This window comes from Poecile atricapillus, chromosome 5, assembly GCF_030490865.1.
Source record: "Poecile atricapillus isolate bPoeAtr1 chromosome 5, bPoeAtr1.hap1, whole genome shotgun sequence".
Lineage (NCBI taxonomy): Eukaryota > Metazoa > Chordata > Aves > Passeriformes > Paridae > Poecile > Poecile atricapillus.
This window is the reverse complement of record NC_081253.1, coordinates 11,077,481-11,221,659: the sequence shown is the minus strand read 5'-3', so window position 1 is coordinate 11,221,659 and position 144,179 is coordinate 11,077,481. Positions and strand designations below refer to the sequence as shown.

General features: G+C 41.8%; 2 protein-coding genes across 2 annotated transcripts; one reads left to right on the top strand and one right to left on the bottom strand.

Moving 5' to 3' along the window:
- Nucleotides 1-30,005: 30,005 nt before the first annotated feature.
- On the bottom strand, nt 30,006-69,674 carry HSPBAP1 (HSPB1 associated protein 1). Its single transcript, XM_058839265.1, has 8 exons — nt 69,260-69,674; nt 57,126-57,311; nt 51,399-51,583; nt 47,488-47,624; nt 42,989-43,160; nt 35,577-35,660; nt 32,598-32,708; nt 30,006-32,387 (listed from the first exon to the last, which is right to left on the bottom strand). Exons 1-8 carry the CDS (start codon nt 69,672-69,674, stop codon nt 31,833-31,835), a joined length of 1,845 nt encoding a protein of 614 aa, XP_058695248.1. The 3' UTR covers nt 30,006-31,832.
- Nucleotides 69,675-69,787: 113 nt separating this feature from the next.
- Nucleotides 69,788-134,613, top strand: SLC49A4 (solute carrier family 49 member 4). Its single transcript, XM_058839266.1, has 9 exons — nt 69,788-70,121; nt 89,458-89,551; nt 102,223-102,485; nt 108,045-108,174; nt 113,204-113,312; nt 113,937-114,004; nt 118,914-119,041; nt 129,331-129,513; nt 132,668-134,613. Exons 1-9 carry the CDS (start codon nt 69,788-69,790, stop codon nt 132,781-132,783), a joined length of 1,425 nt encoding a protein of 474 aa, XP_058695249.1. The 3' UTR covers nt 132,784-134,613.
- Nucleotides 134,614-144,179: the final 9,566 nt, after the last annotated feature.

Here is a 144,179-nt window from a genome sequence, read left to right as displayed (position 1 = left end):
GCAATTTAGAAAAAAAAGCCCCAAAGTTCCACATGAAGCTGGCTAAACATGAACTGTGGTGTTGCTTCCTTGAGGGAGCTTCCCATGTGCTTTGTAAAGCAGGGACCCTCATTCATCTCCTGCAAAGTGCTCCCCAGAGAGACAAAAATGAGGGACACAAACATTTTACCTTGAGAAGGGCTCATGTTACCTAATGGAAATGGCATGAAAGAAAATAATTGTTTTGCTTAAAATCCCTCCCTCCTCACCATCTCAGGTGGACAACAAGGAAGGAAACTGTTTCTTATTGAACTTTGTATCAAGGAGCTGCTGCATCTTCTCAAAGTCTTTTCATGCTGTGTTTTGCCAGCAGATCGGCATTAACCTGTCTCTATCACCTGTAGATCAGAAGACTGTCAGGATGCAGAGCAGCCACACAGCAGGCTCCCACAGTCAGCTGATCAACTCTGATCTCTTCATTTTTTATGAATAGTTGTAGCAGTTATCCTGCAGGGCTCAGTCAGTCAGAATTGTTCTAAAATTAGGCCACAACTAGGGACCTGAAAGGACTGTAATCAACAAGATAAATAGCTAAAGTCACAAAAACCTGCTAAAACACTGACTTAGTGCTTAATTAAAATTTTAATATGCTTACAGAAAGTAAAAATGTAAACCTGAATTTAGCAATTCAGTCAGAGCAATGAGGAGCTGTAGCTGGAATCCCCCAGTGTGACAAATGGCACCCAAGATGAAGATACACAAATCAAGCAAACATCCCTCTTAAGATTATTTTTTGTCATTGCATACGTTGTTCAGTTTGCTTGGCTTGTCCTGTTTGATCTACCCATGTGTGTAAGGAAAAGAAGCTGAATTGACTTGCCATGTACCCTTTCCAAGCTGCAGCTTGCTTCTCTTCTTGTTGTAGACTCACAAGTTAGCTCCAAATGACTCCCTTTGCTAGCAGTCAGCCCCCAGTCCCACATGCTGATCTTCCCTCCTCACAAGTCCCTTCTCACTGATGACTTTGCCAGCCCTCAGCACCTTGCTTATTCCTCCACTCATGCAGCCTCTTTGCTGGCAGCAACAGTGTGTTTGCTTGGGAGCTGTCCTGGATAATGCTTTCCCGCTTTCCTGCATCTAGAAAAGCTGCTGACCCACAGGAGAACTGTGTCTGGGCAGAGACCACGCAGAGCCAAATGTCTGGGTGGTAACGACACCTGCCCTGGCTGCTTTGGCTCTGGCTTTTTGTCACAGCTTCGCATGCCCTGACACATCTTCTGCTGGCAAATCTGTTCAGAGCACAAGGGTTATCCAGCATCTCCCTCCCACCTATCCTGTGCCTGGTTAGCTGCCCACAGTCAGCCCTTGTGTTGTGCCAAGTCAAGCCACAGGGACTTCTGGACCAACACGCTGCTGTCACCAGCCCTGGAGCATCCATTGGTGCTGCCTGTGGCCCCAGCCTATTTACACATTGTTTATGGCCCCGCCCTGCCAGACAGTTTGAGAGCCTCTCTTGCACAGAACTGAGGGAAAGTCACATAGGCTGTGTCTATCTCAGCTGTGGTGTGTGGTCAGTGGGCTGCCTTTGCAGCCACAGGCCTCCCATCAGCACGGAAACAGCAGCAGGCAGAAAGTGGCAGCTCCTCTGTCACCAGTGCCAGCTGGTGCCAGTGGGGCTGGCTCTGTGGCCATTCCAGGCTTGGCCCTTTAAAAGTTAGTGTCAGTGTTTTGCTGAGAGCTCTGTTTATGTGCTGCCAGGCTTCAGCTTGGGAATGCTGTGGTCAAGGTGCAGCAAGCTGCATCCTGGCAGGACACCTTCTGCTCCTTCTTGGCCTACTTGTCCATTCTCAATGACCAGGTCTTGGGCAATAACTGGCATCTCCCAGGCTTTACTGTGTTTATGTACCTCTCACAAATGAAGTTTCTTCAAATGCAAGTGAGTTTGCTTGAAGCTCTGACTACCCAAGTCTGCTTGGAGCTGCTGGGAGCCTTTTTTGGGCTCTTTCTCTGTTTAACCTGTGCATCAAAAGAGTTTCCAAGCAGCCTTCATGCTGCCCTCACCAAAGAAAGAAACCTCTGAAAGGTGCTGTACCAATATGTTTTTTTCCTCCCCAAGTTAGACGTGAAACAGGCCAGCAGGAATCCATCAGGCACCAGGAGCTGCTGTCTTTCAGAAAGACAAACTGCTGCCAGTCACAGTGGCTCCCCACACACGAGGCCATGCAGTCCAGCTCCTGCTGTACCCCGAGCTCAGCAGGGGCCAGTGGATGCTCCCATGGCTCTCTGGGGGCTGCAGCTCCCAGGCCCAGCACTGGCCAGCCCATCTGTGTGCCAGTCATGGGCTGTCAGTGCCAGCTTTGCTTCCTGATGTTATACAGCCCAAAATCTGCAAAGCAAAGAAAAGACAGTTCCCTCTTTCCATTGAGTGTGTTTAATTTGTGTGTTCCTGCTCCTTTCTCACCACAGCCAGTGTCATCAGCTGTCCTGTTATTTCAGGGATGGCCAAGGAGCTGTGCAGTCCCCATCTCACCACCTGGAGCAAGGGGAGCTTTGGGCTTTCCCACTCTGCCCACCCACAAGCACCTTCAGGGAAGCTCTCCTCAAATTCAGGTCCTCCACCTCTCCAAAGAGCACCTTCCTCATGAGACCAAGGATTTGACATGTTTGTAGCCAGTCAGTCCTATTCTGGGGGTTAGTCAGCCTGGGTAACATTTGCATTTTACCCTTTGATGTCTGCTGGTTGTGGATTTACTTTTGGAGCTAATATCACTGTTCTTCTTTACATTTTCTCCCCAAAGGTTGTCCTGTACCACCTGCACTATCTATATGAAATGAATTAATGACCTTGACTTTTTGCAGGCAAATGTTTTAGCCATCTTCCACCTAAACTTTGATCGTGCCATGAAGAATCCCTCTGCACTAATGGTGCCAGCACAGTCCTTTACATCCCTACTGGAGGATTTCTTTGTTCCTCCTTTACACCATCCTTTTGTATGTGCTGCTTATAACCAAAGGGCTTATGCTTCATTTCTCACAGCCCACAGCACTCCTCAAGCTTCTGTAATGCGGGCTCTGAGTTCCCTCTTCCATTTGAGCTGGAAACTATTAAAGGCCATTGACAGCTTCAGAACCAGCTGGGTTTTGTCTAGTAATGTTTTTTTTTCCTTTCTTTTTTTTTCCCTATTTTTTTTTTAATTCTTTCTTTTTTCCACTGTGTTCACATCCATCACTTACAGCTCAGGAGTGAAACACTGCTCCAGTCTTCTCCTGTCAACTCTCTCAGGAGAAGGCTGGGCTTTTAGCTTTTCCATTAAACTCTTATCTGTATGCCTTTGGTCCTAATGTTCATTGTTCAGCATCCCTTGAAGCCAGGGACTTTGGTTCCTTTCTTTGGGTTTTTGCTTCAGTCTGCTCAGCATTTTTTAGCTGGTGTCACTGTATTATACCTCCTGGGGTCCAGTGATCTGTTGGGCTGAAAATGAGCAGAGAAGTCATCCCACTGGTTTTAAAAGATGCCTAGACCTAGACAGAACCTGCTCAACTCTAAAAGTTTAAAGCTTCTTTTCAGCTTGTTAGGGAAGAGCAGGCACTTTTCCAAGAAAAGGTGTGTTTTTCATGACTACTGCATCATGCTCTGTCTGAGAGGGGATGCTGCCAGGTAAGAGCAGCTCCACCATCCACAGAACTTTGTGCCTGCATTCCTCTGGCTCTGTATTTCCTGGCTTGGATTTCTCTGCTCTTGGCCTCTCCTCAGTGGGTCTCTCGCAGCTATGATATTCACTCAGAGGTAGATACTGCCTCCAGCAATTTATTTTACCTGTCTCATGTTGTTACTTGTGGTTACACCAGTCACGGGATTTATTTTGCCTTTTCAGTCTCCACTGTTTTTCCAGGTTTCTGCTGAGATTTCTCTTGATTCAGACTGACAAGCTCTTGCCAATTTTGTCTTCCCCCTCATGACTTCCCGTTATCAATGCTGTACTTGAAGTCCAAGTGCCCTTCATGCCCCAAATCTGCAAGATAAGTAAACTTAGAAAATCATTAGGGTGGACTTTGACTACTGCTGCCTCCATCAAAGACTAGGATTAAATTAAGTCCCTTTGATAAACTGAGCTGATGGGCCAATTTGGAGTGCACATGTGGTATTATGAGCCTCGCGGGACTTATGATTAAAAGACATGAGAGAACACAACTATTTAGAGAGCTACCAGGAGATTGCTGTAGCTCACTAGTCACTTCTTTATCAGAACAAAAGAAGAGTCCAATTCTCCAGGATGACAGGCAGCTCATGGGAAGTGTCCGTGAGTCTCTAATTGCTGCGGGAGGCGGGACTCCTGCTTTGATGTGTGCTATAACACTGCAGGAGGGTGCTGGGGCGAAAGCCACTCCAACCACTTCTGTCCCCAGGGCACTTGGTCCAGGAGTGAAACCTTCCACACAGGTGGCTTCTTTATCTCTTTTTACAGTTGCTTGGGTTTTTGTTTTTTTTCCCACCATAAACTGCAGTTGCTTTTGCAGCAAGATAGAGCTCAGCTGGGTTTCTTTGCTGGACTGTGATCAAATCCTGACTGGCACAGGGAGCTCAGTGCAACCAGAGCTGACTCCCTGCATCAAATCTTCAAGGCTGGGCTGGATCCTGACCCAACAGGAAAACTCATGTTAGCTTAGGCTCTGCAGCAAGCCCTGGAGATGAGAAATGTCTGACTGGACACAAATACAATTTTGCCTGTACTTTTTTTTTCTCAGGGTCAGGCTATTGAGTCAGGGCTGGATAGCATATGTAATTGTAGCAAGGCTATTTTTCTCACTTTTTTTTTTTTTTTTTTTTTTTTTAGCGGAACATTCATGCTGCATTTTAATTACAACATTTAGAACATGTTCAAATAGCTTGGGCTCAAATTGATCTTGCTTTTCAGCCAGAAAGCTTGTTTTTCATCTATTATTATAATAAATGTGCTATTGATAATAGTTTAGGTGCAATACAGCAAAGCTTTGTGTTATGCATCAGCTCTGGAGGCTCAAAATTTTCTTATTATCCATTACTGACATGACAGTTTACAAATATTTAACAAACAAATTACCAGGTTTTCCTTGTTCCCTCTTAGTTTGCAGTCTCAGTCCTTTTGACAGCTGAATTCAGGATTAATGATAATCTTGTTTAAGACAATTGTTTGCTAGCAAACAGGTTTATTCTCTAAACCTACAAGTGCAGTAGGAGAACTAACACTGACACTTTGAATTAAATCTCATCCTCAAAGCAAATTTTTTAGCTTTATTCCATCCAGTTCTCCTAAGAAGAAATTGGAGTTGCCTGGTAAAGTGCTTAGACCTGTTAATAATTTTTTAGTTTATGTAGTCATTTTAAATATAGACACTTAACATGAAGGGCTAGAAAAAGGAGTATGTTTTCTCTGCCAGCCCTGAACTTGCTGGGTATATTCAGGCTGTAAACATTTTAAAGTCCTTTCTGAGCCCAAGCAGGGAAGCAAAGAGACCACCTTGACCCTCCATGGAAAAGAGAGATCCAGAAAGACAAGCTGGATTTGGTTTTCTGGAAAGCACTGAGGCAGCACTGGGAAACATTCAGCCCAGGTTCTGGAAGTGGTAAAACACATCCACACTTTGCAGCAGCTTCTTCTCCACCTGCTCCAGGTCTGAGCACAAGGTGAGGGGCATGGAAAGGGCTGGTGGCCAACATCTGCCTGGGAAGGTTGTTTCTGCTCTGGATGGCTGCAGGTGAAGCAAGGAAGGTACTACACCCCCTTGGGAAAGCCGGATGCATCCCCAGGGGAATCAGGGGCATCTTCTGGGAGAAAACAGAATGCCGGAATAGAGACTGAAAGGATGTGTCAAGCACCCCTGTCAGAGCACGTCCTGGGCACTGGGCCATCCCTGCCCTGTGGTTTCTGGTCTTGGGCTTTGCATGCACAATGCAGGAATTCACTGGTGTGTGGGCCTGGCTTTGGAGATGAGAAGTGAATTTGTTCTCAAGAAAAATCACTCTTTGTTGGCAGAAAATCTGTGAGTTGGGTTCCCCAAGGGCATAGTGTTTGAAAATAACAGATGATTAAAAGATAACACATTTGAGGGTTAGTTTTGTTTTGTTTGATTGTTTTTTGGGTTTTGGAGGGGTTTTTTTGCTTAGGGTTTTTTTTGTTGTTGTTATTTGCTTGTTTTGGTTTGTTCTTTTGGAAGGTGTTTGTTTGTTTGTTTGCCTTTTTGGTAAAACAAACTGAATGCCACCCATAATTTTCTCCACAACTGACCTGGCCACAATTTTTTTTGTTATAATGCAAGAAAATCTGAGACTCTGCTTAAAAGAAGAGGCCTCCCACCTGAGTTCTGAAATACAAAATGTCACTCTAGCAAAAATGACTAAAGTTGGCAAGCTTGAGTGTAGTTTATCATATCAATCTTGAGCAAAGCCAAATCAAATCAGACTTGATGAAATGGAATAAAAACATGCTTGGCTTGACATAATGTGTTAATAGAGGGTATTTCTTATTATATTTTATTTGATAAGCAATAAAACCACACTCACAGTACATACAGTCGTTTGCAATGCAAGTACTCATTACTGACTTCCCATGGAACCAGTGTGGCCAGTATGGAGCAGCAGGGGCAGGGACAGGGGCACAGCTGAGGATGTCAGGATTTCTGCACATGTGTTTTCAACCCTGGAATAATCCCATAATATGGACGTCTTAGCCTGGTATTTCAGCCTTCATCTCACTTCTTTTTAAGTCTTGCTTAACACTTTTCCAGTTGATTGATAGAACATCAGTCACAGTAATATGCCAGCTATGATGTTCCTGTTATAACTCCTGAGGAGATGGGTGGCTCAAGACCTTCAGCTGAGCACAGGCATTTTCCTTGCAAATGCCAGGGAAGATTCACTGACAACAGCAACTTGCAAAATGTGTGGGGCAGCAGCAAGAGACTGCCCACCATTCCACCAAGCACCTCCCAGTTTGGGAATATGCCTGTCACTGGGGTTACATCTGCAGCCTTTTTCCACCTGGGGGTTAAGGCTTTGAAGAGAGTTTGTGAAGTGCAGCTACCAGCTGGACACACCAAGGGTAAACTGGCTCCAATTACCTCCTTTGCTTACACCAGTTGCCATGTATTACAAATCAAGCCGCTCACAAGGAACCAAACTATTAAGCTGCTGTCTCATAATCATTAATTATAAAGATATCATCACTCATGTTTGTAAAGTATGAACTGTCCTGTGATAGCTGATTTACTTTTTTTCAGTTCAGTGAATTGTGATGGTGAGGCTGCAGACAGTGTTGGCAAGTGATTCACACAGGGATCTGCTCCTGCAGGTCTGAGCTGGTGAAACTCCCTGTTCATGACACAAAGCCAGCACTGTGACCTCGCAGGCACAGATTTATGCTCCCCCATCCTCCTCACCACCCTGCATCGTCTCTGGGGAAACCTCAACCCTGCAAGGGTCAGGTAAATATTTGATACCCTGACAGCCAATTTAAGGAGAAGCTTTCAGGGCAAAAGGATGTCACCCCTAAAGACTTTCTCTGGCATGCTGAGAACCCCAAAACTTTGCTGGGATCCATCACTGTGGGTACTAATTTCTATTCTGTTTTGCCATCCCTAATGTGTTTATGTTCAGAGTGGAAGCACAGTGAGAGGGACTCTTAAACCCCTCTCAGGCAAAGGCAACAGTTCTGGGGAGACCCCATGTTTTTCCAGCCCCCTCCCAATTCATCCTGCTGGTGTTCAGCCTTCCTTACACACCTCTGCTATTTCCTGCTGCTGGATAGGGCAGCCAAATGGGTCAGAAGAAGAAAAGCCCTTCAAAGCTGCTCACCCCACCAGGGCCACTTGCTGCCCAGGTTAGTCATCATCTGAAAAATGAGCTTCCAGAAGGATTTGCCACCACAGCACCTGGGACAGTCCTGCACCCATTGCTGCTTTCAGGACAGATGTGTCCCAGCTGCTCGGTCTCCTCAGACATGCATGAGTCCATGCATGTGATCAGATCACTGATCGATGCTCCACAGCCATCTGCATCTAGGGAAGTAGTGACAAATCTCCCTCCCTGCCGCAACAGCCATACCTTCCATGAGATTTTGATGAACGAGATCTTTATTGGCTGCTGGGCTAATTAAATAGAAGTTGCATCAGCTTCTCGCTGACAGGCTTTAATTGCTCCTGAGCAGATTTTGAGAGGACCAGATGAATACAAAAATAAGAGGAAAGACTGTGGATTGGATCCAAGGATGTCTCTGACTGCATTGTGCTTCAGCTGGAAGTGTGCACCACCTTTCCCTGAGGAACTGGAACAGGAACAGGGGGCTCCTGTGCTGCGAGAGTGCTGTCAGAAAAGCAAAAATTAATACAGATAACAAAAAGGAGAAAATAGTATCCTGGTTTTAGATAAGAATTTCTGAAGTCTTAGCTTTGCCCCAGTCTCTAGCTTTGGCCTTGGGCAGCTGGTACCCATCCACTCTGTGCTCCGGTATGTGCAGTGCTCGATAGGAGAGCCACTGACAGGAAAAGTTTCTGGGTACCCAAGGTTCAGATTGGTGCAAGACAGAGACAGATCCTGTATGCAGTAGATTAAAAAGTTAACTGAAATTAATGACCAAGCCCACAGTGACTTCAGTGGTGTCATGTTTTCCCCAGTGGACTCTGCAGTCTATATCTGGGCACATCCAGCCTAAGGGGCTTGTTCTATGTTTAATTTATGGCATGATGGATGAGTTCTTAGCATACAATGCACTTAATTCCATTTTGGGCTGATTTATGGTGTGATGTGAACTGCACGTGAAGTTTTTAATTCAGTAGGTGGTGACTCTGATCCAGTATATGGAGTGTGACGGAAGAGATGATAAATTTGATTCCAAGGGTGATGCATCAATTTCAGCGTGAAGTGCATCAAATTTATCACATGGCACATTGGTTCAGTGTGTGACACCCCAGCAATGGCAGTGCCAGGACAGTTGAGTGGGATGTGTTCACTGCATCACCAGCGGTCCCCCACATCCACCACCTCCTCAGAAGAAAACAGCCCTTGCTGTTTGTCTTTCAGTTGATCTTGCAGAACTTGAAGAAAACTAGAAAATGGCCCATTAGGTGCTGGTCAAAATATTTGTCTTCAATTTAATACATGCACCAGGTAAGGCCTTTAGATATCCCACCTAATTTCAGGTCTCAGCAGGATGCTGCTGCTCCTGGGGAACCTCAGCACCACCTAGCAAACTGGCTTAAAATTAAGTTAATTTCATGACTCAGTATCTTTACTTTTAACTCAACATCTGGCTGATCCACTGCTGAATGGGGATGTGGAGTTTGAGTCTTCTCCAGGAGATTGGGCTCTTCAACATCTGTAACCTCTGAAAGGTGTTTTAAAACACTCCTGGAGAAAACCCCTCCTCCCTCACTCCTCACTGGGGACGCTTTTGGGATAAGACTTCCTGGCTAAAATAAACCCAAGTCTTAATTAGGAGTTCGTAATGGCATTCAAACATCAGTTGTTTGGGATCTGGTGCACACAAACAAGACAGCCCAGGGTGTGCTGGGCACTGAGGGGTCCCAGTACCCGTGGTACCCAACTCCTTCCCCATCCTCATGCTCCATTACACCAGCACCACTGAATCCAGCCAGGCACTGCAGAGCATGGCAAATCACTGAGGCAGCTAAGAAAGACATGAGAGGGCTGATGAGAGGATTTGGTGACAAACTGAGCAAGAAGTAATTACTTTTCTTCTTCTCTCCTGCTTTTGCTGCCACAGCCTCTGTGGCAGTGAGGATAAATGCAGCGTATTAGCAGCACTGAGTGGCTGATTCACCGGTCTGCAATTTATAACATTGTCCTCCCCAAAACCCCACTGGAGGGCATTATGAAGTTAGCTAAATAAAGGGGGATAAAATTATGAGAGGGTCACTGTGGAAAAATGTTTGGAAAGCCCCAGAAGAGAGGCTGTTTTCTTCTCTCTACTGTCTTGTTGAGCTCTGAGGGAGGGTTAGTGCTCATACACCAGATATTAAATTCAATCCAGTGAGAAGGAGCAGATGTTGATGTGCCAAGCCTGTCTGCCACCACATCTAATGCACAAGGATGGCTGAAAAATCTTCCATCAAAATGTTTTGATTTTTCTTGAAGCAAAAATAAACTTCTGCTGGAAAAAAACAACAAACCTTCAGGGCAGAAAAACTTCTGGCTGAGAAAACTTTGTCTTCAGACTGTTGATAAAGGGTTGGTGCTGTCAGAGGGGATAAAGAGGAGGATGTTTTTCATCAGTCATGTTAATCTATCTATCCCTGCATGCAGGCTTGTGCAGACAGATAAAATAAAACAGATCCTGATACGCTGATGAGCCAAACTCTATCAGTTTCCAAGGGACTTTGAGCTGTCTGGATGGAGAAGCACAAAATGGATTTACTTTGAACTTACCCCCTGGTGAAGGGTGTTAAGCACTGGGAAAGGCACTCAGGCTAATGTGCACCTGGTCTGCCTGGAGGGAGCTGTTCGCAGGCTTGGCCTGTGCTCTGTGCTCCCAACACCTCTACAGCAAACAGGTCCTGCTGCTCCTGCTGCTCACAGCCCAGTCACTGCAGGAAGGGGAAGCTTTAAGTCTTTAAGGGGAAGCTTGTAAAGTCTTCCACTCTCTGAAAGGGTTAAAAAACCCACTCCAGCATCTGGTTTAAATGGTTTAAAAAGTACAAGGGAGGGGAAACGCTAAAAAGCACTCCTTTCAATAGCAAAAAATGCTCATGAATCTGGTCTTCTATTTCATCACTGCCTTGCAAACAGCTTTGTTCATGACCAGGGTAAGAAACATAGGGTTTGGGAGGTGGCTGTGCCTGCTCCTCTGTCCCCCAGGCACCCCCCTGAGGGGAAGCTTGTGCCCCAAGGCACAACCCTGGCTGAGGGGACCAGACAGGCTCAGGGATGCTCCCACTGATGCTGTCCACAGAGACTCTCACTCTGGGCCTGGTTGGAGCTGTGCAGCAAAGAGCATCCCAGCTGAATGGCATGGATCCTGCTCCTGCATCCCAGCCCACTGAGCCCCTGGCACACACACTCCTGCAGGACCATGGAAGAGCCTCCCAGCTGCAGAATATGTTTAAGCTGTGGAGAGAATTTATTTCTTAATTTATTTGCTTTGCATGGGAGACAAGGCTACTGGTTTATAATGTGGAACAATTATTTTAACTGACTGAAATCAGTCCTATAAATCAATTGCCTTCTCCAGAGCATTAACCAGACCCAGGAATCAGAAGTTTTATGGAACCTTTCCATGTTAGTCTGGGTGGATTCTGGGCCAGAGTCTCAGCTGGTGTAACTTGGAGTCACTCTCCAAATCCAGGTGATTTACATTGTCTAATGCTGCTATGAACTTCCACAAGTCTGACAATTTCAGGTGCCCTTGTTTTCACTGAAGTGCTCATATGTTGTTTCAAGGTGTTTTAAAATATATTTGACTGAGAGACAGCACACAGGTCAAACTGTATATCCCAAACAAATGTGTTTGTCACTTCAAAATTAGTCCAGGCTGAAGCACTGGAAGAAAGGAGGTCCCTCTCCAAAGGCTACTGATCCCAGTTATCCATGCCTCTTGGAGGCTCAATTCCCTCCTCTTTGCATTGCTGAGACTCTCAGCAGATTCAATGGTTTTCCTCCAAACCCTTTGACTATCATCAACAACGAGGCTGCTGGCACTGCAGGCTGATAGGATGGATCCTGCCTCCTCCTTGGTTCACCCTTGTCCACTATATCCATCCATCCATCCATCCATCCATCCATCCATCCATCCATCCATCCATCCATCCATCCTGCAAGGTCCTGAGACAGGGTCTGCCTTTCCTTTCCCTCTTTTATCCCATTCCTTGAGTGGCAGGTTTTTATTGACTCGCAAATACACACAAAGGGAATTTCTGCCCATGATCAAAAGGACACAGTTGAGATAATCTTTTTCCAAGCTGCTTAAGGGTGAGCCCTCACTTCTGATTTAAACTGCGGTTTTTAATTTCTGATAGCTAAAATGAGAGGTTTGTGCCTTGTAAATCACACTGAGCACCCACAAGACATCTCCACAACAGGGTGGGCATCACCCCTGGGGAATCTCTTTATCTTCCTACATGCAGGATGCCTCACATCTCATGATCAGATGGTCACTCTGTGCTGTTTGATTTCCTGGAGATGTTTGAGACTTGGGTGATTTGAACCATTTTGTATCTCTCCATTTCTCCACACTGCTCTGCTTTTAATTCTTTTTTTACACAGAGAAGAGGAAAAGAAGATCTGAGGACTCTGAGTGATACTCATCATCTGCAAACAGAGTGCAAAGCACACTCAGAAAGATGTGTGACTGTCTTAGCTTTTGATATGTTATCTGTGCAGATAGAGATAAGCTTAGTTTCACCTATACAATTTCCCATTCACATGAGAGGATGTTTCATGATGCTGAGTTTTCTGTGAACCTTAGGTCCCAGGGGGTTTGAGGACCGTGTCTGTCTCTCACTTTCACATGGGGCATTTGGGAATGGCTGAGTTCCAGGCTGTTTTCTGTACCTCAGCCTTAAAAGAGTGGAAGTTATAAAATTTGGGCAGTTCCTTATTTGTTTTGAATCAGCTTTCCCCAGTTTCCATCACCAGCATCTGGCTTTAGCACGTTTTTAATGTACAGCTTCAACTTGCACACAGAATTGAAATTTTCAGCCACATGGTGCAAGCTTTGTAAGTGGTAATTGCATCAACTTAAGATCAATGGAGCAGAATAATATCTGCCCACTATTAACGGCTTAATAAAATTAATAGTGCTGGCTCTGCCATGAATTACTTTAAAATAGAGATTGTAGGATAGTAATGTAAACAATCATTGATTTTTCTTAGGAGAATGCTGTGAATTAGATATGACTCTCTTCAGTGTGTAGTTGATACCAGACAATGCAGAAAGTATATCTGAATGCCTTTAAGGTGGGTGGAGAGGGAAAAAGTGAAAGGGCCCCTGTGGCACTGGAGAGGTGATTAGATAAATGAAACCAGCCCAGACCAGAAGATGAAAGCTCAGAGCCTCCTGGCACTCGATATTGCTGCCATCCAACCTGACCCAATTAATAACGCATTAGCGCAGGACAGGTCTGTTCAATGGTTCAGGTCTGCTAATTGAAATAGTGTGATTAATGGCATTGGAGGGAATGAGGAATACTTAGAAAAATGACAGGAGTCTGCAACCCTGCAGTGGAGCTGATGCATTACTCGAGGGTGAGGGAGATGGGAGGTGGCTTTTATTCCCACTGAGATCCTGCCAGCATGCGGGCACTGAGCTCAGTGTCAGTGCCAGAGTCAGAGAGCTGGCAGCTGGAAGGGCCAAATCCACCCTCAGCCTTCCCACGAGCACAGGGAGCTGTGTGGGCTCAGTGGCACTGATGTCTGTGGGGTTTCCATGCTGGCATCTGGATTTGGGACAGAGGCATCTGGAGTGAAGGTTGGGCTGGGCATGGAGTCACCCATCTCATGGTGGGGCAGCACCCAGTGCTACCCTTCAGGGGGACACTGGGGCCCTGGCAGCAGCATGGCTCTGTTCCCACTACTCACACACAGCCAGCATCCACGTTTCTCCTTCCAGAGGCCAATTTTCCTGTCGATTCCAATTAACCCCAGTGCTGACATCTCAAGGACAGCTCTGAAGGCGGCTTTGCAGAGGAGCAGCAATTTGGAAATATGTTGTGGGGTGGAGGTGGCACTTTAGAGCCCAGCCTTAATTACATCAAATGGTCAGAAAGAGCTGTGCAGTGCTTCAAGCTATTGCCATTTGCAGAATGATTCTGCTGCAAGATTCCTTTCAGTCCTGCTCCTATCCTGATGTCTTTCCTTTACATCAGTGCCTGTGCTTGAACTCTGTGCTCAGCACAGGAGCAGGTGCACGTGATGCACACTTTGGGTGTTTTCCTGGTAAAAACAAGCCTTCCCTTTCTTCTCCCTGTTAAATATACACCCTGCAGCTGGTGCATGAGTGTGTCAGGGAGGGGCTAGTGGGCTTTTCTTTCAGAGAGGCAGGGCAAGCAAGCAGCTCATCCCAAATAATTGTTCTGGCTGTAAGGAATGAAACATCATTTCTTCAAGATTTGCTCTGCCTTGGTCCTTTCTGTTGATTCCATCAAGCCCATGAAAGCTGGAGGGGAGCTCTCCCCCTGTGTTTGGGCCAGCCATGCTCCCACACCTCCCTCCTGGTGCATGTGTGGCCCTGAGAATTCACATCCTGTTTGAAATACCCAAATCCACAAGTTTTTGAAGGACAGTGTGGCTAATGGGGACAGTTTGGGCACCTTCATTCCTGGCAGAGGCTGTAAGAACAGCAGACACGCTGTGTTTGTTTTCCAGTCCTCAGAGGGAAAGGGACAGAACTTCAAGAGCAGCAGCAGCACCAGGGAGAAGCGAGTTCAGAAGGACAAGCCAAAGCGCAGCTTTTAACAAGGAGAATAATAAATGAATGGAAAGACCCACAGTGCTGCAATAAAACATCCCTTAAATCCTTTGTTTTCATTTTGGATGATAAAGGAAAATCATTAGGGCTCAATTAGTCATGAGAGACAGGGGTCCTTCTGCATTGCACTGTCTTGAGAAAGCGCCTCCTGTTCAAGAGCACACCCTCCCCATGCAGTGAGGGATCATTAAATATCAAACACTTTATTTGTGCCATTTGCATTGCTTATTGTGCCCTTGTGCAGGATGGAAACTTGGCTGCCATAATTGATGTGTGTGGATTTAAAGGCGTCTGTATCTCTTAAAACAGGCAGGGAAATGAAGGAGAAGCTCTAAGTGACGGCTGCTGGTTCTGCTTCAGCAGCACAGCAGGATAAAAGGGGAAATAAAAAGGGGAAGGAGTGACAGATGAGTTCAGGTCACCCTGACACGAGCATGTAAGAGTTTTGGGCACATTACCTTTTGCTTAGGGGTGGAGAGGAGGGGACCAGGTGGGTGACAGCCACTGCTGGACGTGATGAGACACCGCTGCGCCACTGATCCCAGCTTGTCACTGGGCTGAACTGGTGCTTCCTCCCTGTTGTGCCAGAGGGAAACTTTGCTGCAGCAGGGCATGCACATGAGCATGAGGCCTTTAAATATTTATAACGCAACAGATGATGTCGAGATGCTGGGCAAGAAACTGAGAGGTTCCCAAAGCCCTCTGCACACTGGCCCTGCTGCAAACTCTTGTTTAGTGGCTGCTGAAACTCTTGGCAATGTCAGCAGGGGGCTATGGCTTGCTTTGAGCAGACAGAGGACACCCCAAGAGGAAATAAGGTAAATAGTCAATTAAAAAATCCTCCAGATCAGAACAAGCTCCCCAAACCCCTCTCTCTTCCCAGAAGTGACCGTGGTGCACAGAGGCTGTGATTTGTTGTTGTCACCATGGGAAATGTAAAGCACAGCAGCAGAGCATCACTTGCTGCTTTATTACCCTTCCTGCTCCCTTCATTTCTTTGCCGAGACTGCAAATAAAAGAGCAGACAAGTGGTGGCTGTGCCACTGTCCCTGTGCTCAAAAGCAGGGTGGGCAGAGATGGGCAGAGAGGCAGAGCCCCAGGATGTCCCCCCAGAGAGGAGCTGCTGCCAGCACAGGGCACAGAGAGGGGACAAGCACACAGGGCTTGCCTTGTTTTGGCACATGAGAGCGTGTGATGGGGCAGAGAGAGCAGCTCCCAGCAGTCACCTCAGGGACAGGTCACACACTGGGAACAGGCCCTGGCACAGGGTTACAGCAGGACAGGTGGGGCATGGGGGGGGTCAGGCACTAGGAAGGAAGGTGCTTGTGCTGCCACAGGCACGTGGATAGCTCTGGAAGGAAAAGCCTGACAGAACCTGCCCAGCCTAAAGCAGAAGGGACCTGCTGTGGCTCTGGGACTCGGGGATTAAATTTTTTCCTCTCTATGCAATTTTTTTCCTCCCTGCAAGCAGAGACAGCAGCAGGCTAAACAAATAAGGGGCTGTAATGTAATCTTAGACATATGCTCTTGAATTCACATTTAGAGTGCAAACCATAATATTTTGGTTTATTATTTAATTACAGAGCTTGTAAATGTAAATGGATTTAGACCTTTAATTTTTAGGAAGCTTGAATTACCTTCTACTGCTTGTTTAATATTCAGGTGGAGAACTTCCATGTCTGGCTGCAGCATGTTCTGGGTGTGCAACAGAGCTGGGTGTTTTTTTACCACTCCGTCTTGCATTTGTAGAAGTTGGGACAAATTATGTTTTACTGTAAAGTGTCTAAAATTAATGAAGTGGCAGAGCATAAGGAGTTGGTTTCAGTCCTTCTTCCCCCAGCAGCACTTTGAAAACTGTGATAACCTCCCTGGTGAAAACCAGAAGGAAATTGAGCTCCCATTCACTGTTTTTTCTTTTGCACCTGAGCAGAAAAATACTGTATTTCTGGAAATGTTCCCCTATTAAAAATTGTTTGCCTAATATTAATTGTGTCAGACAAACCTCTGGTGGTACAAGGCCTCCCCAGCTTGAAATGTGAGCTCTGTTCCTGCTCCAGACTTGTCCTGGGAGCACAACTCTCATTTTGAAATTTGTTAAAAGGCTTGAGCATATGTGTGGGACTGGTGCTGGAGTATGCCAAAGAACTGCTCCCATTTAGGGTGACTGAGGCTTCAAAACACCAAAACCTGAGTGGAAACTGCTTTTGAGGCCTCGAGTCTGAGCCCCCTGCTCTTGGGGCAGCTCCTGCAGGGGCTGGTGGGGTCACCCCACAGCAGGAAGGCAGCACCCAGATGGCCCCAGCGAGCCCAGGGTCCTGAGCCATGTGTCCCCTGGCCATGCCTCCTGGACATGCCACCAGCCAGCGGGAATGGTGATTAGGGGAATCCATTTCTTGCCTAAGCAAGGTGCCAGCAGGAACACTGCCACCTGGGAATGAAGTGGTTATTTAGAATACTCCATCTCTGAGTGTTCGCATTCCCCTCCCTGCTGAGCCGTTCAGCTCAGGTATCAGGAAGCCCCTGCTGTGCAGGCTCTTGCCCCAGGAGGCACAGCATTGCTGTGAAGGTTTGGGATGTGGTCCTGGACGTCCTTCCCTGCTGCCTCCCCAGGGACCCCCTGGTGTCTCCACAATGGGACCAAGGCAGGTTAAGGGATGCTTTGCTTGTGGCCCACGAGGGGGGGCCTGAAAGCAAGGTGCATCCTTTCCCGCTATGACCAGAGGAAAAAAGTAATTGTATCTATTTGGAAATGTATTTAACTGAGGCTGCTCATCCTGTGCAATTCCCATTTCCTCAGGCTGTCTCCCAGCATCAGTGATATCTGCAGGCAGCTGGTCAGAGCTGTGAGTGACTCCACAGAGACACTGCACATGGACACAGCTAAACCTCTTATTCACTGTGCAGGCAGACCCCAGCCAGCATCAGGAGGGGGGCTGCAATCACATCCCACCTTATCAGGCATGTACCCACTCCCACCTGGCTTTTGAGCAGCAGGTTATGGATAGTGCAACCTCCAGGCTAGCTCTTGTACACATTTTGTGTACAACAAAAACTCCTGCTTGTTCCATGCTGAGTAAATAATTTCTCCATGAGAAGAGTCTGTGGAGGGCCATGCCAAGATTGGTAACATATTCTCTGGATGTACACTAAGGAATAAGTGTGTAACTTTTCTCCCTCATGGACCTCATGTTTTAGCAAAGCCTGATGGTGTTTTGTTTTTTTCCTTTGTAATGTCATATGATTTTAAATCACTGCATTCAAGCAGATGCACATTTGGCATCTGGATAGACAATACAACATAAAGTAACGACCATCTAATTCCTATCCATCTGGATTCACCATATAAAAAATCAGAGCAAAACACCTGGAGAAGGGAGGTGAGGGGGCTGAGCTCATCAGCAACAATGTGCAATAAATGGCATAAGAAGATGTCAGACCCACATGATGGGTCAGTCTTGATCCCTCACTGCAATTCAGTAACATAAAAATACCCTCCATTTGAGTCTGGGCTGTTTACACAGCTGGAGCATAAATATTTAGATTTGCAAGAGAAACGCTTGCTCAGCTGAAATCGCTGTGAGATCTCTGGAGTCAGCAGCGGGGGGTGTAGAGCGGCCCAGCATTTCCTTGGAAAAAAGAAAATCGATAATAATTAAAGCAGGGAGCTCTGTTTCCACAGAGAACCCAGCACTTATGTAAAACTAACTCGGCTCATGTTCTTTGCGGGTGTGGAAAACTCCCCGCGAGGGTGGGCGAGGGCTGTGACAAAGCTGCACAAGGGCCACAGGTGGGGACCTCATGGACACAGGGGTTGGTACGTGGGGGGAGATGGGGAGGGTGCAGATGTTGCTCTGAGGACTCTGAGGGAGCCACAGGCACCTCCATGGAACAAGTCCAGCCTGTGGCACAGCAAGGAGCTCATCCAGTGCATTTTGTGTCAGGTGCTCTGTGAGTGATGTGCCTGCCATTGCCCTGGCCAGGAACCACTGAATTTCCATGAATTACATTTTTCCCCTTGAATTTTGATATTATAAAATTGGCTGTAGACCCAGGTTCATCTTTTTCCACCTCTTGCCAGGGGAAAGGAAGGCTTTCACTATTCCTCAGTATTACACAGACAGGTAGAGCATTACCCACCCCAGGGAGGGGATGGAGAACCAAGTTGGCTCCTTCCCACTGAATGATGACAGTTCCTTTCTAGAAAAAAATGTTTAAGTGGATTTTTCATCAGGTAAACCCTCACTTTAGGAAAACCATAAGGTATAGCAGTTATTAAAAAGATGATTTCTACTAATGCATCTGCTGCATCTTCATTATGTCAGGGCATCTCCATGAAGAGATTTGCAGAGGAATCCAGCCATTCATTTCCACACATAATTCCTCAATAGCCCATTTGCTTCAAAGACTTTTATAGACTTTTACTACTACATGAATCCTTAGATACTTATTTTTTTAGGCTCCAGGGGATCCATTGAAAAGAAATTAGTTTTCTGAAGTTTTATGACAAAGGTTTTGCTCTGGATAAAAGCTTCCCGTTATTTCTGACTTCTGTTCTCCACAAAGATGACTTTGGCAGGTCTGTTCCTATGGCTGCCACAGGGTGTGAGGCATGGGTAGAATTTTAGGTCCCAGAAATAAATAATATATTTCTATTGGAAAAGGGCCCTTCCTTACCCTCACAGCTGCAGTAGTGCAGACGTTTTCCTACAGATATACAAATGCACATGAACACCTGGGAATGGGAACCCTGCTTCTTTCCATGTTGTTCCCATCACCACCATCTACCTCATCACCTGACCCATCTGGGCACAGGCCAGCCCCACCAGGGATGGCCAAAAATGCTCTTGTAGATCTCTCTTGTGCTCCCAGTCCTGTCTGAGCAGTGGCTGGTGGAAAAACCTGAGGGGAGGTGGCATGTTGGCCCCTAACCAGCAGAATCCCACCTGAGGCCATGGAGATGGTGAAACTTAATAAGAAACAGGCAGAACCAGTAATAATTAAAAACATCTCTCCCAATTTCCATGATCCTAGTGCAACCTTTAAGCCACACAAAGGCACGGCAAACTCACAGCACTCAAGAATAATTTCATACATCAAGTGCTTTTTTTGGGAAGGAGCCAAGTCACGTTTTGATTTCCTGAGGATTGGGAATTTCCAAAAGCAAGTCATATGCCTTGAAAAATAGGCTAATGTGAGTGTGGGGATGTCACACACATCCACTGGAAAAACAGCCAGTCAAGGGAGTCCAGCAATCCAAGTGTTCCCGGCCTGTGTATCTCCAGGATAATGGTGATCTGTGTAAGCTGGAGCAGTCAATGTGCCTTGTTTAATAAAAACATAAACTGTTTGGTGCAGTCCTGCTCCTGTCAAGATGGCATTTCACTGCCCCAGTCTTCACTGAGATGCTGAGTAAAATGTGGTGACGGTGTTGAGGCCAACAAGGGGTGAGAGGGGAGGATTAGAGGAGAGCAAACATGGCCAGCCAGGCTGCAGAGGGAAAGCCAGGTGGTTACACTGCAGCAGCACTGACACAGCTAAAGGAAATATTTAACTGGACTCGTTTGCCATGGGATGTCACTGGAATTAAGAACCACCATGTTCAAAGGAAGGGGTGCAGCCAGCACTGAGGTTTATGAGAGGTAAAACCCACCACACTTCAGGGAGCGAGCCAGCCACGTTGGAGCGAGGGGAGGAGGAAAGATGCTGTGGGCAGACAGGCAGTTTCTGGCTTTCTCCATGGACAAATGTGCTGGCAGAAGCCACAGCTGGGTTTGGTGTTAGTCTGCCCATGCAGTGCCATGGCAACACACCAAGGATCACCGCTGGCAGCTTCTGTCTCCTTATGAAGCTTCTACATCAAGCCAAGCTTCTTCCTCCATCCTGCTGCCTTGGTCTGTCAGGGCCGTGTCCCTGTCCCTTTGCTTGCCCTGCTCCAATCCTGGCAGGGCTCCATGCACAGCAGTGGGACCACAGTGAGTCCCACGGAACCTGGGCAGCCATCTCATCCTCCCTGCACCCATCCAAAAGACATCTCCAGACCTTCACAGCCCGATAGTTCTACCTCAGAAACTGCAACTGGCAGCAAAACAGGGCAATTAGCCCTAATCACCCTGAATTATCACAAGTCCTCCTCCATCCTGACTTTTCTGCCTCTCCTCCCCCCAGAACTTTGCTCTCTCATTAATTGAAACAGAACCTTTCTGTCACCACTGATTGCATCGTCCAACATCAGCTGCCTGGAAGGATAAAAATAAAAGATAGAAAGTGTGTGCTTTTGGTACAAATAAATAGGTGCCAGAGAAGGTAATTTAATTATGCAGTGATTGAATTAGGTGTAAGAAACTGCATTATGCCCACAAAATATCTGCCCAGATGATCGATTTGAGGCATGGTCCCTGTTTGGCCAAGTGATGGGGTTTGGTTGGGAGGGCTTGGAGCAGCTCCCATCCAAGCTGTCTGGAGCAGCATGCCATTGGAACCATTGTGGATGCCTCGTCCCCCTTTTTGGCAGATTTGGCTGCTGGCAGAGTGAGACTGGCATTAAAATAAAATAAAAAGCTCTTGTTGCTTGCTACAGATTTTCTGTGCAGGGAAAAATGACTTTAGAGAGGATGAGCATGATGACTGGGCTGTGTCCCTCCATTACTGCACCTTCTGTGGAATTAAATGGAACAAAATGAAGCAATTAATGGACAAAAAGGAAAAGCTCACCATGGATGTGCGTTACTGAAAAGTAAAAGCTATGAGGAGAGAAAAAGCTATATGGGAGAGAAAAAGGATGGATTTATAGCCAATAAAGGATTTCAGGGAGGTCCCAGAGCCAAGTGCCCTTATGATGTGCCACAGCCCCAGCACACCTCTAATTAGGATGAATTTCCCTTCTGCTGGAGTTAATGCATTATGTATTGAAATAATTTGTGTTCATTTGTAGCAAATAATTACTTTAAAATGTTATCATTCATTTGGATTATTTGACTTCTCTATTAATTCTATGAATAATTGTTTAAAATACTGTGTTGAGGTTGGTGGAAAGCACTCCTATTGTGTTGTTGATGTGGTGGAGCAGCTCCCTGTGGTAGGACCAGCTGGTGGATGATGTGCTGGCACCATCAGAGACTCAGCCTGAGCCCTTCATCCCCAACAGCTTCCCACTGCCCCTTGGTGGCAAGGAACACACACCAGATCAATGCTGGAAGTCACCACATGCCTCAAACTTGGTGCCTCTCTCTTAATTGTAAGGAAATGCTCTGATTTCCATGTAAAGCTGCATCCCTGTCCTTGCTTTCCCTTGGTGTAAATTTTCTGTCCCATGACACCTAAAAGCAAAAGCAATCTTCTTAATCACAGCACTTCCGAGCACAAACAGAGGTACAAGGTAAGAGGCGCAGGGCAATGAGCTCCTCTGTTGTGTGCCCTTCAATCTGGCTTGATAAATGGAGATTTTGCTGGGAGATTTTTCATGCATGAGCTTTAAAAGGGGAGCAAGGCTATTTTCTTTCCTTGCAAGGTGAGACAAAAGAGCTGTGCTTTCCAACTCAGCAACATTAGTCTTTATTTCAATGGGGGAAATTAAATAAATTAATCTGAAAGCGGGAAGGAGGGAAAAGCCTTCAGAACAGGATGTAAAAGAATTATTTGTGGGGTTCTTCATGTCCTCCTGCTGTTTCAGCCAAGTCCATAAAGCATTAGGGAAACACATGGACCCTGTAGGCATCCCACCAGCAGCCCCTGGCTGGACACCTGATGTTCCAACCCAGCAAGCTGCCAATATCTTTAAAAAGTAACTTATCAATTAGCAGATCCTATCTAAAGAATTTAGTCTGGGTAACTTAAAACTTAAGTGAACTTAAAAGCTGACTATGTTTGATTTGATCAAGGCTTTAGTAACATCTGTCTGGGTTAGTATGTGGGTATCCTGTGCTCCCCCCAGCAGTGGGGCTGGAGCTGGCTCCAAACACAGAGCACCCATGTTTGCTGTGCTTGGGTCATTCCCCACCCAGCTCATGTGTTTGCAAGTTAAGAGGATGTTGTGTGGTTCCAGTGGCTCCTCTGGGAGCTGGGGGTCCTGCCAGCAGCGATCTCCCCCACCGGTGCTGAGAGGTGTGAGGAAGGTGGAGAAGCCAATCCTGACAGAGCCACTGTCCTGGACTGGGGCAGGAGGGGCTCTGTGGGGTGGCTGAGGGGCCCAGTGGGGTCAGGGGGGTGAAAGGGCAGGGGATGGGGCTCAGCCCCTTTTGCATCCTGTGCCATCACTTTGTCTTTCTGTGGTGGGGCTTCTCCTGGGAAGGCATCACACACCTTGCACCAGAGAGGGATTTCACCCGCCCTTAAATCACAGGAAGATGGTTTAAGGAACTGAAAGCTTCAAGCCAGGGCTTCTAACTGAAAAGACACATTGATTTTCTGTAGCTGACGGAATAAAAGAATTACTGTGACACACACGCACAAAAAAAAAAAAAAAAAAAAAAAAAAAAAAAAAAAAAAAAAAAAGGAAGCAAACTTTATTCAAAAAGCCACCTTGGCACGTGCTGTGCATCAGTGGGGCTGGTGTTCCTGGGACAGGATCCTCCTGCAGCCCCAGCCTGCACTGACACGCTGGCACGGGTTTGGGTGCCCTGTGGTGGGAGCAGGCAGGGCCCAGAGGAAAGCAGGGCAATGATGGGGAGCCAGGTTCCTCCTTTTGGGGGCGCAGAGTCTCTACCCCACTCATCCCTTGCAAAAAGGTACGGACGGCAGCGGGCTGAGGATGGAGCAGCAGTGAGCAGGGGTCTGTCCTGCTCCGGGTGTCCACAGCTGCTGGCAGCAGGGTGCTGGAGGGCTTTGCTCCCTGCCTCGGAGTAATTGGTCTCTCTCCCCCTCGCCCGTGCCGCAATCGGCCCCGCACGGAGTCAATCGCTCCCTTCCTCGCTGCCTTTTCCCCATGAATATTTCACCCCTCCGGGCTTTGTGGGAAGCTCCAGTCCGCCTGACCGGGGGAAAGGGTGAGAAAGGGCAGCACACCGCAGAAAAACGCCCTAAAATGTGTCCCCAGGGCGCCTCTGCGCTGGCAGTGACCCCGATTTGTCGGCTGCATCTTCCAGAGAGCGGCGGGAAGGCAGGAGGAGGCTGCGGGAAAAGCAAAGCGGGCTCGCTCTGGGATCCGCAGAGCCCTTCCCGTGGCTGGACCGGGGTGATCCCCCTGCCCGGGCTGGGGACAGCCCCTCACCCCCACATCCCCTGCCTGAGCCTTGGCTTCCCCACCAGCGCCCAGGAGAGCCCCGAGCATCTCGGGCGGAGCCGTGAGGAGCTGGCAGCGATCCCTCGGCCCTCCCCAGAAGCACTTGTTAATTCTCTGTTCTCCCTTAATTGCACGAAAGCAATGACCGTTCTATCATCACTTTACAACGCCTCAGTTTAAATCCACCATTAAGGCAGGAGTGTTGCGGCTCAGACACTTTAATTAACGTGAATGATCTCACCTTTGTCCGCAGCATCTTTTTACGTGTTATTATATCAGGTAATTGTTAAACTATTCACTGGTTTGGAGAGGTCTACGCTTTTATTAAAATGTCTTGCTTTTTCTGACCCGGCAGATTACCCACAGTTTCACACTTAGCATTTTCAGATGATTTGAGTTAAATCAATCTGCAAGAAACCACATGAATTAATTATTTTAAGTACTAGTGGTCTCACGCTAGGAAATGGGATTTGGTCAATGCTTCTCCAAATTTTAGAAGTTTCAAGGTGCTCCCAGAGCTGGCTGGGAAATCAACTCCCTATTGACCAAAGCTATCAAAAGAACTAACTGAATAGTTTAAATTCATTTGAAAACTCCCCACACTTGTGGGGGAAAAAAAAAAGGGCATTTATTAATTTTTAACATACCCTTTCTAGTTTCCTCTCTCACAAGAAAAAAAGGCTGGAAGAGAAACCAGGGGCTCTTCCCTCAGGAAATCCTTCCAACTTTTTTGAGCTTTTCAGAAAGGCTGCTCATGGGGTTTTTTCAAATGAAATTACATTGAAAATGTGGAACGATTAAATAAAATCCAGCCCAAACCCCCAGCTGATAAGTCCTTTCAGGGCACACTCTGATGTGGATGAAACTTGATTCTGACCAATTTTGACCACTTGAAAATGGGGGAAATTGAAACAATTTTTGTGCAAACAATCAGGACTGGCTGAGGCATATTGCTTGCACCCCGTGTCAGCCCTGAAGGTGGACAGTGATTATGCTTCTCTGCTAAAACATGGCCCAGGGGGCTGCAGGAGGCCTGGTCCTTCCCAAGATCATCTCCAGTTCCTGCTTCCAGCATTTGGAGAATGATCAGGTGAGAACAAGACTGGGATGCAGGCACAGGATGAGACTTTTGCCTCAACCCTTCAAGGACCAAAGCACTGGGTATACCCTGAAATTTGATCTGAACACCTAAACCTTCATTTCCTCCACTTTCTCACCCTGAGTTGCTCCTTAGAAGCAGAAGCAAAGCTGAGTTACGACAGACAGGGGAGAAAATCCCACCGCCACCGGCCTTCCCCATCAGCAGCAAGAGCATCACCTGTCCCCAGCCCATGGCAAGCACAGATATCACAGGAGCACCTGGGGGCCCTCATGGCCTTGCCCAGACTCAGCTGGGACACACCTGCCCAAGGGCATTGGAGCCTCTTGCAGCTCAGCCCAGCCAGTCCTGGCTTCAGCCTTTCTTCAGAAGGGGCCTTGCATTATATCATCCCTTTTCTCCAGCCTGGAATCAGTTTGCTCCCATCTGCTGGGCTGTAGTGGACCTTGGGTCTTGTTGATGTCTCTCTGTGCAAGGAGGTGTTGATGGACACTGGTCCCAGCCCTGCAGGACTGCCCCCCTGGGTGAGGATCGCCCCTGACTCCCAGCTGGACCAACAGTGAGTTGTTGTGCTCTGGATGGTGGTGAAGGCAGAGCTGTGTGCGAGCCACATCATTGTGCTGGCATCAGCCTGAAAAAAAGGGCTGGAGGGCACCCTGCACTAAGGGACCACCTTAGTTTTGCCACGTGTTTGACCACCACGGGTGTGTGCCTTTCCCAGGGCTGGGGCAGGTCTGCTGCAGAGGATATTGCTTTGGGGAGGTGCACCTGAGTCTTGGAAACCATGCTGGGTGTCAGGGTTCTTGTGCTGTCCTGCCTCTGAGAAAAGCCTTTGTCACTGCTGGGCTGGGGGCCATGTCTGTGGCTCCCAAACCCACCCCCCGAGGTGAGAGAATGGGGAGTGGCTCTGCCCCTCAGCCCTGTGGATGTGGCTGGGGACACAGCAGGGAGGCTCCTCTGAGGGCAAGGACAGCTTGGTGTGGCGGTGATGAGAGCTGTGGTTAACTGGGTTAATTGTATTCATGTTGCTAGGAACACGGTGAATTATGTTAATAGCAGCATCTGGGGAAATTACATCTTCATTAATTGGTCCTGATTGCTGTTTGGCAGATGCGAGATGTTTCTGACTTTAACACGCAGGACAAAATTTATTGTAATCAGCACATGCAGTAACTGCACAAATACTGTTACCATGCCTTGCTGATTGACTCTGAAGAGGAAGGGGGGGCAAAGACCTGCATGGCCATCTCATCCTTGTTCTCCTGCCCCAGCCAGGACATTCTATCGATTCCTGCTCTAGTGCTTCTTCTGGTAGAGCTCTGAACATTGTTTTGAGTTATTAACAGTAATAATATGGTTGACACAGGAGAGCAGTCATGGGACTGAGGATGCTTCTGTTGATGTGTTGTACCCTCGAGCTGGCCTTGCTCTGGCCTGGATCTGCCCACAAGGCTCCTCCTCATGGATGTAACCTGAGGACAATTGGGTCTATTCACATGCTTGGAGTCAAATGCGTTGGTGATTTGGAGACCTTTGGTCCCATGGAGTCCCCAACAGGAAGGAGAGGAAGCTCACCCAGGCAAGGCTGTCCTCAGGGCACCAGCCCTGGATGGGAGATGGGGCTGCTGGCATGTGAAGGGACACCAGCCACAGCCACAGCAGGGGTGAGCTACGTGCAGTCTGTGGCATCGATCTTCGCAGTGCTGCAGCTTTCAGTCAAGGGAGCAGCAGCAAACAAGGAATAAACCACATTGCAGTGAGCTATCACAGCGTGGCAAAAAGCTCCATTCTTAACCATGGCAGAGATCCTAATCCCTTTGGATAAACCCCCAAAGCTCCAAGCAAATGTGGAGGTAATACATTACCTCCCTGGGGAAGCATGGGCTGAAACGCAGGCGAGGCACCGAGTCTCTCATAAGTTATGGGGCTCGTCTGGGGACAGCAATAAGTTGTGTTATGGCCTTGCTTGCTCTGCCTTATTTTTACACAACACCATCTTTCATTTTAATAGTGGATTTTCAGCCAGCTTTGTTAGGGCTGCTGCTAATTGGGCTGGATTCATGTGTCCCACCAGGGCACAGGACAAGCCTGGCACGGCTCAGAAGGGAATGGTTTTACTGCCTGGTGCTTTCAATGGGCATAGCCCAGGCTTTGGGGAGCAGGAGGAGGGGACATGGCAGGGGTGAGAGAGGAATTCAGGAACAGTTTTAACTCTTTGCCTGCCCTTGAAGTTCATCTACCCTCCCTTGAGGCAGTGATTGGACAGAGAGTGACTCTACATGATTTAAATATCTCCCAGGGAGATGGAAACCTGTTTTACGATCAACCTTTCTGATCTGAAAGATGTGGGGCCACCTCTTTTGCTGTGAAATTGGATTTAAAAGTTCTTCAGTAATGAAAGTGTCAGATTCAGACCTTCACAAAGTAGTTTCCATAGGTCATCACAAGAAATGAGAACTCATTGCTGGGACAATTCCACCAGAGCTTTGGAAGCAGCAAAGTCTGTGCCCTCAAAACCCAGAGCTAGGTTTCACTAAGAATCTGTAATAGGTGCTGAACGGGGAGCTCCCCGTGTCATTTCCACGACACTGCCCCTGTAAATAAATGCAGGGACCAGGAGAGCTGGGTTGCATGTAAGATTTGGCTGCAAAGCAATGCTTTGGGCACGTGAGACACTTTTACCAGCTCCAGGGCTCCCCAGGTGCCTCAGCACAGGGGCACTGGGAGGTCAGAGAGCTCCAGAGTTTCTGTTTGTGATCTTGGAGACTCACAAAAATCCTCTTCCCACCACTGTTGCACAGCACTATCTCTGTCTCCCCTGCCCTACAGTCCTCCCTGGAGCCCTGGATGCTGTGGCCCTGCCAAACTGGCCGTTCCAAGGTGACCAGAACTTCCAGCTCCTGGTCACCCCGCTAAGATGGACAAACCCCACTAATTAGATGGAGAAATTAATGTTTAGTGGGAGCATCCACTTGGGATGTCTCCAAAAACACAGCTCTGAAATGTGTGGCTCTTTAATCAGAGACACCTTCATTCCACTGCTCCTTCAGCCAGAGTGGCAAAGTGTGTCCCCATCTTGATGTGGGTCAGTCCTATTTGTCTGAAGGACAGAATATGGTACGGGTGGTCTAGGATCCTTTTCCTCCCCCATCTGGATGAACCAGATGGAAAAACCAGGCCATTTGTTTGCAGAGGTCTTTCCCCATCAGCCACACTGGAAATGGCAGGAAACTCCCATGAGTGGAAGCCTGCTCATGCCAAACACCAAACATTTCACATTTGTAGCTGAGAAACACAGCAAGGAGCTTGCTAGTTGGCAAACAGACTGAATTGTAGCAATTTTATTTTTAAAGGGCAATTAGCACCGTGGAAGGATTCTCTCTGCCTCCTCAATATGCTATGTTTGTTAGTTAAAAGCTCAATTTATGGTTAATGTTATATGATAACATGTCATGGCTCTGCAGTTGAGCTGCTCTGCGGCATCAAGAGAACTGTGTCACAGCAGAAGTTCTGAGAGAGGCAAATTGGGGCAATAGCACTGTGAAACCCAGTTGTACCCACAGAAATTTAGTGGGGAGGTTTTCCAGAGAAGACTGAAACTCTGGAAGATGTTACTATTTGGGATTTTCCCTTCCTGCTCACTTGAGAGCTGAGACTGTCAGACCTGGGTGTGGTTTTTGCAGATTCCTGGGTGATGCTCAGGGCCAGTGAGCAGCAATGTCAGACCAGGAAAGATGATCCAAGCTGGCCTGTGAGCCACTCTGCAAAGCTGATATTGGGGCAGGCAACACACAGGGTCTCCACCAGCCAAGAGATCAACCTGGCTGTGTGTGGTGACATGAATGTGCTGGTCCATCCTGCTGCTTGGATTGGCCCTGGGCTGGAGTAAGGCTTTAACTCAACATCAGGTACTGCAGTGTCCATCTCTTACTGTCACTCAGCTAAAGCAGAGATGACAAGCATGTCACCACTGTGACCACCCTAGCGATGGCTCCAGGCTATGAGCTCAACTGCTGCCTTGCCCACTGCTGACAGTGGTGGGAAATACTCTGTCTTGGGGGAGAAAGTTTCTATTAGCAGTTGCAGAGGGCTAGCACTGGGTTCCTGCTCTTCTTGGAGACAGGCTGTCACCAGAGAGATCAGAAATCATTTATTTTTAACGCTATGAATATGTAGAAACTTGTCTGAGCTTCTGCACGCAGCGGCCATGAATTTAGAAACGGCGTCAGGAATCGTGGCATTCGGCATCCTGCGAATCGGGTCAGAGCTATAAATTTCTCTTACTGGTGCACAAGCCATTTGCCATACGTGACTTGCTGAATTTGTGGTCATTTCTCTCTCTGCCCCTGTGTGCAGAGTGTATGACTGAGATTTTATATTGCACCTCTGAGACACAAAGTCCTTCTGGTGCTTTTGCCTTGCATCCTAAACAGCCTCACTTGCTCTTTTCCCCGTCCCCTTGGCTTAATGGCTTCTGGCCACAGCCTGGCCCTTAAATCATGGGCTGCATCTGGACAGGCATAAACTGTGACTGTCCCCAGACAGAGAGGGTTTGATTGGAGAGGTGAGGGATGTGACTCTGAACACACTCAGCCTTGGGAGAATACTGCTCCTACACTGAGCCTGAGGTGGGTTCTCTGGCACCGGCACCAAAGGCGATTTGGGCAAGTCCTCCAGAGACCCCTGACATGATCAGTGAGCCTTTCCAAGGACAGTCACTTGGAATACAGAGGGATGAAATGCTCAGCGTGGATTTTGTGGGGGTATGTTAAGATGATCTGTGTGTTGGGAGGAAAGCTTAAGCTAAGCAAGTTCACACTGTGGGGACTGGAAAATGATGCTGCCATCCTCCTCCTCCTCCACTTTACTGCCTGTGCTTCTCCTCCCCCACCTCTATCTGTTCTAGACATAAAAGCTTTTTTATTGCAAGACTATTTTTGCTCAGTGAATTAAAATGAAGCATTTGCAACCCCTCCTTCCCAGTGCAACTGCTCCCAGCAGCTGTGCTCTCTAGCCGGTCCCAGCCCCTCTGGCCAGCCTGGGAAAGGCAAGCTCAGCAGCAGGACATGAGCAGGGTCTTGCGAAATCCAGTTCTGCTGAGATGTGCCTGTGGCTCAAGATGGGTCTGCCCTGTTCCACAAACTGCTCCCTATGAGCCTGGTGAATCACAAAAGGCAGCAGAGGTGACCAAGGTGTTTCCTAGCTGATTCCTAAGTGAATCCCTTTGCTGCAGCAGTGCCATTACACAAACAGGAACTGTATCAACAGGATTGTTTATTAAATTCTGGTCTGGTTGCAAGGGTGCAACCCCACTGAGACCCTTTGGTGAAGAAACATGAAACAAGAGCAGTTTTCTCATGTTGCTGAGAATTGTATCTTGCCTGCAGGTTGCCCTTGGGATCACACACAGGTGTTATCAGGGTCTGAGCCCAATTACCAGGGCAGAGCAGGACACTGGAAACTGCACATCTGTGGGTCAGAGATGGAGCTCGTGTGGCCTCTGCTACTAACTCAGAGCCACCCTTCAAAGCCAGGGTCTCCAGCAAACTACATACACAGCTCTGTTTCCATCAGAGTAAGGTTTCTGTGCTTGTTAAATGTGAACCTTTGAGCCTTTTCAATTTAATCCTCTTCCAAGTGTATTAGGTTTTTGGGGAGATTTCTGAAATGGCAAGGTTTCCTGAATTCCTAGTCTATTGGTGCATATCTAAAGCCCTTACCATAATTCATCAGGGCCTTTCCAACATGCAATCTGAATAAATGCAGAGAGAAAGCACCTTTGCTATCAGGATTTTTCAGCTATAAATTATTGGAAGGTGATCTTTGTGAAAACAGCACCAGCTTCACGTATTTAGTAGGGAACACACACCAAGCAAAGGAAGTAACAGCAGGAGGGCTGATGGTGCAAGGTTATGGATACGGGAACAGGTTGATGATAGAAACTGGTTTCTAGGTCTCTAGCAGACACAAGCAAAGAGACATTTTAAAAGCAAAGGTTTCACAGGAGCTGTCTCTGAAGCTGTCCCTTCAGTCAGGAAAATGCCTTTGTTGCCACCACAAACTGAAATCAGAGGAGGTGAGAGCATTCTGGAAGATGCCAGCAGCTTTCTTCCCAGGTTTTGTTCAAGCCTCCATGCACAGCTTCAGAGTTAACTAACCTTCTTGACTGTATTTCATGTTCCCTAACTTTTCAATCAAAGAACAACCTAGCCTTCAAAAACAAATCCAAGGACTATGATCCTTTGAAGAAAGGATGATCTTGTACAGCAACCATTTACAACCAAAAGAAAAAAAATAGTACATTTTGATTGTTATGGTAAAGAGAAGGTCAGAGGTAAAAAGTCATTGCTCTTTTGCTTTGCTTCTTAGTGATAGGGGACTGTGCCATCTAGGTTTAAACAAATAATAGCAGCAACTTCCCAATGACCCTTAATGTCCCACCTTCAAGAGTTCCTGAACTAGCTAAAGGCTACTTTTTTGCTAAGGACTTTTGTCCTACTCCAACCTAGAGCTTTGTGACAAAACTGAAGTTACTTAATGAAAGAGAGGAAGTAGATGCATTAGTGAGTGCATTGTCTCTTGGCTGAGGTTTACGCTTACCTGAATTTATTATTTCTAACGTAATCAACTGATTGCTTATTGACCATTTTATATTAAATGTGGTCAAGGTCTGCAGTCTACAGTCAGTCAATCTATATGCTCCCACCCTTGGTCCCCTTCTGCTATGTGACCGTGTCCCAGCACTCCCCCTGTTGTCTCTCATCAAGCCATGTTCTGCAGCTCAGAGCTGTAGAATGCTGTGAAGATCCCACCTGCACAGCACTGTGGGAGTGTGACTGTGTGCGCTCTCTCTTGTTCATAACATTGAGAGCTCCCTGACTAAACACACCTTTCTCTTCCCAGCCATCACTAACCAGCTATTCTTCTTTCAGCTCAACTTCAACCTGCACTTAACCATTAACTGTGTCTATCTGTACCTAAAAATTATTTGAAATGGAACATTCAATTATTACAGATCTTAAACATGCAGAACAAGGCTGCTGTTTGATTTCTGTTTCAGAAATGATAAAGCACTCCAGCATCACTCTCTCATTCTCTCCAACAGCAGCTGAGCCACTAAACTGATGACATGAGGATTAACCAGACAGTCTAACAAGTCATTGGTAGAAAGGGCTGTTTGTGAGGTGCATGGACTGCAGTCTGAATCCATTTGATGTGCAGCTGTCTCACAGTCATTACTCATTAGCAATCTATTCCTCTTGCAGTGTAATTTTCCAAAATGTTCTCCTTCATTTTCATGGAGATCTCCACTGTCACTTTCAACTGCAACTGCACCCATCACACTTGTTTTGTGAGACTGTGGTAAAACCTGAATAAGATGAGGCCCGAAAGGTATTTTCTTCAGCTCTTCTGCTTTGGGTGTTGGAAAGTCACATTCCTGGGTTAGTAATGTGCAGCTCTCTGGCTCACAGCCAACTTCCCTTCTCTTCCTCTTGCATGCTGTGTTTGCCCTCTGCTTTGCACCGGTGCTGCTGGAACATGCCTGTCCTGACACACTTGTCTCCTGACACTCGAGGTATGCAGACACTGCTTTATTCAGGTACTGAAGATTGATTTCATGGGATGTTGCCTCAACCTAAGAAAACACCCAGAATACACTCAGTTAAAAGGAGACATGTTTCAATTCAGCCTTGTGTGATTATCTTCTATGAATTACTTTTGCAACATGAAGGGATGGAACTTAAAATTCTTTTTCTCAAAGCAGTATAAAGACTCAGGGGGAGCTAAGCAAAATGTCAATAATTCTTTGTTATTGCTGCTATAATGGGAGCAGTAGAGGGCTTACCTCCGTGGGATTTAGCCAGAGATCTCCATCACTGGGATTTTCTGCTGATTTTATGGCACACACCAGCATTCGAGTTATTGCCTCTTCTACACGGGCTTCATGATCTGCATCCTGCCTCAAGAGAACAGAAGGTTTTGGGAGACAGATTAGCTCATGGGTCTCTGCAGAACAACATAGATGGCTTTAGTTTGAAAGCCACACTCATGTACGTGAAGTCAGTGGAAGGTTTCAGACTCTTCCTGTGTACAGCCACAAACAGATGACAGCACAGGCTTTCATGTTACTGCTCATCTGAATAAGGATTTGCAAAAAATAGTATGTGTATATAATCCTTCCCCTTAATAGTGTTTTGTTAATTGAATCTGGTGCTTGAAATTAAAATGCAATATTAGCATTTAATTAATGTATGCATTTAAACAGCTCTTTAGGACTAGAAGAGCCATAGAAGTACATAGCACATTTTTATATCTACATATTATATCCAATTTAAGCAATTAAAACACACAGGATGTAACAGCAAGGCAGTGAATCTTAAGAAAATTTAGGAAATATTTTATCATGTAACAGCAGCTGACAAACTGCTGCGCTTTTGAACATCAACAGGAGGAAAAGCATGTTTGCTCTGAAAGCTCTCCTGCAAAACTAAAAACTAACTTATTTAATAACAGGCTACTTGTTTCAGGCCCCCTTGGACAGCTGGATCCTAGCTAGGTTAGGATAGCACAACAAAACATTATAGGATCTTAGCTTTCTTTCCCATTTGAGTTTCTTGTATGTGGAAGGAATGGTAGACTCTCCAAACAGGATGGTGCTTTGGTTATCTCAATGACAAGTACCGAGAAGTGGATGCATAAATCTGCTTTAATTGAGATGCTTAGATGTATTTGTTTTGGAGGGAAGATGCAATATGGTCAGCCCACAGCCCTGATCAATCTAACTGTGGCTCCAGGGAACCTGTCAAGCAAGCCACACATCTGGCTGGTATGAGTGCTGAAGGCAGTGATTTGTCCTGGAACCCTAAACAGAATTTGGGATAGAAGCAGGGGGGAGTGCTCTTGGAATTTTGTGGGTTTGGATACTTAGCTTTTTAATGGCCTTGTATTAAAAACCACCAAAATACAGAGTTTGGTATCTACATGTGGAAATTATTTAAGGTGTTGCATTCTTGGTATTCATCCTGGCTTGCTGAATAACAGGGCTGTACTGATTGCATGACAGTAATGTTAGAAAGCAAGGAATACTTTTGGGTAGCTCACATCCAGCTGAAAACAAATTAAATTTCTACTCTAAACTCTTGCCAATATAATTAATGGTTTCACCGGGACTGTAATTGTTGGTGTGATTCACATCTGTCAATATGAAAGCAGCTGGTAACAGCTGCAAGCAAGAACTGCTTGGTTTGGTAATGCAAATGTTCTCAGAATTGTCTTTTGGAATCCATGTCAGATTTCATTTTATAGATGGACTGCCCAACACCTAACAAACAATTCTGCAGGGATGATTTCTGTAAGGAGCTTTCACCTGGTCTGCAATAGCCACACTTGCTCATGGTGGATACTGGTGTTTGGGGAGGGTGTGTTGTTCACTAGCAAGATCCAGCAAACACCCCTCTGCTTACGATGCCACACAACCACTGACTCTTGCTCTCACCAAACAGGATCTTGGTGACTTCTGCAAGACCTTTGTGACAGAAAAGGACACAGAGTCCATAGAAAAGCTCCACTTTTGTTTTTCCTTGCAACACATAAGAACAGCTAGAAGTGCTCAGGCCCCACCCCAGCACCTGGGAGCTTCAGCCAAGCAGATCCCATCACAGCCTGCTCCTCCAGAGGGGGACAGCTTGTGAGGCTCAGCTTAGGGCACAAGTGTGTGTGATGACATCAGGGCCTTGCCACGCCCAGGGCACACAGCCAGCTCCTCTGAATTACCTCAAAGGCTCAAATTTAAGGCAGGCTTAAGTGGCTGCTCTACAATAAAACTGGTGCTTTCTCTGGCACTGGAAACAGCCTGACTGCACTCAGGGCTATGTTAGAGCCTGGTCTGGGCTGTGGCTCTGCTGTCCTTGCTAAATACACAAGTTTCATCTCAAAAATTTCTCCATGAAGGAGATACCCAAGTGAGTTCCTCTGCCCTGCTTGGTTTGATGTTGGTTTGAGAAATGCATTGTGTGGTCTTGGAACAGCAGCTGAATGCATGTGCTCTTTCCCCTGCAGATTTCCAGTCTAACATAGGTTTTAGGAATAGGGGGAAAAAAAAAAAGGCAGTGCGTATTTTAATGAGGCAGCTTTCACAGGCCATTTCAAAAGGTCCTTCTTTTTAATATTAACGTAGGGTTAATAATAAAGTAATGTCAATCAGAAAACCTTCTGGAGTATTGAGATGATCTAGAGGAAGATGTCCCTGCTCCTTGCAGAGTGACTGGACCAGACAACCTTTAAAGGTCCCTTCCAACCCAAACTATTCCATGATTCTGTGATATCCATGGAATCATCCCCTATATTCTGGTTAACATGAGCAAGAAAAATCAAAGCCCAGGGAGAAGAAAATTAATTAAATACATGAGGAAATCCAACTTCAGCCAAATCAAAACTATCACAGAGGAATGAAATTCAAAAATCCTCTTCCCCTCCCTTCCTATTCACATTAATCTGATTTAAACTCTAATTTAGATCTGCACATAAGCTTGTCCTTGAGGTGAAGTTGATGGTTTTTTGCTCCCTATTCAGCACAAAGCTGGCTGTCCCTGAAGAAACTAGGACTGAACATTTATCTTGTGTTTAATTGTTTACCTGATTGAAGTAAACTTGAAAGGGGATATCTGCTGAACTGGGGCTTCACATCTGGAACCTTGAAAGGTTCTTTCATAAGGGCTCTTCCATCCCCAGCCTCTGAACACAACACACCCAACAGGACCGAACCGGGGCAAGGGGCAGAAATCCCTTGGAATGCTACATCCCCATGATATTAAAAGGAAAATACCAGTTCAATCCAAGAGTTTATGCTGACAGTGACAGGATCAATGGATTCCACATAGTGCCACCAGTGCCTTGGAACAAGCAGGACCTGGAATTGGAGACATTACATTAAGGTACAAGCAGTAGCCTGAAAAAAGACACGGTTTTTTAATTCAGGTGATGTGGGATATAGAGACAGAACTGAGGCAAGGACATGGGTGAGAGATGATATTTATTTCTCTATTTAAAAGACCCTTTTCTCAAGACTTAAATGCCCACTCTGTCAATACTATCATGTAAGAAAAGGACATGATCCAGAACTTTCCTTCTTGTCTTTCATCCAAACTCCTTCCCATACAGTCCCAAGCAGGACTATAACCTTTAACTGCTGTAGGTGAGCAAAGTCCAGCACTACAGAGGAGCTGCAGCACTATATCAGGGCTTCAGATAGAGTCTCAGCCAAGCAGGAATTCTTTTGTAGACTCTCCAACTGAGCAGACTTCCCAGTTCCTTTAGGACTGCCAGCTGGTTTCCCCGAAAAGCAGGCATCCCTATGCTCATCTAGATGACTAGGTGACAAAATGTAGCTTTAATTCTGGTAAATAATCACCAGTATTAAATTTGTCACTTTTAGTAGACAGGCTTTTAAGAGAAATGTCATGATTTCTGGAACAATCTAGTTTAGATCAGAGCTTTACAACAATAGCAGGATAATAGCTGTGACATAAAATTGATTCCAACCCATGGTTTTCATGGTACAAGACACTGATGTTGTTTTGATGATAGAGGACAAGCTTTGCAGATTACTGAACATTAGATTAACATGGAACTATCAAGGAAAGCATAAAAGATATTTTTTGACAAGTTATAAAAATGGTCAGAGAGATAAAAATATACACTTCACAATGGGGAAAGTGAAGCAATGATCTGTATCTGAATTGCAGACAATTCATTCTCTTGGTAGACACAAATTACTTTGAAGAATGTTCTGTTACCCAGATAGCCCTGTGCTTCATTATATCAAAACACAGCTAATGAGAAAATGTCTGTGGAGGAAACAATGGCACCAGCCCTGCAAACACTTACAGGACACTTGGAACACTCATTTTTTGGGCCAGATGACAAAATGTTCTCCATAGGATTCAATTTAAAAAAAAAACCAAACCACTGGCTCTCCAAAGGTCAAAATCATTTGGACATTACTCTTTAATCCAGTACAGCATACAGGACAGAAAAGGAAGTCAGTGGAGAGTCATTATTTAAAAAATATCACTAGTTAGTCCTGACATTATAAGTTGTATGAAACCCTACAGATTGTTGCCAAAACGTGTTTTCTATTCTGAACAAGTTTCAGAGTTTTGTTTTTATCAAGGAAACATCCACTTTAAATGAACAGTGCAGTTGCATTAGCAGCAATGGTTTTATCTATAAGGAAGTGTTTGCCAGTTTCACTGACTGCAAAATCATATACCCCCCCTCCCCAAATGCTCATCTGCTCTATAGAGGATCTCACTGAACTCTGCTAAAGAATCTGGGTGCTCTCCAAGTGACTGGGTGTAATGATGAACCCTGGAAAACTTTGTTTTACAGCAGAAGAAAGCAGAGCTCCCATAAGCAGCCGTTTGCAACAACGGGATCCTTCCTGAGAGACTTGTGTGGGAATAGTGAGATTCCAACATGCTGGAGAAGTGGATGAAGACACTGTGGAATTGGTGCAGAGGGACTGTGTAGCAAGGGAACAGGAGCAAGAAATAAATTAAGGGAAGGGTATAAATGTTTTGGTAAGAGATGCTGCCTGGAAAACCAAGAAGGAAATTAGGCCTGGAACGTGCTGGCTCCTCATAACTCACATGCAAAATGAAGACAGAAATGCTTTGGAGAGAGGAGGTACAGCCAGAAGGAAAATGCAATCCCCCCAACTTGTCCCGTGTTTTCAAACCAAAGAGGAGGAATTTGGTCCTTTAGAGACTAATCAGATTTCCCTTGCCAGCAGGTTAAGGGTAATAACTGCAAAGCTGTGTCTTTCTGCACCTGACACTGTTTGCTGATGCAGTTTATAGCTGTGACTCAAATAGGCAAAGGAGGGTCCATAAAGACACTTGCTCTCCCTCTTTTATTGTTTAACATGCTTATGCTTATTAAAATAAGGATTTATAGCAACAAGAAAATTGAAATTATCAAAAAGCAAAAGGATTAAAACTTCAAGGAAGATGAAGAAATGGAAAAAGGTAATTAAAACCAAGAAATACAGCTGACAAGAGAGCAGAACTAACAAGACCAAAAAACCCAAAAACCCAAGAATACAGAAGAGGTAGGATTCGTCTGTGTTTACAAACTAATATTCTTCTAGGTTTTCAGATTAGAAGCAAACACATGCACAATAAAATGAAAACAAACAAAAAACTACCACTGCCACCTCTAATGATCAATTCCACATTGAAATAAAGCAGACTTCCATATGTTTATGAATATGGGACACAGATTTAGCTACGTTCCTATAGGAAATGTGAAAGTAAGCCACAGTAAAACAACACACAGAAATGTAGCACACATTTTACAGGAAAATGTAAAGTCCAAGAGCAAGACAGAACTACTCAAAGCTCAGAGATAATCTTGTGCTAGACTGCTTTCTGCAGAACTTATCTAACTTTATTAGTGCTGGGAAGATACTGATCTAAACAGCAACCAATCAGATAATTTTAATATTTAGGCTAGTGACAGCCAAATATAGCAAATGAAGTTAAAGTAGGACAGAAGTCCCAGAAAAGATAAAATGAGATGCTGTAATGGGAGGAAAGAAACCAAAGGAACAGTTGGGAGAGCAAGTGGAGCAATGCGGAAGACTTGTACAGCACAAAGAACAGAGCAGGTTTGAATTCTCAGCGGACATGATTAACTTGATACAGTGCAAAGGTAGGGCAAAGGTGGAATTGCTTCAAAAAGAAAGCATATCCTGAAGTGAAATATTATACCAAGAAATTTCTGCTCATTAGAAAAAGATATTTAGGTAAATGCATACAAAAAGGAAGCCAGTGATGGGAAGATAAAGACATGGGGCCATGGGGGAACCCAAGGAAATCCCAGAAGTGTTTGCAACCATGGCAATGAGAAATAAAATGAAGTAGGTGCAGGCATAGTCAATTCTGTGGGAACACCACCTGAGGACTCTGTGTGAGCGCTGCTGCCCCAGCCTATGCCTCATCCCAGCTGCTGCCCGCCTGTCCTGGTGCTTGGAAGGTGCTTCTCATCCTGCCTCCTGCCTGGAGTCTTCCTGTCTATTGAAATGGAGCTGAAGGGCCACTGGGGTTGGAAATATGAGCACAGCCATGGGGAAAGGCATAGTGAAGAGGGAGGGAGGGATGGAGTGGGGCTGTATCAGGCCATACCCACACTGACCCAGGTGAGAGAATGAGGGAAGTTCAGGGGAGGGCTGGAGAAGCAGAGTCTGGAACTTGCAGCTTTGGCCTTTGGTTTGCCTTGCTTTTGAGGCATTCATGGGGTTCTCCATATGTGTTGCAGATTGAGCAGTGTTTTTATCACCAATCCTAGCATAAATTCAGCTCCTGGACTCTTCTGCTTCTTCTGCGATAGATGATAGTTCTGATGTCTTGAGGTTGGGTTGGGCTGTCTGCGTTCTCTATGGGGTGACTTGGGGCCAGCTCTGCAGTCTCCATGTGAAAACTCTTTATTCCATCCCCAGAACAGAATTATCAACCATCCACTATGTACAATGCTGTGGCCAAGTCTGAATTCTCTTTTAGCAAAATCACTTAAACTCTTCTCCAACAGAAGTAGGTTGTTTTACTGTAACCCTTTTTAAAAAGTCTTTTGTATACTTTGAACATTACACTACCTTTGAATTACTGCATTTCTTGACTTACTAAAACACTTTTCTTTGGTATCAATTATATTTTTCTTGGCTATCTGGACTGTGTGTTCTGCTGTTCCCCACTTTAAGCCCAATCTGGCACTCTCACACCCTTTCTTTTAAAGACAGCACACAGGGAAATCCCTTCCTGACTTCATGAAGATTTCTCCTTGCTCAGGGTTAGGTTAGAAGTTTTCTATGCTGTTGGGAGCTCTGCTGCTGAGCAGGATCCCATGGTGTGTTAGACTCTGCAGCAGAAGCACAGAAAGAGAAAATCCTGCAGCTAAACACAGGAACTAGGTGACAACTGTACTTGTGGCCACACAAATGTGTTTCTTTACTTTGAGAAAGCAGGTAAGCAGAAGCAGGGGAGAGGAGCTTCTGAGCAGCAGACCATGGTGAGAACCAGTAAGCAGTAATGTTCATCTTTTTCTAAAATAATTTTTTCCTACCCCTTCATTTTTCAAGGCTGGAGGGAGGCCATCCTTCTCAATGTGCCTTTTAGACTACCTGAGTTAGGCTTTTCCCTGCACTTCTGCACGGCAGCTCCTCTGGCTCCAGGCTGCACTGGGGCACAGGGCCAGGCCACAGGGCAGGCAAGCATGGCCTCTAACAGCACCTGCCTGGTGTAGCAAGAAGGGGAATGGGATTGCTCATGGGAGCCCAGTGTCAGCTGCTTGCTCTCCATACCCTCAGATAAACCCAGATGCACTTTTTAGTCTCTCTACCATTGTCTAGTTATGTGGATATGGATTAACAGGGAGATGGATTAAGAGCAATTACATTAGTGAGCAGGAAGGAAGCCAGAAGTCAGTGAGAAGTGGGGCAGAGGAAAGAATGATCAATGATTTTATCCTTGTACAGCATCTCAGTTTTTTGTAGCCTTTTCAGGTGGTATTCACCTCTCCTATTTTTAAACATCAAAAAAAGTTAAGCATCTAAGTGCGTAGGCTCCTTCTATAGCCTGTGCTGAAGGACAAGGTGGGATGAATGTTCCTGCAGGACTGTAATTGTGTAAGACAGGAAGGATGAACCACCTTGTTGAGGTGCCAGGTGTCACTGATGGCAGATAAGACACCTGTCTTGAACAGGATTTAAACTGAGGGTGACAGATCCCTAACTCTCTTAACTCTTGTCCCAGAGCATGGGTAGAAGATACTGGAACAGATATGTTTTGTGTCATTTCTGGTCTTTTAGGGACTATTTTTATATTTGAGAAAAGAATCAAGGTGTTACTAGAAATGCTACTCCACACTCAGCTTTGCAATCATCACATAGGTGACCAGGTCCAAACGTTTATAAGGAAACCCTACAATTGCGTGACACAACTTGAGCTTGTAACTTCATGGATATAGTGGATATAGCAATGTACTGCTGCAAGCCCTTTAACTACTCAGCTGCCTATTTGAGTAAGCTTGAGATCTAAATGTTTTCATAATTTATTTCAGAACAGATCACTAACGTATAACCAGAAGTTATGTCAGTCAAAATGCAGCTGACAGCCAGTGGTCAGGTACAGGATGAGACCTTATAAAACCTTAAGTCTCAGGCAACTACCAAAATTCATATCAGAGGTTCACCTCTGAACAATGCAGTGGAAGGGCACAAAAGATCTAACTGAAGTACACTCTGTACACTGGCACAATGTTATATAAAGGAATTCTGCTTTCAAGCAGAAGGGGTGTAGAAAAATGGCTGGTAGCAAACATTGACCAGAAGGTGGCATTAGACACATTAAGTTTTTGATATTCAAAGCTGCACTCACCCTACATGCAGCTGCTTTCCTGAATACCTAAGAACACCTTTGTCTTCATTTTTTCAGCCTTTTATTGTTACAATAATCCAAAATGTTCTGCATACCCTCTGGGAATGAGTGGAGATGCTACATATTATCACAAAATAAAGATGCCTACAAATTCTACAGTAATTGGGCTAATTCTGTGTGAAAACCACTGTTAAGCACATATCAAGACATTATTTAGGAATCCTCTCCCTTGTTAATAAAGGAGTTTTTGTAGGTCATTCTTATCCTCTCCATCAAATGGCAGCAGTTCCCAGCCACCTGCCCCAAAAGCTGGATGAGATGCTGGCCAGCACCACATAGAAGGCACTGATAAAATGGATGAAAGAAATACCTCACTGCTCCATCATTGCTTCTACATTACTTTCCCCACTAAGAAATCCGAACAGTATCTTGTTCATGGCAATGCAGACAAATTGTATTACTGAGCTGGCTCAAGATCTTTATTCCTAGCAAGATTAATTTTTAATTGTTTTAAGCCTAATTAAAATTAAGATCATATTAAAGGTTCACTAGTACCCTTGATCATTGCAAAGGAGATTATAAATTCAAATAGTATTGGGGATCAGGGATAACGCAGTGCTGAATGGATGTGGCATTTTTATCAATAGTAAAATTTGTTCTTTGTGCTTTAAATTACTGACTGCTGCAACCTTACGAAGTGCTGAATGTGAAACTAATGATTTGCTTTAGGAGTACGAGTATGAGCTAATGTAGTGCAAACAGTAAAGGCTGATCATAGATTCCCCATTTGCTTTTGTTCCAACTGCAGAGCATACACTTCCAGTTGATGGGTATCATTCTTTTGTTGGAAGCTACTATCCTGCCCCACTCTGCCTCCTCAAAATTAACTTGATTAGCAAAAATCAAATTCTTTGAATTGCTGGAAGCAGTTGGGTTTGCCATTTAGGGACAGGGGAATACTCATACAAGTTGTTGAGCTGGCAGGTCACAAGAGGTGACAATATCTGGTAGGAGAATGGCAAAAGGGCTCCAGAATCAGCAACTCCACTGTCTGAGCAACGACCATCGCAAAATTCCTTTGGAAAGGCCTGACAGTTTGAGATGCGCAGCAGTGCGTTACAAGGACATGCATGGCTGAACAAATGAAAAAGGGTAATTCAGACTCCAAATACAGACCTTGTTGATTAAATAAAGAAGGACACTATTTACAGCAGAAGACTGGTAATCAAGAGTCCTGAGCCCTACTCTCACACTGCTGCTGCCTGCCTGTGTGACTGTAAGCCTGGCACTTATAGCTGAACATTCTCAGTAAAGCAGGATTAAAAACATTCTCACAGCCCTGCAAAGCACCATGAAATCTGTGAATAGTGTGCACTCTAAATGCAAGTATAGTCATTAAAGTATTTATTAAAGCAACATGTGAAGGCTATTCACTGCCAAAATATGACTTCCTTTGCTAGCTCTATATACTCATTAACCAAATGCATTTTATGGAACATAACTGCTGGTCAGAGGAGACAGGACACAGTTCAAGAAAGTTCTGAAGTAGACAGATTTGAGGTGGTTGTATGGAACCAGGCAGCTGATTGAAGTAGCTCTCCAAATGTCTGCAGTTTTTGTACATAAAAGTCTAAGCAAATAACTGACAGCAAAGAAAGTTCCTGTGCTGAGAGAAATCTATAAAGTCTGAATGCAGAGTGAAGGAAGAGGGACGTTCCACAGTCAATTTGTTAAGATTTCCTAGCCCTTAATTAGCCAGTTAAATAGAATACTGCATAATATAAAGCTTGTATGTAAGTGGTACCTGTCCTGGACTGAGTGTAACAACATGGGCTGTTGAGTTCCTAAACCTGGGAAAGCGTTTCAGATCAGGGTTGGCAATGTTGACTTTGCTGAATATGCTGGATTCCTCATAAGGGATCCTGGTAGGATAAAGGAAACTGGTGTCACCAGGTGGGAAGAGGTGCCATCTCTTCCTGAAAATAGAGAGAAGATAAAAATGTATTCAGTGCATGTCTCTTGCAGCAAAGAACTAAAGGCAGTAGCAAGGTTTTCAATAAAACATAAATCTGCCTCGCTGTGTGAATCTCCTACACAGTGAGAACACAGCCAGTGCTTACAGACTGTCTCCTGAAAGTGTTTTTAAAATATTCCACTTTTTAATTTTTTAACTGAAAAGATTTATAGCTTCTCACCAATCATTTTTAAAGGCAGATAAAATAAAATTTAAAAAACCTCTCCCATCTGGTTTCTTCTTCCTTTTTACATGCAGCATTTACAGATGCTCAGAGCATTAAAAATTGCTCTATAAACGAAATAGTTTTGTTACAGACAATGTATTTTTGTTCACTGAATGAAAACCTTTCAAAATCTGTATTTGTTTTGAAGGGAGAGCATTGTATGTTTAGGATGGCACAACAGTAGAAGGGTATAGACATTATCTTCTGTTTCCTGCAGTTCTTACATGGCTGTTAGTCGTGAACCCCCCATTCTTAGTAAAAATCACCTTGACGTTCCTATGCCAAAGATGGCATAAATAAAAACAGATACATCCATAGACATAACCATCCTTAAACATCTGTATTTTTTTGTGTTATCAGTACCACATAATGAAAATGTGGCTGGTTGTGCATTTAAGAACTTACTGGTGTGACTAAATGCCAGATGAACAGGACAGGGTTGTTTTGCTCATAAGGGCACTTGTGCCAGGTTGCTCTCTACATACCCAAAGAAGCACACGAATGCACCACAGTGCAAGGCCAAGCAGAGCTGAGACCACACTTTGGAGCTAATGTCTCTATTTCACTTACTTAGACCAGATCAAAGAGAAAAAAAAAAGAATATGCTAGAACTGGTGGTGCCAGTTTTATGGGTATCATAAATTAAATAGCTTAGCAGGTACATATGGTATTTAGAAATAGAAGTTTTATATGGCAGTACTCTGGGTGATAGAAATAACCAGGAGGAATACACAAAGAGAATTTATTACATTTAAGAGGTTCCAGACAAAGAGTACAGCATGACCAATCCACTAAGCAATGGAAAAGTAAAGACAGCACTTTTACAGCACAGCTGGAAAGCTTGTGTAGCTCTTCTCTTTGTTTTGGACTCTAGCAAGGGCTTTTCTTTGTCTTTTCCCTTGGCACTCAATTCTTGAATTTTGTCTGCTGCTTCTGGTTGTCAGCTCTAAGTCACAGATCTGAAAATGGGAGCAAAGCAACCAAATGGCATTTTTTGGGGTTCCAGGTCCAATTTTTTGGGGTTCGCATCAAAAATTTTTGGGGTTCTTACCCTAACCCTTCTCATCCCAAATTTTTTGGGGTTCTCATCCCAAATTTTTGGGGTTTCAGGCACAAAGTTTTGGGTTCCTACCCTCACCCTCCTCATCCCAAATTTATTGGGGCTTCAGACGCAGAATAATCCAGGTTACATTCTCAGTTTTTTGGTTCTAGACTCAGAGTTCTGAGGTTCCAGACACAGCATTTTGAGGTTCCAGACTCAGAATTTTGGAGGTTCCATTCTCAGGTTTTGGGGTTCCAGACTCGGGGGTTTCGGGGTTCTAGACTCGGAACTTGGGGTTCTAGACTCGGGTTTCGGGGTTCTAGGTTCGGTTTCTGGGTTCTAGGTCCGGGTTCTAGACTCGGACATTGGGGTTCTAGGTCGCTCTAGAACGGTTCTAGATCGGGTTCTAGAGCGCTCTAGAACGGTTCTAGGTCACTCTAGAACGGTTCTAGATCGGGTCCTAGGTCGCTCTAGAACGGTTCTAGATCGGGCTCTAGAGCGCTCTAGAACGGCTCTAGATCGGGTTCTAGAGCGCTCTAGAACGGCTCTAGGTCGCTCTAGAACGGTTCTAGATCGGGCTCTAGGTCGCTCTAGAACGGCTCTAGGTCGCTCTAGAACGGTTCTAGATCGGGTTCTAGAGCGCTCTAGAACGGCTCTAGATCGGGTTCTAAAGCGCTCTAGAACGGCTCTAGATCGGGTTCTAGAGCGCTCTAGAACGGCTCTAGGTCGCTCTAGAACGGTTCTAGGTCGCTCTAGAACGGTTCTAGATCGGGCTCTAGGTCGCTCTAGAACGGTTCTAGATCGGGTTCTAGGTCGCTCTAGAACGGTTCTAGATCGGGCTCTAGAGCGCTCTAGAACGGCTCTAGATCGGGTTCTAGAACGGTTCTAGATCGGGCTCTAGGTCGCTCTAGAACGGTTCTAGATCGGGCTCTAGAGCGCTCTAGAACGTTTCTAGGTCGCTCTAGAACGGTTCTAGATCGGGTTCTAGGTCGCTCTAGAACGGTTCTAGATCGGGCTCTAGAGCGCTCTAGAACGGCTCTAGGTCGCTCTAGAACGGTTCTAGATCGGGTTCTAGAGCGCTCTAGAACGGTTCTAGATCGGGTTCTAGGTCGCTCTAGAACGGTTCTAGATCGGGTTCTAGGTCGGGTTCTAGGCTCTAGATCTGGTTCTAGACTCGGAACTTAGCAAAAGGGACAGGAACAGAAGAGACAGGAATAGCAGGATAGTCAGAACTACAGAGACCAGCACAGATGCAAGTGCCATAGGCTGCTGATATTTCTTGGTAATTACCAAAGAAACTGCTGGATGCAAGCATAAAACCACTTCTGAAACTCAAGCCTTACTGCAACTTTACTTTGCCCTCCAAGCTAGATCCTCTGAGGGGCAGAGAATGACTAGGTTAGGAGGCTCAGGGTTAATCCTGCAGGCTCACAACAAAGCAATATCATAAAGCAAAAAATTAAGAAGCCGGAGGGATGCAAGGAGGAAACTCAAGATAGCAACAAAGGGCTAAGGAGTTGTCCCTGGCTCTCCTGCAAAGGCAAATCTATTTAAGTTTAGCATAAGCTTATATTCTGTTACGAAGCCTGTCTTGTTTGTGAGTCTCAAAAGGGAATCTTTCTGCTCTGAAGAAGCACAGGATTCACAAGCTTGTGGAAGTTTGAAATCTATTTAAAGGCTTTGTTCTGAAAATGAAAACAACTTTGTCTTTTCAGGCTGTGCAAAGGCTTTGGATTTCTTTCCCTGAGAGGAACAAGGATTTTGGTCTACTTGAGGGGGAGGTGCCTTGGAAAGGTGGACAAAATTGCTGCTGAAATTCTGGCTTGAGTTCAACATCTGAAGGTAGAGATTGAAGAGGCTTGGCAGGTATTGTATCTGCTACATCACTGTACTTATTTAGTACACCCAGTATTTAAGTGGATATTTATAAGATTATGGCATTTAAGTCTCATAGTTTTCATTGAGATTTCTGGCTCCTGAATACAATGAAGTGTCTGGACTTCAATGCACAATGCTCACTGATGTGATCAGAAGTCTACAGGATTGGCTGCAGCACAGCAGTGCTAAGGGAGGCTTCTAGAGTGTCTCTGCTGCACATCCACCCAAGGACCTCAAGGCTGTTTACAAACATGAATGAAAACCCTACACAGAGTTACTCTTCTTAGGGGTAAGATGATGACAAATTCATTTACCTCAGGCCTTAAAGCCAGTCAGCATGTGGCACTGCCCATCTAGAAGGCAATACGCCTGAATTCCAATCCTGCACCTAAATCACACCACCACCATGATCTTACTGTTCTATAAAACAGCAGAGTAATTAATCCCATTGAAAACCCCCTAGCAAATTACTCCTTCCACTCTATCAAACCTAAAAAGTGTGTGCTACTTGTTCAGTTACTCTAGCACTACTCTAGCAATAATAGGTAACAACCCAAAAACCAAAAAAAACCCTGAGGCGAATATGCAAGGAAAGGAGAAAAAAAAAATGGGAAAAAAAAAAAGATAGCACGCAAACAGGCAGAAAGATACAGCAACAGCCACAAGCTCCCAAATGAGTTTGGAGCCTCAAATGTCCCTTTCAACTTTGCTCACAGCTGGCTGCTCCCATCCTGATGGTCCCCTTTTAAATTAATTCTAGCAGGCTATTAGAGGCTCTTGCACAGACAATATTGTAAAAGTCTAAAGTAGTTCATTTCTATTTTGTTTGGGGGCTTTTTACTTTTAACTCTTTTATCTCCTAATTCCAAATTCCTGAATTCATTACTAGGAAGATTAAAGTGTTTGTAACTGGACCATATGACACACAGACAAGAAAATAAAATCGTGTTAACTCCATGAACCAGACAAAGTAAAGAAGTTTTACCATTTCCTATTGAGCAGTTATAATGCTCTTCAATCATTGAGAACTCAGAAAACTAAAATAATCAGGACCTAGAATTAATACAAAGAGTCCAAAACTGGTAGAATCCAAAAATGGTAGAACTCTCCCCTGTATTTGCTGTATGTATGTACACTTGTTACCTTCCTTGTACTTGCAACACTAAGTTGCAACCGTAGGAGTCCAAATGGCAGGGAGTGTTTGCTCCTTCAGAACCAATCCACAGCGTGCTCTCTTTTCCACTTCTTCCAGGAAAACCAAAGTCAGACCACCTTACATCCTACAGCAACAAAAAGGTTTATTTATGTAAGCTGTTGAACTGATTCACATCCTATCCTTAGTTCTGAGAGTCTCCTGTCTTCTCCTTCCACTGCTTATCACTCTTTATCCACTGCAGCTGTTTTTTCATGGTAGGATTCTGGAGAACGCATAGTCCGTTCCCCTTCCTCCAAAATTCTCATCCCCACCTTCCATACCACTCAAGTTACTCCTTTGCTCTACAAAAGGGTTGCCCAAATTCTCATGGCAACATGGGGCTTCTTTTCCTTCTCAAACACTCTTTTTTACCTTTCTCCACCCTTAACCATCCACCCAAGCTCAGGATTGCTTTTAGAAAAATTCTTATATATGGCATTTAAAAAGATAATGAAAGAAAGAAAGAAAAATCCCTATTCCTTTTTGAAACAATTGATAATATATGTGGAATTTTTGCTTTCTCTTTGCTCCTATTTCAGCTTTCCCCACGTAGTCTGGGAACACAGACTTTACCCCACCTGTGACCCAGTGTTATGCCAGGTTAAGTTTTTTATTATTTAATGGACACATTTGCAACTGCAGAGACAGTGAACTTAAAACAACTTGATGACAGGGTGAGAGAGGGCAGAACAGGTATGCATTCATTATGAATACAGTCCTGGATCTTTCCAGAACGTTGATCCTCCTACAACCAATCCCTGGGGCTAACAGTTGGAAAGAGGCACAGTGAGGTATTTTTCAGACAATCCAAGGGTTTTGCAGAATGGTTCTGTGTAGCTTGGATAAAGCTTTCCAATGTATCTACAGCTCTCCCTGCCACCTGCAGGGCCTGATCATTTGTTTTTATTGGAAAGCACTTGAGGAACACCAGCCAGAGATACTGGCACCTTTTGGCTGGAGCCCCAGTCTGAGCCTTAGGAAACAGATTAAATTTCTGGCTTTCTGATGGTCTTGGGCAAATCGCTTCATCTCTGAGTTTCATTTTTCCCATCCTGAAAAGGAAGATAATGGTATTTGTTCCATTTCAGTAAAGCACTTTGGGGTCATTCACATCACCTAACTTTAGGAACCTAATTTAAGCTTGGCTCCTGCTCTACTCAAAGCACTCTCAATCAAGCCTTGGAAAAGCCTCTCTCTTTCTGCTGTCTATAAAGAGAAATGGGAGTCTAGGAGTCCTAATTTAAGTATGTAAGCTTTCTGCTTGCAGACAGGTGGATGACTATCCTTTTTTAAGATCTATGGACAAGGTAAACTACAGCTAGACATTATAAGGATGACTTTACCATGACTCTGTATCAGGAAACCCTCAAAATGAGTGATAACCTTTCCAGAAATTAGGTATTGCTAAAGATTCTGAATTTCAGCGTTATTGATTTTAAAGATATCATTTGAAAAAAGTGCAGAAGTGTAATATAAACATTTGTCAAAGACAGCAAAAGATCAAAAAGAAAAAGTTGCTCCTATAGATTTCAGGGAGCATAAAATTTGAAATTCAATACAACTATTTCAGTGAAAAAGTTAAGCGTAACACCATTTCTACACTTTAATCTCACACCTAAATAGTTTTTATATTTTGTTACAATTTAAGTGAAAAGAAAGCACACATAATCAATATTAGATTTAAAAGAACTTTTTGAAAATGCTGCTGCTGTAGTAAGTAGTTGAAGCGATTATGGGTAAAATAGTTTTTAACCAATGAACTGAAAAGGAACTGGTAGTATTACTGAAATCTTGTCACACTGGTTTCCTTTTCTACAATAAAAAGCCACAGGAAGAAGAAATGCACTAAAAGGTGTTCCAACCATAACAGATGGCACATTACTTGTGATATACATTTATTTCATTTGCTGCTTATAATGAAGTTAATCTGTACTCGTACGTCACTTTAAAAGGTCTCATTTCTATTTAAACTTCATGCATGTATCTTGCTCCTGATTTATATCTCAAATTCTGTAATGAAATATCAACTGAACAAAAAATGTAAGATGCTAGATATTGCTCATAGATTAGAATAATGGAATCATTACCTTAGCCCACACAACTGTAAATGATAAACAGTGCAATCTAAATTTCAAACAACTTCTAAATGGCCCTATTAATCACTATAAATAACAGTGCAGTTGGCCTTCTTCTCCCCTTCAAATAACCTTACGTAAATCTAAATAAAATCTAGAAAGAAAAAAAGCAGTTATCAAATTCACACAAGAATGGAAGAGAATTTCTACAAAGAACTCTTCTGAATGGTACGAATTGTGTAGCAGTGTTTCCAAAGCCATGCGAGTGTGGAACTGATAGATGCATTTCTCTCCCATGCCTGTGAAAATGGCAGATGACACACACCATATTTGCTTGCATAACACCACCAATTTTTTCCTTCCCAGATTCTGCTTTTCAAAAAAAAACCAAGGCATAACCGTTATGGATGTCTATTCTAAAATTGCAGTACAATCTGCTGTGTGTTAGGTCAGGTGATCAGGTTGTGGCGTGACACCTGCATAGAAATGCAACTTCTGAAGCCTCAACTTTGTTCTTGAAGGGCAAGGGGAAAGAAAGAGGTAGAAAAATGGTTGTTTCCTTCAAGTGTGAAGGAAGCAGCAGGATATTCAGGGCTTCTGAGCTGCTATTGGCTTGTGCTGGAAGACACATGGAAATGTTGCCTTTGGAGGCAGTACAAAGAGAAGACCAAGACAGGACCACAGATAGAGAAAGTTATGCAAAGATCTGGGGAAGCCTGAAACATCCCTGGAACTCCCAATTTAGTTCAGACAACACGAGCAGCCCAAGGATATGTGATCCTGGTTATGTTTCAGTGTGCTCAGGAAGGGAAGGGGAAAGAAAGGTAAGATGATCTCTGTGTTCAATCCTTACCTTCCGACCCAACAGAAAGTCTGAAAAAAGACTGATCACTGAAAACCACCAATTTCACAGGCACAAAAGGATAAAATACATATAAGGAGCATGGGAAATGCTTTCTGAGGAAAAAAATAATTTGAGGGGGCTTATCAGTTCATACTCGTTGTTAACCCAGAGATTCAGTGTTTTTACAGGGAATTATGATTCCATTTTCACCTTTCAAAGTATAGAAATGAATAAGGCTTTACTTTCTCTTTCTTTGTATCTTTTGAAGAAATATACCTTTTGTATAGCTATCCTTAATTTTGTCCTCTTACAGTTTCCAAGAAAAAGTAGCAGGAATGTAGATGAAGCAAGACAATGAAATAGGAGATAGGCACCGAGAAAATGAAAGGAATTACCTTGGGTAGTTGTCCTACTATGTATGGTAATTACCACAGATGACGTACTTCCATGAGCAGGTTACTTCCTATATTTTACTGCCTCCACAGAATCTCTCCTCCTCACAGTTAATCTAATTCTATTAAGGGAAGGAGCTGAGATGCTTAAAAAAATGAGCCACAAGGCAAAATATGGAGCAAAGCCATGTTACAGCCTTGTTACTACAAGGAAATACATGCCATCAATCCTTCCCCCTGAGTGGAGCTGTTAATTTGGGCCTCATTTCGGCGCGAGGTGGATCTGGCCTAAATGGGAAGGAGAGTGATGCCAACCTGATAGCTCTTTTTTTGTCACTTGGGGTGGTGTTTCTAAATTTATAAGGAGACCCAGAATTTTGATGTTTCCTACTTGGCAGATTTCAGTTAGCGTGAGAGCCAATAGCTTTTATTTCAGAATTTTAAAATAAGTGGCCAAAGAGAAGAGAGGGATAGCAGTAGAGGTTTCAGAAGCTACATTAGATAATTTGCAATAGTTCAACTAGGAAGAGATAATATTAATGTTTTACCTGGAAAATTTCTGGCTTGTCTTCAAATATCCTGGCAATGTACTTGTAGTCAGCATAAGCCCAGTATTTGGAGTAATCATAACAACTGAATGGTCCAGAGAGACAAGAAGGCTGCCCACAACTCCAAGCTAAAAACTCCTCAAGTGTAGCTTCCACATAGCTACAACTGGTTTCAAACTGGGGAACTAGAGCAACAAAAGAAAAATCAAATATTACATGAGCATAGAACCAGTACAAATAAAACACAGTTTCTCTCAGCTCTGGTTAAATGCAACATGAGATACGAATCTGACTAGGTAGCTTGACTCTGGTCAATAAAATGGTTCTCATGACCTAACTCATAAGTAAAGTCTGAGACTATTGCTTTTTCATTACGGTTTAATTGAATGGCTGTTACCTTGAACTTGCTGTGAGACGAAGGCAGACCAATAGTTCGTGCTGTTCTTCAGCACAGTAACTCGATAACACACCCAAGTTTGCTAATCAACTTTGCTTCATCTCCCTTCCTAAGTGTGAGTTGAAAATGTGCACATCAAGTATTTCTGTATCCTTTGTCTCCACAGATTTATGCAGATGGACATGGTCACCTTACGCTTTCTCTAAAGCAATAACCAAACCAGTGTGGTCATGCATAGAAAGTGAGGTATGGAAGCACATGCATGCTGCCAATGATCCCTCTAAAATGCTGTGTGCCCTTATTTTTCATTTGGGACTGACAAAAGCATTTTGCAGTGTTCCTTGGCAGACACAAAAAGTGTTTACCAGCAGGGTTTTTCTCCCAGCATGCTTTGGTCAGGCTGACTGATACAGCCTTTCAGCTCAAGGTCAGGTCACTTGGAAGGTCTGTAAGATAACCCACATCACAGTATACTTTAATTGCAGTTAATCAGAGATCTTTATTTCTCGCTGCCACTAATTGTGCCATCTTCAAAGAGACTTATCCAGTGTTAAAAAAAAAAAATATTACTTTACTATAACCACTACTGGGGAAAAATTACTGCAGCTTGCATGAATGACAATGACAGAGCTGCAATTTAATCTTGTGTAACTTGCATAGAGCTGCACAGAGATGGGATCCTTTCACTGTTGTACAGCAGCAGCTCTTCATTCTTTACCACTTTCGTTTTGTTACTGCAGCAATTCTCACAGAGTCTCATACAGCTTTTACAAATCTCTATCACTATTTTTTTGCTGTTTTCCATTGTAGTAACATAGGTAGTAGTTTCCTTCCCACTACTATCAAATCATTAACTAAAAATGTCAGATAAGCCTCGTTATTTAACAGTCTGTAACCTAGGTCTGTGCAGTGGATGGGCTCCCTACCTAAGGACTGCATACAAGACATAAAAATCACTTTCAATTCACAAAATAACAACCAAAACCCTCTGTACTGGTTCCCATATCTGTGTTGCAGCCCCTCTCCTGATACCCAGTTTTTAATGCAATGTATATCATTTTACTAAAAGGTGGTCTGACAGAAAAATTAGACAAAAGATACAAGCACTACTGAGGGTGCCTCAATATCTGTTTTACTTTCATGAGAAGTAAGAGTGTGTAGGACACTGCCTATTTTCCAAGATAACTCAGAAGAAAATGTTTTAAGGGCAAAAAATATGCTCTTTCTACCTCTCAACATATTTCACTCTGAGTTTCATTTTTAAAAAATCCAACTATGAAAGGAAAGACAATCTTGTAGAATACAATCTCCTCAGGACAGGGTTCTTGGTTTGATTCATACCTTATTCAGTATCAAGGTATGGGTGCTTATGGAAAAATAAATAGTAATAAAAAAATATTTGGGCAATCTAGACAGTTTGCTTAGATGAGTTTGTAGGCTGCAACAAGGGTGAAAATATTAGCAATGAGCAACTGAAGGCAAGAACATTATTAACCAGTTTTCTAATACTTAATGACTTAAAGGTGAGGGTGTTTTGCAATTGACAATTTGCAGATCAAGCCATGCAGTCTAAAGTAGGTTGCCAGTTCTGTCTGACTATATGGTACCTGAAGGCATAAGAGTCCTCCACTTTCCTTTAATACCACAGATAGAAATTGGAAGGAAGGAGAGAGGCAAAAAGTGGGTTTTGGAGAAGCAGCTCTCCTCCTTAGTTAAGGTCTGGTTCTGACAGTTGCCAAAACCTGTTCTTCTCAGAGTGTTTTCAATGTGTACTAAGGAAAATGTAGAAAAAGAAGGTATAATAGCCATAGAAAACCCCTAGAACTCCATTAAGAATGCAAGTGAAATGTCTTCTCCATTTCTTGAAAGAAAACCAAACCCCTATTCATAGCTGCTGGGGAATTAAACAAATAATCCAAGCAAGGAATAGCCATTATAACAAAGCACAGACATACTCACAAACAAAAAACCCGGCCATGCACATCCAACTCCAATAACCACTTCAGATCTCAGCTTTATGCAACATTTAATCTGTGTACAGTATTTGTACCGTATTTTCACTCTCCTATTCAGCTACTAATTCTACAACAACCTTTGCAGTCTCCCTCTATATCAAACCTCAGAGACCTGAATTCTTTTGCCATCCTTCGTGGTAAAACCTCTTGGCAAGATGGTAAAGCTGCAGCCCTTTCCTACCCAACTGCACATCTGACAGCATAAGCTCTATCCAGCATCAGTAAGATAAACATCCTCCAGAGATCTTGTGACTCAGAAACTGGTCAGCATGACAGCTTCTTGTTCACTCCAGCTCCTTCACAGTAAACTCATTGTTGATTCATTTTACTATGCAACCACCAAAAATGGTCAAAACAAGAAATGTCTGCATACAGGAGTCAGTTCTGTGTAAGTTTGCTTCTTACTTTGTGCTGGTGTACTCCAGGTAGCCATCAGACAGAATGGCTATAACGCTGCATTTGCTCTGTCAGAAGTGAGACTTCTTAGCTTTGGCCTATCCTTTGCTCCACATCAGAAAAATAAATATTTTAGTGTGGCTGGAGCCAGATGGGTAGGGATTTCCTGATTAGCAGCACCTTTACTCTTCTTGCAATGAACTCTGGTACTTTCTTTGAAGGTATTTTTTGTCAATGCTTACTCCTCTGATTGTATTTTTTCCCCCTTCTTATGGACACAAACTGTTTAACTTGTGTAATCAGACAGAATACTATCAGACAGAATACTATCAAACACACACTTAGGTACAAATAATGTACACAAATAATACTGCTCTCACATTTTTCCATGTTTCAAATGTGCCATCCACATTGATATGCCCCAGGAAGTTACAAATTTTTAAGAAAAACAAATACAAAATCCATGCAACTTCCACCAAGTTGACACATTTGCAATTCTTGCTTTTGTACATTAAGGAATCTTCAGCTTGGGAAACCCATCCAGGCTGCAGATGTGGCACTAAAGAAAGGAGTTGCTGTAGTAAGAGGTCTCCATTAATTTTGAGTCTTCCAGATGAACCTCTGTCCAGATGAAAAGCTTAAATAAACTCAGAAACTTTGAAGATGCCATTTCAGTGTCACCAAAATATGCCTTTAAGCAGGAGAGTAGACTTTTTCTTCTACATTTCCAACTCCATAGTAGGAGTAGTCCCACCTAGTCTTAAGGCAATAAAACCTTTGTGAACATGGAAGGAATATTCAGGGAGAAATCAATGCAATTTTAGTTGCATTCTAAACTAAAAATTCTGTTCTCACTGTAACCACTGGCTCAATTTCACCTAGGAAAGTTAGCAGGAACAATAAGAAAGAGAGGCCCTCATTAAAAGTAGTTTTAAGCATGCAAGAGTGAGATCAATCACCTTCCAAATGACAGTGGCACATGGAATGTATTACATTATTTCAGACTCTGAAATGGCTTGGATAATGGCTTCACTAATATATTCTTACACTGAAATTTTTTACAGCATCACAGGTCTCATTCAGTTACAATATAACCCCTGAAGGCTGTACCCATCTCCTTGAAGACAATTCTAACCAACATTACCACATAATGGAGGTTCCTGGAGACAAACTGATTGCTGCACAGGGATAAATGCCTTTAGGAAAAAAGCAAAATGCAGATAGATGCTTCAAGATATAAATTCCAATTTAAATCCACTCTGTATCCCTAGTGACTACAAGTTATTGTTAAGCGATGACTCTTACCTACTCAGTTGGTAGCACCAATCTGTGACTCAGAGACATAACACTCCATCAGTCCCATCAGAAACTCTGCCAGTAGGAACATCCATCTGGCTCTCAAAAAGTGCCCACTAATTAATGGAGAGTAGGACCAAAACTACTCTTTTACCTGGCAGGCCTTGTGTGTTATAACTCAGATATATTAACAAGGTATCAAGGGAAGTGTCATATATATATATTTATCTGTATATACATAGAATATATATATATCCTACACCTTCTCTATTGGCAATAGGATGCATTTCACACTTAGTGCAAGAATTAGGTGGTACCTCACTGAACTACCAAGATCTTGCTATGAAGATGTGTACCAAGGTTTTAATTCTACACCTCAGTTTTCCCATCTGTAGAAAGTGAGTAAATAGTATCTGTTCTCCTCAGGAATGGCATAGAAATCATTAATCCATGCTGGTAAAATGCATTGAAATCCTAACACACCAAACATTTTCCATCTAACACTTGTTTCATCACTTCTGCAAAAATTGAACATGAAATAACATAGTTATGATGCTGTGAAGAAAGAAAATTTTACAATGTTAAGTAAGATAGTATGATGTAATCCTACCACTTTCACTGCAACTGGCAGACCCTCATCTGGAGTCTTCGTGCAGACTCTACATTCCAAGAAAGAGGAAGACCAACTGAAAAAGGTTAGAAGACTACAGAAAGAATAGTTGGGTGGGTTTAAAAGACCATGACATATTAACTATTTTTGAAGTGAATTTTTCTGGCCTAAGGGTTAAAAAACATCCTGAAGTTAGTCAAGATACTTTATAGGCAAAAGGGAGAAAATGCATGGCAAAATGTATTTTGCTATGTCATTGGGAGGGCAAAGGATATAAAGGGCAGGAATAAAGCAGTGCATAACTTTCCAAGTGGATAGCAGATCACCACCTTGGAACATGTTTCTTCTATCTTCTCTCCATGGTGTGAAACTCAGTCTGTCCCTGGACACACTACTGAGTGAGATGAAACTGTAGTATTTAAAATCAAGTTGGAAAATTGTCTTTCTCCAATGGCATTCTCCAAGATGCATGAGTGAATCTGGAGGGGTAGCATAGAAATTATTGCACTGGTGTAAAATGATTTTCTTAATGCTTTATACTTCCATCACATTTTTCATCACAGGGCCTTAAAGTACTGAAAATCACCTAAGTCTTAAAAACCTCTGGAGGAAGGTGAGAATTACCACTGTTACAGATAAAAACCCCAAGTCAGGCTAATTATTTAGATAATTTCTTAACTCAGTCAGGCTTACGGATATGGAAGCTCAGCTCATGTGAACAATCTAATCATGTAATCTTGTAAGACCAGGAGCAAACACACATACTACAAAGCAAGGAAGGAAAACTGAGAGGCTTGGTTCTTAAATGCTGGTATCCACCAGACCTCCTACTAAGAATAAACACATGAGAAAGGGAAGGGAGAGTTCTACTGCTGGCCAAATCTCATTCCTAAAAACAAAGCCTGCAATGAAAAGTAATATATTAGAGAAAGAACAGTTATAATGAAAAGCAGATAATTGCAGGACCTAAAAAAGATACTTGTGACATTAATGACTGTCTACCTCATTCTCACCTAAATCCACCGTCTTCAGGCCCAGCCTAAACTGGATTGTCTTTCCCTCCAACATGGCAGAAAGGTATTTCACATTCCAGTGCAGGGCTGGCCAGTCGCCAACCATGTTACAGAAGACTGCAGGTTGCTTTAGAGACATTACAATTTCCTTGGTTTTCTCAGGAGGAAATGGTTTGACATCTTCATCTATGTAAAGAAAAAAACAGATAGAGATAATTTATCATACATGAAGCGTTACCTATCATCTTCCACAGGACAGAAAACATTAAGAATTAAGACCTCCTTTGTTTATGACTGATTATTTTATTACATTCGTAATTTTTTTATTAAATCAAAGTTGTACTGCAAACACTGGAAGATGTAAATTAAAGTTTAAAGCAGTGTATTAGCACATAAAATGTAAAGCAAAAAATAAAAATAGGCACATGCTTACAATTTTCACTTGTGTCTTAGGCAATAAAGCACTGTAGCCAAATTGCTTAGGAACAGACTAACAATAAAATAAACTTTCAAATAACGTCCACTGTTTAGAGAAAATAAATTTCATGAGTAACAGTCTTTCTGCATGGGATTCTTTTCCAAAATCATTGTGTATTGTTAGAGTTAGCAAACCAGCTCCCCATGCATTTTCTTTAAACAAAGGAACAGTAGCATAACCAACCAGCAGGTATTTTTGAGGTGTTTTAAGGTTTCATCAATAGAATTTTAGAAAAAGGAAGTTGTGCCGATCCAAGAACTAAACTAACCCAAGATTTCCATTTATTCCTTTGCTGTTTAGAGATTTATATGCCCCACTGAAACTGTCAAGCTGAAATGCTGGCAATCTTGAATTAACTCAGCACTTTCAGAACAACTTTTCTTTAGGGACCTATTCAGAAGGAAAATCTGAGTTTTTTTAAAAAAGGAATAACATCTCCATAGAGCTCAAAAGGTGGACTACAGCTACAGATCATAAAAAAATCCATTCATTATTTTAACCTCTATTGAAGCTAACTCATCCAGAATTTGTATCTGTATAATGGCTAAGATTTAACATACTGAACTGATACACATGGCTCCCTGTGACTTCCAGCAGTTTATTTAAGACAAACAATCCAATTCAATTCAATCATTGTATTTAGGGGTCAAATGATGCTCTGGCATGCACGATGAGTTAAATAAATACAGGCCAAGAAAATTTCCTTCACTGCTGGCTGCTAATTTTGCCTGTTGATGCTCCCCATGTGTGAGACGTAGCAGAGAACCACCCAGTCGCACATGGGGCAACCCTGTGGAGCCAGCTGGGGAGAACACAGAAGATGACCCACTGGGAACAATGTCACTGAGAAACGTTCTTCAGGATTAATTCAAATGCAACAAAAATCCAAAATAAATCTATGAATGCTTAAGTGGGAATGGGAGGAATAATAGGTGTCCTGTGTATGCTGGGTGCTGTATCTTGTTGGCAACTTTTGTGAGTCCCTCTTCTTTTGACAGGGTTTGTAATCCCACATAGATGTGCTTTTTGGTTTTCTAAATTAAGCTGCTACCTTCACACAAACTCAGTGGGCGGTATTGGGGCTGGGATTTCCTAGAGTCAGTGGATCTCTTTTTCCATTGACTTCCAGGGAAACCAAATCTTTCACTTTTCACTCATGAAAACTCCATTCTAAAGCTTTAAAACTAAAGGCCTCTGATATTTTATCTTCATGGAACATAAAATTTTTAAATGGCTTCTCTTTCCTAAGGCAGATGACAGGCGAGAGTTTGGATTTTGGTTTGTTTTCCACATTTTCTCTCATACGCAGAGCAACACTTGACAGGATGGTGTTGCTGTGACACAGAGATGTCTCTGACACTTGGCCTTCAGTCTCACACTCCAGCAACTTACACAACCAGGACATAAGGAGGCCTCACAGGGACCGTATGTCTCACCATATGGTGTTCCCTACCCCTGGCAGGAGGCTCTGGGGCTCTCCAAGGAATAGGTTAGCATACCTAGAGGGAGCGGGTCCAGAGAAAGCAGAAAGACCATCTGCAGACACAAGGGCACGTGTGGTGCAGCTACCAGGACTGGCTGGAGGCACAGTAAGAGGTTAAAACTCAGCATGTTTTTTCACAGTGATTCTGTTCAAGAGCTAACACAAACCTTGGTCCAGATCTGAACACCCCCAGGGGGTTTATAAAACTTCTGTCTTTCACCAGTGCAATTATAATATTGTACAGAGGTGGCTTTCACCATGTGGGAGCTGGCAGGCCTTACCCACCTTTCAGATTTTCCAGCTCATAAAAATGAAATTACTTCTTCTTAGGCCATGTTTATCACTGCATGGCTGTCTTTCTGACTACTCAGGGTTTTTTTGCTTTAAGGGCACTACATTTCAGTATTTTAGAGGATATAAACTGAAATAAATGCAAGAAATCAATGACACTTTTCTGGAGGATTTTGTAAAGCTGACTTTTATTGCAAAAGCTTCAGGTTTATCCTGTAAACTTTAGTCAACAGCTGGGCTGTTCTACAAAAGCAGAAATTTTACTGGAAGAGACAGGAAGGCTCTTTGAAGCCAACTGTTGATTCTGTGTGGCTTTCTAATGTGATTTCCACATGCACATCATGCTTTTGCAAGGTGTGGTTTTAACCACAGTGCATACACACACAATGGGAAGCTCAGAGCTGAAGCTACTGGGAGAGTAGGCCACTGCCAAACACAATTAGGCTAAATAGCCTCTCCTCTACTGAATGATTGTCGTGTCACCACGTTCAGCTGTACACGTATTTCCCTATAAAATTAAGAAAAAGTGAAAGAGGATAGTCTGTCTTACTAAGATGCTAGTAATTCCTAACTTCAAACAGTATTAAAATCTTTGTTAAATAAGTATATATCTTCTGATATAGATAATCACATACCATACATATAATGCACAGTGACACTTGAAACATTTTAGAAAATTTAAAGACTTAAATAAATATACATTAGGGATTTTTGCAAAGACAAATGCAGATTTCTTGCTAGATCTGTGTAAAGAATCTGTGTCTTCATTTGCCTTTATGTATTCCTTAGTGAGAATGGAGTCAGCTAAATGAAATTCTTTCCCTACAACACTTGTCATGCCTATCTAAGTGCCTGCTAGAGAGAATAACATGGTAAAAGGTAAGTATCATATACTACAGCAAATAGATATTATGATAATTTGGAGAACTCTGCTCAAAACCAACAGAGACTTCTGATGGAATCATATGCTGTAGAATGGTAAAAAGTAATTACAAGAGATATCTGAAGATAGAAGACCTGAAGAGAGATTAGCAAGATTATAGTTTAAAATAATCTTTTCTTCAGTTATTGTTATCATAGCTTCACAAAGACCTTATAAACTGGGCTGTTGCTTCTTGGTATTTTATAGCCTGAGATTGATGGTAATTGAATCCGAGGCAAAACCTGAGGTTGTGTAGCATATGTAAGCACATACAATTTGGATACAGATGTGCACAAGTAAAAAGTGAATAAATAAAATGTGTAGCAAAGAAGAAAAAGTATCCGTAGCACATCTTAGACATTAAATATCAAATTCCTAGGGGAGATTGGGTAGCAGGAGAGAAGAGAAATGCATATTCCCTTGAAAAAGAAAAGCTCTGTGGGAGTCTTCATTTTCTCAGTTGTACTCTGATCCACAAGAGAAAAGGAATACTTCAGCTTAGTTCTTTCTATCAGGCTCAACAAACGGTTTGACTTCACAGTACAAAAGGAAGCAGAAATAATTTGTCTCATGTTTTGACTTTACCCAAGGCATGTACAGAATCCAACCAGGAACTGAAAAAATGAACCAAGTTTTAGCTCAAGTTTTGTAACTGTGGCAGCTTATATAATTGGCAAAAACATAGGTGTTCTTTAGAAAGGCAACATCTTGCAAAATAGAGATCTCCCAATTAAAAAAAAGAAAGCTTTCCAGTTGTCTTTACACAAAGTACTGTCAAATATTAAGCCTCATCCAGACTTAGCAATGAGGACAGGTAAAAGAAATGTAATGAATTGGCCAAGTACTCTCCAGTAGACTTTGTACTTCTGAAATAGAAAATAATTTAATGTTTCTGATTAGTAATTTTTCTGAATAACTGAGTGGGGTTTGGGAATTAAGAGTTTAGCACAGCAGGCAGTCTAACTAAAAGTGGACTTGATCAAAGTTGTTCAGAAGTTAAATGTACTGTCATTAAAAAGCTAAATGTACTGTCATTCATTTAAAATAATTTAGCAAACTATAAGAGTTCATTAGTGCGTGGCAGTTGGCTTCTGCCAAAACACCCTGCTGCTTAAATATGAGATTTAATTGAGAGGTATTAAAATTATTTTCTAAAATAGGGAGCACAAGGAACTCCTGGTAACGTATTTGGTATGTGCATCATCAAACTGTTTTTTCTTGCAAATCTGTAATGCTTCCTTTTCCTTACTTATTTAAAAAATATTAAAAAAAATAAAAGAAAATAATTACATTTTGAATACATCAATACAGAGCAGATGGGTAAGTAAAAAAATCACCTAATCTCCAAAATCTTAACCGTTCAACAACCAAGAGTGGGAAAAGAGAAGGTATGGGGGAGGATGAGCAAACTTCCCAAACCAAATATAAGTGACTTGGTTTGGAGGTCAGACTTAATGGTTTCACAGTACATTAACTCTGTAAATTAAAAAACCAACTTTAAATAATCTGCATGTGATTACAACACTATGCACTATAATCAGCCTCCTCTGGGCAAACAGAATGCCTCTAAACATCCATGAGTAGTTTTCAGGATAGGCTGCACCAACATCCAGGTATTACTTCCTAGCCAGCTATTGCTGTTACTATTAGTTTTGACTCTGGGAATGTTAATACCGTAAATGCACATAGCCAGCAGGCAGCTGCCCTAGATTTGCAGATGTTTTGGCTACTGAAGGAGAGGTGATAGTTGCATGGAGACTCTCAGGACAAACCAGTCTGCACTCGTAATACTGGCACCTGCAGCTCACTCTGGCAGCCCGCAGCCAACACACCCTTCCTTCCTCTCCACATCTGTTACCACAGAACGGGGGCAGCCAAAGGAGGAATTTGGACTCACTTTCCAGTGCTCCTGTGGCAAGGCTGAGCATCTTACAGTTTTTCTTACAGGAAGTTTAAGTGACTTCAGACATGAAATAAGATAGGAATGGGGGCCATGCCCAAACCTCGTGCTGTCCTTCAGATAAAGCAATGGGAATTGCTGCCAGACTCCTTAGGGAGGAGTAAGGGCTGAGTCCAGAACACAGCTCTGGGAGGGACTTCCCACTGCTGCTCTAAATGACAGCGCATCATCTCAAGCATACTTTTAGGAAATTCTTCCCCTAAATCCCCTAAGGCTCTTCCTTGAAAGCTCTTCCTGAACCTCTGGCCTTCTGTCTGCTGTCTCTGCTCCATCCTGCAGTGCAGGTGCAGAATTCAGTCATGCCAGCTTTCAGCTAATGAACTGAACGCTGAAAGACCTCAGCTCCTCTGGTCTCCTCCAGTAGAAGAAATGCTTGAAGGAAAAGACTATGGTCTTTGCCCAATCTGAAACAGGATATAAAAAGATAGACTATTCTTCCTTAAGCTAGGCTGCCAAAATTCCACCTTTCCATTAGTCTGTGGGGTGTAAATTACACACACCTGCTACTGAGGAAATTCAGTAGCCAAACCATCAGCCCACTGGCACTGATACACAATTCTGACATTTCCTAACAATCAGAAAATTTAATACAAAATTCAATACTAATATAACATTATAATTGAAGGTCAGGAAACTGGCATGTCAGGAAGTTAATGTGTATATTTCTAAGAAAAAAAAATAACTTGCTCGTATTATTAGCAAAGTTTATCTGTATTTCTTTTCCAATTCCTTGTCAGTAGTAAGTATGAAAGCAGCACTCTTAAATGGATGAATACACTGTATAAAATTCACTGTCAGAAACTGTGACCGATTGTGACTTTACTGTTGTTCAGTCCTGCAAACTTGACTGACAAGAACTTCAAAATGGCAACAACAAAAGAATCTAAATCTTCTCATTTACTCTATTTTCCCATAAGCTATTGCAGTAAATAGTCAATAGTATTCTCAGAATAATTTTTTTTTCCCTACAAGCCATTGTAATAAATAGTAATTAATACAATGGAGCCTTTTAAATTTGATCCACAAAGTGGTTATGATGGTAGTATACATGACCTTGTTCACTATTATACTGCACAGGATGCAAATTATGATTAATGACTGAGTGAATTAGAAGTATAATTAATTGTCAGAATGAAATTATACTTTAAAAGAGTAAAAGAAGTTTTTGAATTACATAAATTATCAAATTAAAAGAAACCCACCATGTGAACCTCAAGAACAGTTTCTGAAAAGCACAATAAGATTATTAGATTCTTTATTATAGGAATACTAAAGAAAAAGCATAGCTATTATTTCATTGTTTACATTATTCCATTTCTTTCAGCATGGGTAAAACAACCAGAAGTGCCTTTAATCTTTGCTTTAAATTGCTATTTCTGTTTGTAAAGGTTCTCATGCTGCAACATGAATTTTGTTGGGGAAAAACTGTTAACAGTGTATGTTTTGAATCCTAGGGTTCATATAGACTGCAAAAATATTGCTTTGACATAATGTCAAGAATACACTTGACCAAAACAGCCTACAAAAAATGTGAACTACCAAGGTTTTCTAATTTAATTTTCAACCTTAACATATAATTCATGTTAGTTCTGTTTTTTAATATAACTATTAAACATAAGATAAACTTCTGTAGCTGAAAAAGCATGGCCTTTTTACATAGAAGCTTGTATTTCACAACTTTGTAATACAACAAACTGCTGCTAGTGATGTCAATGTATCTTTAGCATTTTCCCTCCAGAGATTTCCTTTCTCTTTTCTTTTTCAAATAACAACTGCCTGCAAAGTTTCTTTATCTGCAAACACCAAGACTAAATAGTAGAGGAGATCAAGGACTGCAGGCCCATGTGTCTACTCAGATCTCCATGAACTCCTGTTATAATCAGCTGCACCTGCATTTCTGGAGACTGAAGGTGACCTTTAATTATACAAACTATGACAGTGCTGCTGCTTTGAATTTTGGAAGTTTCTTGCAATATACAAAATCAACCAAAACTCAGTATTTTTCAACCTATCAGTAAATATGGAAAACTCCTTTCAGTAGAAGAATTTCAATATTTTCATATTCTTTTTTAATATTAACAGCACTCTACTCACCACTTTGTGATATAATACTAATACTAGAAAGAATTATGTCTTTTATGTCTGGTCTTCAAAAGCACATGGTACATAGAACTTAAAGATAACTCCCTGATCATGTGCAAAATAATAAAACTGCGAAGATTAAAGTTGCACTTTTATCCCAAGACATCCAAAATACCTTACCATTGCCCTTTTCTAAAATACTCTTACAGAACCCAGTATCTCATGCTACTATATCTACTTCCAAGAATTTGTGTCTGTGATCACAAAGCATGGAATAGTTTAAACTTTATTCCTATATGTCCCTGTTGAGAAAAGCACAGACAAAGAAATCATCAATTCAGTCTCTTCTTTCTATATGGAATTACATGATAGAGTCACATTTTCAAAGAGACAAACAGTGTTTTCTGAGCTTTATGTCCTCAACATGGATTTGATCCCAAACCCCTACCAAGACAATCAGGTCTTCAGACAACTCATTTGCAGTGCTCACAGCATACCTATTGTATGACAGCTAAACATGACTAGACCAACAGACACAAACTCCCTAATGTCTACATTGTTAATTATAGCAGAGACGTAATTAAATTACCCCTTGCTGCTTCGATGTAAGACAACAGCAGAACAATAGCACAGTCTGATAAGAAAAGAGAAACACGCGCATCAGAGACACAATGGACAGAGCAGTACCAGAGCACCATGAGTATCTCTCCTTGCTGGCATCAGAGACAATGAGAGCTGCACAGAGGCAGTCCTAGTGCAAGGAGACGGTGGAGATTTTCATCCTGTATTTCCCAGTTCAATTCTCATCCTCCACCATCCCTGTGACTCAGCTCATTTGCATAATTCTCAGGTTTTCAGGAAGAGAGGAAACCATCAGTCTTTGAAACTGAATTTCCTTAACATAACTTTGGGGTGTAAAATACCCCATTGATATTGTTTGCAGTTACTACACATGGTGGCCCTGAATAAAATGAGAGAACATAGGGGCAGTAGTCTGCTGAAGCTGGAGTTCCAACATAAACTTCCTAAAATATCTAAGACACAGAGCCTGAAGGCTAAGTGAGGTAGGGAAGTAGCCAACAAAATTACCTTGATGAAAGACATCATGTAGCTTCCACCTCCCCCTCAAAGAAGATATAATCATCACTTACATGTCCATCATTAAGTAGGTGATGAATGGCAGAACAAGCAGAAATGGAGCACAAAATGCTTTAAATGTGCTCAAAGCCCAAGTCAGATGTGACTTTTGCATATTCCTTTTGAGAGCTGCAGCAAAGAATCTACAGTGTGGTGTGTAGGGAATAGTGACATGTCTTTCATTAGCCAGCTACAAGGGTACACTCCACAAGAGAAGAAAAAGAAGCTATCTCACCTCTCCCTAGAGAACCTTACAACAGGCTCTGGCTCCCCACAAACCTGGAATCATCTAAACTCCAATGGTCACTTTGCAGTGGGAATATACACAGCTTGCAATCAAAAGGTATAAATGAATTCCCCACTGGAAAAAACTGAAGTTTGAATTTAAGAATAAAAACTGTTCAGCTTTCATAAGCTGAATATGTGTCTGGTCTGTACTTTTGCTTCTTGTTGATACTAGAAAAAAGGAAGCACCGTAAAAACTGAAGGACAAGGAAATCATTGTATGACATTACAGCTGGAGTTTACATACTTCTCAATAAAAAAGAAAGGCAAGAAAATATTCTGAAGGTTACTGAATAAACAGGTTGGAAGGTGTCCAAACCAAGCCCAAGACAGAGCAGATTTCAACCAACCTGTTCCTGAACAACTAAAAGAAAAAGGATGTCAAAACTTGAGGAAGGAAGAACAGGATTTGCTCACACCTCACAGGGTTCCCTTAAGAGCTGTTTTTCAAGATGGGGTGTAAAGCACACACCCATTACAGCTCCCTGCTACACCAGTGTTGTTTATGGCAGCTGAAACTGCACTGTCACAATTCCAGCTGAAGTCTGGAAATTGAGGAAAATCCCTGGTAAAGAGAATTTTTTTTTTAGATGCTGGAAGGAACTTACTTTTCAATCTTTGAATTAATTTTGCGTTCTGACCATTTTGTGCCAAAATGCTTCTAACCTTTACAGGGTATGCAATCACTTGCTGCTTGTCACATTGCAAGGTCTGAGTTGACATAAGAAAGAACAAGATTGTATACATGACATCAGGAGCTGTTGGGAGAGAGGTGTAAGAACCAAGGGGACTCTGAAGTTCACTGAATCTCTCTGAAGAATGTCACATGAAGAGCAAATCCGTCAAAATCATGGTGACAGGAAAGAGCAAATGGCACTTCCTAATGTGCTAGGGACTGGGGGTTGCCAGCTCTCCTGGACTGCTGAGCACAACTATTACATGATAGATGTGTTTTAGCTGAACCAGACTCTCCAAGATGCCTCAAGGTTGTAACAAACCCAGCAGAGCCTCAGTTTATATTAGTAAGCCAATCTTAAATCGGCACATTTGCGGGTTCCAACTTCTAAGCAGATCCACTAGTCCTGCCTCAGGGATGGCAAGAGCATTTGGAAGCAGAAACAGCCTCAGCCATGTAATTTTTGTCTGTCACCACTAGCCTATCAGAGCTCCAGGCAACTAACTCCTCCTAAGATGAATTCCAGAATTTTTAGGTCAGACACAGGCACACAGACATGAATATGGTCACACAACCACCTCAGAGCTTGTAGGCTGGAAGTGAAGACACCTACCAATGGACACACTGTTGTGCTTGGGCAATTAGTACCTGCAAGGGTATCTGTATCATGGTTTTGGATCTAGGTGTCATTCTGTCCACACAAGACCTGCTATAGGCACGAAAGTTATGGGCCTGGAGAGAAAATAACCTTTCTGCTTGCCTGAATGTATGTGCATTTCATCTGATAATATTCAAATCTCTTTAGCTATGTTATAATGAGGTTAAAGCAAGAAAAATTTCCCCACCTCAAATATTACAAATGTCAGTAATGAGAACAGTAAAAATGTCACCACACGGAGAAAAGAGTGAAATTAGCATATTCAGAGGAGTATTATACCCATGAGTGAAATAATGCAATCAACTAGCTGCAAGATAAAGCTAATTTGGTTTCTAACAGTTTATCAACAATACACTGCTCCTTTACATTAACAAATTTAACCGATACCATATCCTGCAAACAAGAATAATTCACACAGAATATTACACTGTGTTAATTAAATAGCTGGAATAGAAAAGGTCAGGCCATGACTGAAAGATGCGCATATGGGTTGTGAAGCTATGAAAAGATGGAGTGGTTTCACATCAAGCAATTAAAATAAATTATTTAAATCATCATTAAGTCAATAATAAATACACTTAGATATTTTTGAGCCTATTTCAACAGCCCCCTTAGTTTGTTGCTGTTTCTCAGAAATTTCTCTTTCTTGTTGACCCACAAGAGTCAAAATATCTTGAAACCCCTCATAAGATGAAGTGCCTTGGATAAGTTATCAAAGAGTTAGCCAGCTTATATTCAAGTTTTCAATTGACCGTGCAGATAATATGAAGCATGAGACAAGTTTTGCAGTTAAAAGAACATCACAAAGCCCCACTTGCCTTATTTCTGGATGGGTTTCCTGCCACTAGAACCATGAAACCTCCACAATTACTACAGTTAATTGAAAAATGCTCAGAGAGAGAAGTACTTTTTCACATTGTTTACTGTGCTGCAAATAGCAGCACTTTGTCTTTGGATGAATGCCAGCAAATCACTTAAATTACAGTAGTAACATACCCTTTTAAATTGAAAGAACATTTTGGCATGGGCTAAACTATGCTGAGGTGGTAATGTATGAAAAAGACTTAGTAAAATGGGGAATTAATCATATTTGGGGCCCCAAAGCACTACCAGAATATACATCAGTCACGAGCAAGTCTGAATCTCATCCTATGTTTTTACTGTACTTTTGTCACTGCAGCTGTACACAGCAGCCTCAAATTTGAGTTTGCTGTATGTCCCCCCATTATTTAATTGTGCATGAATTTTATTTTTCCTGGGGCATTTCCTGAACTTTTGTAGAGAAAATACAATTTCCTTTTGATCACAGTTCTGTTGATTTCAGTCAGCATATACTTCCTTTTTGCACTTTCAGTCAAGGAAAATGAACTGTGTGTACTAAACAAAATGCTGTCTGTTATGTTCTGAGAATTTCATGGGAGTCTGGCTGCAAAACTGTGGGATGAGGGCCGCGTGTGAAATTCAGCTGTGCACTGCCCAGAACATCAACAGTTATGACACTGACACTGGACCTGAAACCAGTCTGTGGAGATCCCACCGTTCAGCTCTCCCCATTTAATGGGGCATTTATCAAGCCAACTTCCAGACTTTGTGACAGAATGCCTAATCAAGCCACACTGAAATACCCAATATTTTAGGGAAGATGAAGCACTGTGCAGCATACGAGCCATTAATTTTATGACAAGTGCAGATGGTTGATATACAGACAAACTCTCACATAACCTAGTCTAATGAATATATACTTCAATCTCTTTAAATGATAATACTAATGAGCATAGCGTTTCCCACATGATAGCATATTCACGCGAATAATTTCAAAATGAATTTCAGTGCATATTGTATCTGAACCCTGCTATTTTTTTTCCTCACAATTCGGACCATGGTTGATTTGTATCCACCAAAGCAACACGATTTCCTTCTCGCTTTAGAAGGATCGATACCCGAGGGATGCCCTGCTGCAGCACCTCCCTGCGCGAAGGTACCACACTGCGGTGAGGGGCCCACGGCCGAGAGGGACGTGTCGGAGCTGACGGAGAACCTCGGCGGGCCCGGTCACGGCCCCGCTTCAGCCGCCGCTTGGCTCTCCCCGTGTTCGCCCTCGGCCCGGGCCTGGAGCCGAGCCGCGCTGAGACCCGGGGCGGCCCGGGTCGAAGGGCACCTACCCGGCACGGGGGGACGGCAGCTCCGCGCCCCGGCCATGCTCCAGCGGCTCTGCCTGCGGGGCGGCTCGGGCGGGCCTCGTTCGGCACCGCCTTCGGCGGCGGAAGGGGCAGCGCGGCCCGGGCGCCGCGGCGGGGCGGAGCCGGGTGGCAGCGTGACGGCCGGAGCTCCCCGGCCCTGCCGGTGGCACCCGGGCGGCTGCGCCTGCGGGCCGCCGCTCACCTGCCCCGGGCTCCTCTCCCCCGCTCCCCGCGGGGCGGTGGCCCGGTGCCTTCCCCGTCCCGCACGCCCCCGCTGGCCGCCGGTGCGGCTCCCTTCCCGCGGGCGGCGGGCTCGGCTCTCCTCCGCGGCTCCGGTTTCCTCCTCCCCTCGCCGGCGGAGGAAGGAGGCGGCTGCCGGCCCTTCCCGACCGCGCATGCGGCAGTGCCGGGCCGGGGCAGCGCTGCCGCGCTCGGGGGCTGAAGTGTGGTTGTCCCTTCCCCCGGCCCCGTGCCCTCCTCCCCTGCGGACCCCCGGCAGCGCCCCCGCAGATGGGCTTGGGCTGGAGCAGCGCGGAGGAGCGGCGGCCCCTCCTGCCGCCGCCACCGCAGCAGCCGCGGCCGCAGCCGCGGGGGCCGGCGGGGGGCCCGGCGGGGCGGCTGCCGCCGCTGTCGGGCCGTGTGTACGGGCGACGGTGGCTGGTGCTGCTGCTGTTCTCGCTGCTGGGCTTCGCGCAGGGCCTGGTGTGGAACACCTGGGGCCCTATCCAGAACTCGGCCCGCCTGGCCTTCGGCTTCAGCGGCTGGGACATCGCCCTGCTCGTCTTCTGGGGGCCCATCGGCTTCGCGCCCTGCTTCTTCTTCATGTGGCTCATGGACAAGAAGGGTGAGCGGGGCCGGGGGCGGCGGGGCCGGGGTTTCGGGAGTCCCCGACCCGCTCCTGTGGCTTCCCCCGGGCCAGGCGGGGACGCCGTGGCCGTGTCCCCCGACGCCGCGGTCCTGTGGCCGGTGAAGGGGACGCTGCCAGACCGGGGACACTCGAGCCCAGTGGCCTTGGCCTTAAAAGGGTTGACTAATACACTAAAAGGCATCATGACTGCTGTTTTCAGTACTGTGCCCAAACGAAGGCACATCAAAGTCCATTCACAAGGAAGATACTTTAGCTAAGCAGAATTAGGGCATCTGACGTCGCAGGTGAGGTGTGGGTCTGGAGGAGTGTGCTCCAGTCCGGCATTGCCGTCCTGCTGTTTGACCTGGACATGGTCGCGATTTCTGGTTACCAAACACGCGCTGATGCTTGGATCAAGTAATGTCATTGCTTAGGGTGGCCATTGCATCGTGAAACAAGTTCTTCATTTTTAAAAGCAGGCTGGACATGAAGTCTGTGGTTTTCTTTTCCTTGTGCTAGGGAGATATAAAGACAGGGAACACAGAGAAGTTGTGCTTCGGTGTTTCGAAGTACAGGGGAGAGTTTCCTAATTTGTGTTTAGGCTGTTATATCTCTGTATCAAACTTATAAAAGTGGTGTTTGTCTCTGGAGAGCTTCTCCAGGGTCCATGTGGTTCCTCTGTGGTCACCCAGGGGACCATTCCAGAGAGGTCAACCTATGTTTGCAGATTTCAGCTTTTGGGCCTAAATCCACCGAAGGGATTTCTTTTAATTCCTGTTTAAACAGACCTCTAAACAGGAGATAGGCGCCAGTGGACCCTTGTGGCTCTTGATCCTAAGTGCTACTTATTCCATTTATTTAGGAATTAATTGCTCATTTGTGGGAGGGGGAAGAGGAAGGAAAAGTGAAAGCAGGCAGGGAGAAAAGTTGTATTTGAGAAGGCCTCAAAATTGGAATTGCTTTTCCTAAAATGGAAGAGGCATTGAGGGAATAAAATATACTGGGCTGAAAGTACATTCTTGAAATGAGTCCATGGGGGCTGTATATCCAGTCTTCTCTCAAGCAGTTTAGACTTGAGTTGGCAATATCTGTCTTGACTGATACATAATAGTGTTGTTAATTATCTTAAAATTAAAGTAAGTTATTCTGGTTTGTACAGTGAAGACTGACTTCTCATGGCGTGAAGGAAATAAAGGTAAATGTGAACCTGTGCTTAGAGAGCTGAGTCTGTGTTTTTATTTCTGTGTTTTCTATGAAGTTGATCCTGAGCAATGCAAAATAATACTGGAAAAGTTTTGAAGTAACTCATGGGAAAAGAAACTTCAGTATTTTATTCTTTTATAATGTGACTAGTAGTGTAGTTGTGGGATTTCTTGGTTTCTCGTATAGGTTGTTTTGATGAGAGTGTGTATACAGGTCTTTTTCTCATTTCCTTAACTGATTGCTTTGGAGATTGGTGTTTTTTGTTGTTGTTTTTTTTTTTTGTTTGTTTGCTTGTTTGTTTTTTTCAATTCCTATGTTCATTGGAGGTGCAGATATGAACAGCCCCATTGCTGTTGGTTTCTTGCTTTCCTTATTGAGAGAATGTTGGTAGGTAACCTGAATAGAGCATCTCAGCTCATTCGGCTGTGTGTGTAAGGAGTACATATGGGCACTGGAGCAAGTTCTTTCCAGCAGATTTTGTGAGGGCCCTGATTGTTTTCTGATATTTGTTTCATGCTGTTTTCTGAGTCTGGGTGATTCCCACAGACAATGTGGTGCTGTTTACTTTGGAAGTGATGGTGGAGTCCTACCACTTGGTTCATCATGGAGCAGAGAGGAGACCTGCTGAGCCCTGAGTCAGCCATGGGGCACACTTCCACTGGAGGCATGTTGTGAAGAGTGACCTGTTCTTTGCAGTACACGTGTTCCAGGAGGATTTGATGCTATTGTTTTGAAACTGTAAAGTTGGTGGAATCTGATCTTGCAAGGACAGTATTTCGCTTGCTGTTACACCAGATTTACTCTGGAGGAGCTACACCGTTTACTCTTTGACTTCAATCATCTGTCACTGGAGTTGGCTAGTAAAGGAGCTGTCAGGAAAAAATGTATCTGTGAAGTGTCAACATGTAAAACCTGGCAAGTATCAGAAGTATGACACTGTAGATGAGGCATGTCAGAATTTGAGAGGAGATTGTGCTGTTACATACTCCTATAGTTCACAGTCAGAGGTAAATCTAACTGATAAGTAGCTGCCTGCTGTCACTTAAGTCTGATTTTGTGTTATGATGCTTCAGAAGAAGTTCAGAAGTATTGGTCTTTCTGGTTTTCAGTTGTTCATTGCAGCACAGTAGTTCTTTACATAAAAGTTCTTTGCATAAATCTGTATCCATACCGTACTACTGTTGTGCATCTTATGTACCTGCTCCTTATTTCAGTGCTGGCTGTAAAAGTTTGGTCAGGTTTGGTTTTTTTTGCTTCTTAACTAATTGGAAGTTGAAACAATAAATATTCATGGATATAAATATTCATTAATAAGCATGTTAATAGTTACAAGAAGCATTTCTTGGATTCCACGATCCAGTTCCATTATAGCTTCTCAGAGGGGCGTGGGGTCCTCTGAAAAGAGACAACAGCAGTGTTTATTTTTAGTGAAAGGTGTGCTAAATAAGCTCTGTTCTTCAGTTCTTTACAGAAGGGTTCTAGGAGGGAAGAATTATAATTTTTTTGGTTTTCTAACCTCAAAAGGTTTCTTGGTCTTTGTGACCTTTTTCCTTCTGGCCTGCTGAGGCTATCTCCCAGATTCTTTCTGAAGGTCTGGTTGCAGCCAACCCAAGCAAGACAATTAGGGAATGGCAGGAATATGTGGACTGGGAAGGATGTATAGATGGTACCCTGGGGAATACTACTGGCAACTGTATGCCTCCCCAGAGGATGACCCAGAAGGGGTCTTGGTGTCAGAAGCAGTGTGACAAAAAGTCTTGGTTGACTTAAGCCTGTTTTTCTATGGATCTATAGGGATATCATGTTTTTTATGAAGTCGAGGATGGTTTTTCATCAGGAAGGTAGTGATGGTCTTCGCAAGGCTTCACAAAGAGTATCTTACTTGAAGATCTGAACAGACTCAGAGAAGACATTTTTGAAGGGTGTTCAACAATATGTTAAAGGGTCTTTGAGGTGCTGGAAGAAGCCTTGATTTAGCCAGTATGTCTGTAAGCTGTGTACATTGAAAGCTACTTTGTATTGTTGCTGAGCTCTTGTCCTCTCAAAAATACATTGATTTTTAGATACATAGTGAGGTTCATATATCACAGCTGAAAGTTCTTTGGGGAGTGAGCTCTGATCCTGTCTCCCAGCTTCCTCTGCCTAATGGAGACTTGTGCCAGCCCTTGGGAACCCTTGGGAGTTTTCATGCTCCTTGGCTGAGTTCTGTATAAGGCCAATGGCAGCATTGGTCACATTTCTTACTCGTGTTCTGGGATGAGTGCATGTTGAAAATCAGTAACTATATTTGCATATGTCATTTTTGAGTATGTGTCATTTTGGGTGGGTTTAAAAACCCTTTTCTGTGCGTAGGATTAGAAGTGTTGTCTTGTTTGGTTTCTTAGTGAAGAAAGGTGAAAAGATTGAGGATGCCATGGAGCTACACTGTGTCTTATTTGGTGCATTTTCTTTAGCAATAAAAACTCTTAGAGAGTCCCTGTTTAAATTCCAATTATCTTTAGAGATTTAATAAGACTGAAATTAAATGGGAAATTACTTCAGTGTGCTATTGGATGGACCCTTGTTGTTTACATGATTAAAATTAGCTACAATTTGTCACATGATGCTTGAGTGTTTATGTACATTTTGTGCCTTGAGTGTTTCATTTCCTGAAAACTGTAAATACAAGCACACAGGATTGTTAGGATGTTTATATATCTAACTTGAAATCAAGGGCTTACATACTTCCCTGGATCTGGTTCACCAAGGGGGTTTTATTAAACTCCTAGTTACAAGATGAGACCTAGAAGCAATATATGTCAGTTTCATTATGTTCCCATATAAGCAAGAAGAGGCAATGAAGAATGAAATATTTTATGATAGTTTACATTAAACAAATTGAGTAGAATGGTGTTATTTTTCATTAATTTTTGAAATACAGTGAACAGTTTTATATTGAATTTGAAGATGAGACATATTACTTGTAAAAGTGGAATGTAATCTATTTCTTGGTCCTTTTTTATAAAATTATATATTTATGTGGGTTGCACAGACAATTTTAGTAACTTTTATTTTGCTGAAATTAAATTTACACAGCAATGTTATTCCAGTGATCACATTATGAAGTAGAGAGAAAACTTCTATAATCAGATTCTGGTTTTAATCAAGATTGGCTTGTCCATTGACACTATGAAAGTTTTTATTTGTAAGAGTAGTTAGTCCTTTCCTGAATACCAAACTCCCTATTTTATTGCTGTCTGCTAAATCATGTGTCTTGGTTTCCTTCTCTGAGACATTTGATAGTTCTTTCTCTTCCACCTGGGAATTCTGAGATTAAATCTTTTAATGCAGTCTGACAAAATTGCCATGAATATTGAGTGCAAGTACGAAATCGGATCTTACTAATATAAAAATGTCTTAATAACTGTTCTCTATATAAAATAAACTACACATGATGTATAAACTGAATTGTGCATGGCAGCTTTCATGTTTGGAGTTCCTGGATTGTCACTTGGTGCTGCGTGCATATGCTGGTTTTGCTTTCAGGGGACCTTTGGATACCTCTACCTCACATACAGGGTCTCTGGGACAGAAGGAAGGTGACTCCAAGTAAACTTGTTTTCTCCTGAGATTTTAGTCTAGGAGATGTTTGTGAAATGCCTTTGGGTTTATTTTGAGAGATGTGAAAGTGAGTATAGAGAGGAAGCAGGTTGTTGTTCTAGAAGTCGGTGAAAACATGAATGGCCAAGTGAATCCAGCAGGTGGGAAAGATTTTAAGTGTTTCCATTGTGCTTGGCATTTCAGAGTGCTTCTTTGTCATTCAGGCTTTTGGACAATGTAAGTATGAATTGGAGCATGTTACTAATAAGTTAGAAGAATTGCTACAAGTGTAGTTGCTGATAAGTTCCATTGTTGATATCGATAGATTACGTGAAGTACTTTCCATGGTGGCACTCACAAGGAAACGCGAGATTTTGATGGAAGTATTCATAGTTCTGTCATGTCACAGGTGCTTAACAGAAGGACAAAAGAGGTGACTTGTGAACTTGGAAGGTCTGAGAATTTTCACCTTTGGCAGAGAAATGCATTTTCATCTCCTTTTTGTTGTGGTCTAAGAAACAGACTTTTCTTATCTCAGATTCATGACTGCAGGATGAGTGCCCAGTATTTCAAAATGACCAATTTCATAATTCATGTGCTAAGTTCAATTGTGAGCCTCAGCTAAAAACATCTGGGATAAGACTTAGCATAAGACTGTAAGACTTTAATTTAGTGACATCAAGCCAAAAGGATTTACACATTTCAGCAGTAGAAGTTTTTAGGCATTCTGAATTTGGTAGGCCTACAAGAAGTAGCCATGGAAAACTTACAGATCCAAAAATGTGAGTAAGAATGGCAAGGGAACAGGTGAGAAAGGAAAGTGTGATGCAGAGATTAAAGAGTAGCCTCATAATAAACAGCTGATTCTACTTAGTATTTATGGTGTTAAGATCCAGTAATTATGATTATTAGAGAGATGCCTCTGCCCAAATTAAGGTACAGACTAGACCGTATGTCCAAGTCCATAGTATGGATTTTATTTAATGGTAAATCTGGGGTAGAATGAGAGAAATAAGAAAAAAAGAAGAAAGGGAGTAACAGATTAAGTAGAAAGGTATCACCACCCACAGATGCAGACAACATCCAGTTGGTCCTCTTCTTGTCTTCTCAGTGGTGGGAGCCAGAGGTCACTCCAGACTTTCACCATTTATACATTTTATCAAACAAAGGAATCAGTTAATTTGGCTACACAGTACTTTTATTCTGTTGGTTAAATGATTCCCTCTCTTCCAATGCTAATTAGTCCCATGATCAGTCTTTCTCTTCTTTTGAGTTGGTGGGCTTCCCATCTTAAGTGGTTGGGCTATGGCCTCCACCTGCTGGACCCAGTCAGAGCTGATTTTCAGCTCAGTTGCTGTGTTGGTTTTCAGTGTGGATTCTTTGTGTTTATTACCAGTGCTCCCCCAGCTTGCTTTTTCTCTTTCTAGTCTGAGATAGTCGGAAAATAGTACCACCTTTATCTTATCTCAGGGTCCAGTCAGGTTGCATAACTTACTGTCCAAATTTCCAGGAATTCGTGGAGTCATTTTCAAGGGGGAAGGGCAGGATGGAGAACTTGGTGGTCACAGATGAAGAGTTACTTCTTTATACAGTTTGCCATAATGGGCAAAGTCCTTTGGTGATCCTTAAAGTTTTTCAGGCTATTATGACCTTCATGTATCTTACAAATGGCAAAGGTTTTAACTCCAAGAAGAGCAGCAAGAAGCTCTTTTGGATTGAATGAAAGTTAAATGTGAACTTAGGGCTTCAGCTAAGAAAGGAGCAGAAGGAGAATGCCTTATCTGATAAGAAGTGAAAGGTGTATGCATTTGGTGAAAATGCAAGTGGTTGATGCACTTGAACCAAATACAAAAAAAGTTTGAAGTAAAATGCCTGCTTTTCTGCAGTCTGTCTCATCCTGTAGATAGCTACTGCATGCTATTAATGATGTGTATTTCATTATCTTGTAAGTGATACTGATCCACACCTATCAAATCCTGTGAAAGGGATTAATTTTCCTAAGCTAACAAATCTTGGAAGAAATGAGATGAAGTGTTGCTTTTCATGTGGAGAGATGAAAGAAGCAATTAGAGAGCTGAATATAGGTATATCCCATGAGAGCAGGTATTTGATCAGCTTGGTGTGCATATTTGTATAGACATACTTTTCCTCTATATCATCGGAAGAAAATAAAAAATGCGACTGAACCAAACTTGGCTTTTGTTGCTTAATTTTATATACTGTGGCTACATGAATGTCCACAGAGTGTTTGTGCAAGTGCTTCCAGAAGTGAGGACTCATTAGAGAATTGATTGGTCCACCCTCCTTGGAGTCAGGCATTCTGCAAAAGACCACTTGATACCCAGTGACTTGATAAACAGCAATGTAGTGTAGTTTCATTAGGAGTTTGTGAGTTGTATTAACTTGATACTGCTGTGGTTCATCACAGCATTGCTAGCCAGGTTGAGTTGAAAAGCATCAGTCATGGCTGCAGGTGGATACCCTCTGCTGGAGCTGGGTCTTTCTGTTGGGTGGGATTTCACCCCAGCTCTGATTCCTGCCATGTTTCCATACGTTCTCTTTATGCTGCTCTCCTGCGCAGCAGCCGTGCCCTTTGCACTCTTTACACAGCTCTTTGCAGCAGTGTTTGGGTACTGGGACAGCTGTTTAAGCACCACGTGACGAAGCATATCAGGAAGCTGCATGCTTGATTTGAAAGAACTTTTCAGTGGTGAGAAGTAAAATAAATGTATTTGCATATAGCTCATGTGACAATGGTAATGGCCATGTTATCTGGGGATAATGCTCTTGGACTTTGGTGCACTGCACATACAAGCAGTGAGCATGGGATGATGACCATAAACTAAAACAAAAGGAGTTTGACCTCAGTGTGAGGAAGAACTTTATGTTGTGGATGGCAGAGCACTGGAGCATGCTGCCCAGGGAGGTCCTGGAGTCATGTCTCTTCTCTGGAGACACTCAAAATTCATCTTGATGGATTCCTGTGTAACCTGCTCTGGGTAACCCTCGGCCTTGACAGAGGGGTTGGACTAGAGGATCTCCAGAGACCCCTTCCAAATATAACAATTCTGTGATTCTGTATGTAACTTGATATACCTTGATGTTGGGAAATTAATGAATAGGGAAATAATTTACTAGTGTCAAATATGATCCCTTGCTTTTCTTATGCAGCTGTAGAGTTAAAGCACTGAAGCATCCTTCAACTGGTTCAGGACACAGGTCCAGATAGGAAGATACTTTGTCAACAGTAGCTTTTAGAAGTTGACTACAGAGGGCGTAATACCAGGGCAGCTGTGTGCTGATACGTCCCATGTTTGCTCACGGTTTTACTACTCCTCATGACCTTCTCTTGACCCAAGTTCTTTATAATCTGCTTCTTCTCTACTTCCTGCCTCACCTGTCTTGTGGTATGCCCATCTTGCCGTCCTATTTTCCTCTGTTCTTCACTCCTCTTGGTTTGTTGAGGAGTAGGAGAGGTTGGATGCAAGGTAGTGGGTGAGGTATGGGAGGCACAGATGCAGAAATAAGACCTGGAGCCAGAGGGCAAGAAGTGCTGGGAGTGGGAAAGGTGAAGGAACAAGTTGAGTAGGAGGGACAAGGAAATGGATACTGTGAGGAGCAGTAGGAAATGGGACTGATGTAGCCAGCAGCAAATGGGGAGTGGGCAGATGCCTGCACAGCAGTGTAGGTCAGCAGCATGGCTTTTGTGAGCTGTCTTGAGAGGCGCTTTTAAAACCAGGAGCTGGGAATCTCTTGGGACACAATTGACCTTTTTGCCTTTTCTTATCTCCAGCAATATCCTGGTGTTTTACCTCTTCACAACCAAACCTCTGAACTCTGCCTGGCACTGTTTTGTCAGCCAGAGGGTGAGTTTGCCATCCCTTCAGCCCTGCCTCCCCTGAGGTGTGGTGGGCCACAGCCGCCTGCTCCCTGCGGGACTCTCCGGGCGCTACTGACGCAGAGCAGGGCGGCTGTTCCTTCTTGTGTGGCTTTGGTGGTGATGGGTGTCTGGCCTCGTGATGGAGGCACCACTGGGATGCAGAAGAGGATGTGGTCCCTCTGGCTGGTAACTCCCCCCTTCTGGAAAGCCTTGTGGAATGAGACAAAAAGTGCTAAAATACTGTTTTGTTTTGCACTGCCTTGCTGCATTTTAAAACCATAGAAATTTTCCAGTCTCCTTTCTTCTGGGAGTTTTTAATAGTGTGGCAGCCATGCTACATAAAGGTGGCTGGTACGAACTTCTAAATGTGAATGACAGCAATAGTTTCTCTATTATCAAAGTCCCCTGGGCTTTCTTATAGCTTTTCATTATAGAAGTAGTAAAGTACTTAGGAAGGTTGTATTGCATTCATTTTGCTAACTGTATGTTTACACAGTATTTATAATTCTGAGCTATTAGTTTAGAATTCTATTAAAGAGAAAAAGAGTAGATCAGCTGTTGTTCTGCAAAAGCTGAATCCATTTCCTTTAAAGAAAACTGAGTCTTTTCTTCAAAGAATTAACATGATATTTATTTTCCCTATCAGAAGAAACTCAGTATGAACAAAGGAAGACTGTTTTCACTTGGCAATGCTGAACTAACCCCACTTTACTGATTTCTGAATTCTAGTAAAAGCATTACAGAACTGCATAAACAAAGTAATTTTTATTCATTATTTTCAGCAGATGTTGTTTATAGGAGTTAGTTTCATGTTACATTTTAGGAGTCTGAATCAAACAAGTCTGAATCAAAGACAAAAATGAGATTACTACTCATTAATAAAGTTTGGATATTTTCTGGATTGCTGATTTTTCACCTGTGGTTTTTTTCTTCTTGTAAGAAATGCCTTACTTGTGGGAAAAGAGCCATGTAAATCAGGGGGATTTGCTTGCCTTTTCAGACTGATGAAACTGCATAACACAGGTCCTGAAATAATCTTCCCTGTTGTGAAAATTTGTAGTCTGACATTGTCAAATAAAAATACTTGGTTTATATAAAATATTTGTTAAAAAAACACCCAAACCCCCAAAAGCGTGGTTACTGAAGCGGAAAAGTAAATTGAAGAAATACAGTGTTTTGGCAACTGTTTAATTTCAGAAATTTTCTTGGAGAGTATTTGAATTCTTCCACTGGCAGTGTGGTATAGCCTTAACTGAGCAGACCGAAGACCTGATAAAAAATTCTTTAAGAATTTTTTTAGTTAAAATTATATTATTATATATTCCCACCACCAGGGAAATTGTGGCTTGCCCTGCCTTTCTCTCAGTGGTGACATTCAGAGCTATTCCATCACTTCCTGCCATAACTTTGGTTTTTTAGTGCTTCTTGCGTGCATGTGCTATTTTAGCTCTGTAGCTGTGCTGTAGCTGTAATTGTGCTGCAGGAGCTTGTGAACAATGCTCCAACTTCCTCAAAAGCTGTAAATTAAGCTTTCTCATGCAGATTTTTAGTTGAGAGGGTTTTTTAGATTTTTCCTGTTTTTAGAGATGGAGATCTGTGACTCAGCGAGAGGGAGTGATGTGTTTTGAAAGTGAGAGGTCTTCTGCTTTTTGCAAAGAGTACTGGTGTTTTTCTGGAATACAGGACATCAAGTATAACCACGGTTAGAAACCTTTTTGTTTTACTTCTTTATTTGTTGATGAGAGCCATCCCTTTTAAATACTTGAGAAAGGTGGTGGTGTTATAATTTTAATTAATCACATGAACCTAAAGAATTGATCAGGACCCTTAAAAAATATGATGGGTTTAGGACTCATTATAGTACTGCAAAAGATGTCTTTTAGAATGAACTATGTACCCTAAATAGTGCCTGATGCATTTGAATGTTAAAGTAACACTGAAACTGTTCACACAGAGAAAATTTGAAAGCTCACTCCAGTGACCTTTCATATAAGTCACAAGACCTGCATGGGTATTACATCAGTGAAGCGCTTGGAGCTCTTTATTTCCCCCATTCACAGCAGGGATAATAAAAAGGAGAAACTTGCACTTAGTGTCCTGCTTAGCAGTTGCACTAAGCAGTATTTAATGTAGCTGCCAATCCTTGCTGCACGGTTGCTTCCTGATACTCTGTTGAGGCAAAGCAAAATACCTCTGTACTTCTTAAAAAGAAGAATTTCCTGCACCGTTGAGTGGTGTGAGCATGTACTAACAGCAGAGCACCTTCCCTGGTAGATGGGTGTAAGAGGGATTGTTTTTGCTCTCTCTTGCCGCAGGTAAGGCTCTGTAGTTAATGGTGTGGTAATTGAGCCTGCTGTGCAATTGGGAATCCTTGAAAAGAGTGGAAAGAGAAAAGACAGTGTTTCTTTCCCCTTGTGTGGTGCTGTAAGCACTTAGGTTGTTGGTATTCATTCAGGAGAGCTAGAGCGAAGGCTTCTTGTCCTATACTTTCTGTCAACTTTCTTTAGGTTCAGAATTAGTGAGGAGGCTTAGCCCCCAGCTGTATTACTGGCCATTTTTGTCAATTGCTCTGCGATGTCTCTCTGTGTACACACTAGCATGTGCCATTATGTAGGTTTAATTTTATCAAATGGAAAAAGGTGGATTCAATGATTCACCTGAATTTTCATGTTTTATTAGATACTGGTGTTGAGAGTAGAAAGCACCTACCTGTGGTAAGAGAAGAAAGAACAATTCATACAAGTGTTTGTTATCGTCACAGACTTAGGAAATACTTAAATACCTCTTTTTTGTTGTATCCAGGCACTGCACTCACCTCAGGTGAAGAGAAAACCTGATTTAACAGACTTTCTAATGCTAATGGTGAGACTGACTCCTATTTCATTGTGTTCATAGCCTGAATAAACAAGGCAGAGAGGACAGGGGAAAATGAGAAAAGGGAAGCAAAAGAGAAGTGACCTGCCCAATTTCATGTTGAGAGATGCAGGTCCTGCTGCCCCAGGCCAGTGCTCTCTTCTCTCAGATGCTCTGCAAGCATTAAGAGAGGTTCATTGCACTTGGATTAGTTGCAGATAAAATGGATGCTTTCTGCGGTAAAATGTATAATAACAGTAATTGGCTAAAATAATTGGTCTCCTTTGAAACCAAGAAACATATTATTAAAGAATAGGAGATATTCTCTAGTAAAGGGTCTAAAACTGATTCTGAAATCATCATTTTGATCTTCAGGCAAATACCATTCAGCTCAGCACTTTGTTTATCTGTTCAGGCAAAATGTCAGTCTCTGACATGCTGAATAGAATTTGCAACACTTGTATAAACTTGCAATGCAGATTTCTAATTTACATATTTTGCCATTTTTTCCCATTGTTGATGTTAAACTGTTAGGATGCTTCAAAGTCCTTCACTGCCATGTGAAAGGAACATGTAAGCTTGTAAGTTACCTTTTTGTGTATCCAAAAGCTTAGATTAAGCCAGTTCAGTTCTTAAAAACAGGACTATTTTATTTACAGTAGCAGACTTTTAAATCGCTGCACAAACTCTGAAATACTTGCTTTGTATTTACAGGTGTAGTGGGTCACCAGCTGTGGTTAAATCTGTGGTAGTGGAGCCAACTCTGTAAAGATTTTGGGTCATTAAGTCTGTAGGACTAGAGGAGTATAGAGCAGGAGAATTAAGTGGTACTCTCCTTTACATATTTTTAGAGATTCTGTTTGCCGAAATGCTGGGAAAATGTTACATACAGTGTAGGTCCACTGTTCATATGGGCTTGGCTTCATCCATGCAAATGAGATAAAAGCACCCTGCAGCCTTTTGATGAGGTTGTTTTAACTTGTTCTTTCTAACAGGTGCAGTCAAGTTTTTATACCTAGAATAAACAGAACAATAAGGACATTAATATGCTTTAATGAACGTTGGTGAGGGGTGTGTGTGGAGAAGAATAAAAATAACTTAAGACAGGAATAGTATTTACAATACAAACCAGAAGCGAGACGTGTGTAATTAGAGTGTGTGTGTGTCTTGGTTTCTTTAAAGTCAGGGTGCATATAAAAAAAGATGCAGCAGCTCAGGAATTGTGGAGTGGTTGTGTGATTGTCATAATAACTCTCAGTTGTATTCTCTTTAGTTTTGTTTCTCACAATTACGTTCTGTCAGCTTCCATATCTGTTTTAGTGGTTATACGCGTTCAGTCATTTCCCTCAAGATGAGCGTCATCAGTGAAACACTAGACTGGCTAAATTTTGTGCTTTGAGTCTCTGAGCTATATTGTGTTTTTTTACAAAACTCTTAACTAACTTCAGAATTTGGGAGGGATATTCTCCTTACAAGGATGCACATGATGATGTTTATGCTGAGTGCATGTTCTTCATCTGAGAAGTACACTGGAAAAAAGAAATCATGTGTATTGGTCCTCATGCTTTCAGTTTGCACACAGCCTTGCTATATCTGTCCAACAAGTGCTAGCAGCAGAGATGACTTTATCTTTTGGGTCAGATCTGGTTGTTGGCACCCATCTGTCTTCTTGATTTGGCAGGGCCTTCCTTGTGGATTTTCCCCATCCGTGGTTGATGACGCTTCTGGGATATTGGCTCTACTGAAATTCCAACCCTGATGAAAAAGTTTGTCCAAATCACAGGGACTATTTTACTTCAACTTGTTGTGTTTGTATACAGTTTGCTTCCTCATATTTAAATTTTGCATGTGAATCAGTTTGTATAGAAATGTCAAACTCCTGCTGATAGCCTTGCTGTTAACTGGGCAGCAATTGCTGACAGATTCTGTTGCAACAGCTGTAAGATACTATAAAGAGAAATTGTCCCTCTGAAGATCATTACCTCCCATGTGTACATTTCAAGAAGTTTCTAGTACATATTTCATCTGAGCATCTCAATCTGCCAACTGTTTATATCAGACAGGTGGAATCAGGTGTCAGGTGGAATCTGCCCTGCAACCCTCCACTGAAAGATGGAACTGGACTGTGTTGTGGATTAGTGCAGGAAAAGATCTTCTTGTGCCCTAGACAAGACTGAGGCTTGAAATGTAGTGCTGGGTTTAATTTATTTTAGATGGGTTCTGTATGATAGAGCTTGGTTCTTATATTTTGATGCCTGAAGGATGCTGTCACCTGTCTTGCAGAATGTTTAAATGGAGTTAGCTTCCTTTTCAATGAGAAAAAAAAGTACTCAGGTCCTAAATCTTTCCAGTTGAAATTGGGATGCTGTATTTGTAGTGCCACATAAAGCCAGGGGAATGAATGGAAGCACTTGGCTTCATCTTACTTTAAAAACAGAGGTTTGAAATGGGGCAATAACAGAAGCATCAGCATCAAGTACCCAGGGAGAAAGGAAGGTCCAGGTTGTGCTTAATAGCACCCAGTGATAGAAGCAGCAATTAATAGCACCAGTGATATCTTGGCTTCTTAATATGTTTGATATCTTGGCCATCAAACTAGGATTAGAGCATGGTGTTTATGGTGCTGATAACATCATGGTGGTGGGCTCAATCACTGTATGGGCCATTCACTTAAGAGCTGAACTCAATCCTTGTGGATCCCTTCCACCTCAGAATGATCTGTGATATCTGTAATTTTGCATTAGCTACATATGACCTGGTAGTTGTTCTTTCTTGCTTGCAGTGTTTGTATTTGGTACCCAGTTTTTATTGATGCTGTTCTTGAGAATGTATTTATTTTCCATTGAGTTTCCAGACACAATTTATGCCACTCTGCAATCAAGTGCCTTTGTGGAATCTGAGGCAGGCCCAATATACTGACTTTTCAAGTTTATTCCATGTGTTAGCAGAAAGACTGGGACCACATCTCATCTATGAAGTATTTTTATATCATTGAAAAGGTTCTTTTCTTTTGAAAATTGTATTGCTTGATGTAAGGATGCCTCTTCTGAATTGCCACTTATCCTCCTTAATGACTGTAGTCAATTTGGCAAAGAGCAGGCACAATGCAAGTTTTATTCTCTGTGTTTAGTAGAAAGCAAATTTTTTTTTGGTATTTTAATCATGACAAAGATAATTGATGTTATGGGAGTAAATGTTGCAGCTATTAGTATAATTTTGCTAGAAATGCTGGGTTAAAAATCCAAAGATTTCTGGGGCTTGGCATATGTGTGCAGTGCTTTCAGGATTCCCTAATAAAGGGAGCTGTTTAATTAAGCCTTTTTAAAATTATAGCTAAATGTGTAGGCATATATTAAGATGGGTGAAAAGCAGACCCATCTTATGAAACAGAGAATTGCGATCCAGCAAAGAAACCCATTTAAAAATAATGCTTGAGCAATAAGGAGGGCATTTAACAAGACATAAAAACAATTCCATGTCCAAAGAAAAATTGTGGAAGACTTGGAACTTTACTTACTGAGCCTAAATGTAAAAGTTGTTTTTTATAGGTTAATTTTTTAGAAGGAAACATGCAGGAACTGTGGTTTGTGCCAGGGCTGAATCCAGCAACCTTTCCTCTGGCCAAACTTGTATTAAAAAAAGGAGAAAGGTGAAGACTTGTCTGTTCTGCCCATCCAGTTGGGATTTCCCCTAAGATGAATGCTTCTTTATAGGGGGGAAACCAAACTCAAGCAATGTCTGCCATGTTTGATGCTCTGAGCTAGAAGAGGCTGCTTGCAGTGCTCTGTCGCAGTAGTGGAGAGCCGAGGGATCTGCTGTGCTGGGCTCAGGTGGGGGGAGATGCACAGGAACAGGTTAGTGACAGACTACAAAGTTACTGACAAAACATCTTGCTGTGAGCGACAAACTAATGTATAACTTGTTGGAATGAGGACAACAGCATCTTTTGTTAATTTTCTTAATAAACTGGGCTAAATTCACTCTTTGGGTTACAAATCAGTAATGTGGGCGTGGAGGAATGCATTTTCTTTTCATATACTTTGAAAAGTATCTTGAAACTAAGGCATGCTGGAGGAGTTGTGGGGAATCAGCACCCACGGCCTGGATGTTCTTGCTTGATGTTGCTCAGGGGAGCTGAAGAGCAGCTGGGTGCTGCTGGCAGCTGCTGCTCCCACGTTCCAGCAGGGTGGGGTTCTGCTTGTGCTCTGTGTTGGGCTGTGAGTGGTGGAGGATTGTGGTTTGAGAGTTTGTAAAATCTGTAATAGTGGCCAGAGTTTGGAGACGGTTGTTTTAAAAAGAAATATGAAATAGCAAATGCAGTATTGACTGCTGAAGTCATAAAGCAGATGGTGTTATGAGCCACAGGAGGGTTAAACAGTTGAACAATATCGACTATTACACTCATAAATGATAATTAATACATCTTTTTTATTACTGACTTAATTTCTGCCACTTGCTTGGACTTTTCTGTTGCTGTCAATGAGTGCTGGCTGTTTTGAATGAGGCCACAGTTAGCTCAAGAGCCACTGCCACCTGTGGGGCCCAGAAACCTCCTGCAGGAACAGGATGGGAAGGAGCAGCTAAAGAGACAAGGTGTAAAGAACCCAAAATTTTACCTATTGGCAGAAAATCTTGTTTATAGGAATTTCTTCCCCTTCCCCTTCCAGCCATGTGTCAGAAACCTCTGACAGAAAGGGATAGAAACTTAATGATGGATTTTAAGAAAGCATACCCTCCTCCCTCCTTCCAATTACTGCTTGCATTTACAGGGTAGAATTAATGAAGTTAATTACATCTACACAAAATCTCTTGGTTGAGTGAATTACTTAGATATTTTAAAGTAGAGACATAATTTTCTGCAAGGTTCACAGGCTGTTTTTCAAGCTTGGTTGGTTACTTTGGTTTATAGTTCCCATGATGCATGGTTGCTATCTGAAGCACTCTGGGGTGCACCTTTTAGAGTAATACAAGATGTCACATTCACTGTAACAACAACTGCAGCATTCAAAACAAAAAATACTGAAATAAATAAAAAGACTGGTTTCTAATAAAGATGAAAAAGAATTAAAATGTAAAGCAAAATAACAGGGTGAGGTGCTTAGAGGGTAAAACCATATTGTGTAATGAGCAAAGAAAATGCCTAATATGCAGCTTGTCTGACAGTCTTTTGTTTGCTTTGATGTCATAATTTTCAACATGCAGCATGTTGAAGGACCAAAGGAATTTTCAGGGCTGTGTTTACATGTTAAGGTGGAAACAGAAAGAAAGGACAAAGAATAATCTGGGCAATCAAAACATTTTGAAAAGATACCTTACAGTAAATAGTATTCAAGATTAGGGCTTCAAAGAATGGCGACATCAGGCATACACGATTGTGAAGCTTTAACAGATAATTTTAATTTAAAATTATCTGATATGTGAGGTTGACATTAAAGATAAGCTTGAATTTAGGGCTGGAGGCAGACTTCAGCATCTAATTAATTTTTCACCAAATTGCATGTTGGGGGTTTTCTTATGGAAATTTTTGTGCAGATTTAATTTAAAACTTTCTTGATTTGTATATATATTGGTTTAGGGATCTTCTTAAAAATTAGAAATCAAATAGGAGTTTTTAATATAGAATCACTCATTTTATGTCCTATAGTGATTTAAACTTAAATTTCTGTTCCTCATTTACAGCTATGTCCTGGGCTTGCCCCTGGGTTGCACTTTAAGTGGGACCCCATGAGCAGCACTTCCATGCTTCCATGTCCTTGTGTCTCTTGAAAGGCAGAACGTAATGTGTTTTGTGAAATGTAGTTCAAAAAGAGCCTACTTTACATGGAAAATAAGGTGGTGGGTACTGTACTAGAGCTTTCCTGAAAAATTTTCAATAGCATTTCCTGGTGGAAAACTTCAGGTTTTTCAGATGAAAGGTTTGTATTTCAATTTTCCATCAATAAAATTCCAATCCTTACTGCATACAAATTTTCATTATACACAAAAGCAGTGCTAACAAAAATTAATTTTGAAGAAGAAAAGGAAAAAGCATCATGTATGCAATCCAGATATACATAATTGACCCCAGCACAGGCAGTATGGTAATGTGGAGTTAAATGTCACATGAAGACCTGTGGTGGCCCAGCAAACATAGGAACATGAAGGTTTTTAACAGCCATATTAGATGAGCATTTATTTAGGGCTCTCTGAAAACACTTGAAAAACCAGTTTAACAGCAACATTTGCTGGTTGAGCACAGAGTCAAGCAACTAAGTTGGGGGAGGCATTGGGAAATCCTACCAGGAAAGAAATATTTTTGACTGATGATACTTCTGCAGGGCGTTTTGGATGTGAGGTGCCCTTCGGAGTCACACCACCACAGCTGGCATTCCTTGTGTTAATGACTGAGCCTTACCAAAGGAAGTCTCACTTCCATTTCAGAAAACCTGTAACTTTACTTACTAACTTACTTTCATTTGGGTTGTTTTGGGATAAGCTGATTGATAGAGAAACTTGTCTTTGGTTTGGTTTGTGCAGTGTCCAGCACCAGGAGTTGCATACCCATGAGTGAGGTTCACTAAGAGCTCTCACAATATGAGCAAAATTATGTCTCACCCAGTAAAATCACATTTTACTAAAATACATGGAGACAAAATATTTAATGCAACTTTTGCTTGAATTGTACTGATTACAGGAGTCACTATCAGATGGAGCACTCCTCTGAAAATAGGCAGCTTGAGAAAGAATCAAAATAATTTGTTTGATAGGTGACTTATCATAGGACAGGTTCTTTTACCATCTGTATTTTGGTTAATTACTAGTTTTAACTAAATGTTAGCGGTATTACATGTTTGTCATCATCAATAATTTTTATTATATCTACTAAGACTATGGAAACCTTTTATTTTCTGTTTGTTGCTGTGAAGTTGTTTCAAAATTTAAAACTTCACAGAGGCGGACTCTGTAGTTTCTAATTTGTGAGTATTTATGATTTTGGTGTTTTGCAAGATTCTGGATTTAAGCTCCTCAGCTGTCATTGTTCTCTGCTGCTGATGGAAGCACCTTTACAGCAGCAAACAAACTGCTGGCAAAAGGAATTGCAGCATGAAGATAAGGTTGTTTCTAATCTAAGCACTTCTCAGTTGAAAATCACATGAGGAAAAGACATATTCAAGGAATCATTAAATTGTGGCTTTTTTCTAATGTACAATATTTACAACCTCTGACAATTGGAGCTGAGAGCAGCAAAAATCTGCCCTAATTGCAAGGACTGCAAAAAATACTTGTACCTTTTTTCCCCTGAATAAATGGTTGTTTCTTTGGGATGAAATGCATATCTGCATTAAGAAGGAAAACAATAACAGTGCTGTGTCTGTGCTCATTAAGTGGTTGGAGAAGAATGAACAAGTCCAGATTTTTCTTTGCGTCTGCTTAGATTTCAGATAACACAGTTGAGCGTGTTCCCCGATGCCTCTTATCCTGAAGGGAATATTGTACATTTTGATTATACTTTTATTACCACTTTTCACTTTCAAGAATGTCTGTAAAGATTTTGGGTACTCTCCTGTGTGTTACTATGCCAAGAGTAAGCCTTTGTAATTTTGGAGTATAAGTGTAGAAATAACTCAGGATTTCATAATGTGTCTGGAATTTATATCAGCACCAAAGTGCTTATGATATGAAAGAAATATGAATATGTGTTATTTCTGTGTTATTTCATATGTTATGTGTTATTTCTGTGAGACTGCATGTAAATATATAGATATATATATTTAAGCAATGTTTCTTTTGCAACATTACTGATTTAACTTATAAAATACTATTGTTTTTTCATCTTAGGTCTGAGGGTAACAGTGTTACTAACATCATCCCTCATGGTGTTGGGAGCTGGCCTGAGATGTGTTCCAGTTTCAGACATAGAAATTAGGAAGAAGTAAGTGTTTTAATTATTTTAATATACATATTTTATTCTTTCTGCTGATATAATTTTTGCTGCTACTACAAAGAAAAGTTAGTACAAATTTTCTGTATGAACTTGATGTACCAAATGTTTGTTGTGTGGCCATGGGTTTACATGCTTCTTTGCTTCTTAAATGGATTTTTCTAGTCCTTCTTCTCCATAGTATCTGAAGATCAGAAAGCCCTTTACAACCTCGAGTTAATTTAATCTCACCCCATCCTGCATAATTAATATTAATCTGCTTTGCAAATAAGGAACCGGAGATTTAGTAAGATTCAGAAACTGGCCCAAGATCACACAAGGAGCCATGCCTCAAGACCCCAAAATAAGTAATTTGTATGCAAATGTTAAATAATTAGTTCATTTTCTCATATTGAATGTATGGGATCATGCCGTGAGACAGATGAATTTGTGCAAAATGGCTTTTTTCATGTAGTCTCTTCCAGTCCATGTTCCAGAGAGGCCTTGTACTTTTTCTGCAGTTAAATGATTGTCTGCTGTACACATGCACTTTATGAATTTGTGATAGAAACAGAATTCTTCCTAAAAATCCCACAAACCAAACAGTATAATTGTTCCATCAATATATCCTGAATCTGGGAATCCTGATTAAGTACAGGAGTAGTGCTTGTTTTGTACAGCCAGGGAATATGGATCACTTGTTCACTTAACTTTCTTTTCCCTCTGAGTGTGAAGGAGGTGGGAGTATGCAGACATTACTACTCTTTCCTGCTACTTTAAGAAAGCAGTAGCACTGGTTCTTTGCTAGTTATGCTTGCATAATATGTAAACACTAAGAAAAGATCTTACAAATAAAATATTTTATGTGGGTTGGGTTTTTCCCCCTTGAATTCCAATCAGCTTGAATTCTACCACACAGTGCTGGTACTACTTCAGCAAGTTGTTTGGGATTTTTTTTTTTTTCCCCCTTAGTATTGCTTAACCTGAAAATCAGCTTGAGAACCTTTTAAGCTGAAAAAGAAAATGTTTGGTGTGATGTTAAAAGCTGATGACTGGGTACTGTGGATAAAACAAAGAAATAGGTTCAGAGGGAGAAATGAGAAGGTAAAAAACACATGAATTGTAAAACAAACCTTGATAAGTCAACTAAGAGCAGAGTGTCAGGTAGGGGGGGTGCAATTTCAGTTCTTAAGTGCTTAGTGAGCCTACGAGGAAACACACTCAAGGTGCTCCTGATGTTGGTTGCCCAGTGTTGCCCATTTTGACAGTTCAAGGACTCTGTGAACAAGGTAGACTGAACTAACTGTGTTGTGCTACCTTTCACAGTGACCCTTTTGAGGAAAATGCACTGCTTGGGTGGCCAGAAAGAGTTGTCCTCATTTTACCCTTGGTTCATATTTTCTTAAAATGTCAAGGGGTGCTTGAAGTGCAGTTTGTTCATTCTCATCAGTCTTGGGTTAAATCTCAATAGCTTTGAAATGGGACAGATGGCTTAAATGCAATTAAATGTGGTGTTTCATGTAGCTTTTCATTTATGATATATACCAGAAGACATGTGCAGCCCTAGGCTTTACCAAAGCAAGGATGAAGACTGTAAATACCTGAGAGTATGAAAATTCCCAAGTGAGATTTAGATGTGAGGCATCTTTGGGGAGTGGGAAGGACAGTTTCCACAAATTCTTATCATCTTTGAACAAAGTTTTCCAGTGTAGCTGCAGAAAGCAGGCCTATGAAAACAATGAAATACATAATTTAGGAGAAGCATGCAAGGAACAAAGAAAGGCTTTGGACTCTATATGGGATGAGTGAGATGTATAAAACATGATGTTAAAATTTATTGAAAATTATATAGAGAATAAAGAAAAGAGTATGAGCAGAATACTGTTGGAAAAGGTTAATTTCACATATTCATGCTGTGAAAATATGTGTCATCTTCAGCTGAAAATGATAAATTTGCCTACTTATCCTACTCCCAAAAAAGAAGTTTTCAAGAATTGTAGCTCTACATGAGGAAGTAGCTTGATCTTTTACACAGTTTGCTTAAAAAATCTACCAAGAATTAATTATGGCCAACTGTGTGAAGGAAAATAATGGTTTTCAGTGAAGTTTCTTGAGACTTTGTAAATAATTGTACAGACCATGTGATGTTTTACTGCATAACTTGCCTTGTTTTGTGGGTTAAGGCTTAAGGCCAGTTTTCATCCATTATTTGAAGTGTGATACCAAATACAATAATATTTTTTAGATGAGCGTTATTGCTTAATGCATTAGCCACAACTGGCTGAGCACCAAATTATGCACTTATTATAGATGTGTATATGTGTTAATACAACAATTTGAATGTTACAGAGCCTGTCAGAGGGACAAGATCACATGCAAGCTAATTGGAAGCATTTTAGAAGCCAGTGTAACTGGAATTTCTTAAATGCTTTAGTGTGTTCCTTCAGTCTGTGAGTAATCTGTGGGAATATGCTGAACATTTCCATGAGACAATTCTGTCAGTTAATATACATAAAATTAGAAGAATGTTCATGAGGTTTGTAATGCTTAGATTGGGGGTTTTGTACTTTGTAGCAGTCTCTGCTCCCTAAGCTCTTGTGATTAACATTAAGGAGAGCTACTAAAGCCCACCTCCTATCAGAGCAGTCAGAGACATAAGGAAATCACCGTTAAGACTGACATTTAATCCTGGCTGCTTTATGTTCCTTATCTCAAACAGACCTGTAATATCCAAGTGTATTCTTAAGTCCCTTTCTAGTCCATAATTATTCTTTTGGTTGCAGTGTGTAATATCAGACTAAGACCATCTCCAGTCCTCTGAGTCATGTTTTAAACAGGGACCATAACCTCTCTTCTCAGTACATTTGATGCCTATGCATATGAGGGAAAATTCAAGTTGCACATTTCAGTGTGTCTCTTGAAGCAGCTGTGAATTTTCTATGGTGAATTTTTGTTCTCTGCCAGTGTGTGACCTAAAACTGTATTGGAAATCCAAGCCAGAACTGCATAAATTCAGTGCAGGCTGAAGTGGGAGCACATGGTGAAAATGTTGAAGTGTGAATTTGCATGTCGGATGGAGGATCCATCCTTTACATGTTCTAATAAATCCCTTCTCATGTACAGATATGCTTTTACCTGTTTTCCTCCCCAGCTCAGTAACCTATGAGGTTAAGGAGTCTATCATACAGACAAGGATGTTAAAAAGAATTTTTCTTCTGTACCATGCGCTTCTGGGTTTGTCAGATGTGCCAGACATGTGACAGTAAATTTGACTTCTAAAAATAAACCCCTAAATCATTACTCCTTTCTAAATGTTACAGGAACTTCATTTTCCCCACCTATTTTTTTAGTTCACGGTTAATATACATCATATGGAATATAAAAGAAAAAAAGATGTTATCAATTTTTACCTTTTGCTGAATCTTCTTCTCTTCCCTGGAGGTTACAAGAACATCACTAATGCTTTTTTGCCTTCCTTTTGTCCAGTTCTTTCCTTTCTGCCACCTACTTGTCACTGAGTATTTTCAGTGGAATCTTCTGGGACTTGATTATTTTATCCTCAACATTAACATTACTGGGAGGCCATTTTTTTATAAACTAAATCAGAGTTGTGTTCTTCCCACATAGCACTTCATACTTACCTCATATTCTGTGTTTAGGAATAGATTTACATACACCTTAAATCTAGGCAAAAAGCTGAAACATGTGAAAAAGAAGGAAATAAAATGATGGAATCAGCCCACAGCCATAAATCTTTGGCTTTTTAGACTGATTGTGTGATGTAAGACTTCTTAAAATGTTTTGAAAGACAAGATAATTAAACACATGGAAGTAAAGGATGTAACATAATTTGTCATTTGTATTGAACACATTAATTAAGCAATTTATTAGAACTTGTTATGCTGTGGGCTGGTAGTGTTTGTCCTTCACATTACATTTCACAACAGAGAAGTAGCTATTGAGGACCTTGAATTATGGCCGTGAGAGGATGCTCCTTGGCAGTAAGTACCATTAAAATGGTTGTTGGGAATCCAGCAAAATAGCACAGAGAATTACAGGGGAAAGAGAGTGGTTGTTTACACAGTTGTTTATAGGAGACACAGCAGTAGCTGGTAGATCCTGTAAACAGGTCTTTTTGTTAATATTACCGGTTCTTAGGATTTTGAGTATTTCTCTTACTCTTAGATATATTGTTGTGAACTCTTTCCTTTACTATATTTGAAGAGACACTCTTAGCACATCTGTGGTACATTTTGGTTCTATTAGCTAGTTGCACCCTAGTTTGTATTTTACTCTTATTAGACTCACCCTTTAATAATTCCACATTTTCCCGTTTTCTGTCCCTGAAGGCCTAAAGAATTAATGGGATCATCTCATTATTTGTCTTTTCTAATCCTAAGGCTGCCATAAGCTGCCATTCTTATGCATAAAAAATGCAAAGGGGCATCTTGGAAGAGGTTATTTCAGTGAAGGAAAGACATACTAGGATTCCCATAGTCCTTGGTAATACTGAATACACTTGTGTGCTCAAAAAACCCCAAACAACCCAAACTGGAGCATCTGTGGAGAAGAGGAATTAAAGTATTCTAGGGAATGATACGAGTCTGTTAGGAGAGGATGGCAGACAAATCAGCCTGTAAGAAATAAGGACAGAGTGTGCTGAGTGTTTTGTGCTCCCTACCTCACTGGGGAAGAGAAATGAAAAAATTATTTAATCTAAAGTGAGGGTCTGGGAGTGGAAAGATGAACAAAAATACCTGTTTGTGTGCTGTAGCTCAGCAGCAGAAGGGGAAAGTGCTAAGATTGAACACTTGCCTGGTGCTGATGGTGCTGGTTTGTGCTGCAGTGCTGGGGGAAGGCTGAGCTGGGTTAATCCATGGTGTCAGAAAAATAGGAAAGTGGCAAAAAAAGCAAACAGGTCATTCATGAGTAGGTTCGCATGGGGAATACTTACTTTTTATGCCCCTGTAATTTAACAGTTTATCTTGTTTTTATTACTTCCACCAGCTTCATCTTGTACAGAGGGTTTATTTTTTAACCTCTGCTCCAAAGCATTTATTTTAGATGAAAGGTCCTGTGAGTTGTTTTTAAGTGGTTATGATTTTTTCCAGCTTTGCTTATTTGTTGATGGTAGTGGAGGGTGATTTAGTGTCCCTCTGTCTGTCCAGTGGTCCTGCCTGCCACTGCTCAAGCCTCGTGTCCTGTGATGCACCAGCAGCTCCTGATCAGTGCCACCACTCAGGGGCCAGCCAAACGGGCTTCTCCTTCAGCTGGAGCAGCCTCAGTGGAAAAAGGAGATGACTTGACAGTTCTGGTCATAAACACCCTTTTCCTTTTGCTCCTGTTCTGGACTTTGGCCATGGCACTGTGGGTGTCATCCACCTGCAGCCAGTGTGGCTGCTGAATTAGCAATTTACAGACCCTGTGTAAAGTCTTGGAGTACATTAAAAGAAACTCAGAAAGGGCTTGGTATTACAGCAGTATTTAGTGGGCAGCTCTTCTACAGGGCCTCAGTTAGTGCAAGCCTGTTCTGGAAGGGAAGAGAATTTATATTCTCTGTGGGATATTTAGCTTCATCTCATATAATGGCAGGTGGTATCCTTAACTGTAGAATGCTTTTAATTTTTTAATCATGCTGAACTCTTTGCCTTAGTTTGTGACTCATATTATGGTGGCTAATTTCAGTCCTTAAAGAATTCATATTAATTGAATTTATACTGAAATTGCTGCATTATAATCAAAACACCCTCTTGCTCTTTCATTTGCTTAAGAAAAATTATTCAGGAATATTTAAATAGGTCTTGTTTATCCCATTCCTTAATGTGTTGCATCTCCTGTACACTCCTACTCTTTTACTAAAAAATCCTACTTAGGACCTCTTTTGTACTAAGTAATCCTAATCAGCTTTCTGCCACAGCAGCCCAAATAGCAGCCAGTCCTGGTGCACTTCGCTAATTTTTTTTTTCAGAATGTTTTGCCTCATTAGCCCATAATGTAATTGCCTACTTCGTGTTTACAATGTTGTGTACTTTGGGTCTGTTCATATTTGATGAGCGTGTCCTCTATTAGTGCTGCTTTAAATATTTCTTCTTTTAGTAATGGCTTTGTGGAGTTGGTTAGTTTTAAAAGAAAAACAAGAAAACAGAACTTTTAATTAAAAAAACCCCTCAGCTTTGACTTCATTGTGCCCTTATCTTTCAAACCTGGATAAAATGAAGAACCACAGCTGTGTGCCAGATGTGATGGCTGCACAATAATGCAGAGTGAGGATGCAAAGGAATGTGTCACCACAGTGCCAGGGGGTCTCACTGTACACCCACCTCATCCCTCTTCTCTGTCAGGATGTCTGATGGACACCTCAGGCTTGTGGCCTGAGATTGCTGCTTCCTCCCTTTGCAAATCCTCGTTTCTCTCGGCAGGCTCTCAGTAATAAGCTTTGGAGTAACTCTGATTTTCCAATCCTTTAAATTTAATCCAAAAACTCACTCTCGTTTAGACCATTGTAAATGTGTTTTCTGTTTTCTTTATGTGTGGGAGAAGAGATATGAGGCTGGGATGCCTGGGATGGAGATGTTGTGCTCTGTTCCAAGTCCACTCCCATGATGGTCTGACTGACTGTGCTGTGTGGTTCATACAGGGGTAAAACATGAGTCTAACTCTTGATGAAAATGGCTAAATGTGCATTTCCAAGTTTTCTCTTTTCTTTTTAATTCTATTTCTGGTGATAATGTACCAAACAGTGAGTCAGGCTTTCTGCTTGTAATAATATTTCTTACTGATGGGGGGAAAACCAGCTTTAAATTATCCCACATATCAATGATTGCATGCATCAAAAACAAGCTAAAAAATTCTAATGGCCTCAACCCATGAATATCCAGAAGAGGAAAATAAAGCTTTTGTAGTATAAATATATAATTTAATGAAAATATTGAAAGGAAGTACATTTCCATGAAATTCATCTATCAGAATGTTATTTTTAATAGATGAATTCATTGCTTTACCCAGAGATATTTTTCTTTCCAGTCTTTTTCCAGACGTAGAGCCTTAATGTGCTCTCTCTGGGGTATAAACAAAATATCATTTGCATTGGTTCTCCCCATACTCTGTACCAGTGAATTGCAGTAAAGCATGAATTTGACCTCCCTAGTTTTCTTTGCCTTAAAAGTGCCTGAAAAAGTTCAACTTACTAGAAGGTTCTTCTGTTGTATTTATTTTTGTGAGTTTAAAGGAAAAGCTCTATCCACTTCTAGTAACTTGATTGTGAAAAATCAGAAGTGGTTCTTGAAAAAGCTAATGTTGGTTCCCTCTGAGGTATAATCAGTCTTCTAATATGTAATCTGGGTAAGTCTATGGCTTTTCATATGCTTTGCTTTTGGCAAGCAGTTTGCATCACGTCAGTATAGACCCTTAGAGTAGGAGGTATTTGCTTGCTTTGTTGCCATGTAGTGACACTAAATTCAATAGCACTTCAAAAGTTCTGTGAAGTCCACCAGTGGAAGGGTCTCTTTCATTTACTTCCAGGAGTTCCCACAATCAGCTAATCACTACATAAACCTATTTGTCTTCTAAATTAGCAGGAGTTGAACAATCTACTTGTTTCAGTAAATGAAATTGTCAGGCATGTGAAAGAAATATTAGCCATCCATTTCTATAAAACATCAACTTTATCCAGAATTGCTTTTTGTGTTGTTGGCATTCACAGTTCATGTACTAAACTCTTCCGTAGTAAGTGGCACACTGTAGCACTGTCTTCCTGCAGAATAAGCACTCAGTGACTTCATTGCTCCTCATACTTTGCCCAGCAGTGGCAACACCAAATTGCAGTTTATTTTTGTTGCATTTGCATAGAAGTTTAAAAGTGGGTAAGTGGTCAATTCTCATGGCAGCCAGAGGGAAAAGCATGGTAGAAGTTTCACCAAAAGAACCTCCACCAGAATCATGTCTTCTCGGGGCTTTTGAAATGAGCTTTCCTCTTAAGGTGCAAAGGAATTGAATTTTCCTGGGGTCATTGTGTTCAGAGAGTCAGAGCAACATCCTGGGGTTGACAGCCCTGCTCTTCACTGTGTTATCTGCCAAAGAAAAGGTGAACATGCTTTTTCCACACTGTGAATCAGTTAAAATACTGATCCATCTTCTCCAGTCTCAGCCTTCCCAGAAAAAGTTCACTTAACATATCTTAGAACTGAGCTTTGGATATTTAAATCCATTGTATCAAAAGTAATTTTTTGAGTTCTCCCTCCAGTGTTGCCTTTTTTCCCCTGAGTACAGAAACTAATGAGATTTTCTTTCATTTAAAATTCTCCTAAGTCCAGGCATTAGACACACAGTGGTAGGAACACAAAGTGTCTGGATTTTTTTACCTAGACAAAGCACTTATGTAACACACAGCTTTTAAGTAGCTTAACAAATCCAGTACCTGATGTGACTGTGACCATGCATGCAAAGTTTCAACTTGTACAAGGAGAAAAAGAAAAATAAAGCTGACTGTAAATGGAAATGCTTTACCATCTTAACTCTGTGGTATTATCATCAGTCACCAGAACCTTTTTCCTGTGTAATCTCACTTTTTTCATACCTGGTTTGCTCAGTGATACTGTAATTCCAGCATTTATAGCCTTACATGATTTTATATTCTGCTGCAGGTTAGACTATTGCAACAAGTGACTGCAAGAAGTGAATAAGGCAGGTATAACCAGCTCAGTTCCTGATACTAGTATCAAGCCTTCTTGTTACATCACTTCTTCATCAAGGGAAGTGATGAAAACTGCATAATTAAAGTTATTTATGAGGTGACTTGATAAAAAAATTGAGAAAAAAGTGACAGTATAGTACAATAAGAGTTTTTCTTCTCTAATTTCTATTGCTGTATTTGAAATGTCCCTTGTACTGTATTTTTGCAGTTCAGAGGCCAGTTTAGGGAAAAAAATTGATCTTTATTTTGTGCAAAAATGTGTGTGTGTGTGCATATATGTATTTTCTTAGACAGATACATACCTAATGTCTAAGTTATGATGCTCTGGCATGTGATATTTCACACTACCATTTACTATCAGTCCACAAATAATTATTTAATTTTTTTTGTTTAAAAGGGCTCATAAAGGGCTCATGTTTTTGCAAATTACAAGTTTGACAGAGCACATAAATCCATTAGCAGGGAGGTCAGGTGTGCAAAAACCTTGACATATCAAAATAAGTCCTGACCTGTCTACTGAGACAGTTAGAAACAGTTAGAAACAAAGTATTTTAGATAGATACTTACTTCCTCAATTTTGTTTTAAGCTACAGTCATCAATTATTTTGTAAGTCGAGAATTAATTTCTGGTGTAACTTTTTTCCAATTTTCTCTGTCATGATTGTGATTAAAAAGCCTTCTGCTCATGTTATTCTCTGTCATTTGACCTCAATAGCTTTCTACTTTTTGATACATGAAAATAATTAAATGATGATTGGATAAATAACACATCTGAAAACAGCGCTGGGTAAATAACAGATGAACATTACACTTGATAGTGTAATGAGTCTGAAAAATGTTTTTCCATCTGGGTAAGATCCTGAGCTAAAGTTATCTTTTCATCCCTTTCTTCAGGAAAGAGAAAGTTGTGCAGAATGAAATTGGAATATTGATGGGGAAAATGCAGTTCCTCTTTGCACCTTTTCAATAGCAGAAACAAGAAGAAAATCAGGGGATAACAGAAGCAAACCTCTCTTGGTCTTAGAGCAATTTTTAGCACTGATGGTGTATGAGAGGAGACTCGTGGGCTGTGAGACCAAAATCTAGTGCAGTGCTGATAAGATGTTGTAACAAACAGCAAAAAGCCAGCAATACTGTTGTGCTCATATTTCTCTGTCAGGTGGAGCAGCTGCTACATACATCTCCCAGAGCAGCAGCTTAGTAAATGCTCTGAATTGCATTTTGAATCTCTCGTCGCTGCCTCTCTGGGGAAATGAGTTAAGGATGTGTAGAAGAACCATGCAAATAATCTTTTTCTCAGGAAAAAGTAGCTTAATTCAAGACAGTATTGAAAAAGAGATAAAATAGGGTTTAAGCTGTTATCTTATGTGGAGATATTTGAGGTCGTAATCTGTATATTGATGGCAATTTAGTCTGAAAATAGTCTTTATTAACTCAAATATGTTGAACTTGAGAAATTAAACAATATGAAGATAAGAGATGCTCTACCCTGGATGATAATGTCAGGCTTGCTAAATGCAAAAAATGCAAATCCATATGAACAGAGCACACCAGCTAGGACAAGGCTGGAGAGAGAACAGCTAGGAAAACACCAACAGAAGATACCTTGAGAGAGGGAAAATTGCCTCACCCTTTGGAAAAAAAACCAAACCAACAAACCCAAAACAACAAAGACAAAAAGCTAATATAGAAATAAAATTCTGGATTAAGTTGCTACTTTCTCTGCTGGGATCTGCAAAGTAAAATTAACATTTGTTGCTCCCTTTGAGTATAGAGATTGGTTGTAGAGCTTTATTCAGATGATAAAGTTTGATAGACATAATGTAAATCTGAAGTACATGGTTGGAATATGTGTGTGTGATTTCCACAATGTATAAATTGTGGGCTTTTGTTGAATGGTTTGTTTAGGGGTATTTTTACAAAAATTTTCCTCTTCTGTCAGATGCAGTGCCTACATGACTACAGATGCTGCAGAACTGTTGTACTTTTTTCTAATTTTACTGAGTTTTATTTGTCTTTAGGATGACTACAGAGGAGGCATATTTGAATTAAAACAGTAATACCAGAGTGGTGCCAGTGAGCAGAAGTGGCACCCAAAACTATAAAGGTTATTTTGTGGTGACACAGTTTTGTAAACATACAGTAACAAGAACACAATTTAAATGCTAAATTCACTTTGGAACAGGAGGAAATAGTAAAATAAAATCGTTATATGTTGCAGTAGTTATCTCACTTGCAGATGAAATGCAGTTGTTTCTGGGGATGTGCCACAGCTCTGCAAATACCCTAGAACAGTTTAAAAATTTGAGAATAATTTACTGTAGTGAGATAAGTAGAGTGAAAATACCAAAGTGCACAAGGATACGTTGGTTTGACCTGAGTACACTGGAGAGTAACCGTAGGGAATTGATGTAATGGGTCCTCCAGAAAAATACCAGAGCATTGTTTGTATTGTACTTTTTCTCTATTTAAAACTCTTTCATTTTGGTTTAGTGTGTGTGACAGTTTAACAAGCATTGACAAGGCCTGACCATGCTTTGGTAATGTCCATCTGAAGCACATCATCAACACCAGTAATGAAATCTGTCATTTCTGTGTGAGGATAAAAAAAAAAAAAAATCCAAAAACATTGAATTGCCTATAAGTAAGAGTGGATATTGTTTCGGTCCCAGTTCAGAAAGAGTTTCCTTCAGATGATATATGATAGTGCTTCTTTTTTGTATATTTTTATAAATTTTGTTTAAAATTTTAATTTCCAATCCACTGAGAATCAGTAGCATCTATTCCTTTCTGTTGCAGTCTATCTTGTTAATTCGGTAAAGAGTCTGTAGGCATTTCTTTTGCATATTGTGTTCCTTTGTGTGCTTTAAAAAACTCCTGCTGCACTGTATATTATTCAGCCATTTGTGGCTTGAAACACTGCCTAAATGCTGGCTTATGTTTCCCCATTTTCAGGCCGCAGCTTTTTATGTCTCACAACTCAAGTCTTGCAGCAATTACACTGAGTTCCTGCGATGGTTAGAATAACACCACCCATTTGAAAATATCATCTGCCACCACTTTATTGCACAATGAATAGATTTACTTTGGAGGGTTGCAATATCTCATGTGACTTTCTAGCTGTTTTTTAGACATGAAGTTTTTATATAAATTCCAAAATAGTTTTGCCTTCCATGGCTCTTTACTGTTTGGAAAAGTCAAAGTGGAAGATTTCTGCCTGAATTCCACATATAGGAGAACCTTCAAAAAGTTTTTTCTGTATTTGTTCATTGTACTAATATTAAGCCAAACTTTGCAGAGACTTCACTGCTTGGAAGTACTATCTATGTTCTGTCACCAGCCTTATCTGTTAAATCCCAATGAGTGTGAAAAATGAGAAAAATCTGGGTTTACTTGGCTGTTTCAGCAGTATGTTGAGAATGGCCAGATTGCTGGAGAAGACGACTGTCTTGGAAACCCTAACAGCCCGGCCTTCTCATCTGTAGGCACATAGAGCTCATCTGAGTGTGTAAATAAAAATAAATAATGCAGTGAAAAAATATGCAGAGTATTTTGCTGAAGTGTTTCAATTTTGGATCTGCCATAACTAATTTAAATCTTGGGTTGGGATTTATGCAGGCAGGAGGGTCAGGTTTACAATGTTTGTAATTTAGAGCTTTTCTGCTACTACACCTTTTCTACTTTTATATCCTGTCATAATACCTTTTCGCTGCAAAGAAAGTCCCTTTTATTCCCTTTTCCTTTTCTGCTTTGAAGAGAACATTTGCTTCTCCATTTATATGAGGTAATGAGAAAAGAGTAGCTCTGGATTCTTTAAATCAATCTAATTTGGCTTCTTTTAGCGTATAGAGTATCGTTCTTTTGCACAGGACCTTCATTTCTTTGTGCAGTAGCTCCATCTCCAGCACTCGGTATCTCTCACGTCTTTTTAATTAAAAAACCCCAGCAAGCAATTGTCATCCAAAAGGCCGTGGTGTGTTCTCTCTTTCAGGCTGATCCACGGAGGGCAGCTGTTGAACGGCTTGGCGGGGCCCACGGTGATGAACGCGGCTCCGTTCCTTTCCACGACGTGGTTTTCTCCGGACGAACGCGCCACGGCCACGGCCATCGCCTCGCTGCTCAACTCGCTGGGCTCTGCTGCTGCCTTCCTGGTGGGGCCTCTGGTGGTGCCTCCTCCCAACGGCACAGCCCAGCTGCTGTCACACAGCAACACCCAGCACATCAAGGACCGCATCGAGGCCATGCTCTATGCAGGTGTGGGTCAGCCACAACACCTAAAAACATAGAAAATGTACATTGTTTCCTGTTTGGTTGGTGCTTGAGAACCACTACCCTCTAGTGGCTGGTTTGCACAGGATCTAATTTCTGGCTGAGGGAAAATAACTGAGTCAGGAGGCTTAATTTTTTTTCCTTTTGTCTAGGAAAGGTTTTAAAATAGCGTTTTGGACAGACTAACTCAAAAAGAAGTAATTCAGTTGTTTGTATCGGCTGATTTTCAGAGAAATGTATTCTTAGAGTTTCCCTGAGCTTCAAAACTAGTTTTTGCTTACTGAATTTTCATTAAGAATATGTTTCCATGACAAGTTGGGTTTCTTCTACTGTTTCTGTAAGGATGGAAATTCAGTCATCTTTTAGCATAAAATTATTTTCTGCATTAACTGAGCCTTAATTTATGACCTGCATGTGCTTTTCAAATGTGATTAGATTATTAATATTTCAGAATCTACGGAATCAGAAACATTGAAATTAAAACACAGTAAACTTTGTTTTTAGCTAAAATCACATAATTCTTACTGGTGAGCAATTTCAATGAAGTGACAACAGTTTAGTGGAAAAAATCACTAATACAAAATTCACCTTGGATAAAACCTGGATTTTATATCTTTGCTCTTTCTATTGCAATGGCTTCTATGCGTCTTCCTGCCACTTAGAAAAATTATCAGCAAACTTTAAGGAAACAGGATTGATTAAGTGGTTTAAGCATCTGCATTCTGAGTGTTAGTGGATATAAATTGGTACAGCATTAAGAGTTGCGCATCTGATAGGGATTTTCCCCTCTTATAATTGCATCCTCTGAAATTCAGCCAGGAATTAGTCCTAAGTGTTCCAGAAGTCCTAACATATATATACTGTGTAGTTTATATAGAGGTTTAGGGGATTGAGTTGGCTGTTTGTGATCATTTGTTCCTGGACATTATTCTTAAAAATATTTGTCAAGTTAATATTCCTGTTGGGTGAGGGCCACTTTAATGTTTGTTTTAAAGAAAATGCAATAGAATTTGGATCATTACTTTAAGTATTTTTGAGTAACCTACTTTTTACTGGACTCAGATGGAACAACAAGGAAATTCAGGTTGGGCTAAGCCTTTTTCACAAGTAAATATGATGCTAGGCTGTGAAAATCTTGTGGAAGATGAAAATGGCTAGTGTGAAAGAAGGAGAAATGAAAGCAAGTCAGGTTTTGCTGTCCTGACGAGCAGTAGATAAGGGGAGGAAAACCGTAGCAACTGGAGAAGTGCTTTAGCTCTCTGTCCGCAGATTTTCCATGGAGAGGGAAGAATTCATGTGCCTAGGGAAATACTGTGTTGTGCTTGAAACCACTGTTTTGAGTCTGGTAGCGCTAGAAATGCCTTCAGCAGTGCATTAGATTCACATTCTTTTCTGTTCTCTTTTGGGAGGTTTTCCTAAGCATTTTCCTCAGAAACAGGGATGGATGTTGCCACCAAGGTTCAGGTCTTGCCTGCCTCATGTCTAAGCATGGCTCTTTCTTCCTTTCTGAGCTGGCAAGCGTGTCGGAATACCCTTGTAGAACTGTTTGGGATCACTGGTCCCAGCTAGCAATGATCCTACAGCAGCTCTTCAGCTTCCTAGGAATTGTGTTTTGTCACTTAGTATTTGAAAGTGCTTTGAACAGAGATGGGTTCTTTGTGCTGGTGTTTGTGTCCTACGGGATGTGTATTTTCAGAAGCTGCAAACCCTGTAGCTGTTCAGACAATGACAGAGAGCTGCTTTGTGAGCATTGCTGGCCTGCAGTGAATCACAGTAATGATGGAAAACCTCCAACTGGTTTAAAATTGCAAAGAACTGTCGAAGAGGAGTTTGCTTTGAATCCTTCATGGGATTTGTTCTGTCTCAGCTTAGCCCTGTTCCCCTGGAGAGCTGAAGGCACAAGGTTGCTGCTGACTGCTTCCCTGTGCTTTCTTGTGCCCCATGGGCTCCAGAGGTGGAAGGACAGCTGCTTCATGGTGGGTGATAGTGAGCAGACAGCTCTGTTCACCTGTGGGACAAAAAAATACCTGCTAGGTGTGATAGGGTACTGTTATTTGTCCCCTTAAGCAGCTGTGCAGAAGACTTGGCTCAAATTGACTTCACAGATCAGTAGTAAAGGTTTTGCAGAATGTAGAAGAGCAAGAAGCTGGACCCATATGTCCCACTTCCCCACTTCTTCAGCAAGTGTGGTCAGATTTGGTATGACTTGTCCTTGCAGATACTACAGGAAAGCCAGTTTCACAGGGTAAGCACTCTACATTTCTAATGAGCTTGTTGCTTTTGTGTGAACTAGTGTTAAATAAGCAGCCTCCAAAAGTTAGAAGATGTCTTTCAAAAGACAGTAATGATGTGAATTGTTAACTTGGGATCAGTAGTGTGCCAAGAGTGTGCAAATTTTTTATGTTTAATCAAACATGATTACGAAGCAATTGCTTATAAACCCATTCTGAAATTGCTCTGTTAACCCATGTCTCTTCTGTGTTTTAAAAAATTGCTGTTCCTTTATCTCAAACATAGACTAAGAGCTCAGCTGAATTGCCACAGCCTCTTTCTGTGTCATCTGTGTCACTGCACATTCTGGTTCACAGCTCAAGTAGTACAGATGTAGCAGATCAGGATTGAATTGTATTACCTGAATTGCGTAAGGAGGCATGAATTATTCTGGACTTCAGCCAGAGCTTTTAACCTTGTGCTTTCCTAAATATCAATGTAAAATCATTATTTGTTTTTAATTTAAAAAAAGTGTGTGTGTGTGTGTGTGTGTGTGTGTGTAAGGGGCCCTCATGTTCCCTGGAATATTCCCACTGAACAAAGTGGGGAGGAGGGTTTCTGGGATTGAACAGGATTTTGTGCTATGAGTAGCCTGTCTGAAGGAAAAATACTTTGTTTTCAAGGAGGCTTGTGGTTCTGTAAACACTTGTTTGTTTATTTATTTATTTATGTCTTTCTTTCTTTCTTGTCTGTTTGGGGTTTACACAAGCATCAGGGTGCCTGCTTCCTAGGCTAGGATGCAGGCATCTCATGTCACAAGTCACTGTGGTATGGAACCCAGCTTTTGTGAAGCATTCCAGTTTCACTCCTCATCAAGTACACAGATTTGTACATATCTGTGTCTCTGCACACTAATTTATGAGCTGCCCCATTCTGTGTGCTTTGCTCTGTTTGAGAGCATCCATTGTACTTTTGTGGAGCTGGCAGCTTCTGAAGAAGAGCTTCTCTCTTGTAACTGCAGCTCCCTTGCTCTCAGCACTGACCTATTTCTTACCTTCTCAATTTTGCTTACTTTTAGTCACTACTTACCTGCCCAGGGAAAGTTTAAGATTGTATTTCTCTTCCTCTAGTCTGGTAAAATAGACAGTGGAGATAAAGGTATGGGTTTCCTATTGAGGAAATGTTGTAATGCAAAGGAAGGATTTCAATATGTAAGAAATCAGATGTTTGGCAGTGCCTGGAGTTTTGATAGAGGTGTAAGTATTGTATACAAAGCTAAGATGGGACTGAAAACTCATATTCTTCAACAGAAGGAGATTCTTTTGTTTCCACAGTGAATTCATCGCTTTCCATTTGTGCATGAGAGCAGAGCTATCTAGCCAAATTTGTTAGCCTGCAAAGTGAAATACTGGGAAACATTAAGGAGTTGCCAGAAGGTACTACAAGGACAGCATGCTGAACTTAGTAGTTAAAAAAAAAAAGAGAAAAAGAGGGTTGCTATACTGCTCCTACTACAGCAATTTGACTGGTAGAAGTCTTAAGGCAGTGCAGAGATGAGGCCCCAGATGGGCACTTGTTATGAAATATTTCTATGACTTAAAAGAATTATCAATGTGGTTCATATTCTTCAGAAAAAAACCTGGCCTTTCACCTTAGAGCATTGCAGTATAACAAAGTTAAATAATGAGTACCTCGAACAAAACTTATGGGATTGTGTGATCACGTTCTTGATTGGCTATACCTGTCTGCAGTCTCAAATTTTCCTTTAATATGTGATTAAAATGTGTGTGTGCATGTACATATGTATGCCTGTAAGCCTATATGTAGACTAGAGGCAGGAGGGTTTTTACTGTTTTTACTGAAGAGCGGTGTAGAATCATCCTGTAGTGACAGAACATCTCATCCCTTTCTTAGGTCTGAGGTGATCAGTTACAGCCAGTTCTTTATTCACTGCTCATGGTGTCCAAAACAGTGTGCACAAAGATAGAAATTAATCTATTTTCTGAAGAGTAGAGGAGTGAGAAGGTCTAGTTAAACTGCCCTTGGCCCTTGAAACATGCAGTTACACCACAGCAGGAAAAAAGACAACATGTAATTCAAAATTAGTCCTTTAATATTTGATCATGAAAAATGACATTGTCACACTCCCAATATGCCTTTTTTCCCATATGCCGAATGGAAGTATTCATTTCCCTTCTCCATCTCCAGCTGATCCATTGAGACTCTGAGTGTTATTTACTTTTCAGTTTCCTGAATTTATTTTCTTCTAGTTTAGCAGAAGACTTGGCAAAGTGCCATGTTGATATTGATTTATTAAAAAAGAGAAGAAAAAAAAGAAAATTAAGGCAATTGAGTATCCAGCTCTGCTGGAATTTATTTGTGGTGTCAGTGAACACTTCTTTGTTATAAGATCACAAGTTCTTTAAAGATAACACACTTCAGCTATACATTTTTCTCTCTATCAACAAAGAATCTTGTTTTCAAAGGGGATAGGAGAAATACTGGGATTGAGGACTGTAGAGAGCATGATATACACTGTTAAAGGCCTGTAAGACGAATTAATTAGACTGACTGCGGGTAGAGTTGTTTCTCTTCAGAATGTCTGCTCATGGGACTTACTGTTTTTTGTGAAGTGCTCATCACTTTTCAAGCTCAGGTCCAAACTTCTGGTTTGAAATTTTTCAAAGGTTTGGAATACCTGCTGCTAAACAAGCAAAGCATCCACAAACAGCTGTATGCTTTATTTTTTCCTCCTTTTACCTCTACTTTTTCTATTCATGAGCCATGGCTGCTTCTGCACTTTGCTCTTTATATTCTGTTGCCATGTAGTACTGTTTGTGTCGGAACTGCTGCCTTGCTTGACCTTTTGTTTGCCTTCATCGTCTTGTGCAATGAATAATTGTTATTCCATGCCCTGGGGCTTCCCCAGTTCCATCTGTTTAAAGTCTCTAGCATGCTGTTACCTGCACTGAGTTACTTCCATCGCTTGGAAATGTGGCCAAATCCTCATATTGCAGATCTCTCTGAAGAGAAAAAGTAAAAGCTTGCCTTTTGCTTCACTGAGTTCCCTGTGTGTGAGCCTGGTTCTCTGCAGCACCTATCACTGGAATGGATTGCCAGTATCATTGATTCTCCATCTCAATTTGAAATCTTGTTTGGGGAAGGAGAAAGAAATTTCTTCTTCAAGTTACGGAATTCTGTTGTCAGGAGCAGTCAAGCACTTGTGGTGGGATTTATGTCTCAGAGGCTGGCTGATAACAGCACTGCAGTGAAATAAGTCTTTCAATGCTAACATCTGTTCTTGGTTTTGTTTTTCTTTGCCCTCTTGTTTAGAATTTGGAATGGTTTCCCTGATATTTTCTGCAGCGTTGGCCTACTTCCCCTCGCGCCCTCCATTTCCCCCCAGTGTGGCTGCAGCGAGCCAGCGGCTCAGCTACAGGAGAAGTTTTTGCAGACTCTTAAGGTAGGACCTCATTGAGTTTCCACTTCAAAGCAGATCAGTGCCTAAGTAAATAAAAACAAGTGTGCTTTAATCTTCTCATTGAGCAAACAAGTTGGTTTGTAGTGCTTTTAAACAAAATAAAATTAAATATTAATGTCACGACATAAAAGGATGCTAACTACTAAAGAGCAGACATTAAATTTTAAACCACTGTGTGTATCTCCAGTCTTCATGCCAGTCCTTCAGCACCAGCAGTGCTTTAGTCATCCTGTTAGCATGGCTTTTCTTATGCAATGCTTCTGTTACATCAGGTTATACGAGATTGTTAAAAGTGAGCAAGTGAGAAAACAGTGAACAGCACTGGACAAATCTAACTTCTAAGTTGGTTTCTTCTGTGCTTTATATTGGAGTGAATTAGGGGTTTTGTCTTTTGAAGGATTATTCTGCTGCTTTCATTCAGCCATGGAAGCAACGAATGAACTGTCTAAAACTATTATATGATCTATGAAATCTCATTAATTGTATGTTAAAATATGAAGTGAGAATAGGAAAAATGTCTCCAGATGTGTTTCTGGATAGGCTCAAAGGTGAGCTAGCTTCCTAACCTAATTTTTAGGTTAAAAAAAAAAGGAGATGTTATAAAGAAAGTGATGGTATTGCAGCTTCTCCCTCTTGGGTTCTTTTGGTAAGACACAGTCCCACTTCCCCCAGTGTTTGTACAGTGTCTTGTTGAATGGAAACATGATCTCAGAGGAGCAGCTAAAACAACTGTAATATTAATGGTGAGCAATTGTGAAGGCCCAGGCCCTGTAGATGATACTGCACAGAGGAACTTTCTGGGGCAAAGAAGAGCTGCTCTCCTGGTACAGAATATGACTGACTTTACTGGGAAGCTTCGGACTCTTGCTGTAATTGCTTGTTGAGTGATGTAGGAGCTGAATCTGCATATAAAGGGCTGCTTGAAGCTCAATAATTGTGCAGCTTTGGACATTGAGTTACTGCAGACCTATTGTGGACTGTACTTTCAATAATTGTATTTAGAGGCAGCAAAAACAATTCATGCCTTGTTGTCACTGGGTTTTCTTTTCTTTTGTTTTAGCAGTCTTTTTTTTTTTTCGTTTTGGGGAGTAAATAGTTGGCAAGATGCTTAATCCTGTGTGTTCATCCTGGAGCAGGCTGGCACTCAGGAGGTGTGAGTACAGCTGGGTAGTTAGTCTGCAAAGTGACCTATTCAGGGTATTAAAAAATAGCAGTTCCCTTAAGGACACTTAGCACGCACAATAATGCTGTTCTGCACCCAAGCTGATGTGCTGTTAGACCCTGCCTGAGGGCTGTGTTGTAAAAATGTTGCTGTTGAGCAGAAATCCAAACAGCAACTGCCTCCGCAGGTGAAATATAAAATTTCAGTTGACAGTGCTCCATTTGGGAGTTTTATAACCATTAGATTCTATGTTCAAAGCGTTGTAAGCAGTGGACCTGAGATACTGGTTAGGTCAGATGTAAACAGCAAAGCTGGCTTACTGTTAACAATAGCCAATGAAACTTAAGAAAACAAACTGGACTCTTAAATAATGTGTATAGTTTACAGTGTGTCCAAGAACCAAGAGGGCTATTTTAAAATGTAGGCAGGTAGATAATTACATCTCTCTTCCCTCAGATCTTGCATTCTTCCATGCTGCACTTTATCAAAGGCACTACTTCATTCCTCAATACATGAAACAATCAACAGTTCATCATTAAACCCACTTATCTTGGGGAGCTGTTCAGTAACAATCTGTCATGCAAAGGAGTTTTATAAAAGAAAATGGTATCTGCCATGCTTCAAGAGAAATCCATCATCTGGTTCATTAGACTTCTAAGCTCTGTTGCCTGCCTAATCTAGGTTTCATCTTGGCTCAGAGAGCCTTTCATTAGACTTGATAGTGTAGACTGAAGGTAACCAGCAGATGAGTGCCAAGAAATCATGACTTCCTTTTATTGTAGACTTACCGTTTGGTGCAAGAACTGTGTGTAAGGCATGTAGGATGTGTGTGAGCTGGTGGGCTGACCCAGCTATGCATCAGATACACTCATGAGAACTGAGATGTTTATAATTTCCCTGTCTTCTCAGCCATGCTACAGTTTTATTACTTCAAAATAAAGCAACATGGTATAACTTTACCATTGAAGTCACTGACCTTTTTTCCTTGGACACCAAGGGGATCTGTCACATCCTTGCAACTCCCACACTCCTTCATGCCTTTGAGTCCTTGGGCAGTCACCTACAAGAGCTGCTTCTTGCAGAGTTATTACGCCATCAGCAGAGGTCAGCCATCCCCTGTGGGCCTGTTTTGGGGGACTTTCTTAGGAATTTGATTCTTCCTTCAGATTTGGAGGGTTCCTTCTTCTGACAGATTGTAACAATTAGTTGTTGTCTAATTATCTCCTGATACCAACTCTCTCAGCCTGCAGTGGGAGACAACAGATTGGTCATGGTTTGGGAGCTAAGCCCAAGTCTTTTAACAGTCTATCACACACTTTGACAAGTGTAGTTTGAATTTCCATTAGAAAATGTGATGCCCTATCTCAGTTTCTTGGGTGAAGCAAATATGACTGCTATTATTTCCCCAATTCAGGATATTCCACAAACTTCAATGGAGAAAAATCCTAATACAAGTGAACAGTTGATAAGTCTTAAAACCTGCATTAAAAAAACATGCTGTGATTTTTGTTTTGAAGTAATAAGATACTTTTAGCCAGTTAGATGGCTTTTATATTTTCTAGGGATTATGTAAGCAATTTTGAAATTTTGTATCAGGGGTTTTATGCATCGTTATTGCTTTAATGACACTTTCATCAACATCACCATCCAGTAATGGAAGCTGCTCAGAATGTGCCTGATGTTAATAGGCACTGTCAAAGTTACTCTAAAAATGATGACTGACTTTGATGGGGCTCCCCTCTGAACCAGCCTGTCTTACAGATTCTAGTGGCATTAAGTTTCTGAAAAAAACCAGAAGAAAAAAATCAATTCATATTCCAGCAGAATGGTTTAACAGAGAGGCTAATGCTGATATCCTGTCATTGCTGATAGGATGGAAAACAGTGTGGGTTCCACAGCTGATGGTGTGACAGACAGCACATTTTTCTACTTTTAGTGGTGCAATTGCAAAATTGCAAAAGCTGTGCACAAGTGACTGGAGCCATGAAAAGTGGAGCTGCTACTGAAGATGTGTGTTTTGAAGGGCTTTAGCCAGGATGAAGTATTGCTGGGCAAGGGAGCAGAATGACACCTGGTGATCAGTATCTCTGTCACTGCCAGGCTCCCTTTCTCCTAGTCACCTTCCTTGTTGTGGAGACTCTGTCCCTGGGGATTGTCATCATGCAGAGCTGTTACTGTAGGATTGGTACTAGGGGTTGGATGTGGCATAGAGCGGCTATCCCACATCACAGTCCATCTTGTTGCTTGAGTTACAGAAAACAAACGCACCACAGAAAATGCTGATCAAGTAAGGGACAAAGTTCTCCCTCAAAAATAGCTCTTTAATGAAGTTGAGGTCCAGGTAGTCAAAGATTTTGAATATTCAGCAAGTGATTATTTCAAAACACTGCATTCAGACTTGTTTTCTCTTAACAACCTAAAATATGGCTCTATAAGGTCCATGCAAAATTCCCTTTTATTTTATTCTACAGATGTTGAGATGGCTTTCCCATGGACAGTATTAAATAGCATCAAATGCCAAGGTGATACAAGATAGACTAGGAAAAGAGTATGGCATTCTTGAGAAAGAAAAAAAAGTTGTGAGGAAGACAGTAGCATTCAGAGAAATATAATATAATGTATAGAGGAGCCAAAAGTTTGAGAGTTGTCTTTCTTTGCATTAAAAGATAAATCTGACACGAATGGTATTGAAAGCGGAGGATATGTTCATGGGATGGAAATGCAGTATTCAAGAAGAGGATGTGTGAAAAAGAACAGTGCAAAAAGCACTGGGTGGTGTGTTGTGTGTGGAGCATCTAAGGGAGTAAAACAGCACAAGCTGCAAACTTACAAATGTTTTGGAGAGTAATTGAATGTCTCTCTCCCTCTTGGTTTTCGTAACTCTGTGCTATCAAATTGCCACTGCTTGCCAAGGAACTGGTACTGATCAGGATCAATTTTATGTAAATGGTTTGAGACTGGAGGGAGCCACGTTTGGGGTTACACGGATATCCCATGGGATAACTGACCTTGGAATCACCGTAAAATCTCTGCAGTTTAAAATATCGCTGTTTCAGATTCCAAAGTGTATTTTCTTTTCCATTTGAAACATTTTTGAGGAAAACTTGGATGACTCTTAGCAAGGATTTCACATTTGCTTTCAGTTATGGTGAGTAGGGAAATGGTTGGTTAAATTCCTGTTTAGCTCTATACGTTGAAGATGATGATATAGCTTTGACTGTTTCACCTTCACTTAATACTAAAGGTTGAATAACTGGAGGAAAAAGCAAACGTGTTGACTATTTAGAGTAGAGTATTATATCTGATTTTTGCCAGTTCAGGTTTTCCACTCTTGCAACTGTATCTGCTTCATTTTCAGAGCTTTTCTTGCCTTTCACCAAAATAAAGAGAAATAAAACAGGTTTGGGTTTTTTTTGACTTTTTAAGTACAGTTCAAGAGGGATGAATCTCTGATTTTATTTTTTAAATAAGCTTTTAATCTTTTAAATTAGTGCTTATTATTCCTAGCATACACTTAGGCTAAGTAGGTTGCCCATGCCAATGCATGGAAGAATTGCTTGCAGAAATGAGAAATGTATGAGCCCAGCATATTACAGAAATCTTTGAACTCTGTGGAGAGAGTGGCTTTTTCTATTATCACAGTGCTAAGGTAGTAACATATCAGTCACTAGAAATTCAGTGACATGGCTGGATACCTTTCTTGTTTTCCCTGGCTCACTCCTCCTTCAGACTTTTTCTGTTTTTATTGATGGCAGAATATAGATTCTGGGGTGTGATTTACTCTCCTGGCTAATCTTGGTGCAATTTTTGCTATAAGCTGAGGCTAATGGCAGTGTTTCATCTTCACAGCAATTTCCGATTCTTGATGATTGCTTTAGCCTATGCGATACCACTGGGTGTTTTCTCTGGCTGGTCTGGTGTTCTGGATTTGATATTAACACCCATTCATGTAAGCCAGGTGAGTATCTCCTGCCTGATAATCAGCAGCTATTTTGTAAGTGGCATGTTTTTATTTTGCACTAGCATGCAGGTTTATCAGGGTTTTATGTTTAACATGTTATTAATACAAATGGACCACTTTATTCCCTGAAATTTTAAACAAAATGAATTGTAGCTTTGGCATCCCAGACTGTCACAATTCTTCCTGCTGACTCTTCATCAGTGGTGAGTGTTTTCAGAACTGTACACACCTTTTGACAAGAAGGAAGAAGTAGGTAAACAAATGGGAGTATTGTTGGCTGCTGCATCTCTAGTGAAAGAAAATAATGTGTGCCTGGTGGAAAAGATGAAGTGGGGAGAAGATGATTTCTAAGCTTTTGATAGAGTATTATTAAAAAAAACAGAGGACATTACTCAGATTCCACAAAGAGAGGTCACATTTAGGGCATAGACTACTTAGTCATACTTTCTTGTGGTGAATTTATTTCCTTTCCCAGAAAAAGCCTTGCACTTCAGATTGTAGAGAGCTGTTGTTAGCAGTTTGGAGCTCCTGCACAACATTTGTTTTGAACATAACCTCATCTTATTTTCTCAGCTTTAATACATTTCTCTGTGTTTTGTTTTGGTTTTTTTTCCCTGTCAGGTGGATGCAGGCTGGATTGGATTTTGGTCTACAGTTGGAGGTTGTGTTGTTGGCATAGCAATGGCAAGGTAGGAATAATTACAGGTCGTTCTCCATTTCTTCAGATGTGATTGTCATTTAGTTTATCCTGTTAAGAACAGAACTTATTTTCTCTCATCTTCCAGAAACTTGAAATGGAAAATTCCTTTTGGGGTTATAATTTGTTTCTAGTAAAGCAATAATTGGTAGCATGTTAGTAGTTGCTGGGGATTGGGAACTCCACATGCATACACCTGAATTTAGAAGTCAGATTCTTGTTCCTGACAATGGCTTCTTGTATGCCTCTTTTAAAGACAGCATTGGTGAATTCAGCTGCCTAGTATGAGGGAGAACCTCATTGTAGCACATTTGGAAAGCACTGAAGAAAGTATTGTTTGTCTCCTTCCATTAACACTTCTGGGCATATTGATTCCCAAAGGGATATAGCGAATGTAGCACAGGCAGGCTACCCACAGTAACATTATGTTCCTCCACAGAGAAATGAGTCTGGGCCCATTTTGGGCAGGTTGCTGGATTCCTGCATAGCCTAACTACTTTGTGCTGTATCCTATGGGCTACAGTATGGGTGTATGTAGGCTTTTTATAAATCCAGATACAGCTGTCTCTGGCCACTGTGAATGCTGATGACACAGGGAGTGGAACAGCAAGAAATGGATTGCCCTTCCAAAAGGCTGCTGCTTCTTCTTCACTGAGGTCTTCTTTAGGAAAAAAGGATGGTGGGAGGGAGGAAAAATCTTTTAGGAGGTACCTGAGCAGTGAGTTTCTTATGTGATGAAAACCAATTACATGTTCCCCTTGCTTTGGGGTATCTGAGCATTGTCCTGGCTTCTCTGTGTCCAGTCATTAGACTCCAGTTCTGCAGTGAGTTTAGCACATGTGCAGATACCTGCAATTGTTGCATCATGGTGTTGTGGATGGAGAGAGGGATCTTTTTAGGACTTTTTTTTTCCTTTTGAAGCTCTTTTTTTTCACTTGCTGTGCTTCATCAGAGTACACAATGCATAAAGAAATGTGAGGTTTCACATCCTGACATTTTGCAGGCTGCCTAGCAACTGCAGCAGGGAGAGGAAAAAACTCCTGACCTAGGGAAAAGAAACAAGTGCTTCTCTCCCATCCACTCGAGATGCAGGCCAAAGGACTTAATCTAGCCAAATGAAGTTCATGCCCTGATTTCCTCTAAAAAGAGTTGCTTTTGATTAGCCAAGCTCAGATACAATGTTTTCTCTGTAAGAGAATAGATGCTTAAAAGCAACTGCTGTAAATGACACAGATGCCATGGGTTGCATGTTGAAGCAGGTAGAGTGCCAGTTTAATCTTTTTCATCATGAATTAATCTCTGGTATACTTGCAACTATTTCAATAGTATAGCTTAGAAGCTCAATTAACTTTATTAGGAGAGAATCTGCAGACTCTATGCCAACATGCAAATCTCAGTCTTTATGGTAGATTAATTTATTTAATATATTGCCTGGGTTAAGTTTCAGGAAATGCTGACAGTCCCTTTAGCTACTTCAAAATTGATTTCAAACCTTGTTGAATACCTATGTTTTGTAGCATTTAGTAAATTTAAGAAATACCAACAGTCTGTCTCCAAATATGTCTTTCTAACTTGGGCGATGCACAGTTCGGATGGGAGGGTTTGCATACAGAAAGGGAGGGAGGAGGTGATTTGTCACTTCTGATGGATGACTCTCCCTCCTAGGCCTATTCAGCATTTATCTGTGTAGGGTTGAATCAATGACGAGTCTGACTGTAATCTGCTGAAAGTTGTAATTAGGAAAATTAAGTAATGATTCTTGTCAAAGCTGACAAGTTGATATATTTCAGTGTCAGAACTGTGATTTGCCAAGCAAGCAGCTCTCTCTCTTAGCCATCTCTCAAGAAGCTGTTAGTTTTGGGGTGGGCTTTTTTCCTTTTTGTTTTCTTCTGCTAATTTGCCAAAGCAAAATTGGTGCATCTTAGGAATTTGCTTCTTCCATTTTTGTCAATGCAGCTTGTATAATTTACAATTTTTGAAAACCTGAGCCTTGCCCTGGAGCATTAGATCCTGTACATCACAGTAGGTGTTAAATCATCTGTATTTATAGTAATGCCCAGTTTGGAAATTTGTTATCTATCTCATTTTCAAAATGGTGCAAGTTTTCCTCAGTATTATACATAAATCCTTCTACTCTCCACCCACTGCTGTCCTGATAGCCATGAACTTACATGTTTAGCTAATGTGTTTGATACGTTTTTATAATTGAAAAGCCTGGCCTATTTTGGGCAGCTGGTAGGTGCTGTACCCTTTGGTGGCAGCTTTCAAATGCTACTAGTTTGAAGAAAAGCAGTGTCAAAGAGCCACATTCATATAACTGCATGGAAACATAAATCTATTTCCTTTTCTCAGATTTTTTGCAATTTTTTTCCCCACATTTGCCAAGGATCATAGATATTTTTGAGGTTTTGTCCTCTGCGGCTCAGTTTCAGTTACTGCTTCTAACCTGCAGTGTAGTCAAAATGCTGAAACTTTATGGCATGGTGATAATTTCCTTAGCAACAAACAGTATTGCCAGCAGTGCAGGTTTGTGATTTTAACTGTAGGATACAGCCTAGGGCTGGATCTGCTGGGGAGCTGGAGACTGTTACCAGCTGTAGACTCAGAGGTCTGGCAAAGTATACACCTTCTCTCCTGTTGTGCCTGCTTTTTTAGCAGCTGCAGACAGTCCCTTACATGCTAGATGATGAAGAAGGATTTATACAGAACAAAGGTGTGAAATCAAGTACAGGGTCTGAGGATAAAAGTAATTTCTCATATTTTTTTGACTGAAGCAAGTGTTATGAAGAGTAGACTAGATGTACAATCCTCCTTATTCTCCCATAACCAGAAAAGAAACAGAAGTCCTTCAATAACCAAGTTCAGGCTAGGTTATTATTTTTTTCTATTATTTCTATTGCTGGCTGAATCCAGTAGCTGAATAAACCTTTACTTTGGGGTACATTTGACCTTTTTGGAGTTCTGTGATATCTGAGAACTCTTTGGAGCACACTGCTACCCAAACTGGGATCTTTGTGTCAGGAAGAGTTACAGCTGTAAAGGTAGGTATTTTCTCCACTTAGCTGTCATGAATGGCTTAGATGCATATCAACCTCCCAGGCCCACATATCTTTGGTGGTGGGATAGAGACCAAGGATCCCCTAGAGGTCTCCCCCAGACCTGTTGTCTGTGAATGTCCCTCCCAGGAAGCTGATGTTTCTCATTGTGTTTCATTAGACAGGATCTACGTCACTGCCCTTGCCTGTAAGGACAGTGATGTCTGCCAGCAGGCAAAGTGGGAATCTCTGTGGAATAAGCTGGAAGTTTACACTTTGAGATGCTTCTGCAAAGCTTTTAAAATTGCTGATTTTGACCTTAGTGATCCCAAGGAATAATTAAAGAAACTGGCAAACCAGTGAGGCCATCCTGACTCCTTGATTGGATTGTCAGGAAAAAATCCACCAGTAGCAGCTGACCTCTGGCTATTGGAGATGAATGCATAAGCCACTTGAACACTGCAGTCATAAACTTCTCAGATTATATGCAGCATTGATCTCCCACTACTGCTTATTGAATTACTCACTGCTAAATTCATTGTGGAATTCAGGCATGGGGAGAATCAAAATACAAGGAAAGAAGTTGGTTTGGGGGAATGGAGAGTGTTTGACTGCATTACTCCTACATCTCTGATGGTATATTTGGAAATTCTCAAAATGTTGGTAGCATTTCTTTGTAATGTAAATGTAGCATTGCATTTATCAAGTAAGCTATGAGGTATCTGCCTATAGAGTGATCTTTGTCAGGGCAGAGAAGGCATTTAGCTGATGGACAGACAAATTTCATCATGGACCAAGCTAGGTGGATTATGCTGCCATTAGCCTAATCAAAGTAGGAGCCTGTGGGGGCAGAAGATATGCTTTAAAAATATAGACCTAATGTGTCCATCCCAAAATCACATCTAAGCAGGAGATTATAGAAAATTACTCATGAATAAATGACATTGCCTTTTCTAATATCTTTCCCAGTAGTTAGGTTGACATCCCCTTTGAAAAGAGCAGTTGCACTGATAATTATGCCACACAAGCACTGCTCAAAAGCATTCTGTCTCCTTGAAAGAAAAAGGAAAAAAAAAAGATGAAAAAACCAGTTGTGCCATCAGGAGGTATAAAGATCATAATTCTCTCTGTGTAACAGCCAGACTGCCCAAGGACTTGTGGGGCTGTCCTCCCCCAGTCTGTCAGCAGGATCTGTGTAGAAGAGGAATAGCACCAAGCTTGTGGCTTCTGGAACTTTTCAACCCAAAACAGCCACTGGTGGAGTGACCCCCTGTGTAAAGAGTTCCTTCCTTGCCTGAGCTACCACGAGCTTCATCACCAATGCATCCAAGGGTTCAGAAGCTGTTCCTTGTCATCTTCAACTAGGGATTCTTTGGAATTTTTTGGAGTTTTTCCATTTCCCACAGGAATGAATCTTGACACTTAACTATGTCTTGAATGAAACGTGGCAGCCTCCTCATATGCTAATGGAGCTCTGTGTCTGCCAAGGGAGACTGGCAAATGCTGACAAAACAGCGATGGAAGTAGTGGTGAGATATTGTGTCCAACAAATGCAGAAGAAAAAAACCCCACTTTCCTCCAGTGTTTTCATCTGATGCCTTGAGAATTGCTTGAGAATTGTTCTGGTTTGGTTGTTACTTCATGACAGCTAAAAAATCCATAGCTCTTCAGCTTGACATCTAGAAATATCACCATTCTATAAAAATACCTTTTTTCTTTTTCTGAAAAGGAGAATTTAAAAAACAAATAAATTGTTTTTATAGTTTCCAGAATGTTCAGTGAGAATATACTGAATTAATTGTCAAGCATCACATTTAGATAATATGAAAATTATTTGTACTGCTCTGATGTGTCCTTTTATTTCAGATTTGCAGATTTTATCAGGGGCATGCTGAAGTTCATACTGCTGCTGCTTTTATCTGGAGCAACATTAGCATCAACCTGGTTCACTCTCACCTGTCTAACTACTGTCACTCATCTGCCTTTAACCACAGGTATCAACAATAATTTTAATTCCTATTCTTTATGATACTGCAGGCAAATATTTGCTGTCTTCACTATCTTATAATCTAGTTTGTTATCTTTAGTAATACAGTAGCTTTACTAAGACAAAAAGTTTAGAAAGTGTGTTGAACCTGAAATACCTTAACTGCCTTTGAATAACTTCATAAAAAGATAAAAATGGTTAAAAACCCAATAGCAAGAACCCCGAATACACATTTAAATTTCATTTGGAGACTAAGTGTTTTTCTGTTTTGAGTTCTTTGGAATAACTGAAGTGAGAAATAAATCAAGAAAAATCAGATGAATGAGAGTAGTGTTGCATATAAGGAACAGTGAAATGTTTGGGAATTTAGGGGTTTGAAGCTTGTATTAGTTATTTGAAACGTGTGGTGCATTTCAAACCAAGGTGACCTGTAGTGTTTTCAGCCATCTAAATCTGTCCCTGCACAGTGCTGTCCTCCTTTTTTGCACCTGCATGCAGGTTCAGGGAACTCTTCCAGCCCAATATTAACTCAGCCTGCGCCTCAAAAAGACATGAAAAAAAGCTATTGGCAGGAGTGGGGGAAAAGCTCAGAGGTCTGGTTGGGCTGCAAGTGAACTGTACCATTAGTTGAAAGCTAGCACTGCTTAGTTCTTAAAAATCTGTCCTTCACCTTATTATCTGCACCAAGGGACTAATCCACCTGTGATTCCAAGACCTTCAGAAGATTAGCAAGTTACAGTAAAACCTAAGCCATCAAGATTCAAAAATATATTTATTTAGTAAAGCATTCTATAAATTGATTTTAAATAAAGTGCCCTCTTTGTTACAAGCAATTTATGCATTCTAGGAGAAATGAAAACTTTTTTTGCCCATTTTAAATAAATGAGTTTTCTGGGGAGAGTAGTATATAGAGTAGTGTTTTACTCAAATTAAGTTTGAGTTTCAGTAAGTGTCCTTGGTGCACTGCAAATGTCACAACTATAAACCGAAGTGGGTACAGCAAATTGAAATACATGATCAATTCAGGAACAACACCATCTGAATGGGTAGGTCAAATTTGTGCTTTATCTAGAAATTTCAATGCTTTCAAAATTCTGCTTAAATAAAACATAATTTAATCAATAAACAAATCAAATTTCATGATGGCTGTTGTCATACTAAATGACTACACTTTTCCATCAAATCTAAAATAAAAGCAATAAAAGCTTTCTTCTCGTGCTTGCCTGCTTCATCACTACAAACCTGCAGTAATGTAAATTTTTACAGTAACTCTATCCTCTGAATTGATGCAACAAGCCAAACACATAAATGACCCTTCAAGTCTATGCATAAGAATGAAGCAGAGACGTTTCAAGAGGGGAAAGTCATTATGTACGTACTTGCCAGTGTTCCAAAACAAAACTGATGGAGCTCTCTCTGATTTTATTTTATTGAGTTTTTTGTAAAGAATTCAGCACGCAACACAGGTTCTATAAGAATTCTTATTTGTTTATAGCATGTAGGTGCATTGTGCTGCTTTTTTTGGAAAGGTCATCCACTGTCAGGACATAAAAGTAGGTAGGGTATTTGAGGTTTGATATATAACATCCTAAACTACCATCCCTTGATTCAACTACAGGGATTGGGTTGTATTTTATATGCAATTACCATTTCTCTTTAAACTGGTGATTCCTTAGATTAAGTTGTAATGATATATCAGAGTTTTCTGTCAGTGCTTTTCTTGTATATGTCACTGTAAAAATTGAACCCTTTTCTTTAAAAAACAAGCTTGTGTTGAATAGAAATACCAGGAATGTAGTGCATTCCTCAAAAAAAAAAAAAAAAAAGGCAATCTAGAGCATCAGAGTCTAATGTGCAGCCAGAAAATAAGATCTCTTTTTTCTTCTGTTTAAATTTCATAGATAGGCAGTGGGGGGAGGTTCATATCAGGCTTTTCTCATTAAAGTTCTTAGAAAATAGATGTAATGTGCCTGTTCAATTTAGTTCCTTGTACACAGAAAAGCAGTGGTATATCTTTATGAAATATGCTGTTATGGATGAAAACACACAAGCTATTTAAGCTAATTTATAGAACTTCATGCTAAATTATTCCTCAATGTAATGATGCAACATGATGATGACCTCTGCATTCACAATAATTGGGAGAAATGGTACATTTGAATTGATTTAGATGAACTTCATTTTTTTTTTTCTTCTCCTCTTAATTAAAAGTTTGAGATGTAGAGTGTATCGGAGTACAAATCTAGGAGGTCCAATGCAGGCTGTGGGCTGGCAGCTTTTGGAAGTGATTAGTGGCAGCTGGTAAAGGTGGAAGTCACTCTGCATATCAGTGGACAAGTCTTGACAGTGGACTGCCAGGTAGTTATTCTCTGTGTGTTTTTTGTAGAGCTGGAAGATGTGCAAAACAAAAGTAGACATCATCTTTTTAAAATATTTTTGGTTTGTTTATTTTTTTTTTTCCTAGTGTTCTCTTTTTCCCCTCTCTTTTCTTTTTTTCTTTTTTTGCAGAAAAGGTCCATAAAATACTTTATATTCCAGAGCCACTTTGCAGGCAGAACTGGACACCTGCTGCAAAGCAGGGATTGGTGTGTTATTGAAGGCAGGTTTTGATGTTGCCAGAAGGTTCATAGGCTCCTCCACTTCCTCCTGTCCCGTGGCAAAGAGCAAAAGTGTTGGGCTTGGCAGTGCTACAGAGCCAGTGAAGGATCTCATTCCGCACTTTCAGCTTTATTCAAATGCTGAGGCAGAGCAAGCAGGGTTCAAAACTGACATGGAAGCTTGTGGGGGTGTACATTTGATCTTCCAGAGAGCTTTTCCCTTCCAACCATGTAGCTCCCATTTTGGGAGGGACTTCCCCCTCCTCTCTTAGCCTGCCTCCAGAGTTGTTCTCTTGAGCAAGTCAGGCTTTGCAAAGCCACCAGTGTTGCCATCTTCAGCAATCCTGGGAACTGCTGAAATACCCACATGATCTGAATGATTGCTGGTACAGTTAAAAGGCAACTCTTCCACAGGACAGGAGGGTCGTTTTGGGAAGGAGACAAGAACCTTATGGGAGCCTTTGTACTGGCCCAGCTGTTAAGGCAGGCTTCCCCACAGAGATGACATGATGTTAGGCAGCATCATCAGCTGCTGTATCTCACCTGACAGCTGCTTGATCCATGAATAAAGTTTGCTTCTCTAGGCAGACCCTGATAGCAGTTTCCCCAGGTCCAATAAGTCTTTTCCTTTAGCATGTGGATATTGGGTGACATAAGCTCATCTCTCTCTTCCAAAAATCCTCTGCCTATCTCTCATCTGGGCTCAGAGCAAGCAGTAGGTGGATATGTTTTTGTGGAAGCATAAAAAAGATGAGACAGTTTGGCCAATTATCCACCCTAAAAGAAAAGGAAAAAAAAAATTCTCAAAATATTTGTTTTTGAAATACAAGCAAACCAAACCCCTCTTTTAATTTGTGTTCTTTGCAGCAGTTTTAGTAATGTCCAGTTTAAATATTGGGGGAGGGGAAGGTATTTGAAAAAATGGTCACAACAAAATGTATTTTCTTCACCTTGTTTGTATAATATTCTCCTAATTCCTTTTAAATAGGCACAACATCATTTAAAGATATTCCCTACAAAATGTAATTACTTAGAATGGAGACCTTTAATGCAGATATTAAAAATCAGTAACTGCATTTTTTGTTTCAAATTACACTGTTTAGTATTTTTTATGTTGAGCGATGCCTGCATTGCTTTATATTTGCATAATATGCTCCATTTTTCCTCCTCCCATGGAGAAAGACAAGTTTTGTGTCATTTGCCAACTTCTTAATGTAACTCCAAAAGACTTTAAAATGTATTCAGAATTGTATATATGAACTATAACAGCCAGTGTGGGGGAAAAAAGAATGCAAGGCAATAATGATACAGTGCCAGCTACTATATCATCTGTCTAAAACACCTCTCATCAGCTAATCACAGCTCTCCAAAAACCTTGATTCTGAAATTGGTTTATATTTTAAGCAAGCCTGAATTTTATTTTAAGAAATTTTAATTTTAATATATATTATTTGCATCTCAGTTTCAAAGACAATTTTATGTACACATGGAGCATTAAAATAGTTTTCTCCATTGAATTCCCAGTGCAGCTGCTGATCTGTTTCTCTTTGCCAAGTCCATTGTTAGTTTGCTTTGTACTGAACTTCATTATGTGAATTTATGTACAATGGGATACTTCGACCCAAAATAATTGCGTAAGGCATTGTATTGCCAGTTTCAGTATCTTGCCACTTTGTATTGCTGGTAGGATCTCTGGATACAAATACTAGCATTTTCCAAAAATTGATATGCAACACTAGTTGCTCACAGCTCAGATTGAATGTTTTCAGTGTAGCATATCAAGAATATTCTAATATTTATGAGCACATTCAGCAGAAGTTGGCTTTACAAAATCTTTTTGAGTGCTACATGGCGGACACTGAATATAGTGGCAACTCCATAAGTTGATGGCTGTATTTTTAAGCAGCCCACACTCTTATTTTCAGGTTCAACAGACTGAACATTACAAACACATCTGTCTCTCTGTCCCCATCTACAAAGCACAGAAAAAGAGCGGTATTAATAATATAATACTGATTGGTTTATTATTTCAGTTTAATTTCTTTACTATAAACAAGATGTGGTTGGGAAGTGTGAGAGGGACCCAGAGGATAAAAACAGTGGCCTGAAAACGTTAACCTGCTTAGAGCTGTGGGCAAATCGTTACCCTGACTCCTACTGTGCTTTTCCTACTCAGAAAATGAGAATAATGAGCTTTGTTTTGCTGACAGCTTCCTTAACTTCACAGATAGAAGTGTGCTTAAAGAAGAACTAATTTAGGGGATTATTTTATTTTAAAAAACAGTGTTCAATAGTATACAGTGCTTGAAATTTGGGAAGAGCATTTCAGGGATGAGTATCTATCAATATGGGCACTTTAGATATCCATCAATAGCACATCTCAAATATTGTGTAATTTCCAGCCCTCTCCTCTTTCATTTCTTGAGGCTTACTCAGTAATTTTTTCATTTCTTAGTTCTCCAAACTGAATGCTCTGCTTTCAAAGCAAATTCCACTTGCTTCTCTCATGAGAAGAATGTAGAACAAATCAAATTTGATCAGATTTTTGGTTACTTTTAAAACTATATCATGAGATAGCAATTTGATCAGTGCGTGCTGGAATGGAAATCCAGGCAATGAAACATATTGATGTTATAAATGTGCACTACAGAGACATCTTTCTTCTATTGTGTTTTTTCATTCCCATAAGTGAATTACAGTAAAATTTACTGTCTTACCTTAAGGGAGTCACATTTCTCATGGAAAAATTAAAGGTTACTTCTTCCATGACTTTTCTTATCGTGGCCAGTAGGAAGAGTTAGATTATAGGGAGGTTTCATTCTACTTTAATGGACTTTAGATTTTGGCAACAACTAACTTGAATTGTTCAAATTGGTCATGGGGATACTGAAGCACTGAAGTGAACAAAGCCTGCATCCACATGAGGCATTATCCTTTCACTTTGATGTTTGGGATACAGTTATAATGGGCAATAACAAAGTGCCCTAGATCTCCATAGGTTTTGCTTTAAATTGTGTGTTGCTCCCAAGAGAATATATTCCATTGTATTTACTCTCTTGTTTATATAAAGTTTGTGTGAGTTTTGGCTGAGTGTGTCTCAGAAGAGAACTGTTACAAAATGTACAGAGTTCAAGAGATTCTGGCAGAGGACTTTGGAAGGAGATACTGTACCATTTGCTTGCACTTGATACAGCATTTCCTGTGTAAATTTATCTGAAAGCTATTTTTTTTTTAAGAAATGGTAGTATTTCATATTCTTTTTTAAAAATCAGCCAAGATACATGTGCCAATGGTTGATAAGAACTAGTCACATCAGTTGAGGTCCTTCCATCAGTTTCATTTGGGTTTGGATCGGGCTCTGTAGTGACACATTTAGTGATGGTATAATTCAAGAGTAAATTGCTAAACATGTTGCAGAATGTCCTGGAAAATTCTGGGAAATTGTTTGTATGTCAGAGATAGTTGAGTCTCCTTCTGCTGCATTGCAAGCTCATCTGAGGACACCAAGTGAAGGCTGCCATTTAAATCACTTCCCTATTTGAATTCCTAACTTCATTCCCCCCTCCCCCCGCCTTTTTTTTTTTTTTTTTTTTTTTTTTTTTTTTTTTTTTAAGAAAGATTTTGCCACAGATTGTGGCTTGGAAAAGAGAAAGTCTTTTTCTGGGATATGGGAGTGTTTTTGCCATCCGGTAGCTGAAGGCCTGTAGGAGATAAGCCAGTCAGGAACCTTTCTTCTTGCCACTTCTTCTCCTCTTTCTACTAAGCCACTGTATCACCATCAGTCTCAAGTCATCTAACTGGTAACATCTCTAGTGCTGTTATCAAGGCATATTTTATTCCTTGCTTCCTTCCTGGCCAGCAGAATGAGTGCTGAGGGAATAGCAAGGATTACCTCATGCCTCAGGCATGAACATGAGATGATGAAACACGGCTTGAGCCTCCTGCTGCAGCAGCTCCTGGCCAGCTCTCTCAAACAGCTGTGCTTTGGAAGTTTTTTTGCCTTTGCTGATCTCTTTGCAGTGGTCAGCCCAAGAAATAGCTGCTTAATGCACACAAACATCTTTTAAACTATTTCAATTAATGTAATTCTTTAAGAAACCTAGCCCAGTTCCATTGTTGATGTCCATAGCTGCCATTGTCTTGGATACACAACTTTGTACATAACTTCATGGGCAATTAATTAATTCCTTTTCCTAAGAAAAAGTTGCTTTATTTTTTTTGTAGTAGTACCATGACACACTTCTCCAGTGTATGCCTATCCAAGTTAGTTGTTATTCTTTAGGACACAATGTTAGCTTCTTGGTGAATCATCTTTTTTTTTTTTTTTTGTCTGTGCTTTCAGATCATTATATTCATTTCCAATGACTGTCATTAAGATTGTCTTAATTGAAAGAACATTTGCTGTAACTTCAGCAGCTGTTCTTCTGCAGTATAAAATCATGGTAATTGTTTGTGTTCGTTCAGCACAAGGTCTCTGTGATGGAAAGCAAATGGTCCCTGTTAATAGGTGGTATCTCCCTGCTGTCCTGTCACCCACGAGCTGGAATATGAGATACACTATTTAGTGTGTGTGAAATAAAAGCCAAAACCCACTTCTGAACTCTGATTTTACTTGTTTCTGTGACTTATTTTTCTAGAACTGCTTCTCTTATCTTTGAGTTCCTGTCTAGTTGACCAGCTGGCTTTGTGACTCAGTTGCCAAGTTACTGGAATAAGCTAATTTGTATAGTGCTCAGGATAACCTGGGGTGATTTACAGATGCATGAAATAAAAATCCCATCACTACAATATGTGCCATTTAAAGAAGGCTTTCAGACGTGCACATCACCCTCATTTTCAGAGCTTCTTTTTGTGGTTTCCCAATTAAAAGCTATCATTTCCATTAGATGTTAGAACTTAAATTGGCATCTACTGGATGCTATATTCTGTCAGTCCTTTTGCTGTGACACTTCTGCTTATTAATTCCAAAGATGTCTGTACCTGTACCTCTACACAGTTTTATCAGTGCTACCTGTGATCTCAGCCGAGGTGCTGTCACTGGTATTCAGTGGCAGTTCTTGGTGTGCACACACAAGGCAGGCAATACTTTGGGGCAGCCAAAAGGTGATGCTAAAGCTGCTTTGCTCCTGGAAGTGTGAGGTGTGTGCCAGTGGGTGTGTTTGTGTGAGTGACAAGGAAATGTGAGGGTGTTGTTTCCCAGGTACAGAGTTACTGCCCTTGCTCACTTGTGGTCTGGTCATCTTAATACCTTTTAGTGGGTGGTGAGCAGTGATGACATTCAACTGGCATATTTTAAACTAGCAAATCTTCTGCTCATTCATTTTATGGAAACCTTGGCACCTACTGTATTAAACAAAATCTGAAGTCGTTAAATGGCTGCTAATTTTTGCCTCCATCTCAGTGACTCCAAGTTTCTGGAAATTTATGTCTAGACATTGTCTCTGTTCAGAGTCATGATTTCCCTTTCCTGGCTGTTGCTCCTTATGGAAGATGTTTCAGCACTCTTGCAGAGGTCTTGCTTCTGATGCTCTGTTCACTGCTTCACTTTCAGTGGTGCTGTCGTGGCTTTCAGCTGCTTCTCAACTATTTCCACTGTTTGAGTTTCTGATACAGAAATTACAGCTAGGTGCCACCTTCTCTTCTTTGAGGGAGGTTCTGAAAGTGTTCTCTAGAAGTTACAAGTCTATCTATAGACATCTTCAACTGAGTGTAGTAAGGGGCAAATGTTCATTTGTCTTAAGAGATTGTTCTGTTTCATTTATGTGTTGGTCTCTCAAGCCAATACAAAAATTTCAAACCGCTGGGTGTGATTGGATATTCTGGCTTCACCTGCCAGCAGTTAGAGAGAGTTAGAGCAATATGCAGCAGTGTTTGAGGTAAATGGGAGTTCAAAGAGTGGCTCATGAAACTTTAAATACTGGTGAGGACTTGCAGCAAAAATCTATGGATCTTTCAACTAGGGAATCAGGTTTTTGGTGTTAGCTAGAGGAGAGCATTAGGAAGAGCATCCTAATACTGTCTGGGGTTTTTTCTTTCCTCTCTGACAACTCCTGGACACATCTTGCATCAATTTCTTTGATTTATTCTGCAGTTTATGACAGCAGAATTCAAGGGTAGGAAAAGCTACCATGTTTTTTGGTTTTTTTTTGAGAGGGTTGGTTTTCTTTGGTTTTGTGTGCATTTGTTTGTTTTTCTTAACAGCTTAGAGTACTGTGGTATATTCAAAAAAGCAGGGCCAGCTCTCCCTCCTTTTTCCTGTCCAGACAAATCCTCTGTTGAGAAAGAAATGTCCTTGTGCTTTGGATGCAAACCACATGAAATAGAGGATGTGATAGGTAGCCTCTTCTGCTTCTTAATGCCTTTATTTCTTTTCCATGAGTTTTTTGTATTTTAAAAAGCTGACATTTAATTTTTATTTAAGCTGAACATTTTCTGCTTCCTGAGTTTCTCAGCTGAAATCTTGAGCAGTTCATAACAAAAGATGAAGCAGAGCTGTTTCCGTTCTCCCCTTTCTAAGAAAAAAGGAGTGTGAATTAAACTGAAATATGTACAGATATATATATTTATATGAAAAAAAAAAAAAACTAAGGATTTTGTACCATATAATCTTTTCACTGCAGCAAAAAGACACTATAAATAATTTACCTGTGACTTCATAAGACTTCTGTATCTGACTTTTTTCTTTAGGTTTTCTTAGTCTTTTGGTGGGAACCTCAGAAATTATTTCAGGGTTTTCTTGTTATTTAAATCCTTCCGATAATTTCTTTCTTCTTTTTATTTGGTCAGTAACCTTGGGTTATTGAGGTTGTAAGTCAGGAAATCTTCTCTAAGACAGCACTAAGAAAAAAACAAATTTATAAATAGATACTAAATTTTTATGAAGTTTTGTGTTGTTTCTTCTTTTCCATAAATAGCTATAATACAATACATTTATTAAATGATAATATAGGCATATTAAGCTTCGGTATTAGGTACTGTGAAGTATTTGGCAGAAATTTTAGAACAAAATAGCTGTGGCTGCTGAAGAAATGTCACATTCTTCTGTTGGTTTGTCCAAGAAAAACAATTTTCTGTAGAGCAGCAAATAATCTGCATTATCAAATCTGTCCCATTCCTGTCAGGAGCTGGGTGCCCTTCATTTCCTTTTGAAGCCAGAAGGGATTCAACATGTTGCAGCTCAGGCTGTGCTGAATACTAATGCCTTGATAGCTGGTAGATCATTAGTATTTATTTGTAAAATAGAAGCAAAATTAGTTTTGACCTTTAGAGCTAAGTCAAAAGGTTAATCCATGTCTATTTCCAATTTGGTGCATTAATTGCTCCCTGTCCTAATTGTGTGTAGGACAATATTTTCTGTTTTTTTCAGAGGTAAATCAACTAGTAGGTGATACTTTGCATTCATAATTTTGTTGTTTGTTTTACTTACAAGTGGAGTCTAAATCACTGAATGTATCTTCATGGATTCTGTTTAAATAAATAGATAAAGAAGTCAATCAGTGCTTCTGACTTTTTTTTTCCCACAAATCAATGCATTCATTCTTCCTAAAGCTGGTGGGATGTGATGTTCTTTTTGATACACAGGGGATAAAAATAAGGTTATGCATTTTTTGGTTATTCAGATATTAGTATTCTTGGCAGCTCTGAGTAGGGGGAAAAAACACCAGCATGTAATTAATAACTATTTTTGTTTCTGTCATAGCTACACTGTACACATCCTGCATTTTGCTGGGTATATTCCTCAACAGCAGCGTACCAATATTCTTTGAGCTCTTTGTGGAGACAGTCTACCCTGTTCCAGAAGGAATAAGCTGTGGAGTTGTCACCTTTTTGAGTAATGTGTTCATGGGAGTGCTTTTGTTTTTCCTCACATTTTACCATACAGGTAAGAAATACAAGCCACTTGAAAAATTTAATTCTCCTTAAGGAGATACCTTTGTCAGTAAAAGGAAGGCTTTGCACATACAATTTCTGTTAATAACCAAATGTTTGAATCCAAGCAAGGGCAGCAAGGAAGGAGAATTTTAATTATTCTTCTCTATATGCATGCTTATAAAAATGACTTAGATGCAAGACAATTCTACCTGAATTTGCTGTAGCCAGAAACCACCAAGGTACACGCTGTCATCATATTTTATAAAAGCCTGGGTAACGTGACCATTAATAATGTTTGTACCTGTGGGTGTTCAGAACCACTGTAAAGCTCACCCAACCTCACACTGCTGGCTACAACTGTATTGCCCAGGAGGGGCAGAGCAGAAATGCCCCAGTTCAAGCCAGCTCCATTCAGTGGATCAGAGGTCCCCCTGCAGGGCAGAGAATTCTCACCACTGCTCAAAGACACAACAGGCATTCCTTTGGGTAATCCCGTGGCCTAATCCAGCTCAACAGGATTTCCCTTCATTTTTTTGTCAATTGCTCCAGACTTTCTTGTCTCACAAGTATTATTTGCTTCCTCCTAACTCATAATCATAAGTTACAAGTTGCTGTTTAGTACACTATAATACATATTATTACTCTAAGCTGTAAAATAAGAACCCAGCTTGCTTTCGAAGGGAAGTGGTCTTTATTAATGCTTTTCAAAGACACAGACTTTTTCTTTGTATTTTGTCATTATGGTAAACATTTGCTTCACAGTGTAATATTTGTAAACCATTAGAAATGTGAGCTTTTATGTATTGCTACTTCTTAAGATGTATTTTATAACTAAGAGGAGTGTGACAAATTTCAGATTGAATTCTGCTAGCAATTATCAAGGTTTCAACCTGGGGCAATTTTTCAGCCTGGTTTGTCTTTCTGCCAGGAAATTGCAAGCAGGATGACAACTTTGTTCCAAATTGTGGTCTGTGAACACAAACAGAGAGAAATTATTTAATTTTTTAAATACTGATGTTGAACTATATCATTGTAAAATCTGAATGCCATCTGGGCTAGCCTTGGGTGGTGTGAGAGCTAGTCTTTACATTTTAAAGTATACTTTTGATATTAATTGGTGTGAACTCTGTTCACACATACTACTTTTTCTGACATCTGTACCTGAGCTGGAAAGATGACACAGAATATTCTGAGAATTTTTTCAGTGTTTGGCATTACATAATGAATGAACATGGAGATACGGTGTCTCACTTCTTTTGAAAGAATTACAATAAAGTGAACTCATTCCCCCCATAAATAGGGTATTTGGGACCATTTTTTGTCTCTCATATTTCTTTCCCTACAAGATATCAGTAAATGCAGGTTAGGATAAGCCTGAAATTGGTATACCCATACACTTAAAATACTTTCCTTATTTCTTCAAAAGGAAAGAAAATAAAGTAATTTTTGCTCAGGAAAATCCATTCTTTGATAGAAAGTATGAGAGAGTTTGTGGTCACTTGGGGGGGATCAGTGCCGGGAGTGCTATTGGCTCCTCTGATTAAAAAAATCCGTTAGAAGGTAGATAATGATCTTAATAATTTGCTTTCATTTGATTCAAATACATCCTCTAATGGCATTTAAGGAGCTTACAGATAAATCAGAACTCAGTCAAATTCATCTTGTTCCCTTGGTCTTTCCTTTTAGGCCAAATAATCTTTCAGTAGTTTTCATTCCAATTTCTCTTTTTCTCCTTGTACTGATATTGCAAATGCTGTGAAGGACCCAAACCCTGGAAATTTTCCAGTGCACTGAAGATTTTGGTTCAGCTAGCAGAGTGGGGATGTAAACCTTCCTAAAGCTCAGCCTCACTGCTAGTGCTGTGTCCCAAAACTACCTCTGCATGAGGTTTCCCTTGCCTTTTCTGCAGGGACTTCCAAGGGAAAAACAAAAGGAAACTGACCTTTGGCTTCACACAGTTGATGTGTTCCCTGCATCACCAGTGCTGTCACAAATTCTGGATCAAAAAAGACAAGAAGGATTCCCAAGTTAAATTTCATCTTTTAGGATATTTGAGTTAAAGTCTGTTTAATCCAATTAAGGAGGAATGTTATAAGGAAAAAATAGCAAAGCATTTGCCTGTTGACTTCTGGCATCACATAACAGTCTTCTCCAAGCCTAGGAAAATTTTACTACGGTTTTAATAATATTACTGCCTAAACAGATCCATAAGGGTTTTTGGTGTTCAAAGTTACTGGTTTTGGAAGGTTGATTTTTCAGGCTCTCTGACAGTTGTCCTTCGCATTGTTTAAAATAAATCATGTTTTTTCTTTCAGCAATATAAATTACAGATTTAAGAAAGTTGAAGTTATGAAGCCTTGATTTTGATTAACTCAGACCTGGAGGGAGAGTTTAGATTCTGCAAAATTAAATAAATAATAATAAGAGAAATAATAATATTAATAATACTAGTAATAATGGAAAATAAAAAAAAAAAGAGTAAAACACTATCCAGTGAAATAAATATTTGTCTAGTAAACTGACACATTTTTTTAAAAATTGTATTGTACTTGTTTGAAAAAAAACATGCATCAAACTGCTAATTATTAGTCAAATATCAGATGCCAGGATTTCTTGAATGTGGACACAGGCTTTTAAGAGCAGTACATTGTGTCAAACAGCTGAAAAGAGGCTTCTGAGGACCTGTTTTCGCAATGACTTTTAAATTGAATTGATTGTATTATGCACAAGTTTCTTCTGAGGAATTGGTTTTCCCTCCTTATGCAGTGAGGCAGGTTTGATTCAAAATCAAACCCAGTTTCTTCCTATGCTTTTAATTTTAGTTCTCAATCCATAGAAATCAAGGGACTAATGAGCAGAGTCTTTGGAAGTGGTTTATTTTCCATTAGCAATGATAGATTTTATTTTTTTCCCCGTTCTCTCCATTGGCAGATTGAATAAGGAGGATTCACGTTAGCTGGAGGCATTGGTTATAAATACATATAACTTGAGGTGTCCATGGGAGAAGGCTCACAGACCATGTTTACCTTCGATCGATCAGGAGCTGTCAGGATTTTGTCAGAACACAGCAATTTCCTTCAAACCTGCCGTCAGTCCAAGTTTTGGTAGCTTTAAACACAGAGCACATTTGATAACTGAGGCTGGGTCTCTGTTCTGCTTTACAGAGTTTTCCTGGTTCAACTGGTGCCTGCCAGGGTCGTGTCTGCTCAGCCTGCTCCTCATCCTGTGCTTCCGCGAGTCCTACGACAGACTCTATCTCGACGTCGTCGTCTCCGTGTGATCACACCGGACTGGTGAGGGCTTGGAAGAGACTGGAAGTCGGCTTTGCAGTCTGCACATCTGCCTGGATTTGCACAGCTGAACAGCAGAAAAACAAAGAAATTTCAAGACTTAATCATGGCTTTATTTAGAGAGGGTGAGGGACGGGTTGTTCTTACGTTCAAGACCATCTTGATTTGCCATAAATGTGGAACTGGAGTGGTGATGGTGACACCAAAATGCACAAAGAGAATCTCTCTGCTGTCCAGGTCCCTGTGCCAGGGCTGGGGCTCTCTGTTGAGGAGGCTGTTGATGTAGCAGTGAGGTGTATGTTGTGTGTATGTGTGTGTCTGTGTGCACCTGTGTGCTGACTCACGGTTCTACACACCTGGGTACCAGTAATCTTCAGAGTCTTCTATCAGAATAAAAATAGGGAAAAATCTTAACAAAATGAAAAAAATAAGAAAAATCTTTTCTTCAAGAGCTCTTTAAAATCACTAGTCATTTATATATTGAATGTCCATTAAACAGATAAGCTAAAATGATTTGGTGCTTGTACACTACATTTACATTCTAATAAAGTGGGTTCTGATATAAGACACTGGTACACAGGGGGTTTAGCCATACTAAATAGCCCAAATAAACCTTGCAGTGTTATTAGAGGTGTTTGTTACCACCCTGGAGCACAAGTAAACAATAGCTTTAGCTGCCACTGAATCCCAACCTGCACCCACAGTCATCTCTGAAATGCCACCATAGTTCCATATCTCCTGAATATGGAGCATCTGAGGTGTACTGGAGTGTCACTCTAGGTAAATGTTGCTGTTCTAAAGGCCACCACTGTGTCACCTTTCCATCCTCCATCTCCAGTACTGCCTTTTTTACTGTTTGTGCCACTGAATACTGTGGGTGTGGATGTCTGAGTCCTGCTAGTTCTCTCCTGAGGTGTGTGTGGTTTTTAGGATTAGTTTATGACTGAGGGTGCCTAAACAATATTGCTTGTAACCTGTCTTGAAAAATCACTGTTTCCTAAAAAAACACCTTCCTGGTTGAGGAGGTGCATTGATGGCGAAATGACAATGAGTTTGACAATGAGGAGTAACTCATGAGTCCTGGCATAATATGGGAAATTAATGCCAGCTCTTTTTATCAGTACTAATCTGTGGTCATTCTGGCCCTTACTTGAACATAATTATTAAAGACACTTTCAAAAGTTTTTTAACCCAATTTTTAAACCTGCTAATGATTTCTTAATTATATTCTTAGATTTCAGTTCAGCATCATTTAAAATATTTCTGTATGTGTGTGTGTGTTCTGTGCTTTGTGTTAGGGGGGTGTGTTTGTGTGTATGGAGGTGTGCATATTTATATCAATGTATACACAAATAAAACTTATATATATAAGAGATACATATATATATAAGTTGTGCAAGGGTATGTGTTTCCCTAGGTTTAGCCCAGGTGATGCTGTCTGGGGAAGGTGATGTGCCCTTGTTTGTAACTAAGCCAGTCACTGCCGTGGGTGGGAACGCGTCGTGCGCGGTCTGCGACAGGGATTCTGTTCAGGGGCTGAATGATTTCCTGTCGTGGCAGTTCTGTGGCAGGGGGTGGGTGCATGTGTTGGAGGAGGCTCTGCATCTCTGGAAGTTGAATCAAGCACCCTCTGCTCCTGTGTGGGGCTCTTTGCCCCTCTGGTGACACCAACATGATAAGCTCACTCAAATAAACCCAGAACTACCTTTCAGACATGGATCTGTTCCTTCTGCCTGCTCTCCTTTTGCAGAGAGAATACACCTCTAAGACTTAACTCAGGAGTGTATCTGTGCAGTAAAATAAAACAAGCTGTTCCTTGCTTTTATGTTTTCAGAGCAATTGATGAACTTACTGTAGTAACTGAAAATGGATTTAGTTCATTGCCAGTATGGGCTCTAAATGGTCTGTCCTGTCTTGAAGCAGGCTCTTTGTGGTAGTGGAGCTAACCTGCACAGGGAAAACTAAATCAGTCCAACCAGATCCACTGGCATGATCCCTTACTTTCAGATGAGTGGTATTAACTGTACAGCATCTTTTTACTATGTTTTAGTGCCTGGATTAGTTTCAGTATCCAGTAGCTTCTGCTACCTATTGTCTTCTGAAACCAAGGATTGCTTTCCAAGAGTCTGGAGTTGCACTGTCATGGCAGAACTTTCAGCTCAGATAGCTTTTCAGAGCTCTGTTTCTGGAATTTACTATAGCTATATAAAGATTAAATTTGCTCAGCTCAGGCACTGTCCTGAGTGACAGAGATTTCAAATCTTTCCACTGTCCTGACTATTTTAAGACGGAGAAGCATTTTACACAGTATTCATACTATAAGCCATTCTTCCTCTGTTCCAGAAGGCATCAAACAATTCAAAATATTTGTCAGTGCTTCCAGATGCAGGCTCTCCATAGTCAGGGGAAAAGAGTGAATCTCTTGTTTTAAACCCTGTTGATTGTTTTTCTGAGTCAGTGTGAATGGCTCACTGTGACTCTGATGCTTTGGTAGCTGTTTCTCTGTGTGGTGGGTTGACTGTGGGTGGACACCACGTGCCCACCACAGCTGCTCTGTCATTGCCCTCCTCAGCTGGGCAGAGGAGAGAAAATAAAATGGAAAGTTCATAAATTGAGGTAAGAACAGGGAGAGATCACTCACCAGTTACCATCATGGGCAAGACAGACTCAACTTGGGGAAACTAGTTTAATTTACTAGCAATCATGTCACAGTAGGGTAATGAGAAATAAAACCTAATCTTGAAGACACCTTCCCCCAATCTCTCCCTTCTTTACAGGCTTTAACTTTACTTGTGGTTTTCTCTCCCTCCTCCTCCCAGCAGCACAGAGGGACAGGGAATGAGGGCTGTGGTCAGACCATGTCTCATCCCCTGAGGACACCTCACATTCTTCCCCTGCTCCAGCATGGGGTGCTTCCCAGGGGAGACAATCCTCCACCATTTCACCAGTGCGGGCACAGAGCTTCGGGAACAATCCTGCCAGCAAACCTGCTCCAGCCTGGGCTTCTCTCTCCAGCGTGTCACAGGTCATGCCAGGAGTCTTCTCCAGCAGGTTTCCCACAGGTCCACAGCCTCCTTTGGGCATCCAGCTGCACGGCATGGGGTTCTCCGCAGGCTGCAGGCGGATCTCTGCTCCCCATGGGCTGCCTCACCATGGTCTGCATCACAGGCTGCAGGGGAATCTCTGGATTCAGCTCCTGCCTCTCCTCTGCACTGACCTGGGTACCTGTAGAGCTACTCCTCCCTCTGGCTGCAATGGCTGCTGTGCTGTAGCTTCCCTTCTTACTCTGTTATCCCAGAGGTGTTTTCACCACGGCTGATGGGTTCAGCCTTGGCCTCTGCTCCATTTGGAGCCTGGCTGGTGTTGGCTCTGTCATTCACAGGGAAGCTCCCAGCTGCTTCTCACAGCTCCCCCCTGCAGCCCCTCGCTGCCAAAGCCTTGCCATGCAGAGCCCAGGCCCTGTGTCTGCCTGGCACTGCAGCCTGGGCTGAATCACGGCCATCGGTGCCTCTGCTCCACGGCAGGGACCTTCTCCAGGGCTGGGCAGCTCAGCCAGGCCCTGCTGGAAACCTGCACCGGAGTCAGGGCTCAGCCTGAGCTCCCAGCAGCTCTGATGGAAATCTGCCCAAGTGAAAGTCAAAGGATTGCTCCCAAATTACTTCAAGTTGTGCAGGACACGGCTGCATTCCACACACAGAGTTCAGGCTTAGGATTTTTAATAGATTAGCAAGTCTGGCTCAGGATGGATGTGAGGATTTTAAATGTGATTGCTGAGATCTCTGGAAAACATCTTATTTCCTTCTGTGGAGGAGCAGTCCATTTCATTTCAGTAACACAACTTAACCCATAGAAATATTTTTTGGATAAACTTTATCACTTGGTTCACCCTTGTTTGGATTTAGCAAGAGTCCAAGCTGCCATGCTACCTGCACTTCGTTGGAAGTTTGAGTTTGAAGTGCAGGGAAAGCCCTTAGCAGTATACAGATGCAATTAGCAGCAGTGCAGAATAGGCTCAATACAGTTAATATTTTTCTTAATAATGAAAGTTTGAAGTCTCTCTAACTTGAACCAGTCACAGCATTGGCTGCTGCATGGCCTGTGACTTGCCAGCAGAGGAAGGCGCCCTGAGAAGCCCCAGAATTTCCTTCTCTTGGCGATCTGTAGCTTCACGGCCCTGAAGAACGTCTTCCCCAGCAGTGCTGAACCCTTTAACACACAGGTAGTTGTGTTGTGGTTTGTACAGGAAATGCTGGGAAGGATGTTCCATAGTGACTGTTCTCTCCTAATGGTTCATTTTAAACATGGGCTGCTCCTCAGGTTTGTTTGGCTCAGTGACACCTTTGGGTCAGCTTCCAGTACTGCTGGCTCTCCTCCTGAGCTCTGGAGCTGTGCAAGCTCCCATGCTGCTCATGGGGAGGCTCAGGATTACAAAATGCTGGCTCCACTTACAGCACTGGTTCCTGTCTTTGGTCACTGCTGTTACCCATTAACTTCCTCTGGAGTCCTTTGCCCTCCCTTGGGGCTGCCTGCTCCCCTGAGCTGGAGGTGTGGAGAAGAGCTTCCTTCCTTCCAGAGCAATTTTACAGGGAAGGGTTGGCTGCCTGTGTACTTAATGTACATAAGAATAAGGTTTTTTAGAAAATCATGCCAGTTGAAAGAAAGTGCAGACCCCAAAGATTCTGCACATATTGTGAACAGATAATCTGTTACAAGCAGACTGTAATTTACCTGAAACCTATGATTTTAGCTCCCACTCCTGGAGAGACCAAGCAGATGGGCACCGTGTGTGTCAGGTATTCAGGCTCACAGCATCCGTTATTCCCAACCATCTGACAGAGCTGAAAGGAGTGGGAGTGGAACAACTTGAATCTTGGAGTGGGTTGGAAAACCTCAGACTCTGTCAGTTTGTGGTGGTAACTTGGGGAGAGCAACAGATTGGAAGTGCCCAGTTCCAGGGGGCATTTCAGCCCAAAATTTCAGCATTTCAAAATATTGCATTGGACTGATCAAGTCCATATAAAGTTTGAAATTTTGTGGTGACAGAAATGTTATTGCTGGGTTTTTGTTCTACAGTAAACTGAGCAAGTGACTGTGTGGCCTTGCACTGCAGCATAAAGAAGCTGCATTGATTGAAGTGCATGTATTGGCTGTAACAAGAAAAGGAAATGTGATTTAATTGTCAGGAGTGACTGAAATATGAATGGGAATTACACAGTTTGCACTGTGGATATAACTGCTCTGTACTGGTGTGACAGCAGGGCTCTAATTGTTCATTTTTGCTGTTGGGTCACTTGCAAATTAGTAAGTATCTCTGACAAAGGCATTTTTATGTTTCATTGGTTTTGAGGAGGTTCCTTTTATACTAAGTACGGGCCATTGTAATAACTTGGCAAGATAACTGCTACAGCGGTGTGGAAACCTACCCCAGTTCTGGGTATCGATTTGGTATTTGATGTTGGTGCTGCTGTTCTCAGGGATGTTAAAGCACCACATGGGAAGAGCAGGGATGTGGAGTGTGCCAGAACATTGCTGTGTGTGTGAATGCACACTTATGTGAGGGCAGATGCCAACCTTGCCAAAACATACGAGAACCTGTCACCTTCCGTGGGTCCCAGCATTTCCAGCTGTGGGGGGAGAAGAGGGAAATGCTGCCTTGTGGCTGCTGCCTCCTTTCCAGCAAAGAGACAGCCAGGCAGCCTCCAGGCTTGCTGCTTCATGTGAGGGGATCATAACCATCAACACAGACTCCACTCACTTCCCTGCAGCCATGACTGCTGCGAGGTGGGTTGTGGGTGGCACAGCAATATCTGCCTTGCTTCCTCCAGGACTGTCACTTCAGCTGGCAGAGAATTGCCTCAGAGCAGGCACAGCCCCAGTGAAGTCAGGAGATGTCAATCTGCTTACAATTTCTGCAGTTTGTGTTTCAAGACAGATGAAGCTAATAAATAGAGGAAGAAATGTAACTCTGTCCAAAGTTTTGACAAGCAAAAGCAAATATTTGCACAGATGTGCTGGCTCCTGCCAATTACTTGGGATTGCAATGTTTTTGGATCAATTCATGCCCCCCACAGCCCCAGCACTGGTTCTTCACTGCTCAGCCCCAGCAGCACCGTGGGAAGCTTCAAGCCCTGGTGGAGGGCAGGGACTGCAGCACAGAGGGAGAAGGGAAGCGCTGAGCCAGCATGCCCAGGAGGGGGGATGTTGGGCACCTGGGTTAATTGCACAGGAGGGGTGTCTACTTCAGCCCAGTTGTTTCAGAACCTCATTTTTTCCTTCCTCAAGGATGAGTTTTCAGCCTTCATTTTCTGTTTGTGGTGGGAATTGTGCCGCAGGGACAGGGACAGTGACGGTGGTGGCATTCGATGTAGAGGCACTGGTTTTCCAAGGTGCAGCAGGGAAGGCAGGTGGGATTTGCTCACTGCAATGAAAGCTTTTCTCTGCACAGTCTCCCTTCCCACTGGCTTCCTCCATGTGATTTATCTGCTTATTGCATCTGGACAGACTCACTGCACTCATTTGTATTGCTACATGAAGACAATACCACCAGCAAAACCTTTTTTCTTTATGGGAAGATCTTCTCTCCAGGCTGATGCCACTTCTCCAACCTTAATCCACGAGTTTGTCAAAGCCACAACCCCAAGCCCATGTTTTCCTTCACACAGAGGATGTGCAGGTTTGTGTGGGACAAGTCAGGGGGCTTGGGGAAAGGCTGCTTGGGCTTGGGGTACCCACCCATGCCAGGGGAGGGGGATGCTCCATGTCCCTCCCCAGCAGGGACACCCTGAATGTGCAACATAAACTCGAGTTGTGTTCCCTGCCCCCTCCCTGCCCACAGCTCTTCGGTGTGCTCTGACCTTTCTGCTGTCACCTGGGCTAAGCCAGCCCAGCAGAGCTGCAGGGTGTCCCCACAGGCAGCCTGCCATCAGCTCCTGCTCCCATGGGACAAGGATGCATTTTCCAGACATATCTCTTTTCTCTGCCTATGATATTTGCTAGATTAAAATCTCTTCTTCCCCTACCACATTTAATGTCTTCCACTGTGCATTTTAGAAAGAAGTACTTGATAAGGTCAATAAAAACAGCTTTTAATTATGGGACACACCTAACAGTTGGGGTTTTTTGAACTGCATGAACATATGGAGAAGGAAGAGGGTTTTACATGTTGGACAGCATCTTTGTAAACTATCCTTGACTTGTAAGACTGTTCAGTTTTACTGACGTTTGTATGCGTTTTACTTTTCTAATTTTTTAAGTGATTTGATAGAATTTTATTTTAGGGCAAATTCTACATTTTGTATGCGATATTCCAATGTGGTGTATTTTTATTTTTGAGAAAATAATGTTGAAACCACTATATACTTGTCAATGTAACATATCCACTGTGTAATTTCTATTTAAAACTGGACTCTGACCATGAAGTGCGTGTTATTTTACGTACTGGTTGTTGCACATTAAAGAGGTTACTCAGTTTGCTGCCATCACTGTTTGTCACTTCCAAGAAAGTACAAGGGAGTAGTTTATTTCTGCCATAATGCTGCCACAACCCACTGCAGATACTGCTGTGAAATGGGGGTTGTTTGGTCTAAATGAATGTAGCCTCATCCAATCTCCCAACCCAGCCAGTGAAAGATTTCCATGGCTTTTAGTGAGGTTTTGGGGTGGGGGTCTGGCATTGCTTGTGCACCCCTTTGTCTCCTCCAGCAGGGAGGGGATGAGGGAAGGGAAGGGCCTGGCAGTGGTGGCAGCCTCTGCAGCCTCACCACATCACCACAACTCTGATTTCACACCCAGAATCCCCCAGGCTCAGGGCTCAGGGTGCTGCAGTTGATTTTGCTGGCTCCCACCATCATGGTCTTTGTTGGGACTTTTAGAAAGGACACCCTTTGTAATAACCTTCCTTGTGTTTATCCTGCATTTAATTGAAGCAGACCCAACCCGGCATCTCTTGATCTGTGTTTGTTTTCTAGGACCAGCTCTTCAAGAACGCCCTGACTACTTACCAGGGCAAGTTTAAAATAGCCTCACATCCTATTAGTGCTGGGAAGAAATCTGTCAACTCTCATGTCGTGGAATATCTGGGCCCCACTATTCTTAGCAACAGTCTCTTTCCAGGCTATATATGGGAGCTTAAAGCGCCTCTAATGATACAGTTCCCAGTTGTATTTATCTTTGTAGTGTTACAGAAATCTCCATCCTTAGTGGGATGAGAACTGAGGGTCCGTCTCAAAGCCCTGATGTAGTTTTGTGTGTTGGTGAAGTCCCTGTGCTCGTTCTTTCTCAGTTTTTTTTTCCCATTTTCTGTTTTATCTTTGCTGTTGTTGAGGTCTGCTGTTTCCCTGGCACATAAATGACATTTATTCTGTCTTTCCTGAGAGAGTGCTGGGTGCTGGCATCTCCCCCTTCCACTGTGCTGCAGTTGCACATGGGGGAGCAGCTGGGCTGGAGCCAGCTGCTTGAAAGCTCTTGGTGCTGTGCCCAGATGTGGCCAGATGTGGGTGAGCTCTCACAGTCACCTCATGTCTAACAGCCGTGGGACCAGCAGAGGCTGGGGAAAAGGCCGAGGCCACTTGTAAATGCTGGGTCTGTGTGTTTTGGCATCTTTGGGCTGCAGCCCAGCCCCAAGGATGCTGATGCTGGGAATCATGAGAAGCAGCCCCTCAAGGGAAGGGACCTTTACCCTCCAGCCATGGGTCGTGAGAGCTGAGCAGCTCCAGGATTTGGGCTCCCATCAGGGACTCGGGACCCAAGGCATTCACCTTTACCTGGCACATGCCACTGAGGTGACTCTGCACCCACCACCACGTGAACACAAATTTCCAACCAGGGATTGATTTATTTATTTATTTTGCCACCACTTGAATTTGAGCCGACAGAGGGGAAGGTCCAGAGTGTGCACCATGCCAGGACTCCTCACACCAGCTGCCAGGAGCAGCACACTGTGCCAGTGCAGGCCAGCCACCCACTGAAGTCATTCTTGGCTAAGGGCTGCAAAAACCACTGTAACTCTTCAGGAGTTAAATGAGCATGGGAGCAGAGCCCCAGAGCCCTGGGAGGCTTTGCAGGTGCCATGGCCACAGTGAGGTTTCTCTTTGGGATCTTGCATTGCTCCATTTCTTTGCTCTGTATCTGCAGGCAGGTCCCAGGGCTGCGGAAGCTCTGCCAGGATGGGCTGGAGCCCTCCCTTCCCTCTGTCTGTCCATCTGCCTGCTCAGCCACAGACCGACAGCCACGGTGAGCCCCGGCTCAGGCTCTAACAGGAGCGGGCAGGGGACACAAACTCGCCATGGGCAGCACCATGGGGTGGGGCTCAGGAGAGCAGGGCTGGAGGAACTGCCCACAGCCCCTACCCTGCTCTGAACCTGGGGCTCCTCCCAGGGCTCCCCTAAAGCTGCCTGCCACTGCAGAGCTGAGGGCCGGGATTGTGGCTGGAGCCGTACGGCTGAGTTTTGGTACTGGAAGAGCAAAGGGTGATGGTAGGCAAGGAAAAGGCGGCTCTGAATGGTTTGTGGTGAGTGGATGAGCAGCAAAACTAGATCAGCACAGCTCACACAGAAATGCCTTCACTGCCTCTGATGTGCAGAAAATAAAAATGCTTTGAGAGAGATTTTCAGCACAGGCCTGAGCCTATGGCAAGCACTGCAGCTCATCCCACCTTGTACACTCAGCGTATTAGAGATGGTTGATCTGGCTGGGGTGGGGCCTGGGGCTCTGGGCTGGCGTGCAGAAGTGACACTCAGAGGACAAGTTTGTACCTGTTCACTCCAGACCCTCCTTGGCTCCAGCAGATCCTGGAATGGTGGGGCCTGCCAGGGACTGAGCTGCTCCCCAGGACAGGCAGCTCTGCCAGGCAGGGAGGTTCGTCTCCTCCAGTGCCAAAGGAGTGGTGGATCAGCAGAAGACAGCAGTAATTGCCAGGAGGCTTTCAGGCAGAAAGCAAAGCTCTTGCTCGAGGACAGGCTGATGTAAGTCAGCATGTAAATTGGGGACAACATAAAAATAATTCCAGCCAAGCTCCTAGGAAGAAACCTATGAACAAAAAAATGTTGTTGCTAAGAAATGTGAAAACAGAAAACAATAATGTGGCTCCTGGCAGGGTAATGAAAGTGTTTCAACGTTGTGCCTGCTCTTTCGTACAGATCGCTTGCTCATGACAGTAAATTAAGTACTGCCAAAATGGGTACAGTTTTCTCTGTGGCCATTGATGCTTCACATCATGGAAATATCAAATGTTTCTGATGGCTGTTCATTACCCTGCGCTTGAGAGGGGAGCAATCTTTTGCTGGCTCTATTATTTCCATGACAGCAGGGAAATGACTATGGGAGGTTTAAAAATGAAGGAATACAGCAAGGTTAGATGGATGGACCCTCAACAGCCTGTTGCTGTTCACTGTGGTTGATGCTAACCCTGAGTCTTGGAGACACTTCACTGTCTCCAGAGTGATGGAAAGCCAGGACTACTTTTTGCTTCCAGCTAATTGCCAGGTCACAAACTGTGAAGTTTGACCTTGAAAATCTCCAGAGCAGTTATTTTGAAGGGTGACAATGCTGCAGCACAGCTGCTCAGCCAGAACACACTTCACAGATCCCCTACAGCCTCGAGGAGCTTTAAGTGGTTGCTGGATTCCAGATCTGCCTCAGCTGGTGTGAGGACCCAAAGAGCTGCACCTTCCATATTCTGTCGAGATCCACACCACAGAGCTGACAGATGGATGTGGCTGGTGTGCAGCACAACAACGTTTCCTTGTCATCTTAGTAGTTTTAAATGGAAACCAGCTGACCTTACACACATTTGAGTTGCTGTGAGGTGTCAACATAAGGCCAGTCAGAAAAAAAAAGGTGATGAAACTCTGGGTCACAAAATAAACCTGGCCTGTGATCACACTGGGGCAAGCAGGAAAAGGTGAGAGTCTGCCCAGCTGCCAAGAGCCACTTTTACATTTCTGTCACAACACCAAAATCACCTTCACCCAGTTCAGTCCTTACCCCAGAGGAGAGCAGTTTGGTTTGGAGATACTGTCAGCAGATTGAAGGGTTGAAATCTCACCAAAGACAGGGGATGTGTGCATGTGGTTGGGCTTTTTCCTTTGGGCACAGCTGAACTCTGTCACCTTCTTGATTAATTTGAACCTCAGTTTTTTTTAAACAGAAAGTACAATGACAACTTTGACAGTGTTTTTTTATGAATGAACAAAACAAACCATGTCAAAATGCATTTCAACTGTTAGTGAAACAGTTTGTAATGTGTCTTCAAAGCTTTTGGTAACTGTGTGGTCCCTCAGCTGTACCCTTGACAGGGAAGCACACATGAGGTACCATGGGGAGCAGAGGTTTTGCAGTTGAGGTTTGACTCTCACGCAGAGGAGGTGCTTGCTCTGTGCTGATCTTG

Excerpts from the sequence above, each read along its gene's own strand:
- HSPBAP1 (XM_058839265.1), bottom strand. The coding sequence starts at position 69,674 with ATGCGCGGTCGGGAAGGGCCGGCAGCCGCCTCCTTCCTCCGCCGGCGA. Across the intron at positions 47,625-51,398 it reads ACAAGCCAGAAATTTTCCAG|GATGTAAGGTGGTCTGACTT; the intron begins GTAAAACATTAA and ends TTGTTGCTGTAG. Across the intron at positions 32,388-32,597 it reads TCTGGCTAAATCCCACGGAG|GTTGAGGCAACATCCCATGA; the intron begins GTAAGCCCTCTA and ends GTGTTTTCTTAG.
- SLC49A4 (XM_058839266.1), top strand. The coding sequence starts at position 69,788 with ATGGGCTTGGGCTGGAGCAGCGCGGAGGAGCGGCGGCCCCTCCTGCCG. Across the intron at positions 108,175-113,203 it reads AGTTTTTGCAGACTCTTAAG|CAATTTCCGATTCTTGATGA; the intron begins GTAGGACCTCAT and ends TCATCTTCACAG. Across the intron at positions 114,005-118,913 it reads GTTGGCATAGCAATGGCAAG|ATTTGCAGATTTTATCAGGG; the intron begins GTAGGAATAATT and ends CTTTTATTTCAG.